General features: G+C 39.8%; 1 long non-coding RNA gene across 1 annotated transcript; it reads right to left on the reverse strand.

Moving 5' to 3' along the window:
- Positions 1–1,448: 1,448 nt before the first annotated feature.
- Positions 1,449–85,770, reverse strand: LOC106902423. Its single transcript, XR_001414495.1, has 3 exons — positions 85,641–85,770; positions 24,750–24,832; positions 1,449–1,627 (listed from the first exon to the last, which is right to left on the reverse strand). It is a non-coding gene; the product is annotated as an uncharacterized LOC106902423 (long non-coding RNA).
- Positions 85,771–132,163: the final 46,393 nt, after the last annotated feature.

Below are 132,163 nucleotides of genomic sequence, written 5' to 3' on the forward strand. Positions count from 1 at the left end.
ACTTGTTCTTCCAAATTCAGGACTGAGTCTTTAACCATTTTTTCACTTACTCCAAAAAACATGTTACTCAGTGGGGCCAATATCACCACAAAAAAAATTGAAATGGCTTCCAAGAAATCAGAAGATCTCAGTCTATAATTCAAAAATTCTTTTAACAGCCAAAGCTACCAAAATACTTACATTTTGCAGTTATATTCAAGATTGACAACATAGAGTGTGAATCCTGGCACTTCAGCCAAATGTTGATTACTCATTCTGTAACATAATTCACAGGTAATTCCGTAATGTGGTTGATGCTTTTGCTGGGAAATCACCTTCTTTTTAAAGCAACATTCAGTAGCCTTTTGACTAGTCAGCTTATGTTGCCTCTTTGTCAGGTTTTTTTTCAGTAAAGCATTCCAACTAAAGAGTAGAAGGAAGGACACAGCATTCATTTGCTTCAGTAGAAATCTACAAGGACCCATTGGTTCTTCTAAGAAATCAGACTTGGCCATCTCTCCTATTAAAGCTTCTGTTGTCCACTAAACAGATTATTCAACTTATTCAGAGTTCATTCAGTTCTTTCTATTTTATTCTCTCCTGAGAAGTTGGAAAACACACATCCATCCACCCACACTCACACATATACACATACTAGTGGAAATCATGATACCATATTATAGTACATAGTTGTAGTTTATACTAGTATATTTTATAAGTAAGCTTAACAGCAATCTACAGCACTGGCACCATTTTTCTTAGCATTATTATGTTGGGGATTTTCTTTTTTAGATTTTTCTCATGCTTAATAATAAAACACATTCCTATCTGTACTCTTGAGTAGAACTGTCAAAAGGGTGGAAATCCTTTTGGATGCCAAGATTTAAAAATTTGACATCTTTCCATTTTGAAACAAAACAGACATATTTTTCATTTTTTTGCAAAAGAATTTTCTAGAGGGAAAGTTATCCTGAACTCAGGAAAGCATTTCATTTCTATAAAATCAACACATTACATATGCATTGTTATTTCTTAAAATAATACTTCTTTCAAGAAATCAAAATTTTTGTAAAATATAAAAGCAGACAGTCATAGTTTACTCAGGCTTTTTCCAGGAAAAATATTCAGATCAATTCAGTCAAATACTTATGACCTGATGAAACTGTAATTTCCAATGGAAAATTGGTGCCAGCAAAACCTCTTACCTTTACATTGATTATCTGAATGAATACAGATGGAAAAGTAGATGAGGGCCTCCACACAGGTAGAACCAGTCTCACGTTCACAGGCCCTGCTCCTCATAGAGGACTCCAATCACACCAATTTCTGCTAGAAGGAAAACATAGCAGGACATAAGCAATCCAGGAAGTTCCTGGAGTGCATTATATTAAATTCCTTCTCTAAGTGACTGAAGAGCAAACAGGGAGATGTGCTCTCCTGGACCTCATACTCACCAATGAGTAGTTAATTTGGGGATGTGAAGATGAAAGCCACAGACACAGTGAGGTGCAGTGACCATGAGATGGTGGAGTTCAAGATCTTGATGGCAGGAAGGTGGGCAATAAGCAATCTTACAGCGTTTGACTTCAGGAGAGCAGACTTTGGCCTCTTCAAAGATCTGCTTAGAAGAGTCCTGGGGGATAAGGTCCTGTGGGGAACGGGAAGCAGAAAGATGATTAACATTCAAAGATCACTTCCTTGATGGGGAGTTCTATCCCAATGCATATAAGTCAGGCAAAAATGCCAGGAGGCCTGTGTGGATGAGCAAAGGGCTCCTGGCAGCACGTAGACAGAAAAAGGAAGCATACAGAGAATGGAAACAAGGACAGGTAAGCTGGGAGGAAACCAGAAACAATGTCCAAGCATCTAGAAACTAAGCTAGGAAAGTTAAAGCCCAGACTGAATTGAATTTGGCCAGAGATATCAAGGACAGCAAGAAGGCCTTCTACAAGCACATGGAATCAAAGAATCAGAGAATTGTCTAGGTTGGAAGGGACCTCTGAGATAACCAAGTCCAACCATCAACCTAACACTGACAAAAACCATCCCTAAACCATATCGCTAAGCAGTATTTTTAAATACCCCCAGGGGTGATGATTCCACCACTTCCCTGAACAGAACAGGATTCCTATGATTCTATGATAAACTACTACCACAACATAGACTTTGGGCAGAAAGTGAACATAGGCAGGAGGTCAACCTTTCTTCCCTGAGGAGGCAGAAGAGCGCATTCATGTGTGTAAGTTTTAGTTCAACAATAGAAGTCCAAAGTAATAGCTGGCAGGAACCAGCTCAGGGTTGATAATATTTATTGTACCTAATAAAACAAGTATGCCTCTCTGTCCCTGTGCTACTCATTTCCCCATCACAATTTCTTCCAGAGCTTGCCTGACTTCCTCTGAGATATCAAGTCTTCAGCCCTCTGTAAAAGAAGCTGAAGAGTGACTTATTTTTGCACATTGTAGGCTCTCCACTGGCATTGCAAATCTTCTGTGAATAGACCCTTAAGGAAGAACAGACAAATGGGGACCCTGTGGCTGCAAGTGGTTTCGGGGAATGTAAGTATAATGGATTACATCTGGAAATCAATTCACACTGAGTCAGAATTTTTGGGTTGATTTCTTAAGACATACATACATGCACCTGTGTATGTGTGTGTAAACATATGTGTGTGTGTATACATACGTGTGTATATATACATATATATATATATGCATACTTAGTATTATAACATAAGAGGACAAATATAAATTGCCTCTTAATCAAGAGGGTGCCTAGGGTTTTTTTGTCAGTTTTCTATAGCAGCAGGGAGCTTGCTGAATTTGACAGGCTACTTAATGTGAAATATGCTCCATCTGTTAATTGCAGGATTCAGTGTTGCTATTTCAAATGCTTACCACCAAAGCTTCATTTTGCTTTTCTTATAAAATCTGCATAAATACCATGTTTATAGTCTAAACAACTTAGATTCAATTAAATTGTGCACAATCAAAGGAACTTGATATTGGAGACAATGCTTTAGCAGCTCAAGTATAACTTTGCCTTTGAGGAAACAGCTTATAGCTAGTGATGGCAGGAGGTAGTTGCTAAAACCCATAGCTCTTCTGTTCCATGATTTTACATATTTTGTTACAGCAGCAAGGTCACTTTCAAGAAAACTGGATAAGGAAAAGACTCACATAACAAATTAATTTTTTTTTTCATTAGAAGAGATAGTATTCCCTGGAGAGGTTTCTTAAGAAATAGAGCATACCCAGGAGAAGTTTCCCTAAGAGATCAGCCAGCACTGAGGGTCATATACTCTCCCATATGCTGGCATAAAAAAAGCAAACCAAAAGAAGGCAGATACAAGTCAGTGCTGCTTTATGCAGTGTATGGGATGTGAACTGGTTAAGATTGCTCCACCACTGAGTGGCGGAGCACACCAAATAAACCAAGGCATATGTTTGTCAGAAGACACTAACAATCATGTTAATGGCTGTGAAGCCAGGGTTCCGTGCATATTCATAGTACCTACATCATAAAAAAAAAAAAAAAAAAAAAAAAAAAAAAAAAAAAAAAAGAAAAGAATAAATCGAGGTAAAAGATGAAACACAGCAGAGAAACCGGCTTGTTCAGCTTCACCCCATGGTGTCAGCAGTGCGGACAGTCATGGACTGTTGCACAACAAACTCTCTGCCCGCCCATACTCCCCTTGCACGACTCATGGAGCTCTACTCCACTGTCAGATGAAGAATCATTAAGCTACCAAACAGCAGTGAAGGACGGGGAACCCTTATCTGTCTCAACAATAGCCCATGCTTGTCTGAACAAATGTCTCCAAAAGGTATAAAAAATACATGGTGTCAATATTAATTCTGCCTGTGCAGAAGATAACAGTCAAATTACAGAAGTTCGGAGATGGTGTTGACCACATGTTGGAAAGACACCCTACACCCTCCTGTGGTTGTGTCTCCGGGTCAATAGCTCTTCTATCAATAGAGGACTCAGGACCTCAGCTCTGCTGTGCTTTACACCAGAGCAACATCTACTTTTCTGTTTGTTGCTTCTTTATACCATTTTACTGCAGCTCACGTAGTATTACCATGCTATGTAAATAATAGACTCATAGAACAGTTTGGGTTGGAAGAGGCCTTTAGAGGTCATATAGTCCAACCTTCCTGCAATGAGCAGGAACATCTTCAATCATAAGAATAATTTGTTTTGAAATAAGGTTGCAGAAATGTTTCATTTCACCTACAGCTAGACCCAGGGACAGCTTATTTTTCAAGATACTTTGTGGAACCAGAAATTATCTGCCAAACTCAATCAAACTCAGCTAGGGCAGTCAGTCAAAAATTAGAAATAAAGGACACCTTGAAACATCTCAGCTTTTATTGACAATGCCATTCTTGTGATAAGAATTGCCAATAATTTTTGCAGAAGAAAGTCCAAATCAGACCATATTGTAGCATGGGTCAAACAATAATTTTTTTAACCCAAACAATACTTTTTTTCTTTCATCAGAAAAAAGGGGGACTTTTTTTTTGTATGCTTTTTCTGTGTGTTGGGGTGGGGAGTTACATTTCCAATTTACCTGAAAATAACTTCAATTTCTCCTCCATTTTTTTGGTTCAGCAAGGAAACTTAAAGCATTTAAAGAACCTAAAATGATTCTTGTTTTTTTCTAAAAGCACAAATCAAGTTCTCTTAAAGCATTTTCCAGTGTTGCAGGTGTGAAAAATTGTTGTAGCAAGAGCAAACATATAAAAAAAATTGCTGGATTTCACCTTCTGGACACCTTTCAATGTTGTGATCCATTCTGACTGTCAGGAGCAAATGCACAATTTTCACTGAGGAATATATCCATTACTTAGGCTGAGGAGACATCTTGAGCATAAGAAGCTAACAGGGTACGGTGGAACCCTTTTTTTACTTTTTCTTGCTCAAATGCATGAATGCAAGATCAGAAAGGGGCTCCAGCTCTGACAAGTCTAACTTCTTGGACAACAAGTAGCTCAACTCTGCTCTGTTTTTGTAGACTTTCCCATCACACTGTTCACCCCAAGTTCCTGCCATTTGTGCCGTGAATGCTGTGACTCAGGCTGGCCTTATGTTATCTCAACACCCCAAAGCCCAGAACACCTTTCATGGCATGTTTGATATCAACATTTTGGCTGTTTGTTTGTTGGAAGCTTGTGTGGTTTACTTTTTACTCCTCCAGCTGGTCTGAGGGCTGTGTCTGTTTCTTCTGTAACTACATTTACGTTGACATGTTTATACCAGGTCCAAGAAGCTCTTGGGGAGGTTCAAATGGCCTTTCCTTCCTGAACGACTTCATCCCATAATCTCTGGGACCTCAGAGAAGCCTCTGCCCCCCACAAAGAGAAAAGTCCTTTTGGATGGGATCTGAAGGACTCTAGTTCTTAATATAATTGTCTTTTGAAGTTTGCAGAGGTCTCTTACAAAATTTTGTTCTTAGGCAATGGATGACTTCAAAACTGAGACAAAGACAATTGTGAGGTAGGAAGTAATAATACAGATTGTTGACTGTCAAGTAATTTTTGCTAAAAAACCACTGAAGATGGTCTGAAGATATGGAATGCAGTAGAGTTCAAATCACGAGCAAGTGTGAATCAATCTAAATTCCACAGAAAGAAAGAAAACTTTGTGTCAGTTAATCTAAAAGCCATGCAAGGAAATGCTTTGAGACAGAAATTAGAAAACATCCAGACTTTAAAAATCTCATCTTTCCCTTTTGTCTATCCATACTTTATCCATATTTTCTCTCCAGGAATAAATGGTCTATGCAATGAAATGTTTAACAGTAGAAACCATTTCTGTCTTATATTCCTTTTTAATTCCTTAGCATACTTTATATATTTTTTTAACCTGAGAGGTAATTCTTGAGGAATTTTTCAATGTACATGAACTATGTTTTTGAGTGGCTTTTTCTTTCTGCTGGGAATTATCAGGATAAAACTCTTTTGACTATTCTTTCCATATAATGTATTTCCTAACAATATCCTTTATTTTCCTCAGTTTAATACTACTGATTCCTAGAACTCTTTATTTTCTCTAGAAAAACTTATAAAAGAATAAATAAAGTAGGTAAAATCTTCCATAAAATCAGTCAAAATGAAAGTAAAAAGTCTTTCAGGTAGGCTTTATCTCTCTGGACTTCAAAAAGCTCTTTTCTTGTTCTGTCAGAACATTATTCAAGCTCTGCAAAATACATTGTATATTAAAAATAATAGGCCATTAGTATACACTGTACAAAAGATTTGGATATTTTAATTTAAAAACCAATTGATCAGATGATTTTGCTTTGTCAGACATGATCATCTCACTGATACTGTTCCACCTGTACAAGGGAGTTATTGTGATATTGCTGGCCAGGCACTTAATGCTTTGTTATCTTAATCACTAGATAAATCATGAAAGCTCACACCCTAAAGAGGAAAAATAAATTTGCCTGGAGGAATGTGGATGTCCTACAGAAAGTTTCTAGCCACCAATATTTTTCTTTGAATGGGAATGGTTTAGACTGCTTTAAAAGAAGGTTATTAAAATTGTATGTTTTCTATAAGAAAATATTTTGCAATACTTGAGTAGATTTAAAATAAAAATAATAGGAAAGAATTTAGAAAAACATTTACTTTATAAGATAGCTTAAGGCTCTGATGACACATTTTCTCATTCCTTTTTGCTGCTAAACAAAACTGCGTTACAGTCTTCCCTCTTTTACGATTGCAAAATCTTTTCTAAAATGTAAATTTCTTTCTAAATTAATTTTATTGTAAAAAAATTAATTTATATCTACAAGTTATAGCTGATCACTACTGAAGATAGGCTTCTGGAGGCACTTCCATCTGTTGTGAATATATAACTTGTGTTTTGACAAAGGAGAGATTCTCTCTTCTCCCCATACTGTAATTGCTCATGGAAGCCCAGAATTTTTACAAATACCTTTTACATTATAGTAACAAATACTTCTAGGAAACATTTCCTACAAAGCAGGACTCTCAGTAACAAGTGCTACATACGTTTTCCAAGATATGCTGTCAAAGAAAAGATTATGAAAGCATGAAGCCAGGTAGGATTTATGCAAGCTGTCTTCATGATTCGTTATAAACATGTTTGGGTGTTTTATGGTCAGGAGTGGTATCTCTCCCAAAATTTCTGCCTGGCTTTTGGGCAACAAAGAGCAGAACATATCCTGAAATTTCCTAGATATTTTGTTGAATAAAGTACGTAAAATAATGAGAATATATATTTAAATCCTTCCAGTAACACGTGAATGAAAATCATTGAATATATCTCTTAACATTCAGTAAAGTCTGATGCAAAATTATTATAGTTTGTTATTATAAGAAATAAATTGAAAAGTTGCATGAATGAAAAATTGTGAATCAGTGAATAGTTTTAACCACATACACTGTACGTGGGTGCAGAAAGAGACCATGCAGAAAAAGACTTAAGCAATATTTTCAGAAAGGTAGACTTTTTAACATGTCAAAATGTATTTTTCATGACAAAAGAAGTTAATCCATGCACATGATTAAACGTGTAAAATATTAGCAGTAACTTCCCATAATTGGAGGTATAAATTATAATAATAAAAGCAGGTCTCCGTAAACTGCTTCTCTCACTTTAATCTCAAAGGCTTTCTCAGGACTTTTCTTGAGTTAGAATCCTTATTTTGTGAAGATCCCGAACAAGTGTTTCCAACTGATTTCATAGGGGTCTCCCTAGAAACAAGCCCAGTCAAGTACAGAATACGTGTGACTTTAACATCATGTGTATCCTCCCCTCACAACACTTTTGTCTTACCCTGTGGAGTTCAAAGGACTGATGCTGAGCCATTTGCACCAGTGCAATGAAACCAGTTGTTGGAAATACAGGTTTCCCAAACCATACTTCCCTGAAGTAGAGCCCCGTTCTCTATCCTGAGCTCAGCAAGCACGCTTTGCTCATTCTTTCTCCCTTCTCCCCATTTTCAGAAACATTCAGTGCTGGGGTGTAAACTGCATGGCATAGGATAAGAAAATATACAGGGAAAATAGCTCAGTCTCTGCCTTTTTTCCTATGGCTGTAAACAGTGTATTTATCCTTCTATTTTCAAAAAGACTTTTCTCTTAGTTAAGGGAAATCTTAACTGTAGGGTTAATCTATCTATAGGGAAATTTCCTATTCTCTTCATTTCGGGCTTATCGTGAATGAGATTCCTTTCTTTATTTTTTTTTTTTTTTCCGGTTAGCTCCAGGAAGTTTCCTTGTCATTGTGCTGAGCTATCATCATTTGGGATTCACCTCTTGCTCCTTATCAGTGAAGTGGGACACCTGAGCCTTTTCTCTGTCTTTACCTTACAAGCTTTCCTCTGTAAGAACTACTTTTTACTTTGTATATGGCAGCCTGCTGGATTCAACCTAATGGAAATCACGTGGCTGACACTGGGGGTCAGCAGATGTTTCCCTTGGCAGCTGCTCTGATGTAAACAGTTCTCTCCACCCTTGTGCAGAGGTATTCCTGCTCACTCCCATGCCATCCCCTTCAGTTGTACTGTGAGACGAACCAAACCAAGGAACTGATTGAAAAACACTCAAGGATAAAAATACCTTCATTGGGTTTTCCTCAGAATGAGCTGACCAATAGATGTGTGATCAATTAGCAAATCATATTTGCCACATGAGATCATGAACAGATGATATAGAGACAAGAATAAGTATTGGGGCAGGGGAAGTGGACGGGAACAGCTTAAACCAGCTTTGCTGCTAAGAGGAGAGTCTATGGAACCAGGTCCTTGCTGCCACTGCAAAAATCCACAAATATAAAAATTTTCAGAGCTGACTTTTGAACACTATCCATTTTGTGACCCGTGGGAGCAAGGGCCTCTGTTTATAACACTACTTACAGAATGAGTGTTTAATACATCAGCAGCTTGGCAGGATTCATTTTGTGGTTATCTTTCTTTGAGGGAGCATCTGGCTCCATCAACTGCTACCCAGTATGATGAAACATCAGACTTATCCAAATCATGTGAGTTTCAGATATGTGTCATGAAAAGAGTCCAACTTTTAGGGCTGTTTGGTTGGGTTATTTTCTCTTTTTTCCCCTCTGTGCATATTAGTTTCGTTAGATTTATCTCACTTCAATTTTCTTTCTCTTCAGGATTGTAGGTTTTTAAAAGTTCCAGACGAAGTGCCATCAGATAATATTTAGAAAAAGGTCTTTTGACTTCTTTGCACTGGTTCTGTATTTTCCTTGTTGTATATGTGGAATTGAAGTAGACACTAGCAAAAACTCTGGCAGGCAAAATTGTATTGCCAAGGAAATAGATACGACATGACTGAATTCTGAGTCTTCTGAATCTCTCATTTCTATTACTGAGCTAATCTGAGGGTAAGATTTTTGGGTCTGGATATATATGAAAATATGTCTGAAAGATATATTTTACATGGTGGCCCCATTTTTTGCACTTACAAGGGTTCATATACAGAATATGAATTATAATACACCGATGAGTTCCAACCATCTAAACATCAACAAATGCAGTCAGTAAAAACACTGATCTAATATTTGCAAAGTACTTCTACTTTTAGAATAGCTGAAACTGGATTCCATGTCTGCACTACACTGAACTTTGTGATTCAGGCTTATTTATAGACAATAAATAGATAACGCAATAACCTTAGAGTATTGTTTGCTCTACATCTTCTACTTCAGAGGGGGAATACTTTTTTAGTTGCTACTTCACTCTGTCTGTCTGAAGTCCATTTTGCTTTTGCCTTTAGGTGCTTTGAACATAGCCAAAATTTCACAAATTTGTCATTTAAAAAATGGTTTCCTCTTCTTAAAGCTGTGTTTGCATAACCTACAAAGTTAAAAAACTAATGTAATCAAAGATGGGCCAGACCAGTTGATACTTGTCTCCCTGCAAGAAAGAGAGGACAGCTACCAGCTGAGTCCACATTCACATTCCAAAGTGCAGAAACCTGAACAAGCGTGGCCAAAGTCCAGCCTGGATGAATGGACAACTCCTGATGTAGCTCATACACAAAAAGGAAGACCATAGAAGGTGTTCATACCCAGGAGAAATATAGAAGCCAGGGATGTGAAGGGCAAAGAAGGACTTCTGTAGGTACACTGGCAGTAGAAGGAAGGTTAGGGAAAATCTGGTCATTGGGACACAAGACCTAGAGACAAAATACACTGAAAAACCTGTTTCCACTACTAAAACTTGCTCTCTGGCATCCCAGTTTTCCAAGCCTACTAGTAAATTCTGTGAGAGTGAAGCAGTACCCACAGGAGAGTAAGACACAGTTAAGGAGTTCTTATACCACTCGGACATGTAGAAGTCTGTAGGATGAGATAGGATGCATTCAAGGATACTGCAGCAGCTGGCTAATGTCACTACAAGGCCTCACTCTATCATCTCTAGAAAGTTATGGTGACCAGGGAAGTTTTCTGATGGCCAGAAAATGGAAAATATCACGCTTGTCTTCAAGAAGAGGAGGAGAATCCAGGAAATTACAGGCTTCTCAGTCTCAGACTCTTAGGAAGATTATGGGGCAAATCCTCCTCAAAGCCATTTTCAGGCATGTGAAGAACAAGAAGGTGACTGAGAACAGGCAGAAAATCACATCTGACCAACTTACTTGCCCTCTACAATTCAATTAATAGCTCCATGGACAAGGGCACAGCAGCGGATGTTGTATATATTGACTTTAGCATACCCTTTAATGCAGTCCATGGTATCTTTATAGACAAAATGGTGAGACACAGACCTGCATAAGTGGATAATAAGGATAGCTGTTGTTAAATCATACTATAGAATAAACTAGAAACTCATCTTTAGTGGACAGGAGACTATTTTTAAATTGGTAATATAAAAATAATGAAAAGATTCAATATATAATAACAATGAAAATACAAAGAAATCTTTGTTTCCAGAAGAATATACAGTTACTCCCAAAGAAGGTCGAGCATTCCTTTATGTTTAGATAAATCCTCTATAAATTAATAGAGGCAGCCAAGCTTCCAAATGTAAAAAAAATATTCAAAGAATAGAAGAAAGCTGAGTTTGAAAGAAAAATATTCCCAAGAGTAGAGAGGAGGAGCAGAAGAAATGTAAGCTGCCCATTTCTCAAGCAGAGAAGTCTTAGTTCCAAATTACTTAGGTAAACACAGGTTTTCATGTTATGTCCCAACATCCTGGACCCTTCTTTCAGCCTTTATTCCCATTTTATCAATTATTTCAACATCAGCAGAATATTTGCTGGGCCACATATAAGACCTTTGCACATCATTCTTGTCGTGGAAAGAGTGTGGTTTTCCCTGCAGCCGTTTCTCAAGGCAATAAGTTTCTGTAACTAATCATATAACGCCGTCGTAACCGGCAGTTATGACAGTGTTTTAATTCATTTATTTCAGCTTCTCTATAACTTCATGACTAAAACTTTATGTCATGGCTTGAGTTGTTTGTGTTCCTGCTGTCTGTAATTTCGTCCATGAATAGCAATCAATCACAAGTCACATAGCAATCACGAGTCACATAATACTCTCTCCTACACTGATGTTTAACAAAAAAACACCCCTGCAACACATTCAGAAAAAAAAATTCAGAAAAACAAAATCATGATCAAATGAAAAAAACATTCATTTTCTAAACAGCCTAAAAGTTTTCCATTCCCTAATTCTGATGATGTCACTTTGGCATAATCATTAAATGGTGAAGTAAACTTTCCCCAGGTAAAACTGAGACTGTAATTAGTAAAGGAATCCTTCGAGTGATGCTCGAGATATGCAAGTAGAACCATTACCCAAGCAATCATTTTTTACATCTGAGGGCAAATCTACACTATACTCTGCGTCCATAGTACCAATCCATTGTACACTTAAACCACCGCATCCAAACGCAAAGAACAGGTAAACCACACAATACATTCAGCAAGTTACACAGCATTGCACCAATTAACTTAAAACAAAGCTCTCTAAAGACACAATGTAACATTTCATGTAAGGACGACATGATGTGAACTGTCTGTTCTCTCTGAGCAAGTTGGAATTTAAACTATTCAGGCAATCTATCAGAGCTCTGGTTTAGCTCCGTTTATGCCCCACATTGAGCGCCAATAAATCTGTTGCAGTTTAGGCTGAATCAGCCAAAGACCAGCAACAGATGCACTCCCCCCACCTCTCACTCCAAGGAGAGGAGGAGGAAGGATAAAGAGATTTAGGAGTGTAGAAGGAACTAAACTACTTTAACCAAATATTAATAATAAAATAAAAAGAAAATAATGAAATAGATACAGTATATACAAAATCGTATCAAGCTCCCAGGATGATGTCACCATTAGACACTGCAGAAATCCCAGGCTGGACTCAGCGACAGATAGGAACTGGATTTCAGCTCTGGAGTCAGAAATGCATGGACCGGGACCAACGGCAGACAGACAAACATGGTCCTTCAAGGACATCGGCCATTGAAGAAGGAGACTGACCCTTTAGTCCCTCAGCTTTTGTACTGATGGGCACCTAGGATGGAATATCCCCGTTGGTCAGTTTTGGATCACCTGTCCCGTCTGTTCCTCCCTGCAGGTGGGAACTCTCTACACTTTTCCATTTCTGACCCTCCAGTGGGGCAAATAATAACGTTAGCTGACCTTGGTTGTTATAGCAGTAAGTATAAGCAAGAGCCTCTATGCATACCTTTCCTTGTCTTTAACTATAAACATAGGTCTTATCACTGCACAATATGCTGTTAATTTCAGAGAGTTAGAAGAGGCCCAGCTAAGAAGTAAAATTACTGAACAGAAAGTCGGTTCTGTTTTACCTCAAATTTTAATTCTTTTGGGGGTGAACACTTCTGGAGTTAACACTTGCTTTAATTGAGTCACTGTAAGTAACCAAAGAGACTACAGTCAAAGGGATGTATCAACATTAAATATTTTATATCATGCTGAATTGATTTCATTCTACCATTGACACTTTTCATTTGAAAAGTTCAATGCAAGTCAACAGCATATCTAACTCTGGCTTAAGGGAAAAGAAATTTATAGAAATATAAATTTCATTTTAAAAAAATCATATTTTCAATTAGATTTCTATTTGGATGAATCTCTGCATGTAACTTCAGTTCTTTCAGGGTTGACAGAAAGGAGAGGAGGTGAGCAGGTGAAAGCAGTCTATATTGAAGACCAGCACTTCTTTGATCCACTGTTCTACTTCAGATGTACTTTTTTCAGCCAGATTAGAAAGCTTCCTGAAAGGTGACAGAGTGCAGGATTGCATTTGTTTCACAGCATTAACAAATGCTGCTAAATTAGAGGGTTTCCATTTTTTATTTAAGACACACGATCATTTTCAAAATATACTAATGGACATTACTCTCTTCCAGCTACCACAGTCTGAAATGGAATAGATTTTCCAGAAGGATCAGCAGCCTGAATAGCTTGGAAACATCCAGGTTTAGTTTACAATCTGAGATATATGGCTACAGTCCTGGGTTACCTTTCAAAAGAGGATACCTGGAGGAAACACTGGAAATCTCTTCCAAATCCTTGAAATTATACTTGAGGGACCAATTCCCCTTTGGCAAAGACAGGGAGTAGATGACCTAAAGGTGTTTTCCATTTCTGCTTAAGTCTTTTAAAAATAGATATATGTTTAATAAATTCTTATAATGTCTACAAATGTCCCAAAGTACACCAGGAGATAATTTGAGTTTAACCAAAAGACCCATTTGGGCCTGACATTGCAAAACCTTACATCAGAAGTTGCTACCTATATAACCAGAGCCTTGAACTTGGTGAGTTGTACTCACAACTCAAGAATAAGGTTCCAAGGGAGAAATTATGGGATATTAGCTGGCATCTTCTCTTCCCTCCTATCCTCAAGATAGATATGAGGCAAGCAGAAGAGAATGAATCCTACTGGTATATGAGGGCCCCAGTACACATTCAAATCACAAAGGCTAAGAAAAGGATTTGCAAACTGAGGGCTAATCCCTCCATTCAGCCCCAGATTTCTTCCAGTTACTGATTCCGTCAGCGTGGAGGAGTGCTTCTGGCAGGACTGCTTTGTACTTCTTGTATACACCAAGAGATGACTGAAAAGGGGATATGTTTTGAGTTAAGGGGCTAAGTGTCTTGTTTTTCAATAGCTATGCAAGCAATAAAACAACTGAAGCCATTAATGAGTCTGAGATTTTAGAAAATATTTTCAACAATGAACTTTACTTTGACAGCTGCAAACCTAATTACTAGGAAGCACAGAAGTTGCCAAAGAAGTATGAATAGTCAAAACATGAGGTTTGAAAAATAATTTCTTTGATCAAAACCATTAATTTTGCTTTCGAAGTCAAAATGTGCTAATTTAGAGGCCTGTATGGCATAAACATAAAAGAAAAGAAACTTTTCCCTAAATGTCAGACAACATATAATGAACTGCTAATGTGAAAATGCAACCAAACTTTTAAATGTTTTAGTGACAGCTACCAGAGGAATATCTATCAAATCATCATTTAAATATTAAATTTAAATGATGTTATAACACAGAATCTGATATATTCACATGTGGTAGAATAAAAGGATGGCCTGTTAAAGCAAAAAGATGTATTAGGGTTTGATTTTTTTCTGTATTAATTCATCTCTTCTGAATGGCTTCTAAGTCAGCTACTACCTCTCCACATTCAGATGAAAGATTTTGGTAAAGGAAGATTTGAATGAAGCTTGATAGCAATAGACCAAGTGGAGATGGAACTCAACAAAAATATAGTTTTTCCCCTTTCACAGACAGACTGATACAGGAATTTTCCTCTTCACAGAAAGAAAATACTCCCACCAGAGGAAGGGGGCAGACAGTAAGAAAACTCTTTCATTTACAATATTCAGTGAACTCTCATCTTGTTCTGGAGTCTGTGCTACACAGTGGAATCCTGGAAGGCGATATTTCTTTGACCAGTCACCTGGCAGAATTGGGCAAGTCCCACTCTCCTGAGTCATGTATCCATTTTATTTCATTTGGTCTGTTTTCTGTAGACTCACTACAGTTGTCTTGTGACTAAATCCCAGCAGCTCCAGTACCCTAGTAAGCAATATGACCAGAAATATCAGTTGTGTCCTAGCTTCTCTCCAGCTGAACTTTTAAATTGTTTATTCATTTGGGAAGGATTTGTGTATCTGCAGATTATACATTAGCATCTTTGTTTATGTTAATTAGAGTGCCAGTATCATATCTCAGTGTTGGCTCTGTTCAAAGAAATTGATCATTGACCACATCTGATTTTAGAGATCAGATGTTTAGCCAACTGATTCAAGCCATCAGTATCTACTTTAGGGCGAACCGAATGCCCTCAGTCCCTTGTAATTCCCCACAACAAAAGATTTTATCAAGCATGGTATCAATATCAGGGATGATATTCACCTCTCATTACTTGACCAAGGGGATTCTCCAGACCTAGATTTAGGCAACTCACACCCTCCTTTACTCCCTAGTGAATAGCTTTGCCCAGTGAGGCAGCAGTTGTAAAGACTTGTTTGCAGCGAGTTTGTAGCCATGCTGCTGTGACACGGGCAGTAAAACTCAGCATTTCCACTGGGACAGAGAAAACTGGGATTTACAACCTTATCAGGACATCTGGCAATACTAAGCGAATACTTAGCAATACTAAGACACACATACAGGTTTGCATTTTTTGTAAGTGGGAGTTTCAGTCACACAGCTTTACTTCCAGGACTTCCAGAAGTTTCCCAGTTTCAACATAAAGTGTCCTCTGAAACAGCTTGTGCTTCCTGACCCAAAAGGCTTAGGTCTGTTGCTAACAATACAGTGAGAGACACCTGCAATAGACCTATTGCTGAAACACACTTCTGATTGTGCTACAGAAGGCCTAGAAACTACTAAGGGATTTGCCTGGAAAGTGTTTTCTCAACTCAGGGAACTTTATGAGCTTAGAAAAATGCTCCTAGAAAAACCTAGCATTTCTTTGTGTTTTTCACAGGCTGAAAAAAAAGCCAAGCAAACAGCAAAAAAAAGAAAGAAATTGTCAAGAGATTGAACTCACAGGTTAGCAGTTATGGCTGTTGCCTAATGTGTGATAGATCTTTGTCATGTTCCCAAGCCCCATGCAAATTTATTTCTGCAAAACAGCACAATTCTAGGAACTGAAACTGGGATAGAGAACAAGCAGCATTGACGGTGTTGTAGAAGACAGTGGTTAAGTTGCTGGTATAAGTCCAAAGGAAAGTCCGAAAGGATAAACTGTGGAAGAAGAGAATCATAGAATATATGGATGGAAGGGATCTCAAGGATCATCTGGTCCAACAAGTATTTAATTATTAAACAGCTTTATCTAAAGGCCACAACAGGCCCCATCCCTGGAAACATTCAAGGTCAGGTTGGACGGGGCTCTGAGCAACCTGATCTAGTTGAAGGTGTCCCTGCTCATCACAAGAGGGTTGGACTAGATGACCTTTAAAGGTCCCTTCCAACTCAAATTATTCTATGGTTCTAGAATCAATCTCACTCAATTGCCCAAAATCAAGATAGGCTTAGATGGACTCTGCCCTCTTTAGTGCTAGAATTGACCTTGACATACAGTTCCTCACCTCCAGGAGACCAAATTGTAGTTTGTTCTGACCCAAGTTAGGGATATAGGCATCATAAAGCACCTAGCCTAAAATCCCATTAAATATTTGGTAAGTTGGTTCAAATATTCAAAATATAAGTTTTCTAATTTTTCTCAGGTCTTATAGCCCAAAGCACATCATATGCATTTCATTTTAATCTAAATGTTGAAGTTGGAAACAGACTAAAGCCATGGATGTCTGGAAATAAGCATAAATATTTGCATCAGACTTTTCCACTTATAATGGCATTTTTCACCTTTCCATGCTGCACAGGCTTTCCTTGCCTGCAGTGTTCTTTCTGTCAATTTTGGGTTTTTTTTTTTTGAGTCAGATAGAGTACTCTAACGGAAAAAGTGAGGAATACCAAAGGTATATATCTTTCTGTAGTTGGTTGAATTATAAGTAAGATTGTATTTTCATATTTTTGACAGATATTAGCTCCTAGCTCATAGAGTCATCCAGAAGCCCTCACCCCTATGCTTAAAAATATTTTGCCTAAAAGTATTTCTAAGTACAGTGTAACTATTTCAATGATGCATCTGTTTTTAAGATGTGCCAGAAACACTATAAGCATTTTGCAGATATCCAAGAAATTGAAATATAATACATTTGTTAACATCACATACTGTATCACGCCATGTATCATTAATATAGCTCAGAAATTGAAGGTGAGAGTGAGGGCATGGACAGGACAGGAGCCTATTTCTTAGCCTTTTAAATCTTGATGCAGTCAAAAATCAAAAGTCTTTGGTTTAACTTTAAGACCTAAGGAAAAAGTTAGGTAAATTCTGGTTTAATCCAATTTCTCTTAAAATCTTTATATAATTCATCCCATAAAATAAAGCACTGTCAGAATCTACAGGAAACACTCGGTCTTAGACTTCCATTTGGGTGAACAATCACCATGTAAACCTGCAGAGTCCTCTGACTTCAGATTGGCTGGATAAGACAACAAGTATCTTCTTATTAAACCATAGGATCTTAATCTTTGAGACTATAAGCATATCTTGTGAGAGAGAAGAAAAAAATCCTTCTTTTTGGATAGTTAATAAATTTGTAGTTTAGTGAAATGAGAAAAAGATCTGCTGTGAGGTGACTCAAAGATACCAAGTTACAAGGAGACTTTGCTCTGGACATTGTGTTGTCTGTAGACATGGTGTATCAAGAGAGCAGTTGAAGATTTCTGTGTGCATGAGCAAATAAACTCATGAGAGAACTAATGAAAAGGCCAATTGGGCAGGAATATAAAGGTCTATATAAGTGCCAAATAAAAAGCAGATTGAATAAAGTTTTTTACCAAGGGGAGCCAATAATAATAATAACAAAAGCATAGAGTATAATTTAGTTGTGAAAGAAGAAAAAGAAACAAGGTTCTGTATGCTCAGCAAACATGAAACAAACCAAAAGGGTACGCTTAGAGTAATGTGAACCTCTGATTTCATCAAACATTTAAATATTCTCTAAGTTCAAATCATGGTGGTTATAACATGAGGTTCTTTCAAAGCTGCTTCTGCAGACAATATCCTCACACAAGACAAAACACTGACCAAAGCTGTGGAAACTGTGAAGCCACTGCACTGCCGAACAGTAACTAGAATTAGGGATGTAAGTAAATTCCATCTAAGGGTTAATCATGTAGGTATAGCAAGGAGAGGTAAATGCTGAAGACAGTTCAGTAGAAAAGGTCTTCCACACAGACTGCAAAGCTGTATATGTCCATAAGACAGTTTTTCTCCTCCACAGTGCGCTTCTTGGCTCAAGGAACCTAGAAATTGCCAGAAGCCTCACAAGAGCTCCATGGTGGAAAGATGTAAGATGTAGAGAAGTGGTAAAATCAGAATGAAACATTAAAAGAAGCTGAGCGAACCATCCAGCCAAGCAACAACTATCTGGGTGCAGTTAATCCAATATTCTTTCTGATCAGTATTTCTTGCTTTTCTCTACAGATCTGTTTCCTGTCATCACCACACTGCTTTTCCGAACTCCATCTCCACCAAAATGTTCATACAAGTTTCCAGCTCCCCTTCTGTGTGCCAAAAATCTCCTTCTTTTTTCCTTGATTCCCCAGGACCTTTCAAAACCCAGGAGAGAATCTGTCTCCCTAGCTTTAACATGACTTGTGGATTTAGTCAAATTTATCACATAAACACGGTCTTTAACATGTTTTTAAAACATATTAATTAATTCAGCACAACTATGGTATATTCTGAGTTTTTGGTCCTGGATTCATAGCACATGAAAGATCCAGGAGCAGTTCTAAAGCAATCAGTGTGGTAAGAAGTCTATGAACTGCTCATTTGACACGGGAAAAAAAGTACTCAGGTCAATATCCAAGTTCTACTGCTGTAGAAAGAAAAAAAAAATATTTAATTATTTCCCCTTTTTAGTGAAAATTAAAAAAAAAAAGCCCAAACCATGACAAGAGGACATGGAAGTGTGCTCTTGATGTCATGAGCATGTTTCTCTGCTTTTTCCAGGTTTATATTTTTCCCTATTGCTGAACAATCGCCTTGCATGAGTATCCCCATCAGGGGCAGATGTTTTGCTGAGCACATGCAAAACTCTCATCTAATGGGTTTGAGACATGAGAAATAAACAGTGTGGGTTCTTTATGGCTTATTAGTTAATCACAGAAAAAACATTCCTCATTTCCTCAGTATATATTTTGATTCAGCTCAGCCGAAGAGGGGGATGTCTGACAATATTTTGGGGGGATCTGTGGTACCGAATATTACTGCTGCTTAAAACAGTATTTGAAACAGACAAGTGTGAGTTAGCCCAGGTTAGGAACTTCATGTTGTTTTGTCAAGATTCTTCCACTCGTGTCCTGATAAGCTCTGTTCCAATGAGCTTTTCCACTGCCTGCCTATTCTCAACACAGTCTGCAAGCTGGTTTTCAGCTCTTGCAGTGTTTGCTGATTGCCTAATTATCAAGAAAGCTACCAAAATAGAATGGGAAATTTTAACCATGGAAATGTGTGAAAAATCAGTGTTGTAGGCTCAGGAGTGATAAGAAATATTATTCTAAAGACAAAGGAAGTAAACATACTCTGGAATCAAGCTCTGAAGAAAAGGATCTGGGGGTCCTGGGGGACAACAAAATGACAATGAGCAAACAGTGTGCTCTTGTGGCCAGGAGGGCCAACGGAATCCTGGGCTGCATAGGGAAGAGTGTGGCCAGCAGGTCAAGGGAGGTCATTCTGCCCCTCTACTCTGCACCGGTGAGGCCACAACTGGAATACTGCATCCAGTTCTGGGCTCCCCAGTTCAAGAGGGACAGGGAACTACTAGAAAGAGTCCAGCGTAGGGCTACAAAGATGATTCAAGGACTGGAGCATCTCCCTTATGAGGAGAGGCTGAAAGAGCTGGGACTCTTTAGTCTGGAGAAGAGAAGGCTGAGGGGAGACCTTATTAATGCCTACAAGTATCTCAAGGGCGGGCTGAGGGAGGAGGGAACCAGACTCTTTTCAGTAGTTGCCAGTGAGAGGACGAGGGGCAACGGGCACAAGTTGGAACATAAAGGGTTCCACTTGAATATGAGGAAGAACTTTTTCACGGTGAGGGTGACGGAGCCCTGGAACAGGCTGCCCAGGGAGGGTGTGGAGTCCCTTTCTTTGGAGATTTTCAAGGCCCGCCTGGATGCAGTCCTGAGTAACGTGCTCTAACAAGCTCTGGGTGGTCCTGCTTTAGCAGGGGAGTTGGACTAGATGATCTCTATGGTCCCTTCCAACTCTAAAATTCAGTGAAATTCAGTGAAATATTTCCTCTTTGTAGATCTCCCGAATCAGATGTAGAGAAAAAATTTCAAACATAGCAATACAGAATTGCTGCATCTACTGCATAACTCCAACTCTTGAAAATGGAAAGAATTCACTTCACATCACCAATTTATAGAGGAATTAGTTATTTATAGAGGACAGAAAGGCACAGCAATAATCCATGCTTGGATTTTGAGGCCAGAGAACTTCAAATTCAACACAGATTTGTAGTGAAAACGACAATAAATCACCAGAACAGATTACCAAAGAAAATGATAGATTACACATCTCTTGTGTTTCAAATAAAGATTAGATGTGTTTTTGAAAGATAAGCTTTAGCTAAACATTTTAGGACAGTAGAAGAGAAATTAATGCAGTTGTTTGACCTATTTCACACAGAAAATGAAAGTAGATGATCTAACTTTCCCTTTTTGTTTCAAATGCACCTTTCAATTAAATGTTTTTTTATTTATGTTCTTATTTTTGTTTCAGAGAATCTCAGATTGATGTATTCTAAAAGACAAAGAAGCTTTTAATTTAAGAATCTGATGGTTAATTGCAGTAGTGAATCCAAATATTCGGGTGTTAAGGGTTTTATTTGATATGACTATTCTCTGGGTAATTTAATCAAAGTCAGATGGTGGACAGCGCATTCTTTTTGGTAAGTGTTTCAAGACATTGTTGACTTCCCTCTGATAGCTGCTTTTCAAATAAAATTATAGTTTCTTGAAGGCCTAATTCATCGCTAAACCTATATTATTAACTTTATGTCCTATTTGGCTGGTAGAAAGATTATAATTCAAATATCGAAGCACAGAAGGGTAGTTTAAAATCATTCTCTTTTATTTGTGACAGATTCCTGGCTTGGCAGAGCCTGTCTCTTGCCACAAAAGTTGGTGAGTACAGAATTTGTGATAAAGCTCCAATATTTTTATAAGAGAAACTTGGGGAGAAATGAGACTGAGTGGCTATGAATATATCTGTTCTGGCTTTGCTGCCCCTTCTGACCGCTCTATCTTTCCACTTAAGAAAAGAGATATTTCTAGTATCTATGAGTTCCTCCCTATTCATAATAACTGGAGCACCTAAAACTGACAAAAAAGGAAAAGTAGAGAAGAAGCTATTTGGTGAAATTACTTCAAATGCCAAACCAGTCATCTGCATTGCTCTTGTGTCACCTGCGGGGAGTCAGAAGCAAGCTGGGGGTTGTGTGTTTGACAAGGATGTGTAAGAAACACTCTTTATAATATACGATACGTAAAATATTGTGACATGTTGAAAATCTTGTGATGAATAGAAAGGCCGCTGAAGCTCACAGAAGTGTATATACACAGAAGTGTATCCCCCAGAAGGGGATACCTGGGACCATGAACTTATAGAAGCTCATGGAAGACAGAGGTGTCACCACTGCTGTATTTGAATTATGTTATTTCAGGAAGCAAAGAGTGAATATTACTACAAATTTTTTTGCATAAAATCATACAATGACACAATAGTTAGTGTTGAAGGGGACCTTTAAAGGTCATAGAGTCCAACCGCCTCTGCAATAAGCAGGAACATCTTTCACCAAATCAGGTTGCTCAGAGCCCTGTCCGGCCTGACCTTGAATGTTTCCAGGGATGGGACATCTACCACCTCTCTGGGCAACTTCTTCCAGTGTTTCACCACACTATTGTAAAATACTTCTTCCCTATACCTATTCTGATTCCACCCTCTTTAAATTTAAAGCCATCTGCCCTGGGTCGAGAGACACAGGACTAACTTTTCTTCTAACGCTGGGGAAAATTGCACTTTTAGAAGACTTTAGTGTCTGAATTTGTGAAAATATTTACTTTATAGCCAGCCAGGCTCTGTGGGATTCAAGGTTAGTGTCTTCAAGCCTTGTTAGGTGCAGGGACAAGGAGGAGCAAGGCCTGGACATTTGACCCAGGCTGGCCAACAGGATTATTTCATACCAGGAACGTCACATTCAGCATAAATTAGAAAAGTTTGCTGCGTAGGTCTCTCTCCCTTGATGGCTGCAGTCCAGACAACTCCTTGCCTCGGTGCCGGACCCCTGAGGCCTTCCCTTCCTCCTGAAGACATTGCACTTGCAGTGTCCGACATTTGCTGTCCCTGCTGGGAGTGCACAGCTTCCTGCTGATATAATTGTCTGAGTATAATTCTTTTATATCTTATATCAGTATCGGGAATAATACTGTTTTTTTAGTATTACTGTTAATTATTTAGTCTTAGTCTATTAAATCTATTTATATTTCAACCCTTGTGTTTCTTTGTGTTCCCCAATTCCCCTTTCCGGGCGGGGAGGGATCATCAGGTGATAGAATAATTGTCTAAACAACAATAGATTGTTATGGGTTTTCTCAAACCGTACCACCATCTTTCAATGTTAATATCTAGAAATGTTTTATTATCTGTTCCAAACAATTTATTAATGGACTGCTACAAAGGTGGCCAGCTCTGAACAGCTCTGCTGAAAAGCTGCAGGCATGCCATACTAAACACCATTAATATCTGTTTCAGAGTGATCCAGAGTGCCTTTGTGCACAACAGCCCCAAGGCCTGGATCAGCTGCAACTGGAACCACTCAGTGGAAGTAGCTCAGTCAGTCACAGCATCTCACTGGACTCCTCACTGTGCAATACAAAGAAGGGCATAAATCAGGAAAAGATTTTGGCCTCTAACCCTCACACAAACTAGATCTGGACAGCAAAAATTAATTCCTTGTAGGCATACCTGACTAACTGTGAACTTTTTTTCCTATACCTGTTGGGAAGCAGAACATTTTTGTAGGTTCGCAGAATCATAGATTAGTTCAAGTGGGAAGGGATCTCAGGAGGACATCAGGTCCAAACTCTGCTCAGATAAAAGCTGCCTTCAATGATAGATCACTTTGTTCAGGGTCCTTTAGCCCACACTGATCTCAGGCATCTGCCCAGTCTTGCACTGTGCTATGAATGCATGCCTAAAGGTAGCTGTACAAGGTGTCTTTTGACTCTGCTTTTTCACTGCCAGCTCATGTCCAGTTTTTCATCCACCAGTTTGCCCAAGTCCTTCTCCACAGAGCTGTTTTTAATCCATTCATCCCCCAGCCTGTTTTGATACTGGGGATTGCTCTGTGTTCAGTTCTGGGCCCTGTGTTCAGTTCTGGGCCCCTTGCTACAAGAATGACATTGAAGCACTGGAGCATGTCCAGAGGAGAGCCACCAAGCTGATGAGGGGTCTAGAGAGCAAGTCCTATGAGAGGCTGAGGTAACTGGACATGTTTAGTTTGGAGAAGAGGAGGCTGAGGGGAGACCTCATTGCCCTCTAAAACTACCTGAAAGGAGGTTGTAGAGAGGTGGATGTTGGCCTCTTCTCCCAAGTGAATAATGACAGGACCAGAGGAAATGGTCTAAAGGTGCGGCAGGGGGGGAGTAGGGTAGACATTAGGAAGAATTACTTTACTGAGAGGGTGGTCAGGCACTGGAACAGCCTTCCCAGGGAGATGGTGGGGTTGCCATCCCTGGAGGTATTTAAGAAATGTGTAGACATGGCTCTTCAGGGCATGCTCTAGTCCCTGAGATTGTTGGGTTGTGTTTGTGGGGTTTTTTTTGGTTTTTGGTTGGACTTGATGATCTCAAAGGTCCCTTCCAACCATGAAGATTCTGTGATTCTTTGCTCCGACCCAAGTGCAGGACCTTGTACTCAGCCTTGTTGAACTTCTTGAGGTTCACATGGGACCACTCCTCAAGCCTGTCAAGGTCCCTCTGGATGGCATCCCTTCCCTCTATCAAATCAATTACTTCATTCAGCTTGGTGTCATACACAAACTTGCTGATCATGCCCTCAATTCCACTGTCTATGTTGTTAATGAAGATATTAAATAACATTGATCCCACTACGGACCCTTAATGGACACCACTCGTTACTGGCTTCCTTTTGGACATCGAGACATTGAGTACAACTCAACAGCCATGTCTTAGTTTTTCATTTTGTACTGTTCTAATGTCTCCATTCTGGGTCAGATGTTTTTGCTTCTTTTTAATTTAAAACTGTGTGTTCTGTAAAGATTTATGGACCCACTGAATTTAGTTATTGAACCCCACGGCAGAAAGTTCAGGACAACAGCACAGTGGATTTTCCTAAGAATAATATGATCCTGAATTACTGCATGTTAAAAATATTCCACATAGAATACTTTCTATGTGGAATAGAGTAGTTTTTCCTATGGAGAGTACATTACTTTAGATAGAAACATTTTTCTACAGTCTGGAATAAATTAAGATGGGTCTGTGAATTTCTAGCGTGCACTGATGCCAATTAAATAGTAAGAACTCCTTATATTTTTTCTTTAAAATGAAGTGGTATTCATTCCAAACTGTTTACTGTCATCTGTGATTCCAAAATGTGTCTTACTTACCATGAGATTGTTGTCAGTTCTCTTCCCAAAAAGTACTTTGTTTCAACTGGAGTAGTAGAATAGGATCAGCCAAATTTCTAAAACTGAAAAAATACATTGAGGATGAAAAGTCAGAGAATATGGTTATGATGCTGAACAATGGCAGCACTAGCAGCAAGTACCTTTCTGAGCAGTCAATGACCTAGAAAAAAAAATCACTCATTTTCTTGACAAGGTACCTAATGTGGTTTGTCACAGAGTGTCTGACCTAACGCTGATCAAAGTTCTTACAGACAATGTGACCAGCTCCTCTGCAATTCTCTCCTCAAAGAGTGCTCTTGAAAGGGCTTAAGAACTATGCTCACAGATCTGTGGGTGCGGGTAAAAGACTGCCCACATCCACTCTGCTCATGTTAGTCATGGCAACAGACTCAGGGTAAGGTAAATTTACAGGCACACACACACACATACACATACAAACACTAGCCATGAAAAAAATTTCAACAGATGAAGACCAAGATTCACATCCATTTGGGCAATTATTTCTGTGTAGGAATGAAATATTAGGTCTTGCTTGTACATCCAGGGGAAAAAAAAAAAAAAAAAAAGAAATACATGCAGTAAATCTGATGCTGTCAGAGCATATCGGATTCATTATGTGTGCACAAGCACAGCTCACGTCAGCCTTCCCAGACTGACTGTAATACTCTGTGCTGTGATCTCTACATGCACTGTAGAAATGCACAGCAGCCCCATCAGACATACTATGCAATATAAATAGTGGGACTGCCAGATGTAAAACAAAAAAAACAAACAAACAAAACATAAAAAGTCATAGTATAATCCAATTATTTTGGAATAAAATTTTCATGTAGAGAGAAGAAACTGGGAAAAACCAGGTATCTGGTAGCACTGCCTTATGTTCGCTTGGGAAGGTTTCTTGGGTTCAGTGTGCCAGAGGTACACACAATTTAATGCAATACATTTATTCACTCTAATGGTCCCAAGCAATATAAGGTTCTACTTTAGATAGCACCTATTCATTCAAGGCTTCTGAAGAGCAAATTGTTTCAATCAGGTTGAGAGAGTTGGGACTGTTCAGTCTGGAGAAAAGAAGGCTCCAGGGAGCCCTTTCAGCAGCCTTCCAGTACCTGAAGGGGGCCTGCAGGAGAAATGAGGAGGGACTCTTCATCAGGGTGTGCATTGATAGGATGAGGGGTAATGGCTTTAAACTGAAAGAGGGGAGATTTAGATTAGATATCAGGAAGAAATTTTTCACTATGAGGGTGGTGAGACACTGGAACAGGTTGCCCAGAGAAGTTGTGTATGCCTCATCCCTGGAAGCGTTCAAGGCCAGGCTGGATGGGGCTTTGAGCAACCTGATCTGATGGGATGTGCCCCTGCCTATAGCAGAGAGCTTGGAACTAGATGATTTGTAAGGTCCCTTCCAACCCCAACCATTCTGTGATTCTATGTTAATCTAATTTTTCTTTACTTCTCTTCACTTTGTCCACTCCATATTGCAACTGCATTCCAAATGATATAGTAATAGGAAATAATATTCTGGAACAGGACTGGACATTATGCATCTTCCAGGTAGAAAGTGGAGCTGCAGTGCATGTGTGTTCCAGGTTATTTGGACCAAGATGGGCCTTCAGGAAATAAAAGGTTCCTTTAAATTAGAGTGGTATTTTGTTTCCTGGAAGCATGCTTTTATGCATGTCTGCTTATGTCTGGGTGTTTTTTTGTTTATATTTTATATATACATACATATCACACACATGCACACATAAATATATTTTCTCTTAAAACAAACCTAAAGAGTCCCAGAAAGTCAAGATAGCAAGAGACAGAAAGTCTATGCCTGATGCCTTTTTTGGTAGTTGGGATTCTGCCTGTGCATTTGAACTTTAGAAGAGTTTCTGTGTGTATACTTCTGAAATCAGATCTTGGGCATCTTCCAGATGCTTGAAGTGGTCTTAATCAAGAATCCCTGAAGATTTATCCCTGAATAAATCAGTTATGAAAGCATTACTTCCAGAGGTGAATGGCTTTCAGTTCATCATGTGATCTAGTTCCGGGGCTTCTCATAAGTTTCTCAAAACTTGGATTTTGCTTCCAACTGTGAAATAACTGTAATAGGTACTCATTTGTTTGTTGTTACTTCTTCATTTATTGAAGGCATCTTTCTGGTACTTTCCCTGGAGTGCCAGAGTGCTGAAGTGATGGCAAGGTGCCATTTCAGGATAACAATTTCAGATGGAAATAAAAGCTATCAATGAGAAACAGAATGAAGAAACCATATTAGGGAAGGAAAAGGCTACTAGAGCCAAATAGATAGATAGATAGATAGATAGATAGATAGATATAAGGGAGCATATCTGAGAAACCGTATGAGTACAAAATGTTTGGCAGAGGTCTCTTCAGATTATATACTTTTATTACATCATATACTTTTATTACATTATGTCTGAGAAGTTCACTTTTTTCCATTACATAAGAAAGTTAGTTTCCGCTTCCTGCTGCAGGTGGCAAGGGAAGCTGCTGCAAGGACTGTAGTGTTGGGGACAGCAGCTGCAGAGCTTTCATAAGGACAACCTCCTTCTGAAAAATAGTCACCAGCAATGCAACCATTATTTAGTAAAAGAAAAAAGTGCCAAGTGAAGACAAACATCAGTTTAGAATTTCTTTTATGAAGTAGTCTTCTTTGTCTGTAGCACCCAACAAGCATGAAATCAGACTCGGCTCTGATATGAACTGGCCAGCCTTGCAGTGGAATCAGAGAGACTAACTAACAATGTAGAAGTCAAACACTTAAGGTCAGTCCAAAAAACACAGATTGATTTTAAATGTTCCAGAACACAAAAGTTTAGAATTTCATGCTTATCCACCAAAACAGTATGACATTAGCTATGAGTTATAACTGCAGAATCTAAGCAGATCTGCATAAAATTAATAGCTTTGCATGCACAATAATTACTTCAAAATCTCACATAGCCAAAATAAGCAGTAAAAGAGATTGTGAATATGGATGTGCTATCATTAGTCTTTTAAATACTTGCTGTTGTAGAACTGACTTATGTAATTAACAAATGATCCGATAAAAAACTCCATGTTACTGTGCTCTTTCCCACAAAGAATTGCTCTTACAAACGACTGTTAAATACTCTTGCTGTCATAGGAGATTTGAGTGTAAAGACTGATTTTGGCTAGTTCTTTGTTCACATTGTCTGATTGTAATATGGATTAGTGGCACAGATGACTGGACTGATAGATTTGACTCAGTGTTCTGTAACTGTATCTGTAACACTCTCTAGTACAAGAGCTGATATTAAGTATTATTACATTATTTGTGATCAATGTTTCTTTGGCAACAGGAAAGGGACTAAATACATTTTGACATTTAATGGGATGAGACTAACAGAACCACCTGGAAATTCAGTAGGTTGGTGAGACATGAAGACAGCTTGAAAACAGGCTGGGAAAGCTCTTGAAAAGCTATAAAGTTCTCAAGAAGTACATAAAGCTAACCAAAAATTTAGTTTGACCAAAGTCACAAAGAAGATTTGTTTTCTATTTTATTAACCTGAACTACATTTCTTCCATTCAGTTTTGATTTTTGGCTTCAAATAAATCCAAAAACCTTCAGAGACAGTAAATATTAAGATGCTGGTGCCTCTCCTGATGTGGAGCCCAGTACTGTTGTTGATATATATTGACTGCTGAGGATTTCTTTGACTTTTCCATATAATTGAGTGAGTAAATAGCTGCTGTACTAATTTTTCAGTCTAAAAAAATATTTTAGCCACTCTGCATAAACAGCATGTTTCATACCAACATCTTTACCAACAGTTATGAAGATTTGGCTTCACTACAATTATTGATTTGTGTCAAATTAGCAAAAGCAATTTGAGCCAAAAAAAGGGGGAAAAAACCCCAAAACATACAGAATTACACAGCTTTATTCTGGGTGATGCACAAACCTCCCAGCTGGAACTCAACCTCCCAGCTGGAACTCAACCTGGCCATTAATATAAAGGACAACTAAAAAAGTTTCTATAAATATGTTGACAAAAAGAGAGTCAGGGAGAATGTCCATCCCTTACTGGATGCAGGGGGAAACATTGCGACCAAAGACGAGTAGAAGGCTGAGATACTTAATGCCTTCTTTTCCTCTGTCTTTAATTGTCAGACCAGCCACCCCCAGGGTATTCAGCCTCCTGGGCTGGAATATAAGGATGGTGAACAGAACAAATCCCCTGTAATCCAGGAGGAAGTAGTTAATGATTTGCTTATGCACCTGGGCACGCGTAAATCTATGGGGCCAGATGGAATTCACCCAAGAGTATTCAGGGAGCTGGTGGGAGGGCTCACCAAGCCTCTCTCCATTATCTATCAACAATCCTGGAGGGTTTGACTGGAGGGTGGCCAATGTGACGCCCATCTACAAGAAGGGCCAAAAGGAGGATCCGGGAAACTATAGGCCTGTCAGCCTGACCTCGGTACCAGGAAAGATCATGGAGAGGGTCATCTTGGGAGAGCTCTCACGGCAAATGCAGGGCAGGCAAGGGATCAGGGCCACCCAGCATGGGTTTATGAAAGGGAGGTCCTTTTTTTTGTTTTGCTTAAAGAAGGTGGGTCTAATACTGTTTTCAGCTGCTGGGACTGTGGGGTCTTACTCTGTGTTATGAATCTTGCTCCCAGAGCTGGGCATGTGTCAGTGCTGAAACAATTTTCACTAGAACAGGTTTTCATTGGAAAATGTTGGTTCCATCTAAAACAAAATTTTCTGCTGCTCTGTCAGTTTCACACACAACTGTAATTTAAAAATTAAAACCTGTTATAATGGGGACACAGCTGAATGTTTTAACATTGCTATAACAGAACACCTGAAACTTTCATTTAAAAAATTATTTTTACATCATGGTTGTCTTTTATATATGCTAAAATAAAGTTATATTAACAGATATATTCCACACAAAATCTTTCTGATAACTGGAAGCAGTTTATTACAATTTCATTTTGCAGGCAAACTCAGATTGTTTGAGAATTATCTTAGAATTCAAACCTACATTTTGAAATATTGACATTTCCCATGGAGTTCCCATTCTATCTATCCCACTCTGCTAGATGTCACTGAATTAGTCTTGAATACTACATTTTCAGATATTAAAAAATAAAAAGATAACCAAAACCAAACCAGACCTTTCCTTAGAAAGTAGGGGTTTTTTTTGCTGTAGTGCTGGAGTATGAAATACAGGTATTTTTCTCCTGTATGGAAAGGAGATGGTGAAGCTTGGAAAGTTAATGCTGTGCCCAGGCTATGACGGACACAAAGGGGGATGCTGACCTGAATAGGGATGGGCCAGGTGAGAGACAGACTGCACCAAGTGATTCAGATTCTTGTGCCACATCAGCTCACAGGGTCGGTGAGAAACAAAATCCTCCCACGTCTCTGGCTTTCCCACACCAGACCACACCTATTCCCACTGATTTTTTCTTTATTTAGGCTGGTTGCTATATATTATTTTCCCATTCAGAGATGAAAGTCAGGGTGCACTAAAGTAGCAGCTGGGTCAATGGATACAGCACATGACAATTTATTGGGCTCAACTACTATAAAGATGGATACAGTATTAATTAATAACGTAGAGAGTTGCCCAAAACAGCAGGTACATTAGAGATTGTGTGGCCTTTGGGATTGTCAGTCTGTTACACTGCATTCTTCTTTTCCCTTTCCAGAGGCTGTAACACAGTCTTACAGTACTGCAAGAGATATTTCAAGTGAAAAGCAGTGTTTCTGCGCTTCTCATTTTTGGTTATTTAATTGTATTCTGCAGTTTCTTCTGGCATTTCTGCAGGAAAGTTTGATTCAGAAACGTCTGATTCAGGGAGGTGAATAGCTGAATCTGTCCTTCCAGACACACCGTATGGCAGAAATGTCTAGAGGAATATTTTTAGAGTTATTCCTGAAGTAACATATACGAAAACCAAAAACGTAGAAGCCAGCTGAAAACACATTCGATAGGAAATAAGAGACACTCGGTTAATCAAAGCGAATCAGAAGGACCATATAAATTTTGCTATTACAAATCCTTCATTCATGGCAAAGCCATTCTTCACACATATATACATATGTGTCTATATGTGACAACTCCCAGTGTTGTGTATATTTTTGAACGGTCCAATAAGGAAAAAATCCTACATGTACACTGAAAGCCTCAAGTAAAATGTATACCATCTCCCAACCATTTTAATGTCTTTGGATTTGTTGAAAAATGTTAACATTTTTGCTAATGTACATAAACCCTAATTAAATTTCTATGTTTGGATTTTCCTCTAATTTCATAGCCAAGTCATGGCTGTCCAAGTGAACAGTGAGGTCTTAAAAGCAGAGATTTCAGTGAAATAGTCCCTGTCTGTGTACTCTGTTCCACTGTTTCTGCTGTTCCACCGTACTACTCTATTTCTTTTGTCAAGTGTGTGCTCGTGTAGTTCAACCTTTTGAAACCTGATTTTACATACACCTCCTGGTCATTGGAATAAGTGCTGAGAATAGATTCAAAGCCTCAGTTTCAGAGTTCAGGAGCAGTAGACCCAGACCTAAGGCTTTGGTGATTTGGGAGAGAGACACACATAGGCAGGGGACAGCAACAGCTAAGGGATATCACAGTTCTTCAGTCTTTACATTTGGCTCCTAACTGTTCAGCACTGATGTACTCCTGTTGTCTTTGTGGTTTTGCTTGGTGTGCTTAATCAAGTGATAAATACGAGATAGTTGCATAGTGTAATAAGTTTTTGTAAAAAATGAATCTGTTTAAGCAGAGTAAATTAAAGCTTTGGTTCCTATTCCCATTACAAGAGTCCATTTAATTTATCTTAATTTAATTCATCCTGGCTATAAAGACTGTTGTACAGACAAATAAAGACACTCCACATACCATTTCTGTTTGTTATTACCAGAAAACTATCTCAAAAGACATCTGTTAACATTTTTAATTAAATTGTAATCTGCAAGGAAATTTTCAACAACAAATGAATTAGCTTGTTTATATTATATGTTCTTCAGAAATCTTGACCATTTGGATTTGATACGCTTAAAAGAAAATATTTTGTGAAAAGATTAGATTCGCAGAGTGAAGCTACATCACCCAGGGACATGACCTACTTTTCATTTTTAAAACCCAAATGGCTTTATGGAGTTAGGAATTTGTTGTCTGTGCAAGCAGGGAGTTTGCAAGGGCCGCTGCAGGCAGGGAAGCCGTCCAGCTCCCACTCTGTGTATTGCCATGGGGCTGCCAGCAAACCCAGCGCACACAAACCCCAAGAGCCCAGGCAGGAGAAGGTGTAGATGGCAGTTGCAGCTGCCTCTTCTCCATGGCATGCCAGGGAGTCTACATTTCTCTCTCAATTTAGACAGGCAATGGGTAGATGTCTAACTGTAGGCCCCACTTTCACAGCAATCTCCCGTGAAAACATCCTTTTCCGCCCAATTTTAATTCATCTTTCTTGATCACAGATGGCTCTCATACTCAGCACCACAATGGGGGTTATCCTCTGCCTTGCCAATTATACTTCTTTTCCCACATAGGAACAGCCACATGGCAAACTGCCAGGAATCAACAGTTTCTCCCTCACAAGTGCAAAGCTTACCTTGTCCTCCTTTTTCACTTTGTACCCACACGTTCTGACATCCAGGATAAACTTTTCTTTTGATCCGTTTGGATTTCCTCTCCCAGTATACTTTAGTTCTGGTATTGGCATCTTTCTCTGTGATCTACTTATTGCACTACAATTCAGATTTTGCCAAAACTCATAAAAAGGAGAGAATAGCAATAAGTCCATACTGGGAAAAAATGCAAAATCCTCTTGCTTTTCTATGAGATCTGAGCCTTATGCATTTCTTCTGAGTACAGCAACTATTTCCAGTGCAGCACTGTAGTTTGATAGACAAGTTTTTGACGCTGAAGGATCACCACAAATAATGTAACACAGGAGCATAACACCACGTCATGCCCAATTAATCTTGTGAAAAATGCACTATTCACTCAAGTATTTCAACAACGTGCCCAATGCAGCCATGAACCATGAGAGGATTTCCACGGGGTGCTATGAGTTGCTGTGTGAATCCTTCACTTGAGTTAGGTGTTATGAAACAAATATAGTTTATCCTGTGCTGTGTGAATCCTTCACTTGAGTTAGGTGTTATGAAACAAATATAGTTTATGAAAGACTAACTATGAGCATAAATACATCATTAAAATTGATACATAGAGAGGAGGGTTTTTTTTTGTTTCCATGCGAACACCCTCCTTACTTCCATACTCTAACCAGTAATGTGAACTTAAAATACTTACGTGTTTCTAGAGAATTTGTAAAAGAACTTACTGGAAGGCACAGAGAAATTGATGGTCTCCAGTATTTCCATTATCTGTACTGTTTATCAGTGGGGAATAGCAAGCTCAGAAACATTAAATATTAAGAATTAGTTTCTGGTTAAAATAACTTAAGGTTTTATTACAAATATAAGCATCCTTCCAATTGTTTTCAATCTAACAGCAGCCCCTTAAGAAACTGATCAGATTTTGACTGCATCCGTTGATTTTAATGATGAGAATTTTTCCTCGCTGAAACCGTTGCATGCTTCCTTCTGATTATTAAAGCACTTCCAAATTGCTTCCCACCGGATCATCTGAAACGAAGCTTTTCCTAAGGCAATTTTTAAAATGTCAGCAGTTTCAAGTAGTTTGGCTGGTCTCTAGTTCTTTCCCTAACTGTCATTACTTCATCTCCCAGTCTCTTCAAAATGTGGAAACTAAGCTGGAGCTGGTTTGCCCAGTACAAGAGCATGTATAATTACCAGCTGTGATTCCAGAGACCAAGATCAGGGGACTGGATGTGGCTGCTGTCGTTGTGTTTTGTAGAAGAAAAAAGAAGAAAACAAGAATGGCTGAAAGTACAAAATTTTAGAAATCTGCAGCACCTTCAGGGTTAACCTCAAGTTACACTGGGCTTAATTCACTCATAGATAATGCCTGTAGAGTGTCAGCCCTTTGGTTCAGAGAAGCTGTAAGAAAGATTTTTGGAAGCCTTAAAAAGTCTGTTACACTGAGGGGAATGATATCCTACAGTGAGCAAGGCAGAACCACCATGGACCTGCTGTTGGTAACATCTGCCACCACAGAACCACCATGGACCTGACACCAGGACTGTTTGGTATCGTTAGGAGTAAACATATTTCTGTGCCAATGGGGATAAAGCTGGCCTATTACATACCTGTGACACTGAAGGGGTAATTGCTTTAAATTATGGGTTTTGGTAATCTCTGTACACATACAATTAGTGTGAAATAGATTGTATTTCTATATGGGTACAATTAGAGACTCAGACCTTCCCAGGGAAGTTATGGTCTCAGGAGGAGAACAACAGTTTTCAGGCAACTTTCTCTGCACACTAGCAGTTAAGGAGTTGACAAGAGAATCTGATTCCTCCAAAACTTTGCTAAAGTAAGCATTTATATAAATTGCAAAACATTGTGGGAAAGAGCTTGTGTGGTAAAAAGAACCCAAAAAACTTACTCATACAAAACACAAAGCCATATAGCTGTATGACATACTAGTTAACATATCAGTTTTATATAAAATATTTATATAAATATAGCACAGTAATGGAAACGCAACATGAACTAGTTGCAATCCACAATTAAACCATCCTGACTAGCTTTCATTATTTAAATAATCAATTTAAGTTCATTTCTGTACAATTAATTTAGGGAAAAAATCCTTACTGTTGTTGGGTTTTCACTTACCAGGGTTTAGAGGCCACCCTGCACCTAACACTACACAAAAGCTACAATAAAAAACCATATAAAATATGCAATCTCTGCCCCAAAGAGGTTACACACAAACATCTGTACCACAGCCCCTTACATCAGTTCAAAGAAGAAGACCTGAACACATAGTCATTCTCTGTTTGGACCACAGCCTGGAGAGTCCCAACCATCCCTGAACCCTTGCTATTCCTTCTGGAAGAATTTGTCCATGAGTTGTGAATAAGAAGTCTTTCATACGCTGTCGTCTTCCGTATTGTCTTCTACTGTCTTTTGTCAGTGGTAGAATTGAGCCATCCCGATTTAGTTTCCTCCATTTTTTAGCTTCTTGGGAACCATTTAGTATTAGTGAAAAATATAATTTATTTTTTTTCCTTCCATCAGTTTACATTACCCTATTTTTATAATCATCTTCCACTGAGTTACAAAGATTTGCTTTTGCTAATTCCTGTAGAAAAGGAGCTGTGGGTAGATTTGGGCACTTAACTAAGGTATTTAATAGTATAGATACTTAAGGGTGTCTGCATATTAAATGAGAAGAGTGGATTAATTAGCCCTTGGATGAATACGACGCAGGTCATTTAATTTTAGATAACCACAGTATAAATGTTTATTATCTGAGCTAGTCATTCTAGACCCTTTTCATTGTCAATAGGAGGGAAGAAGCATCTGCATTAAGACAAACTACACTCTCAAGGTGTAATCAGATATCTAAATCATATATCTAAAGTGCAGTAAAGTGCTCCTATATCTCTCTCTTCATATCTGTCCCAGACTACAGAAAGAATTTAGCACTATGGTCTGTACCTGATATGAAGTAGCACCTCTGCACAGAACCCCTGCTTGAACAAAGCAGAATAAATAACTAGTTGCTTTGCCAAAAATAAAAAAAAGCATCCACTTCTCAAAGAAGCTCTATGCCAAAGTACCTCAATTTATGTGCTTTTTTAAAGGAATTTATTACAAATGTGCTGTTTTCCAAAAGTCAGATTCTGCCACTGCCTTTCACAGAAAGTTAGGATCTTAAAAATACCCATCTCTCATTGGTCAGTTCCTAGAGAAAAATATTTTCTATTGTGATAAAACACCTGAATATTATCATAATTTATAACCACAGATTAATTGTGTTGGAATGCGATTTTAGCTAAGTGGAAGGCATGGGGCAAGTGCATAATAACAAGGGCAAAAAATATAAAAAATGCCAAGAAGCTTGGAGTTTGTAAATAGAACTACAGCATAAAATATAACTGTGTAATTCATTTTAACTGATACAAATTTACTCTTGTCTTCTGGTACTTGACCTTTTGAGCATAAGGTGCTGCATAGCTGTTATGCTTGCCCGTTACATTGCCAGAATAAAGCTGTCCTACAGAATACATTGGCCTATACTAAATGTTTCTCTGTTTTTGAATTGAATCATTCCACTGAACTTTTGGCTTATCTTTGCATGAGTTCTCTGAAGTAATTTGAAGAATTAAATGCTGTTCCTACTACAAGCAAAACCAAGATTCTGCCTAATTTCAATTATGCCAATCTTAGAATCATAGAATGATTTGGGTTGGAAGGAACTTTTAAAGGTCATCTAATCCAACCCCCCTGCAATGAGCAGGAACATCTTCAACTAGATCAGCCTGCTTAGAGCCCTATCCAACCTGATCTTGAATGTTTCCAGGGATCTACCACCTCTCTGGGTAACCTGTTCCAGTGTTTCACCACCCTCATTGTAAAAAATTTCATCCTTATATCTAGTCTAAATCTACCGTATTTTAGTTTTAAACCAATAGCACTAGTCTTATTGCTATAGGTCCTATCATAAAGTCTGTCCTCATCTTTCTTTATAAACCCCCTTTAAGTACTAAAAGGTCACAATAAGGTGTCCCTAGAGCCTTCTCTTCCATATGCTAAACAACCTCAGCCCTCTCAGCCTTTCTTCATAGGAGAGGTGTTCCAGTCTCCTGATCATTTTCATGGCCCTGTTCTGCACCCTTTCTAACAGGTCCATGTCTTTCTTGTGCTGAGGTCTCCAGAGCTGGACACAGCACTCCAGGTGGGGTTTCACCAGAGCAGAGTAGAGGGGCAGAATCACCTCCCTCGACCTGTTGGCCATGCTTCTTTTGATGCAGCCCAGGATATGGTTGGCTTTTTGGGCCACAAGTGCACATTGTCAGCTTATGTCCAGCTTTTCATCCACCAGCAAGCCCAAGTCCTTCTCAGCAGGGCTGCTCTCAATCCCTTCATTCCCCAGCCTGTATTTATATTGGGGTTGCCCTGACCCAGGTGCAGGACCCTGCACTTGGTCTTATTGAACCTCATGATGTTTATACAGGCCCAGTTCTTGAGCTTGTCCACATCCCTCTGGATGGCATCCCATCCCTCATGCATGTCAACCGCATCACTCAGCTTGGTGTCATCTGCAAATTCACTGAGGGTGCACTCAGTCCCACTGTCTATGTCACTGATGAAGATATTAAACACTACTGGTCCCAAGATTTCATTGAATTTATTGTGCATCTTCCAACTTTTTAAGTATTTTTCTGCCTTTATGATACTATATTCACACATAAGCAACTTAGGCAGTAGTTAGTTTGTAAGTTGTCTTATTGGGTCTTATTGTTGGAACAGTATTTACAAGTAATGATCAAGGCATGATTCCATCAAAACTTTGACTCAAGTCACCAAGTCTGTTGTGAGGTTTACTACATGATGAGGTACACGTATTCAAGTTCTGTCTAAACACTAAGCAGAAAATGAGATTTATTTATTGGAAAATATTTAGACTTGACAAAAGCTACAAAATGTTTTTGAAATGCAGCCACAATGCCTCACAGGAGTAGTTAATAGGACAATTCATGTTCCCACCCTCATGTCTAGACAATGTTTTTCTTAAACTACATCTCCCATCGTTCACCACAACCTATCACAGTTCATCAGTTCAGTCATAGGCAATGGTGTGTGACTGGTAATAAAGTACTACGCATAGAAATGCAAAGAGGTACCTAGGACAGCCAACAGCAAGAGTGATGAAACAGCACATTAGCAATACAAGAGGATCAGAAAACTACTTTTTTCTTTCAGTCGAATTTTGAAAGTTTGGAGTGGTTTGTATGAAAATAAAAAAATATTTTCTTAATAAAATCTTCACTTTCCAATGAGAAAAATTTATCAGCAGCTCTACCTGTATTTCTCAGATTAACTGTAAGAAGCAGCATTAAATGAAGATTTCTCAATGACAGCAAGTAGGCAAATAACCAGGGCACAGAGAGAAAGTTGTTTTGAATGAGGATACAGAACAAACCCATCCCCCTTTGTTTTTCACAATCATTGAAGACTCAGACTTATTAAGACATCAGTGAAAAGACCTACAACAATACATGGTTTGTTTGCTGTGAAAGGTCAAAAGGCTGAGTCAGGCATGAAAGCATTTAAACATCTGTTTTCAAGGAGTACAGATGAATTCAAATGTTAATACTTACTGACTAACACACTCCTTCAGTAAAACATATTGTAATTCACATATTTCCTCTGTGATTTTCAGATGGCAGCAATTCAGCTGTGTTTTCTTTCCTGAGAAAAACAATTTATCAAAGCACAGCCAAGAAATTCAAAAATTAGAATATTCATGCATCAGTACTAAAGCTGTTAATTGCTTGAAAAATGAACTTAATTGCACACTTAAATGTTTGAGGATTATAAAAGTATTTTCAGCTGCTGGTCTGTTGGTATTTCTTAAACATGAATGTTAAAAGACATTTTCCTTTCCTTTTTTTCCAGATGTAAAGGCATTCAACTCTGTACATAACTCATCTTTCAGCACTATGCATAATTCTCTAAGCCTACACATTATAGCTGACTGCAGTTCTGATTTTAAATCTCACTTGTGCTGTCTCCCAGTAACATCATTCTAGATAGTCTTCCTTTTTCTGTGTAAGTTTACATAGAAAAGGCTTTTGTATGACAATAACCATGGGGAATTTTTCAGAGTTTTTAAGTCTTAACAAAATGTTAATGATAAAGTCTTTAAGACACAGAAAAAGGAATTCTATCTGAGAAGCAACTAAACATATTACTGCCCCTGTAACCAGGTGAAAAGTTTCAAAATGTAGCTGCCAGGAGGTATTTGGAAAACACATATTGTGCAGACATCGTTCAGGTAAGGTCCTGCAAGAGTCAGTCTTTCAGTGCCACACGACTTTCCTACTAATGAAATAAAACCATAAGCCCTTACCCCTAGAGACTGCAAATAACACAAAAATTAGAGCTATAATCCATAATTATCAAGAGTTATGTTGCCCACTTCAAATGGAATAGAGAAAAATATGTTTTTCACACATCACCAGACTTGAAGTCAGAAATCTATGACAGGCTCTCTACCCTTGGAAGAAACACGTCTGAGAAAGTCTTGGGGGTCATGATAGGTAACCAGCCCTAGAAACCTTAGCTCCAGCAATGATCTCGTAGCTGGAGAAGCAAAAACTGTCCTTGCCTGCACAGCTGGCATGGTGCTGCACATCTGCCATTGTCCTGCTGGATGCTGGGTTCAAGCCAAAGGCTGCTGAGCTGGAGGAGGGTCAGAGAAGAGCTCTGCAAATGATTGCAGTGGTGGGTCATGGGCTTTTTTACCAATCCTGGCCTCTCCTTTGCATCACCTCCAGGGGCCATCTAATCCTGCAGGGAATGTTTAGTATGTTTTGGGCAGACTGTCTGTTTTTTTGCTTATCAGGTTTATTTCCTACCTCTTGAGCAAACTAGGGAAAAGCTGCAGAATTGGAGGCAGTGGGCTGGGCAAATCTGAAATTGCCATTCACAAAAGCCTGCATTTCTACAACTGGTGTGCACTCTCTGAAACTGGTAGGAGATCAGTTTAAAATGGACACCAATAAATACTTCTTTACCCAGAAGGCAGTGATCTTCTGCAATCTGATGCTGCAGAGAGTACTGGCAGAGAGGATCAAAATCTGATCAGAAGATTGACAGCAGGTCCAAAAAGAGAACAGGGAGGAATGTGCCTTCTTCTACCCTCACCCAGGGTGCATTTATTATGATCTGAGTGGCTCATGATGGGCTTGTTAGGAGTTCTGGAACTGGTCCAAGAGGGAAAGCAGGACCACAAAGTTGAAAACTGGAACTGGGACAACAAGAAATGTGAATGATCTGAATATTAACCTTAAGTGGAGGTATTTCAATAGCAGACTTTGAAAAATCTCTTCTTATTACTACTTTTTACTTTTTTTCTGGAACTCTGTCCTGCCCAGTCTCTACTGAGAAAATTTCTCTTTCACCTCATTTTGTTTACTGTACCCAGTCAAGTGATGATCACGCTAAAAATCAATTTTATGATATACTGCTCTTGAAAGAAATGTGTTTGTCTCAGAATCAGTCACTGACTTTATTTCTGAGAAAATGGCTTTGTTAGTGAAGCATAAAACAATCCCCTACTTGATTTACCTCCTAGAAGTAACCTCTTTTATTTGTAGCCAAAAAAATTGTTTGTCCAAATTTTTCTTAGATAAACCAAATCAAGCACAAACCACTTGTGTATTGTCTTATAGCCCCTAATCATGGATTTCTTCTTTTATCTACTGCAATGGTTTTTCATCAGCATGACAACCTATCCAACAATTGCCCAGATTGCCAATTCTGGACAGCAGAAACAAAACCTTGCAAACAGGAGTGCCTTATTTTTCCTACATCTCCTTGGCAAAAATATTTTAGCTAGAAAAGCTAAATTGTCCTTATGTCCCTTTCCCTGAAATGATAATACTTCTTCCAAAATTACCTTCCTTTAATGTTTAACCTGCATAAACTGAATACAAATTTGTTGTCTATATTTTCATGCTTGTACATTACTTTATACTACTTAAATAACACTTATAATAAACAAAGCAATTTTTAGTGAAGAGTTAAAACTGGTATATTAGAAAACCAAATACATTCAAACCCAACAGCTTTAGAGATGAAATTTGATATATTTACAGTTTAATTTATATGGTGGTCTGTGGCAGTTAAAATTTTGTCCCATTATTGAAATTGCTTTTATGTCTTTCCCTATTCAGAATAAGTAGAAATGGCTTTGAAACAAAACAATGACCCTGAATAAGTATTGCTTTACAAAGCAGTCTGAAGCATGATTCTGGTTATTTCTTTTGCAAATGGGCCCTAATGAGCTGAGCCAAAAATGTTCCATGTTCACATTTGAAGTTAGATGAGGGAACTGGGATTGTTTAGTCTGGAGAGAAGGAGACTCAAAAGACACCTTATAGTTCTCTACAACTACCTGAAAGGAGGTTGTAGAGAGGCGGGGGTAGGTCTCTTCTCTCAAGTCACAGGCGTGATTCTTCTCCCAAGTCACAATTACGTAGGAGCTGCATTAGTGTTTCCCCTCAGTTCAGTGTATCCCCTTGCGCTTAGTGAGCATCTCTGCATCGCCTCTGCTTTCCTTCTTCATCTCCACTCCATCCCAAGCATAGCTTCATCCCACTCCTCCATGCTGTGCTGAGGTTTTTCCCTCTTCTTTTCCATCTCTGTCCCTCCTTCAGCTCCTACTGGAGTTTGATCATTATGTCCATTGCCTCTTTTTCCCATTGCTTAGTCCAGCATCACCAGAAAAGCTTTAGTGCCAAATTTGATTTCTAATATTGATAGGGGATGTTTCATAGTGACATGCTTTGGGTTAAGTATGTATGGTGTTAGATAACTTTCCACTGAAACAAAGCAGAATGATGACCTAATTCACCATAACACTAATTTAAGCAAAATAAACTAAGGCGTATTCTGTGCTTCTTTCCTAGAAAGAGGCAAAATAGCTTTTAAATCCGTTTCACCAAAGAAATTCAGAAGTAGGTGGATAAGAGGCAGTGTGAAAAACAGAAGAGAGACATATCCCCTTCCTAAAAGTCTAAAACTCTGCAGCCAACATGTGTGACACAGAACTTAAATTTCATCTTTGTTGTGTTCTCGTGCCATGACTCCAAGTCAACACAATAGCATCTTGTTCCTGGCAGTAATGAGCCAATGAAGAGACTCTCCAGCAGTTAAATCAATGTTTTTGGAAGTGTCCTTTTTTTCAAATCTCTTGGCAATTTCAGAAAAAAAACACTTTTCAGTTAAAAAGATTTATTAGCTGCCAAATGTTACATGAAATAATATTTGAGGAATTTTATAAGCTACATTTTAAGTTTCAGAGCCAAATTCTGTCAGTAGTTCTTTTGAAACATCACACTTTTAGCCTCATTGGGTAAAAGTGATGAAAACTTCAAATTAATTTCAGTTTCCATAATAATTTCATTTAAAATATACCTGAGGTGAAAAATAAATTACTTCCAAGAACTGCATAATTTCTAAGAAGCTCTAGGAGACCCAGACCAAAACCTGCCTTTTTGATACAGTAACATAACCGCTTCACTGAAGTAAACACTGAAGCAAGATTTCTTCACTCCGACTTTGCGAAACCTCAGTAAAGGTCCTGGTGAAGTAGGGTTCATGATTAATCAGATATGTAATTAACACGTTGTTTAAGGAACTTTTTCTATCAGCATGGAGATGGCTGTCTTTAAATTGCCTCTAACAGCTTTTCCTAGTGTTTCTTCTCTGGTTCTCTTCAGCACTGTGATTCTGTGATGTGTTTTGGTATAAGATATCAGATATCTTTTATTTGAATCCAGAACCTTTTTCACAAGAAAGAAAACCCACAACAAAGCTACAATTGGTTCATGAAAAAACAGTCTAGACAAGTTGAACAGAGATGCACAACTGCCAAAGCATTTCAATTTCGCCATTGCAGCATCAACATTCATCTTAAAACAGCGATACTATTCTGACCCCAAAATATTACCTTCAATAATTTCATCTAATTTATTGTGCATTAACTATTCTTTGACAATTTTCTCTTCCACAAATATATGTTTGACAACATAGTCCACTTCCCTTCATTTTCCTCTCAATCTTACTCTATCTGCAAGTACAGTTTACTGTTAAATTCCACTTTCTGGATTTCAAGTGAGTGGGTAAAATAATTTTAGGGCTATCAGTGCAGTAGAGAGCTTCAAAGACTCACAGCTGCAGTGGTTGTATTGTATGTTACACTAAGACACTTAAATACTTTGAGTAGAAAGAATCCAACAATGTGTCATCTCCTTCCAAGGGCCAAAATGCTGTGCCATTCTGGCAGCAGAAGTCAGCAAATCTGGGGGTTAGCACAGATAAAGAGAACCTGCCTGTCCCCCCTCTGGCAACAGAACGTTTACTCAGTTCTCACTGCCTAAGTAGGTACGGGCTCTTGTTTTTAACACCACACTAAAGGTTTGCCTGAAATATCTGACTAGTGATGCCACTGCTGGTCCCAGCAGGACCTACTGACCCATCTACAATGGTATGAGCCACCACTTCCAGAGATGGCTACCCTTGCAGCCCTGAGTTGTGCAATGTAAACACACCGTAAAGAACTCAGGTGAAACCAGCTTCCAACATTTGTTGATTTTGTTTTTCTTCCACATCCCTTCAGTTACCACCTTTTCTAGCAGCACTCCAAGGCATCCCTCACAGACAGGCGTACCTTCACAAATGAAACCATTAATCAGTACATTACACAGGTACTTTGCTGGTACATAAAGCAATTTCTCAGCTGGTTTTACAGCTGACTAAAACAACAGCCATCTCATAGCAGCAAGTCCTCCTCACGCCCGTTTACCGTGCCCATCTAACCTACAGTTCTGACTCTGTTAAGGAAAAAGCTCCACCCCAAACAGAGAAAAAAGGAAACAAACTATAATAGAAAGGAACAAAATGAGATAAAATAAAAGAATGCATGGGAGAAGGGCATGGTTTTAAAAAAATCTTAAATTATTATTAGCTTCTGAGGACATGTAGAAGTTAATTTCAAGTAACAACTCATAAAGAGAAAGTCTAAATGGCTGATGAGGTAAGGCAGAGCTTACCTTACACCAGAAAATTCACTTTTAGCCAACCAGAGCAAAAGCAGGCAGTATTACCTGTTATTCTCTTTAAAGTTATACTGTGAGGATAAACATGGGGATGGGAAGGGATATTAATCCTAGAACACAATATTGACCTAGAAACAAATGGAGATGGAAAGGCCATTGATAAATTCAGCTTGCAAACTAGAAAGTTTCTACTCATCATGGCTGTGAGGTTTCGAAACAGCCATTCTTAATGAGTAGCCTTGGAAAAAAAGCTCACTGGTTTTACGTTGGAGCTTGATAATTTAATGAAAGGCTGCATGATGTGAAAGATTAAAGATAACATGATGTGGTGGAGTACTGCAGTAACTGGAGTATGCCCTTCATGACTCAGAAGGTCTTTGCCAGCACTGTAATCTGGTGTAAATCTCAGATGATGCATTCTTAGTTGTTCTCATCATGGTTTTCTTTATGGATAACTTTGGACAAAGGACAACTTTCTGTCACACTGTAGTGCCATTTAAACAATCTCAAGAGTTTTTCTTTCCATACCAAGTTTATAATCACTGGGGAACTGAGTAATGCCTTGTGTTCCTGAGCAAATCTGCTCACTGGGGCATATTCTGTCTCTTTTGTTCTGTTGGAAAACTTTACTCTTCCAGCATGTTTCCACAAATACGTTCTCAGTTCCATGGGTGAAAAAAAAAAATTGTACCAAAACCTTGGCTTCCAGTTCTTCCTTAGTGGCTTTTATGACTAATTAGGTTTTCATCCAAGTACCGAAAAGTACTCAAATTCCACCTCCTATTCCATACATTTAGATAACCGCAGAATAATGTACTTCTGAGTTTACCCTCAGCAAAACACCTTCCTTTACCTATGGTGTGAACTCAGATTAAACACTCTCCTGTTATAATGTTCCTTTATGACCATGCATCACAAATCTCGAGGGTTCAAAGCTTAGGGCTCTTAGTCCAAATAGTCTAGCTCTGGAAATCTATACAAGAAATCTTTATGGATCCCTGCCCAAAATCCACCCAGTGGGCTTAATTGGGTAATTGCATTGCCCAGATACACCTTATATTTCCACTGCTAGCTTCTTTCAAATTTTGGTGGTAAAAGCCAGTCAAAGGTTTTTGCAATGAGGTGGCCTCTGATGTATAATTGGTACAAATCAGACATCTCAAGCCCTAGAAAGTATTGAAAAAGGGGTTTCCAAAAGACTGTGGATACACAGAGGTCAAACACCAGGTTCCTCAAACTTTCACAAGTCTGTAGTTCTCAGATTCAGTATTTCATCCCACACTTTGGGACAACCCATAGAGTCAATTCATTAGAGCATCTGCTGTCACTTCAGCTACTTGATTTCTCACACTTTATATATTAAATCCAGACAAGGCCTCCTTGGACTTTTAAATTTCATAGGACACTTTCTGGTCTTTGTCAGTCAGGTTTCTGCTCTCTCCGTCAGTTTGGCTTTTGTGTCAGTGAGAATCAACCAGAGTTGGGCTTCCCAATTTGGTCGTGTCTTTCATGGATGTTGTTCCAAGAAAAACTTCACCATCATATCAGTTCTCAGATTCACTCTCTGTTTTCTGAAAAGCTTAGATGTGAAGCAATTCTTTCTCACCCAATATAGATTTTTATGCTCATGTATGTAAATGTAAGCAAAATTTGATTTCATGTAAATAAATTCAGCTGAACCTTACTATCTACAGTTTTCCAATAATACATTTTAGCTGATTTCACTGTCTTTCCTTTTCTATTTCCTTTTCTCCAGCTTGTGTATGACACAGCCAGATATTGGAAAGAAGCTGCATTTTTTTCACCTGGGGCATTAATAACTGTTTCACTGGAAAAACAATGAGACCAGAGGGAGAATCTTCCTATCACTTAAACCAATGAAATCTGCCATTAACAGTAACAGTGTATCTGTTGAAGACAATGTGATTCCCACATGAAACTGCTATGAAAGTGTGAGAAACAGTATTTGTCATCTAGCAAATTAAACTCAGATACCTCAAAGCTTCTTCAGTGACTTTAAAGGCAACTTCTCTGGGCATATAAACCTTAAAGAAATTATGTATATCTGTTTGGGTTTGGTCTCTATAACTTTTCATTTGTAAGGTTGAGTAAGTCCATGCTTTTATAGCACCCTTTGAATTTTCAGTCTTTTCTATTTGATTACATTATACACGAAACCATCTGGATTTAAGCCATATAATTTTAGGCATTATTTAGGATGTATACAAGTTTTATTGCAAGTTTTATATATTCTAAACAGACTTGAAATGCCCATGGAGAGGAATTAATCAACCAGAAATAGCATGTTCAAATATTTTAAGCCCAGTAGGTATTTAAAACCTTGCTAAATTGATTTTCTTTTATCTTGGATTATGTTGATTCAATAGAAAATGCATATCATGCTGACATTTTCCTGATCAAATTGCAAGCTTTCAGAAAAACCTTGGTTACTAGAATTCATGGCTTAGCTATAAAGTACATAAGTATTTCTTTATCCTTGTACAAACATACAAGATGTACCAAGTGTGAAATTCTGAGCTGAGATCCAAAGAGGTCAGGGAGAGAATACGATTAGAAAGAAGTTAATATCTGGAAGAAGTCAGTGTTAGCCAAAGGGTCCAAGCTGAATATACATCAATTAGTATTTATTAATATGTTAGGAAGTAGGAAAATAAATTTGGTGGGCCCGTTAAAGCAGAAGAGATTAGTTCTGCTGGAATTTAGGACTGTTGAACAGAAGCTGCTTATAAACTGGGGACCTTTACCCTACGTGGAGAGTCTTTCAGAGTGTGCTTGTACTAAACACAGAATGAAACACTTTTGAAAACCCAGCTCAGATAAAACCTCTCTGAGGCAGCTCCCTTGCAAATCTAATTGTACAAGCCTGATGGAGCAGTATAAGTATAAGCCTAACTGCTCCAATTGATGGAGAGACAGGTGTTGTTGAAGGATTCCAGTGAAATCTCATGTCAGCTTAGCTGTCAAGCACAGGAGATCCTTCCTCTGGCCACTCCAAAGATCACAACTTTGCTCCACTGACAACATACAGATTTGCTTTAAGAGCTTTACTTCAGATGTCACTCACAAGTTAGGACTGGCTCCGATGTGTGTCAAGACCCAAAAGGACAGAAAATAATGGGTGAGGGGAAGAATTTTTACCTTATAGTGAAACAATGAGCAATATATTGCTGATTTATAATTTTATCTAAAAATAGTGTGAGGTGTAGTTGTCATCAGAGGCATAAGGTCTGGAAAGGGAAGAGAGTTTCTCCAAGAGACAATGTTCCTGTCAGAATGCAGTGTGCCTAATGAAAATGTATGGAACCCCCAGTCTAGAGATGAGAAAGTACCTCATAAATTCTTTTTGCAAATTCAGTGCAAATTGGCATGGGAATCAGGATAATCTGAAGAGCTGTCAACACAAGGTAATCAAAAACATATAGAAAGTTTCCATTCAACAATCTTATTTTTAATTTTCATTTCTGGCCCATGTAATTACAGAGCCAAAATAACTTCATGTTTTATTTATTTCTCTTTAATGAAGTCCATTCCTTGCTGTTTCTGGCCAACGGTTTTATGCTACACATGAGAAGATACCTCAATGAATTGGCTGAACAAACGCAACTAAGAAACTATCAATATGTTTTCTCCAGTGCCAGAAAGAAACAAGTTATTTCCCTCTTTCACCTTCCTTCCATGTCTTATCCTTAGTTTTAAAAAATAGATTTATTTCATTTTTAAAACCTATGAGTTGAGCCACCTGACATGTCTTCCTTTCTCTCTCACTTATCTACAGAGATAAAAGCCTATTGGAGAAGTCTGGTGCTGTGCCGCTCACGCCAGGCTGTAAACAGTAGGAGAGGCCATTCAATCCAAGAGGCTTTTCATCTGGGCCAGCAGTGTGTCTCACATCTTTACGTGGAGGCTCACCAGAAAGCTTTTCTCATTTTCTGCAAACAACACATTGAAAACATTGTGGAAAGGGGAGAGTAATCACTGTATGACTTGTAGCATTAATATTTCCAAAACCAATCTGGAGTTCCACAAACAAGTGAAAAAATTAGTGTTGAAATTGTGGTGGTTTGCTGCCAGAGTAAAAAAAAAAAATAATAAAATTAATTTATGTAAATTTTATTCTGACTACTTGAATTAACAAAACAATGCTTATCCGCAGGGGATTATGTAAAGCAATAGATGAGGGTGCTTTTAAATAATTTGTGGCAATGCAGGAAAACTGTGTGCATTCTTGTTCTCTATATGGAATATGCCAAAAGGAGAGTGTGCCAAAAAAAACCTATGCCAAGATTCCTTAATACCACTAATGATTTTGGCTCCTATGGTTTCAGATGCCCAATGACAGCTGGGTTTGCAGGTAATAGGGTATGAATTTGAAAGGCACTTAATGATTTACAAAGACTACTGAAAGATTCCTTGCTGAAAAAAGCAGAACCTAGATATGGCCTGCAATGTCCACGCTAGTCTCTGAAGAGAAAAACTACCTCCAAGGAAGATAATAAGCATTTTGTCTTCAGTTACAGCAGGACCAAGATTTCCCTCCTTTAAATGAACCTTTTGTTAAAAATGAGAAAAGAAGGTGGTGGCTGGAATTGTCATGTGACAAGGACACGCAAGTTTTCAGTTACTCTTCAGCAGGATGTTGCACTCTGATGACTCCTTTGTCCTTTACAACACATTGTCCTCTCCAATCCATCCAGTGCTTCTCCCTTCCTAGCAAAGCTGTGACATTAAGGGTCATTTCAATTTCAGTTGAAATTCAGCACAAATATAATGTGAGACAGTAGGAATAACTACGCACCAATCCTTTAAACATACAAAGAAGCATTCAAGTTGATATATCTCCACAGGCTTCTGATGTTAATTTTGGTTTGCTTGTTTTATAAATGTGAAGCTTTATATACAAAGTACATATACTGCAGGCAACCTTCCAGGACTTACTTGAAAAATACATGAAATTATTTAGCTGATCTGTTTTAACAAATTATCTTGGTAACAAGGCTTCAATGTTTCTGTTACGTGGACATTTTAGACCAGGCCTATCACGTACCACAGCCTCCAACATGCCATCAGAAAAGCGTGGAAGGCAGCCTATAAGCCTTGCACTGCAGAAACCTAATTAATCTTCCAGGCAGTGTTATAATGCACTGAAGCCAAGCTGAAGAAGGGGTTGAGAGTGATGCTGAGAGCAAAGCAAAACACAGTAGCACAGAGCAAAATGGCTGCTCAGTTCTGTCTGCTTCACCAGCAGAAGGGAGGTTTTCTGGGATGGCTTGAGGGCAGACAGGTCTTCTGGGTACCCAGGGAGAAGGATCAGAAATTAGCTCCTCTTTGCAACAGGACTATATTCTGCAATCTAGGAGAGAAAAGGAGCTGAGCTGAGCCTGGCAGGATTTTTGGAACGGGAGCAAGCAGAGCACAGGCTCCTAGACATGAGACTGTGCCATTCTCTGAGGCTTTCTGCCCAGGGAAAAACAGTGTTTATTTTGACCAAACAATTTGTGCGCTAAAGACAACTGGCTGGAAATGGTTGCTGACATGTTTCATAAACCAAAAACTACCCTATACAGCAGCAAAGGAAGGTGTTAGTTAAGGATGATAGTCCAGGAAAGATCCTTTAAAACCCCTCAATGGCAAGCAAGCAGGACATCTGGTCAAAGAGGTACACAGTGCATATAGACACCATATAGGATCCCAAAATTGCCACCAACATTATGCAACAAGTTTAATGTTGATGGTAAAGGCATAAGAAGGTAGGGGAGAGGAAAAGATGAACAGACTTCTGTATGGCACCCAGTATAACCATGAAACCTAGCAAGATCACAAAAGACAACCTGAGGGGGGGTGACTCTGAAGTGGGGTCACCCTTCTTCAGAAATAAACTGGGACTTTTGAGACAAGTCTTTGTTCTCACTGCCTGTAAAAAATTTAGAAGAGAGAGGAAATCAGGTAGTGGAAGGCAAGCAGGTTACAGGTTTTGGTTTGAATGTCTTTATTAGAAAATAATTTTCTAATAAAATTATTTCTAATAATTTTAGGATATTTTTAGGCCTTGTGCAGAGTCTGTCTACAATCTGAACTTACCAGATGCATTAGAAAGTTACAATGAATCCCCAGAGGACCCACATGGTGAAGTGGGAGCAGACTGACTTAAGGCATCTGATAAATTCATATTGTAGACAGGCTTTGCACAAGGAATTACAGCTTTTTGTCCTAGAACTGGTAACAGAAAGAAACACGCAGAGCTAAGCCTAGCAGTTTCTCAATAAATTAAGTTTCCTTCACCTAAGCTGCTGAAGCAATACGGAATACAACATGGCTTTAACATGTTATGATAACATAGTGTGACATCTAACTTAAGCTTATATGCTGCTGAGAGAAAGAAGAAAAACACTTCTCTGGTGTCAGCAGACAGATTACCTGGTTTTCAGAAAAAACATGGCACAGAGGCAGAGGCTCTAGTTCTGTCTCAGCACAAAACATTTTGGGATGACAGGACTTATTAGGTCCTGCCTTATTAGACTCCATGCTGTGTGAAAATAGCTATAATCCCCCCAAGGTCACCACATCCTGGCTTCTTGCCATCATTCATTGACTACAAAGTGCCTGATGGCTTCATCTGCTCCTCTGCGGGAGCCTGCTGTCTCTTACAGAAAATTGCCATGATCTAGTCAAAAGAAAGAAAACACGTAATTGGAGCACAGGAAGACAAAGATTACATGGGAAAGAAGGGATTTACTTTGGCTGGATAGGAGAATTTCCTAACCTTTGGTTACATTTAAGGAACAAATGTTCTTCCATGAGTGAGGGCAGAAGAAAGAGCCAGGGGAAGAACCTGGAGGGCTGAGGACTAGAAGTACAGGCTGAGAGTACACCCAGGCCAGTGAGAGGACTGAGGAGTAAGGAAACACCAGGGAAATTCCTGAACTGAGCCATGCTTTGAAAATAGTCTCAAGATGCCCTAAAAGGCTGCATTAGGAAGACAGGAAGGGAAGGTTGGAACATTGGCAGCAGCTGGGATGCAGCCCTTGCCCCACAGGCTTTGCTGACGATGTTATACCACCAAGATGAAAACTCCTTTGCGAGTCAAGGGCACTTCTCCAAGATGCTGAGTGATCTTTTCCCCCAGGCTGCCGTTGCTGGCAGCTCCATGCAGGATGTTCTCTGAGAGACACTCCTCAACTCCCATCCCCAGCCTGGAGCAGCCTGGGGAGGGACCACTGCCAGAAGGTCATCCTAGGCTGGTGAGAAGGTTCAAGCTTGGTGCTGCTGCTGAGCTCTCCCATGCACTGGTGGGAGCTTCTCAGAGGATCTGCAGTGTCCTCCTCCATGCCAGCCTTGCCTACAAGACTGGAAGCTCTTGCCAGTCTGTATTTGTGAGTGAAACACAAAAGGAAACATATCAAAGGGTTTCCATCACTGCAACACTTGAGTTGCAATGCAGAAATCTCCACTCTGAAATACATACATCTTCTACTCCACAGTTGTGCTGGCACTGACCTGGGGTGAGCCGAGACCCACACCTGCAGAGGGCACAGCAAGAAGAGAGTAGGAGGGCTCTCCAGATAAACTCCCACGGCTTCTTGAGTCCATCCTGGCTCACTTCTGTGTATTTTCCTCTACACTGCTGGGTTTTTATGTCTTGTACATAGATTATGAACTCTTCAGGGTAGAAAGTACATCTTCATCCTCTGTTTATCTCTTGTTTACCCACTAATGTCCCGCAATGATCTGCTGTCCACACCAGGGCCTGCACTGGGCTGCCGGTTTCCCCTCTAAACACACTGCATTCAGCTTCCTGTTCCATGTTAATCCTGAAATTAGGGATTTTAAACTATCAGCATAGGGCAGAAGGCCTACTACTCCACGGCAATAAAGGCAGGCAGCAATCTTGCTCTGGTCTTTCTATCTTCCTTTGCAGGACTGTTATGGCCAAGCTGAGCAAGGACATCCCTCCTTGGTCGCAGTTGTAGCAGTTTCTTTATTCCAAGGAGGAAAGTCTAGGAGACACCGACACAGGTCCAGTGATGCCATTTTTCCCTCTGCTGTTGAGAGTCCAGCAGCTCAGTCAGGTACTCCATCCTAACTGGCAAAGGTCTGTGGCCAAACCCAGGTACTTGGCTCCATGACAGATGGAATACAGGAGTAGTGGTACTCAGCATGACCCATGCCCCTGGTCTGGCATCACTTCCACAGGGCTGCTCCATCACTGCACCTTTTCCCCTTGGACCACTTCTAACACACACAGAGATCCAGCTACCTAGCACTCAAACTTGGGGCTCAAATGCTCACTTGTAACACATTCAGGCAGGAACTGCAAAACAAAGGAGGTTATTGACTTGGGTCCAAATAATTATTTTGCTCAAGGATGCCTATAGCATCCTTATAATTGGGGTACTAAAGAATTATAAAATAATAATTAATAATTATAATTAAAAATAATTATGAAAATTATTATTATTAAGAAGTCACCATGAATCACAAGAAATATTTGCATGCACATTTGATTAGCTATTTTTGATATATCACAAAACATTTCATTGTCATTTCAGATCCCTAAGTTGTGAAATTCTGTTGGAGAAGAAAAAGGGAGAGTGAAAAATCTGTGGTTTGTTGGCTCTAAGTTCAGAGCAATCCAGTTCTTAAGTTTCAAGTGCCTATTTCTATTTGCATATTGCTTGGGGGATGAATATGCAGATATGGAAGGAAAACCAGGTCACAATTATTAAAAACAGGGGTGTGACATTCTTCATCTCTTTACCCTAGAGCAAAACTAGCATTTCCTCATCACTCAAGGCAACAGATGCTCTTAAGGAAAAAAAGATAAGTTATAAAATTGATGAAGATGTTGAATACCCATAATGTGCCCAGAAGCAATCAAATTACTCAAGTTGTCCATATGTTCTGAAGGTAGACCTACAAAATACACAGGAAGAAGTCAGGGAAGTATTCAAGATTAGATGAATGTTGCTTTTCCTTTTAATGAAAAAATTGACGGAAGTCTTCTGTTTTTTCCTTAAACAGACATTTGTAATTTGGTTTAAAAAAAAAATCAGTGAAATTTATAACAATTCCAAAACTGCAGAACCAGACAGCTCCAGCTCCCATGTCCTTTGAAGTTCAGCAATTGGACACAGTAATTTATTTTGTACATTTATTTTGTATAAAGTAATGTGGATCTGTTAGTGTCTGGCATGGCAGTGAACACCTGTATCTGTATGTAATTCAGAGCAAGACAGAAAGCTACTGCCTAGGACATGCTTATGGATCTTGAGGCACTAGCTGCTCAGTGCTGCCTCATCTGCCAGAGGTCACCAGCCCCAGAAGCCACCCATCCACAAGAGCTCCATAGTGAAACTCTCCATGAAGGAGAATTAATATCCAAAAGAATCCTCTTTTGGGTCAATGCTGTGCAGGGCAGCCAATTCTGCCAGGTCAGGAATTCAGTGAAAGTTCTTTTTCCTAAAAAGGATACAAAACTTTTATATATCCTCTGTGAAAGTATCAATAATTATTTAGATACATCTGGGTGAATTGGGGGCATTGACATGGAAGGAAGTCTGATTCCCTTCCTCAGAACTGTGTTTTGCTCCAGATAAATAAACAGTTGTGCAATATGTAAAGACAACATGGCGGACTGGAATGACCTGATGCTCGCTAATGCAAACCAGACACTACAAGCTGCTGAATTGCTCCTCGCAACTGCTTCTTTTTAGCTCTCCACTACAGAAGTGGCAAATATTTAACATTATGGTTTGTTTTTCTCCTGGCTCTCAACCATGGCACTCATGCTATTACTCTTACATTTGCAGAAAATCATCATTTGCACCATCTCTTCCCCCACATCTAATTTTTTCCAAAAAAAACATTTTTAAGTTTGTATTTTCCATGTTCTCAGAAATCAATGGCTTGGATTGCAGAAATTTTATTCTCTTTTTTATTATTAAGCTAAAGAGAAGAAAGCAAAAGGGATAGGGAGTTTGGTGCCTCCAGAGTATCTTTTTCTTGCATACCGAGGGTAAATAAGGCCACACTCTCAGAAGGGCTGGGGAGGCTCTCTAGGATAGATGACATTGTCATTGTTTCCAACAAGAAGGTAATTTTGAAGTTCAAATTCACTTTCAGCCCTTACAATTGATCACAGACTACTACTGTCATCATTGTAACAAACAAAGCTGTCAATGAACTACTTTGGCACGAATTTATAGGCATGAAGGCCACATCCTGTGACTTTGAGGCCACAGTTTCAAGACCCCAAAATGAAGACAAATAGATCCAGCAGGTTCACTTCACCTTCCACCCCCAAGCTGAGTTTTGTCCGCTGTGCCACCCCAGAGCCTGTGCACTTTTGAACCCATGGGAACATCAATCCTGATGCTGCCCTGACCGCATCTCACTCCTTGTTTTCTCTGAGGAACCACAACAAAACCTGCAATGACAACAGCTCTCTCCAGTTATCATGAGCAAAAAGCAGGACATTGTGTTACCTCATTCCAGCATGTAGTCTCAGTTCCTACTGACAGCTTCGCTTTGAAACTAAAAACCTAACATTTTGTTAACAATATTTTAAAGGGTGCCAAAAGTACAAGACACAGAGTGCCAGAAGGCCCCCTGTGTTTCAAATGACTACTATGGGGCCCATGTAACTCCAAGGATATCCTCACCAACCCTGACAATCCATGGAAACATTGTGCATGCCTGGAAGGGGTTCAAGCAGCAAGCTGAACATTATATGAAAGCCAGACAGACAAATAAACCACAGATCCAAGCAGATCTTTCACCCACACTCAGCAGTGTCAGGCAGAAAAACTCACACAGAGCACACTTCAATCCATGAGAATAGAGGTGCAGAAACAGAGGGAAGCTGAGGACCTGATGGAAAACTTAAAAGATCTTAATTTCTAGACAGTTTATTATTATTTCTTTTCATTGAATAGCTGCTCAGGATGAAAATAAAGAAGAAGGGATAAATAAGGTAGGGGTTTTTCAGAGACTCATATCTAAAAAGCCAGTGCTGTGAATATGGGATATGAAAAAACTCTTTAGATGACGGATTATTCTGGCTTTTAACAAAAATGTCCCTGTAAGATTACCAAAGAAGGTACTCAATACTAAAAATGGTCATTACATGAACATGTAGTGAAAAAAACAGTCAGAATAAAACATATAGCCCATCTAATCTGTTTGAAGGTGTGCACATAGTGAAAAATTTGTTCAGAACAAACAGTGTGTTAAGACAGCTATAAATGGTCAATTGTAGACTCTTGTCATAAGACCATTTGGTGAATTCCTCTTTAACAGTTGCACAAACTCTTGATTACAAGAAACAGAGCCCACAATAAAGGATGTCTTTAAAAGGTGTTATTGCAAGAAAAAAATTCGAAAGCCAACTTTATCAGGAAAGAAATAAAGTGGCTGCCATTACTGCATCACAAGAATCATGGAATGGTTCACTTTGGAAGGGACCTTAAAGATCATTGATTTCCAACCTCCCTGCTATAGGCAGGGATACATCCCACTTGATGTGGGACAAGATTGCTCAAAGTCCCATGCAACCTGGTCGTGAGCACTTCCAGGGATGGGACATCCACAACTTCTCTGGGCAGCCTGTTCCAGAGCTTCATCACCCTCATAGCGAAAAAATTCTTCCTGAAAACTAATCTAAATCTCCCCTCTTTCAGTTTAAAACCATTACCCCTTACCCTATCACTACACTCCCTGATAAAGAGTGCCTCCCCAGCTCTTCTGTAGGCCCCCTTCACGTACTAGAAGGCAGTTATAAGGCCTCCCCAGAGCCTTCTCTAGTCGAGGCGGAACAACTCCAATTCTCTCAGCCTGTCTTCATAGGAGAGGTGCTCCAGCCCTCTGATCATTTTTGTGGCCCTCCTCTGGACCGACTTCAACAGGTTTGTGTCTTTCTTAAGCTGGCGGCCCCAGAGCTCGATGCAGTACTCCAGGTGGAATCTCATCAGAGCAGAGGGGCAGAATTGCCCTCTTTTGACCTGCTGGCCACACTTCTTTTGATGCAGTTCAGGATATGTTTGGCTTTTTGGGCTGCAAGTGCACGTTGCCTGCTCATGTTGAGCCTTTCATTAACCAACCCCACCCCCCCAAATTCTCCTCCTCAGGGCCACCCTCAATCTATTCTCCGCCCAGCTTGTATTTGTACTAGGGATTGCCCTGACCCAGGTGCAGGACACACACTTGGCCTTGTTGAACTTCATGAGGTTCACATAGGCCTACCTCTCAAGCTGTCAAGGGCCCTCTGGATGGCATCCCCTCCCTCCAACGTGTCAACTGCATCACTCAGTTTGGTGTCGTCAGCAAACTTGCTGAGGGTGTATTCAGTCCCACTGAGAAGTCACTAGGTATTTGGGGAATTGGCATTGGTGAATCAAAACTTACTTGAGCTAAAAATAATCCAATTGTTTGTGCTTGGGAACCCTAGAAGAAAGTGAAATGCTAGGAAGAAATACTGAGCACCAGATCAGGACACCTGGGATCTCGGGAGGCAGAAGTTGAAAATGATTCCTGCTCTGGTGAGTAAGACTAATGTTTGTGACTAGTTTGTGGTCACTGGTTTGTGACCATTAACAATTCTCCTAATGATGCTTCTCACTCTAGGACAATCGCTAAACCAACAAAAATATAGATGAAGACAGAGACAGACACAGGCTGTGTTAGAGCAGTTTAGGGGGTTGCTCTATTACATTTGTTATACTTTCTGCGTTTAATTTACAGAATCACAGAATAAGATGGGGTTGGAAGGAACCTCTGGAGATCATCTAGTTCAACCCGCCTGCCAAAGCAAGTCCATCTAGAGCAGGTTGCAAAGGAACATGTCCAGGCGGGTTTTGAATGTCTCCAGAGGAGACTCCACCACCTCCCTGGGAAGCCTGTTCCAGTGCTCTGCCACCCTCAAAGTAAAAAAGTTCCTCCTCATGTTTAGGAAGAACTTCTAATATTCAAGTTTGTGCCCATTTTCTCTTGTCCTACCCCTGGGCACCACTGAAAAAAGACTGGCCCTATCCTCTTGACACCCACCCTTTAAGTATTTATAAGTATTGATCAGATCTTCCTTCAGCCTTCTCTTCTCCAGACTAAAAAGACCCAAGTGTCTCAGCCTCTCCTTGTAAGGGAGATGTTCCAGGCACCTAATCATCTTTGTAGTCTTCTGCTGTACCCTCTCCAGCAGTTGCTTTTCCTTCTTGAACTGGGGAGCCCAGTACTCCAGACGGAGCCTCACCAGGGCAGAGTAGAGGGGGAGGATCACCTCTCTGGACCTGCTGTTCACACTTCTCTTGATGCACCCCAGGATGCCATTGACCTTCTTGGCCACAAGAGCACATTGTCGGCTCATGGTCATACTATTGTCCACCAGGACTCATAGGTCTTTCTCCTCAGAGGTGCTCTCTAGCAAGTCAGCCCCCAACCTGTACTGGTGCATGGGGTTATTTCTCCCCAGGTGCAGTGCCCTACACCTGCCTTTACTGAATTTCATCCAGTTCCTCTCTGCCCAGCTCTCCAGCCTGTCCAGGTCTCCCAGTATGGCAGCATAGCCCTCCATCCTGTCAACAATTTAAGCATAGAATCACAGAATCACCTACGTTGGAAGGAACCTTTGAGGTCATCTAGACCAACCATAAAAAAAAACCCAAAAAACAACCAAACAAACAAAAAAACCCAACACTAAATGATATTCCCAAGCACCATGTCAACTTGTCTTTTGAATATCTCCAGGGATGGTGCCTCAACCACTTCCCTGGGCAGCCCATTCCAATGCTTGATAACCCTTTCAGTGAAGAAATTTTTCCTACTTTCCAACCTGAACTTCCCCTGATGCAACTTGAGGCTATTTCCTCTTGTCCTATCGCCTGTGACTTGGGAGAAGAGACTGACCCCTACCTCTCCACAAGCTCCTTTCAGGTAGTTGTAGAGATTGATAAGGTCTCCCCTCAGCCTCCTCTTCTCTAGACTGAACAACCCCAGTTCCCTCAGCTTCTTCTCATAAGACTTATTCTCCAGACCCCTCACCACCTTCATTGCCCTCACCAGCTTCGTTGCATGTGCCAGTTCCTTCTAAAGCAAGGTCATGCTTCTCTGCATGTAGCTTTCTTGATGTTTCCAGTGACACACTGGTGTTAAACAAAGACATGTGGAGCAGTAACTAGGTGCAAACTACAGCCAGTGAATGTTAAGAAGTTCTTGTTACCTTATTTCAACATAAAATTTCATTTCTTCGGAATTAGGATCAATTTTAGCCAGCAGGATTATTTGCCTTCATTTCCTAAGAATGTCTGAAAAACTGGACTTGCACCACCACTTTCCTCAAGCTGTGAGAGCCCACCTCCACCAGAGCATGTGTGTGTGCATGCATGTCACTGTGAAACATCCCCTACGAATATTAGAAATCAAATTTGGCACTAAAGCTTTTCTGGTGATGCTGGACTAAGCAATGGGAAAAGAGGCAACGGACATAATGGTCAAACTCTGGTAGGAGCTGAAGGAGAGACAGATATGGAAAAAGAAGAGGGAAAAACCTCAGTACAGCATGGAGAAGTGGGATGAAGCTATGCTTGGGATGGAGTGGAGATGAAGAAGGAAAGCAGAGGCGATGCAGAGATGCTCACTAAGCGCAAGGGGATACACTGAACTGAGGGGAAACACTAATGCAGCTCCTACGTAATACATCATTAAGAAGAGGCATTCATAAATATCTAGCAAGGGAATTACAATATACAGCTATCTTCATACCATGTATGAAGCCAAATGATCTCACACTTAGTGATTTAATTATGCCAAATATTTATTTTTTCTTAAAACCATGAAGAAAGTGAGCTCTGGCCACTCCCAAAACAAAAAGGATAGGCTATCACACAGAAAAACAGAAAATGTAGTAGTAATACATACTTTAGCACCCCCATAATTGTTGCATTATATCTTGTTTGGTAGGCAAATCATCTGCTGGAAAAAATGGAGAATGAGATAAATACTTCTTCTACTATAACAACCACAACAATATGACCATGCAAACTTAGCCGACAGAATTCTTAAGGAGCTGAATTTTGTACATGTAAAGTTCACGAGAGCGTGATGAAAAGATAAAGATGAAAAACATTTTGCAGGGACAGATCCAGGCACACACTATCGGTGCTTTGGGGTAACAGCCATCTTTCATTACTACCAGTGAGGGCTTATGCCAGGCAGGATTAATGCTGTTCCTCCTCCCTCAGCCCCACCTGTGCTGCCAGCTCACGTGAAGGACTGAATGCTCACCTCCCTCCCTCCCTCTAGGACCCACTCACCCACCGCATGCTGGGTCAGCCCTGTTTGTACAGTTCCTAGCACAATGACTCATGCCTGCGAGAGGGCTCCAAATCATTCATCACAGAGGAATCAGGACTCATACTGGCACCTTCTTAGAGCATAACTGCCAGTAGTGGTTGTGTTCTCAGATTATAATACTCTGACCTTAACTGTTCATAGCATTATATCTTCCCCCTGTGCTCTGCAAGACTCAGCATAAGCTTCTAAAGCTTTCCTTTCCAGTTTCAGTAAGGACCATGATTATTAGAAAATTCTTCAGTGTCCCTGTTTACCCATCATTCTTGCAGTGTTTTTGCAGTGGTGTAGCTGCTACAGGCTTTGAGTGAGTTGAACTAATTTACTAGTACGCTCTGATTTCATGAATTTTTTCTGGTTTTATGCAGAAGGTTCACAAATTTCTTCTTTAAAGTGTCTCTTTCAAGTGCTAACTCTCCATAGCCCCTGTATTATTCAGAGGTAAAGACAGGATGGATGCTGTGGGAGTGGTGTTATCTAACCACTTTAGGTGACTTCAAGTACTTATCTCAAGCAGAAGCCAGAGGATCAAAATTGGGATTTTATGTCCCCAGGAGAATCCAAAAGAGAGGGAAGTCATCTTGGCACGGAGCAAGAAATAAGGAGCATCTATGCAAGATACCTACACCAAGCATAATATCTTCTCCTCCCATCCGTTTCATCAACCATCTTTTAGTCCTGGTTTTTCTTTGATGTCATGCGTTTCCTTTTGCTTGTGTATATATCACCTGTATTCATTGCTATCAGTCACATATAGTCACTTCTTTTTGATAACCTATTTTTCTATGCCTGTCACCAAGAGTGCAACAAGAAGTATTTCTCTCTCAAAGAAACACTGGCATTTCTCTAGCTTGTTCAGTGTTCAAAAGTCAGCACAGCATAAATCCACTTTCTCAAAGAAATTCTCTAAAGATTGGCTGCTACTAATGCTCATATATCTTGACCTCACAACCTAAATCAATGAGTTCCTATAAAAGCCTTGACTGATTGAATTGGGAAAAAAATAGCCATATTCAGGTAAATGAGAGGATACATGAATACAGAATCACAGAACGAGATGGGGTTGGAAGGGATCTCCGGAGATCATCTAGTCCAACCCCCCTGCCAAAGCAGGTCCACCTAGAACAGGTTGCACAGGAACATGTCCAGGCGGGTTTTGAATGTCTCCAGAGACAGAGACTCCACCACCTCTCTGGGCAGCCTGTTCCAGTGCTCTGCCACCCTCAAAGTAAAAAAGTTCCTCATCATGTTTAGACAGAACTTGTTATGTTCAAGTTTGTGTTTTGTGCCCTTTTCCCCTTGTCCTGTCACTGGGTACCACTGAAAAAAGACTGGCCCTATCCTCTTGACACCCACCCTTTAAGTATTTACAGGCGTTCATCAGATCCCCTCTCAGCCTTCTCTTCTCTAGACTAAGAAGACCCAAGTCCCTCAGCCTTTCCTCATAAGAGACATGTTCTAGGCTCCTAATCATCTCTGTAGACCTTTACTGTACCCTCTCCAAGAGTTGCCTGTCCTTCTTGAACTGGGGAGCCCAGAACTGGACACAGTACTCCAGAGGTGGCCTCACCAGGGTGGAGTAGATGGGGTGGATGACCTTCCTCGACCTGTTGGCCACACTTTTCTTGATGCACCCCAAATATGAATCCATAACCATGTTTTGGCAGAGAGAAGTAACTTATAAGGACTGGATCCTTTTACAATCACATGCTTTTGCTTTGCAAAGCATTTTTCAGGGGTTGTGTCTCATAAATATTCTTTTAACAACTTTATGTTTTCTATGCTTCAACAAACTCAACTTACTGCTGATGATTGAGTGGGGTCTGGATGCTTTTGATGTGGTGTAACTAATGGGTGTTTCCCCTTGGGAAGTTTCCAAGAGAACATTTTTTTAGTGTAGTTTGCTGATTTATCACGATCTGATGGAAACAGTCCCACTTCAACAAGACCTGTCAGGTATGCCTTGCTGGCTTTCCCTGGCATAGGCAATGCACGGTCCCAGGGCAAGCAGCAGCCAGCTCTATCATTATACATCAATAATTGTCCCCAGGGGATTTTCAAAATAGGAAACCCCATTTTGGGATTTCTGGAATTCAAGTAAAAACCATTTCTGAAGTTTGAAAACCTCCAGGAAAAGAAGGTACACTTTACAGGGCCAAGGCAATTTTCAGATTGTCAATCAGAAAATTAAAATGTAAGTTATAATTTTGGATATCAGATTCAAATGTAGCAGAAACATTTCTAAATCTGTTTGTTCACCCCTGCCAGCACTAAAGCAGTAAAGACAAATAGATATAACCGTAAAGATAGCCCAAATACCACCAGTATTTTCAAAACTTTATTTTCCCAATTCTGCCTCATGCTGTTTCTTCTCAAACATCCTTTCTCACCCACTAGTTACCTCATTTACTCTGTGGTCTGAACTTTTGTTTCATTCCAGATTTTTATTCAGTGTAACTAGTTTTGAAGATGCAGTTTTCAAAGCCATTTAAAGGGAACACAGCATCATTACTGTGGTTCCCAATTGCCTCGCTGTCTCTGCTGGTTCTTACTCACATACCACTGGTGAGAATTAGAAACTGCTCAGATGTGGAAGCCAGCAGGAGGCAGGGAGATACCTGCACTGCTAAATGAGAAGCGTCTGGGGACCCAACTCAGCCACTTGACACCAGCTGTTCTCACCACTGTGAGCTTGCTGCCTGGCTCTGTCTTGGCATGCTCCAGCTAGCTCTTTCCCAGGCAAAGTCTGAGCATGGCTCTGAGGATAGTTCATTCCAGGGACCCTTCCAAAAGGCAATCTGGACAACATTACATCAGATTTTGTTCCTGTCCTTCAATGTCCTCAAATTTTGTGCTCTGAAACAGATACTCCATACTCTCCCCAGCTCCACCTTCCAAAGACTTTCAGCTCATAATCTCCGATTCAGGTTATGAAAACACAATTTGGTGCGCTGCAGCACAGACCCTGTACTGTTTTAAATATCATGAACTGAAGTACATCAAACACTCATTAGATCTTAGGCTCACCATACAGAGCCCAGGGAAACGCAGGACAAACAATTACATATGTGATGTGGGTGCAATGTAATACCCAAGCTTACATAGAAAATGTATAGCAGACCAGAGAACCAAACCCAGGTCTCCCAAGGTACAGATTATAGAGTCTAAGTCCCAAATCATCCTCCCTTACTAAGGTGTAGAACTCAGTCTTCCAACCTCCCTTTTGCTGGCCCCATAGATATCAGCTGACACTAACTCTTATGCTGACTTTCCTGGAGTATGGTCATGATGCAGTCAGAGACAAACTTCCTCCCGTATCTTTTTTAATCTCTTTCTGATGTTCCTTTTCTTAGCGATGGGGCACTTGTCTACAGCCCATTCTATTGTTTTGCATGTGTCTGCAATCACCCTCACAAAGGAACCAAGCTATAGAACTGTTATGTCTGCAGCTCCAGCAGCCTGGTCGCCCCTCCTAATAGTTCATGTGCAAACCTCATCTCCAGCAGTGTTAGAGCAAGCCAGACATGTGGTGTCTCATTATATCTCATTCCCAGCATCCAGCAGTAGTTGGCACACACTGCTGCAGTTTAAGCCTCAGATGTCATTGTGCAGTGGTTCCAGAGACATCGCTCTGTTCTTATCCAGCGCCTCTGCTCCTTGTCAGACCTTTCCTCACTGATTTCCATTCTTCACTTGGCAGACAACCTGCTGCATTTCTTCCATTTGATTTTCCAGTGAATTCTCTGTTCTGCTCTCTGCCTGGCTTCTTAAGTAGATGTTTCCAAAGTATTTTTAAAAATAAAGAAAAAAAAAATCTCTGGATACCTCTCTGAGGTACCTCTTCTCAGACTGATTGATGAAAGGGTTGTTCTTCCACCTCACCACTCATTGCAGATGTCTATTCTTTGATACATACTCCCACTGGGCTGTCTGCTTGCAGACTTTATTCACCTTGAGCTTATTGAATTTTTCTATATTTAGCTAAGTTTCACCTGGAAGCCGCGGTTTATAAATCTCTTGCCTTTCTTAATGAAGATGATAGGCTTTTGCCTTTTTTGTGTTGATGAGTAAACATTTTACCTCTAGCAACAGTTGTTTGGCCATATTTCTTTCTTACATCAATTGACTATGGACCCCCTATAGTACCTCAGCTGGCAGATAGGTATCAACATCTGTTGTGTTACTCTCACCCATCAGAGATAAAGTTTTAAATAATAACTGAGAGGGGACCTCATCAATGCTTAGAAATATCTAAAGGGCAGGTGGCAAAAGGATGGGGTCAGGCTCTTCTCTGTGGTGCCTGGTGACAGGATAAGGGGCAACGGACACAAGCTGGAACACAGGAAATTCCATCTGAACATGCGGAAAAAATTCTTTACTTTGAGGGTGACAAAGCACTGAACTGGCTGCCCAGAGAGGGTGTGGAGTCTCCTTCTCTGGAGATATTTAAAAAAGTCTGGATACGTTCCTGTCCAGCCTGCTCTAAGTGAACCTGCTTTGGCAGTGGGGTTGGACTAGATGATCTCTGAAGGTCTCTTCCATCCCCTACAATTCTGTGATTCTGTGACCTGGTGATCCAAAATATTAGCACCTGATAATATTTTAAAAGTAAAGAAATCAGATTTGTATCTTTATAACACATTATTTTTTTCAATATCATGAGGAAAAAAATTAAATGTGTGGTAATCATCATGCTTTGCAAGCTCCACACTCTTAAATTTATTTATTAGTCAATGTGCTTTGGTTACAAACTAACCTAATATTATTTTTTTTTTAATTAAAACCATCAGTTTCCCTTCTCCCTCATCCATTCTGGGCTGAAGTGCAGTAGCAGCTCCACATGGTTTCAGAACTGGATATGAAAAAGTATCATCAGCCCTTTAAAGGCATGATGCTGGCAGGAGCACTCCATAGCTCGCACATGGAGATGGGGCAGAAAGAATTCAAACAGGATTTGAGGTTCTGGGTATGTACATGTGCTGAGGTACTGTGCTTCCAGGCAGGATTTGAACTGAGGCTCTCTCTTCATATCAGTTGTTTTTCATATAAACTAAAAGCACTAGTCTTCTTATAGTAGGAAGGGGTTAATTTTTGGAAGAGTTGAAAGATGCCATGCCACTCTCTGCAGTGTGTCCCTTGAGGATCTTCCATCCAAGGCCTGAGCAGGTTCAGCCTTCCAGGAAGAGGATATCACAGGAGACGACAGGGATACCATTTCTCATGTTGCTCCTGCTAACCCAAAACCCTTGGTACAAGAGTAATGCAGATGTTCTCATGATAGCTGATGTTACTTGAACAAAAGGAAAAGGTCTGAGAGTTCTTTGGGATACATAAACTTGGAGTTTTTTTAGAAGGTGGAGTTATGTGGATCACTGAAATGCATCCAAAACCAAAGCAAGACTTAACAGTTTCCCAGTAAGTTATTAAACGCCTGACATATATGGGATGTATTTTGTATAGAAAAATAAGGAAGAAGAAATTGCTGGTATGCTGCCTCTTTGAGACAGGGGAGAAGTTGTTTTGCTCTATTTGTCCTCTCCACTTGAAGCTGGACAGAAACCAGAAACCCTTGAAAAGGGGCTAATAACTGCTTGAGGTCTATTTAAATAATCAGTTGGGACTGAGTTTTAGGGAAGCAGGATTAACCAATCTAAAGCATTTAAAAACTATTTCTCCATTCTGAACTTCAGTTTTCCATTTAATTCCCTGATCCTCATTAGTTAGCTTGGCTTCCATGCACCACTACTCACTGTCAAACAAATTAATGTGGTGATGATGAGACGGAAATATGAATCCCTGCAACCGAATGTGCCAACTGAACCTTTGACTTCAGCAGGATGTAGCTGCAGAGCAGAGTGCTGCTGGACTGCTCAGAAACACTCCAATTTTTTTCTTATTCATGCTAGCCAATTATCAGTGCATTTACTCCAGCCATAATGAGTATGGCCCTAGAGAACAATTTAACATTGTGTATAAATGTCACAAAAATGTATCTAACGTGCAGTTGTTAAAAACAAATCGATGGGTTTGTACTGTATCTGAAAAACAACGGTGTTTTTCATAAAAGCAAGAGTATTTGCCTTGCATTGGGCTGGTCTTCCCTTGGCTCCTGAACGGACCATTTTCCAAAAAAATTTCACTTCCTTCATCAGATTTTTTTTAGCTGAGGGGATTCCTAAAATGCTTATTCCAAAACAATAGGATTAAAAGAAATAAGTCATAAAAGCCTGGAAGAAGTCACTGTTGCAGTAAAGCAGAGGAAAACCCAATAAGCACATACCTCCTCATTAAGTCAACAAGTTGATACCCACTTAAATAGCGGTTGAATATCAGATGTATTGCAAAATTTTCTTTGTTTCCTTGGTTTTCTCTTTATTTCATTTAGGAAGGTAGCAAGTACCTTTCCAGTGTTACTCACAATTTCTTTAGTGTCCCACTGAAATTGTTGCTGAATCACAGAATCACAGAATCTTCTAGGTTGGAAGGGACCTTAAAGATCATCTTGTCCAACCGTCAACCTAACTTTGACAAAAATAGACACCCGCACAACAAACAAAAAGCAACACCATCACTAGACCATACCTCCCAGCATTACATCAGCCCATCTTTTGAACACCTCCAGGGATGGTGCCTCAACCACCTCCCTGGGCAGCCTATTCCAATGTCTGATAACCCTTTCGGTGAAAAAATTTTTCCTAATATCCACCCTGAACCTCCCCAAATGCATCACTGTAAAATCTACGTTAATATTCATGGAATTGTCGAGGTTGGAAGGGACCTTTATGATCATCTAGTCCAACCACCAACCTAACTCTGGTAAATAACCTTCACTCAACCATGTCACTGAGCACCATGTCTACCGGTCTTTTAAATACCTCCAGGGATGGTGCCTCAACCCCTTCCCTGGGCAGCCCATTCCAATGCTTAATAACCCTTTCAGTGTAAAAAATTTTCCTAATAATGAGCCATTCAAAGCTATACCAAAGCGATAAATACCATCCTGGAAAAAAAGATAAAAATCTGATTTCTAGCCACTATATCCCAATGAAAAATGACTAACTAAAATGGATCCTTATATCAAAGAGAACAAGAGCAATTAGCAAAATCTGTAAGTACTAAGGACTATGATCAACCAATTATTTAAAATACCTGTGTTGATAAATGTTACAAAACTGAAGTGATTTGAGCAAGCAGGTCATTAAAGATTTCAGTAGTTAGTGATATCTGGGATTTTTCTTCTGATATGAAGGGAGGACGGGACCGGGGGGGAGGTGTAGGGGAGCAAGAGCATCCAAGCTACATTTGCAAGTATCTAAGCATTTGTATTGTGAATAGGGAGAATGTTAATAACTAGGACGCTGGAAGAAGATTGAGAATAATGATCAGTGACTACCAGGATGTCCCTCCCCACTGGTATGAACAAGAAACATGAATATAAAGTAACAAAGTGCTAGATGAAAGAAGTTAAATGAGCACAGGTGTTGCCACATTTTGAAATAAAAGTGGAAAGAAAGAAAGAAATCACTTGAAAAACAGTGATTCTCTAGACATGGGCATAAAGACAGAGTGAAATGATGAGGATTTACTGGGGATGGAGTAGGCAGCTCTTCCATCCTGATGAGAAATGCCACATTCAGCAGGAGCAACCGTGTTGCAGCCCAGCTCTACTCAAAGGAGTTTCTGCATTCAGCCTTGGTAACAAGTTTTCTTATCATGATTTAAAAGTACCTCTAAGAGCAGCTTTATAGAAAGAGTTTCAGGTGAAGTTCAAGACATATGAGAGGTCCAAATCATTATTTCTGTTTTTTTCTATCTATGAGCACTCACCCAAAAGGAGAAAGGGCGTTTGAGCAGCTGCTCCTGGAGGGATTTTCTCAACATCGTGGCTCATTCTGAGCCAGCTGTGGTGGTGTATGCTCTGCCACATGTTATCTGCCAAAACCAGGAAGGTTTTATGTTAACCTTTGATGTTTCCGACTTAGAGCTGCAGAGCACCCCTTTCAAACGTGCTGACTCACTGGAGGTATTGAGCATTTTGTTCACAGATACTGCTGCCTTGAGCAGCTTTCACCTCTTATTCACACCCTTCCATCACAGTCCACTGCCTCTTTTTTGTGCCAATAAAGTTGCTTTTGCACCAATTTTACAGTTTTACAGTCCCTGAGCACTTCCACACCAGCACAGCTGAACTGTAGAGTGGAGGCAGCAATGACCAACCTGGGAAAGACTCAGGAAAGCACTTTCTAATGCTCTTCAGAACTAGAGAAAGCACATCATCATGTGAGTCTTCCACCTTATAGATACAACAGGTGGAGTTTGATCTCAGGAGTTTAATATGAGTGAATTCCATTAAGTTAACCAAAGTGAAATCTGACATGTCCAGAGTGAGCTGTCAAAATAAAGGCTCCAGGATTGCCACAGACTTTCTGTGTGCCTCAATGCAGTGGTGGTTCTGGAGTCTAATGAAAACTGGTGAATGGTCCAAATGGTTAATGACTTCATTGCTAATAATTTTAGGATAAACATTCATCTGCTCAGACTGAGGGTGCCATTTCTCTTACTGACCTTTACTTGTTAAATGTACAGCAAAGTCCTTAATAATACAAAGTCAGAGGCAGAATTTGCAAATGTTTTGAAAGCAGTGATGAAAAATATCTCCAAAATACAATAATGCAAGGTGGGTTTCACTTTTACTAGTCTGCTGTTCCCAGTTTGTTCTTTTCTGTTAATCCTATTGCACATCCTTTGGCAGCAGGTGGTAAGTGGTGCAAATGAATCACTCCTTCATGGCCATCATTAGCCAGGAAACATCTCCTTTACACATCAAAATGGTGGAGATTCCTTGATGGATAATAGGTATCCTGGTTTAGATTGGAATAGAGTTAACTTTCTTACTAGCAGCTGGTATGGTGCTACGTTTTGGATTTGGGTTGAGAATAATGTTGGTAAAACACTGATGGTTTCTGTTGTTGCTAAGCAGTCAGGGCCTTTTCTGCTCCTCACACCACCCCACCAGCAAGGAGGCTGGGGCTGCACAAAAAGTTGGCAGGAGACATAGCCAGGACAACTGACCAAAGGGATATTCCATACCATGTGACATCATGCTTAGCATGTAAAGCTGGGGGAAGAAAAAGAAGGGTCGGGGGATATGAAGTTATGGTGTTTGAGTTCTGGTGTTTGTCTTCCCAAGTAACTCTTAGGCAGCACAGAGCCCTGCTTTCCTGAAGATGGCTGAATACCTGCCTGCTGATGAGAAGCAGTGAATTAATTCCTAGTTTTGCTTTGCTTCATGTGCGGATTTTGCTTTTCTTATTAAACTGGCTTTATCTCAGACCTATACATTTTCTCACTTTTATTCTGATTCTCTCCCCCGCATCTGACTGGGGACAGGGAGTGAGTGAGAGGCTGCATGGTCCTGCTTGTTGGCTGGGGTTAAGCCACAGCAGCTGAACTACTCGTACCTGTTGATCTTAGTAACTGCGGGAAGCATCAAGTCACTATTTAAAGATCAAGCTCTAGTTGGCTTTCCTAAACTCATCCAGAGCCAGAAGAAAGCCTTCCAAAGGCTCTGTTTTCTTGGGTAACCTATCTTACAGATAGAGAAGTATGCATAGTGTATTCTGTTTTGTATCATCTGTAACGATAACAGCAATACTTTCAGCTGATGTACAGTGTTGGGGTTTTTTTCTTGGTATACAATGATGTACACTGGAAAACCACTGCCTGTTCACAAGAACAGGAAAAGTTGTCAGGGGAAAAAACCATAATCCCACGCCCTCTTTCATTTCAGTCTGGGACAGCAGCACAATGCCTGTAGTCCAGGGATATCTGAGGTTGCTCAAAGTACTACAGATCTTGAAAAAGGTTCCTTTCCTGGTTTCTCAGGTGGATCTGGCAACCCATTTGGAGCTCCATGCTTCCTTAGTTATTCAGCCAGCCACACTTCAGGCAGTGAATTAAAAGCTGCTCGGTGGTTGTAACCAGAACAGAGATCTGCTCCAGAGCTGTGATCTTCAAAGCAAAGAATAGCAAAAAAAAACATACCATTTCATTTTTTCTTACACACTACTGTAAAAACAGTATAGTTTCAGTACAGTCACAATTTCATACGCCGATCCCTTGGTACAGTGTAGACTCCATAGCTCCTCATGTCCAAGGAAGGCACACCCATTTGTCTCAGCCAGAAATCCAGCCCAAGCAGCTTTCTGTCACTGAAAGTGCAAACCTGGATCAATCGCTGAAACCCAGGGAGTTTTTCCAAGTTCACATCAGCACAACAGAGATCAGAATCTGACCCAAATATTAATTGATTTTTGGAGTCTCTGTGTCTGGCCATCAAGAAACGCCTGCTGGATGCTAACTCGGCAGTCTGCAGACATAACACAAGGGGACTACTGAGAAAACAGCCGTGGATAGTATTTTCTAACATGGAACTGTTGAGCAACAAGTGCCAAGTATTGTGCGTGTTAGACACAGAGAAACAGAACGTTGCAAAATTAAATCACTTATACCAGAGGCTAGACCCCAAAATAGGAATGGTTTGTAAGAATTTCTTTGCTGTTATATCTTAATGTAGATGTCCTTTTCCCTTCAATGGATCAGCCTATGGTACTGCCCAGGTGGGTGGCAGTGGAGAGTCACCTCTGTTCCCTTGCTGCTCAGCTACTCCACTAGACAGACCTGTGGTGCCTGTACTCTCTTTGAGTGTCTCCCATCTCTGTAGGCATCTTCACATTGCACAAGAGAGCATGGTGATGCTGAAACTAGCACTGAAAGAGCAGTGATGTCCATGCAACACTATTAGGACATAATGAAGATAATATCCCAGACCCCAGAGCAGTACAGTAGCACTGACACAACTTTGTACATGAGCTATTGAGGGCTTTCACCAACACTTGTCATCTTAGCTGCAACACTGGGCTGATCCAGTTGATCTAGATGAGGACTGAGCCCCAGCATTGTGAGCTTCAAGATCTCTGCACCAGCCTCTACTGCATGGTATAGAGTATTGAAATCAAGTATGTAGCATAAGGACTGAGATTACGTCTCACTATGAAGAACCCTGTTAGAGATGAATGTTGGCAAGTGAAATATTGTTGGTAAATCCAGGAAAAGTTAATAATTTCCATAAGAAGTCTGCAGAGCAATCCAGCCCAAGTATTTAGGCTATTCCCTCTGACACACAGTGGCTAAGGACTAAATTCATCCGCAATGCAGTTTTGTCTAGTTATCCATAAGGTTCACATTTGCCAAGCCCTTCCAAAGTAGTTGATTGTTTTTATGCATAAAGTGGGTAAACAACTCCAGAAATACAATACGCAACATCCTTCTGAAACGCATTCAGAGTTACACCGAGAGCTGAGCTGGGAAACATTGTAGGGAAAGGATTTTTACTGTTCCTTCCTTGTAAAATAACAGAAATGAAAACTTGGGCTTGGATCTCAGCTGAGAAAAGCCTGAGGCAGGGCTGGGCTCAGGGTAGAAGCCAAGCTGCAGACCAGCCAGGCATGGGCTCGGATCCCAAAGTCACAGGGACCTGATGAACAGACATCTGATGAACAGCAATGTGATAAGGAAGTTTAGACATTTCCAGGGTACTGTGCAGTAGCATGGAACTTACATTATTTTGTCTAAGCTTTCTTTAAGTCCTTACATCCACCCTGCAGACTCGGACGAAGACCCTTGTGCTTCTTCTCTGACAGTATTCACTCTTAGTCCAGTGAAGAATAAAACAAAAGAACTGGAGCCTTGGACAATATTGAAAAAAAAAAACAAAATTATGTTTTATTTTCAGGCTCCATCTTTGCTCACAGTGACAATTTGCACAGCTCTAGCCCAGTTATTTCTGTGTTATTACATCTGCAAACACAGTTGGCAACAGCTCTTGCCAGTCACATACACAGATATGGGATCTCCTCGACCCTGCACTTCACAGATCTCCGATGTGCTTGCTTTCTGGAACTGTGCCATCAGCATCACTGCAGTACTGTGAGAGGGACCCAGAGGTATCTGGGATGCAAACTGAGGATAAGGCCAGCAGGGGCAACAGAAGGAAATCACCCACACAGACAAGACACTCACCCAACCTGCCCAGCTTGAGCAATACAAAAAACTAATACCTGCGGGAACAGAAAGCTCTCACATAAACAGGGATAATCACACCATCAGGACAAAGAATTAGTGCTTCTTATTCAATTTATTATGTAGGCTATACATCCCAAATTTTAAGATCTTTCTCCCACAAGAAGAAAGTGTTAAAGGATGCTGACACTTGTTACGTGCTGGTCTTTAGACAGATACAGCACAAGGCCACATTTCAGATATCCAAGATCTTTTAAAAATGTAGTATTTCCAGTAATGTGCAGTTTATGCTTTGTTGGGAAAGACCTGGCCTACTCCATATCACAACCGTGAATCCACCTTTCTTCAGGCATCAGTCTGTGAGCCAACAGATACTACTCATGCTTTCTTATGATTTATGGCCAGGCCCTTCTACAGGCACAAAAAAAATTGAACACAGTTCAAGATAACAGGATGAGCAAAACCATGAAGAAGAACCAATACCAAGAAACATACTCAACAGGGATTTTTTTTCATTTTTTCTTATTATTTATCTTGAGAAAGATGTGGGTGATATTAAGGGAGAAGTTTACATTCCACTCACAACTTCCACCATATAGAAATTAGGATGTGGATTAATATTAACCCCGTCAAGGAATAGTAATCTTTCCCAAAGGAGAAAGTGACTTGTTTGTCTTGCACTGGTCCTGACCATCACTTGACAACAGAGAGCTATCAAAATGCAGAACAAGCAAGAACCTATGTCATCCTCAGAAATATTGCCAGGAGAGAACACCTGCCAATTAAATAATTTCAAATCATCTTGCCTGTTACAGGAGGCAGCTCTGCAGCCTGAAAAGTTGGACACATTCTTAAAGGGTGGACACTGCAGTCAGGTTATCCTCTGTTTCCTCCATGCACAGAACCTCAACAAATCTCTGTATGGATTTATGCTAAAAGGTGGTTCTTCAAAGCAACAAACAAGCACACAGGAGCTTTACTCAGACATTTGGTTTAGCTAACACATTTTTCTTACTGCCTCTGTGTTCACAGTTTCAAAACTAGGATTGCAACATAATCTGTCACTCTTCTCTAGCAAAAATTATCCACAAAGCATTTCCTACAGAAATCCATTTGCTGGAATCCGTTCCTTGATCCTGACCAGCTTTGAAACTGAGCTATTCAATACTTGATCACTGTGACAGCTCACCTGCCCCTGCAAGGACTTTCTCTTGGCAATTTCCAGGGCGGAATTGAAACACCAAAGGGAGGGTGATTACACGTAAGCAAGGCATTTACACTTTCTTGAGGGTCAGAGCACAGCCAAGGCTCTGCCCACACCTGGGTGTCTAAGGCCATTTGAAAAGACTCAGAGTATCCCACTGGTTTCCATCTACAGAAGGACACAGGTTGCATCTGCCAGTCCCTTGCAGATGTTCTCCATACCTTGGAGCATCCTAAAAAGCACCTGAGTGGGATGCTGAACTGAATCTCTAGTCAAAGAAGTACACAGCAATTCACCCAGCACAGGACATATACTCATGTAGTTTTGGGACTGCAGATAGATTATTTCTGTGCCAACTTCAGTAAAAAGCTTCACTGTAATTCTCATTTTTCTCTAAAAATATTGACCTATAAATGCAGCTTTCCTTGCTGAATCATCCATTTTGCCATTCTTTGTAGCATCTCTCCTAACGACTTTCTAGACACTATTTATTCTTGAAGGCTGCAGCTTCTTCCAAAGAGCTTTTTTCTTCTTGCTTGAGGTAGTTATTTTGCTATATTCAGCACAAATAAAATAATATGAGGACTTCTTCAGATGCAAATTCCTGACATCTTGATCTAGTTGACCCCACTAAGTGGCTCCTTAGTTAACCAAGCTTTGCTCTTTCAAAACCATGTACTTTATTTACAGACCTGCTTTTGCTTATCCATCCATTTCATATAGATAAAACTCATTATTGATTAACCAGATCAATGTTGTTTTCTTCAACCAGCTCATTTGTAGCCTTAAAAAACAGGTAAGAATTGCAACAGCTCATTTTGATTAACCTGTCCATTGTGTTCCCATTCATACCCTGGAAGTGAAAGTCTTGCACAGGGATCCAGTTCTGGGTAGTCGTTACTCTCTAAAATATGACAGTGATCTCAATCAACAGAAACTCAAAAAATCTCCCCACAGTCCAGAGGGGAAAATTAAAATCTCTTTAATTAGCATTTTTCAAAGCATTTTCTCCCCAAAATGAATATGGTGAAGCCACAGTGACACTTTGTATTTCTGGTCCCTAACAATGCTAAATCCTTTCCTCAAATATAGGAAGTTGTGCTTCTCTTCTGGCACTGACATCACAACAATGAAATACTTCCTGTGGTGTGTTATATCAAGCCTCAAGATACTATTTCCTGTGTCCTCTGAAGTATCTGTTCCAAGTAAGGGTCAAAGAATAGGTGGCATTACTAAACAGAAGAATGGGGCAGGGGAAAACAAACCCATAATGTTGTGGTTTCCTCCAAATTTACCAAAACCAGACTGACAGGTGGTCCTCCCCCATCTCGCCTCCCCACAAAAAGAGAGGACAGGAAGAGAAAAGGAGATTTAGAAGTTTAGAATGAACTAAACTACTTTAATGAAGAATTAATATTAAAAAAAAAAAAAACGTATCAAGCTCCCAGGATGACAATCACGTCACCAGCAGGCACTGGGGAAGTCCCAGACTGGACTCAGCAATGGATGGGAATTGGGTTCCAGCTCTGGAGTCAGGAACACACAGATTGGGGTCAAAGGCAGATGAACAGAGTCCTCTTCGAACATCAGCCATCGAAAAAAGTTGAGAGCTTTTATACTGAGCATGGGGCAGATGGGATGGAATACCCCAGTTGGTCAGGTTTGGGTCACCTGTCCTGTCTGCTCCTCCACACAGCTGTGACCCCTCTATGTTTTTCCATTTCCGATCCTCTAATGGGGCAAATAATGAAATTGGCTGACCTTGGTTGTTATAGCAATAAGTATAAGCAAGGGCCTCTCTGCACACCATTCCTTGGGATTTAACACAAACACTGGTCTTACCATTCTGAGAATGAGCAGTTTTCTCCACAATATGCCATTAATTTCAGAGAGTTAGAAGAGACCCAGATAAAATGTAAAATTGCAGAACAGAAAATTGGTTCTGTTTTACATCAAACCAGAACACACAAAAACAAACAAACAAACAAAAAGTCCTTCTATGTTAGAGAATGGAATGAAATTTTTCCTCAGAATAAATGATCAAACCAATAACCAAGACGACTTCCTATAATCAATCACAGAATAAGGAATGAAAAGCTAGAACATTGGAAGATACTTTAATGAAGAAATTTGGAATAAACAATGAATTTAATCTTTTCCCCTTGTGCTTTTTTTTCCGTTTTCTATCTTATTTTTTCCTTTAAAATTACTGCATTTTTTCTCAAAAATCTAGTGGATCCTGTTCATTTTAAGTGTTTTTTCATAGTCACCTCATTGAAGCTGTTTTATAGCATTTTTTATTCTGAAATGGTACAAATCAGTTGTGGGTGAAAAGTAGGTAACATTTTACATAATACAATTAATAGCTGTCCATATTTTCTCAAAATGGTCAGAAAGGCTCTATCTACTCATGCAGCTGTGATTCAATATAGCCATAAACTGAAGGTTCAGTTCCTCACCAGTGTTTCTGAATGTTGTTTCCTGCTGGCACCCAGCGGCCTGCCTTATCCCTGTGACCACCCAGCAGCTAACGGTACCTCACCTGCTCTTCCTTCTTCATCCCAGAACAGAGTCCAGGATCAGAAAGAAATCTGCTCTAACAGTTCTTTCCTGGCTGACTCCTGGCACTGTGAACTTTTCATGCAACTCCTTGTGGTTGCACAACTTGACCCTGAAAAATCTCCTGGGGTTAGTCCAGAGGATAACCCTGTCCCACGTACCTCTAGCTCCCTGCCACTTTCCCACAGCGTGCTGAAACATCACCTGCTTCTTCATTTAACACCTGAAAACAAGAAGACATAAACAGCAAAATGTGGAGGAGGGATGAGAAAAAGTAGGTTCACATGCCTCAAGATAGGTAAGAGAGATCTCATAATCCATCCTCTTTACTGTTGCAGATATACCTAAATATTAAAATACATTTTCTCATAACTGCTGCCTTTAGTTCATCTTGTCTGTCAAAGGCAGTGACTTCATTTGTGGTTTTGTACACACTAACACTAAACAGCCAGCAGTAAGCAGATGTCCTCTGCTGAGCGCTCTCTGTCATAAGACTTTCTGGACTAACAGACACAATATGCTATTTCCACAGGGCTAATTATAATAGGTCAAAGGAAAACATCCTCTGAGCAACTGTGCAATTTCTAAGGAAATCTTTCTTTCTTTGTGAAAGCAGAGATTACTCATAGTATGACAAATCTGAAAGAACTATTAAAGTTTTCACTCCCAGTTGTCACCAATACTTTAAACCTGACATCCAGCTTCCAAAAATATTAATAATTTACCTAACATGTCATTGGAAATACTTTGCCAAAAATGAGAAACTTATTCCCATCCTTTAGGGAATGGTAGTTGTCTAGGATTCTGCTCAATTTTTCATTAGCAATCTTTTGCCCTAATTTCAAAGGAATTGTACTATTGCTAGAAGGACATTGATCTAATAAAGCACTTATTCACAAGCACACCTTCAATGGGATAATCATGTGCTTAAGACAAAAATATCTCTAAGTAAAAGCACTTTTGTTCAGGTCTCTTTCCTAATTTTCTTTAAATATGACATAACACAGCAGCATAGAGCAGCAATATTCCAATTGCTGATACTTTAAATAAAAGAAAGAAACACCTATTCCATGTGATCAGATTTGTAAAGAAAAAACTCAGAAGCTGCCCACAGAGGAATAAGCTTGACAAAGTGGAAATAGGAGAAATAAAATGAACAGAATAAAACTGAGTGGGACTTTCAAAGGAGTTACACAACTTTTTTGCCTCATCTAAGGTGAAATCTCTTACTATTGTGAAAAGTCACCAAGTCTTTCTGTCCATGGGGGTACAAACGGTGGAGGAACACAGCTGATCTCTGACTGCAAAAACAATAAAACTAATGAGGTGACAGAAAGCAGACAGGATACAAAAAGAGTTGGTCTGTGGCAGCTTGATTCCCCATGAAAGTCTGTGGGGTTTTGAATCACAGCTGTGGAAACAAGCTGCTGAATTTCCTCCCCTAAGCCTCCTGGTAATTTTGTAATTTAAGTATAAATACTCTGGAAGTGAGGATTAACAGCACACTGCTGAGTGCCTTTTGTGAGCAGAGGATGCTAGTGGGAGAGAAACTGTGACTTAAAGCTATGTTGTCATGCAACTAAGGCAGCGAGGAAATGAGCCAAGCAAACAATCCCCAGACTGTTTTTTCCTGAGCAGGAGATGATCCACCTTGTCTGGACTTTATAGCAAAAGTGAGTCCATTGATTAAACATTTTTAATACTGCTGATTAATTCAGATTAAGGACTCTGTGTTGTCATGCTCTGTCTGAATAAGAACAAAATGTTTGCTATTAAAGAGAGGATGAAAATGTGCCTATTATTTAATAAGAGTCAATCTGGAAAAAAATGAAACACTTCAGTGTGTTCTTGGTGCATTAGCAAATGTCTGCTGGACAGGCTTCCTTGGACCCCAGACTAGGAACAGAGTATTAATTCTCAGTAAGAAAAAAAAAGGTCACACATTGTAAAATCACTATGGTGACAGAAAGTAGTGAAAATCAAAGGGTGAAAATCAAAGGTTACTCCTACCGCTTATTAGGAATAAGTGCTATGTTCTGTGCTATGCTCTGTGCTATTCCTTTCAGTAATGGAGAATGGAGAGGTACTTTGTTGTTGTGAAATAAGTCTTTTTAACTTTATCCTTGACCCTGTAATTGAACATGCCTGGAAAGTCCCCTTGGCCTGCCTGAAGCCTATTGCAGAATTGGATTCATCTTTATTCCTCAGACACAATCCATGTCTTTAAGGTGCCTTTGTCATTTTTTTATTCCTAAGGGACACTGTTCTGTACTAGGAGGTGCTGATCTGCCATGATACCAATTAGAAAGGTACTCAGACTCTGTAAAGCATCGTCTAAAATGCTTTTATTAGATCTAACTATAAAGAAAGAGAGGATAGTATAGATAATCTATGTCCTTTTAGATTCTGGGAATCTTGAGTTCTGCAGGATCAAACAGGCTTCGATCTGCATGTAGCACACTGTGTAGACCATACCTGAGGAGGATTTGCCCCATTTGGGTCATTCAAGCTATTATAGGGTTTTCTTAGAGTAACACAACAGTATTCATCATTTCTACTGCCAAACAGAGAGGATGTCTGCAGGAGAGCTTGTTGCTGCATTTTTGGATAATAACGCATACTGGTACAACGGGAGCTGCTCTGCAGGATTGTAACTTACCATCACCCCACTGAGTTTATCCAGTGCCAAGGGAGATGCACAGCACAAGCCTAAAGGCAACACTGTACATGCAGCACAGCACAGACACTCAGATTAACTGGTAGATGAATCGCTGTTCAATGTGCAATGGTCTTCCCATCAGTATCACTACAGACACCTGATGCACACCTACCTTGCAGGAACCAAATAGAGCAAAGGCCTAAAGAACCTTGGGGTACATAGAGATAGGTGGATGTCCCTGCGGGGCTTTCTGGAAGACATCATGCCTACACATATTAGGCACCCACATCAGGTGAATGAGATCTCCTTCTGGAGGTTTTCAAGACTATCTGCCTCTCTACGTTAACAGATACTCAACTTAGGCACTTATTTTAGGACAGCTGCTTTGTTTAGTGCTAAAATGTAAGCACAATGTAACCCAAGTTAGGCAGAATATATCCTACTAACTGTCTTCTCTTACCATTCCCAAATTCATATTGTCTTGGATTGCCTTGACTCTTCCCATGGCCACATCTTAAAACCCTCTTATCTTCAATCCTTAAGTAAGAAATTTTTTTCCTAAGCCATTTCCCTTCATCCATGTATAGAAAACTCTCACATGACTTCAGCCATACTCCTGGCTCTGGCGCTCTGTTCCACTGGGTGGGATGGAGAAGGAGGAGCAGGGAGAAGTAGTGCTGAAGTTCAGATGTAACTACCCCTTGATCTATGAATCTGGAGGAGAAAGAGGAGCCTAAGGGCTCAAACAGATCAGCTGAACAGGTTTAAGTTGTGGCAGCTCAAGAAAATGCTGCCTCATCCTGCCCATGTCACCACCATGCCAGAAACTGTAGCAGCTGCAGAAGGAAATAATCACTGGCTGCTCAGCCCGGCATTAAAAAATCTGGGGTTTAGCCTAAACCATAAGCCTTTCACTGGCTCTGACACACTTTGAAGTGCTTCTGAAGGTTATATAGAGAAAGTCATCCTTGGGAAAAAGTGGGGTAATTTTTCATTTTTGGGTGTCATTAGTTGCTTGCTGGTTTTATAGCCACCCATCCCAGCAGCTTGCAAGTGCCTCTGGTGGAAGACTCACGAAGATGGCTACAAAACCTGCAAGGCTTGCTCTGGAGTCTCTCTCTCGTTTCCCTTTTGATGGCAAATGGATGACCTAAAGAAAGAATTTTTCTTTTCTTTCGATGTTTTTGGTAACAGTTCATTTCCATCAACTGAGGGAAAGCTCCAAGGACTTTTTAGTCACACTTTATAACCAACAGCATATAATCACAATTTTATTTCTGGGTACATCTGCCATATAATTGTTTTAGAGCACTGATGTCCTGAACCCACTAAGAGGCGTGTAAGAGATGACACAGGACTTACTTATTCCAGATTTCTAAGAAACGCTTATTTCTCTCTGGTTTATCATAATCTGTTGTCTGAACGCTGGCAAGCAACCAGGAGAGTTCTGACACATGGCAGCCTTTTATGCTGTCATATTTGAACATAAATAAAGGACTGAAAAGGAGAACAAGACAGAAACTCCTAAAGGATGGTGCATTTGGTTCTTCTGAAAAAATTCTCTGGCAGCAACACAAGAAAAGCCTGTGCCTGGATCACCACCTGCACGCTCTGAGTCATTAGTCATAGCTGAAGAAGTCAAAGGAAGGTCAGGAGGGAGCAAGAGTCAAGTTCATCAGAGCCAGTTGCAGAAAGACCTCCCATACCCTACTGCAAGCAAATACCTGAAACAGTCAAATGGCCTAAATTGGACAATGGAAACACTCCACAGACAGTACAACAACCAGAGACTTGTGTTCACTCGTTCCCTGGCGTGGCTTGGCAAACTGCAGCTGTTAGGAGCTGCTGCTAAAGCCAGCTGACTTGCACTGATGTGGCACTTGCATGTTCTTGTGTCGTGGGGTCACAGAGACAGCCGAAGGCAGACCCAAGCATAAGCAACCTCTGCCAGACTCCATGGGATTTGGAAGTAGCCTATGGCTCTGGAGGTAAAACTAAAAAAATTAATTCTCTCATAGAAATGAATTCTGCACAAATGTCTCACTGCCCAGTCTGGACACTTGTCAGCTATGCAAAGAATAATTGGGAAAGGAAACCCTCCACCTGCAAACTAAACAGCAAATTAGAGATGCCAAGCTAAGGGAGACACCCAGTCTTCCCTAGTGCTTATGAGAAGTGTTTTATGCCCGACTACCAGGTACATGACAAGTAGTCCAGCATATTAAAAGTAAAGAGATTTGAGATGATAGAACAATACACAGAGCTCAAAATCAGAGTCCAGAACAAACAACAGGTTTACATGCTGTGGCAAATAGCACAAACCAGGAATGGCGCAGCCACAGCAGAAACAAAAGGAAGAATCACAACACCGCTTGCAAGAATTTACCGATGCCATCACAATGAGACAAAGAAGATGAAGTAGAAGCACAAGAAAAGGGTGGAAAATCTTTCCTAGTGCCAAAAAAAAAATTACAGCTGAGAAGGAACAACCAATATAACCACAATTTTAACCTGGACGTATATACATCAGCCAGTGAGGCAAGAGAAACAGGAAAATGGGCACAGAAAGGCAGGACAAAAGCAGAAGGTATGGAAGTAAAACTACAGACCTAAAGCATCCGTTTGGCCTTACTAAAGGAATATGAGAATATGGAATAAGGGAGCAAATAGAAAATTAGAATAAATACAACATGTAATATTATCACTACACTGCTAAAAATATTTTGTTTTTGTTGTTGTCTAGAGGGAACACTGGGGATGAAGCCAACATATTTAAGCAAGAGCTTGACACCTCTTCAAGATACAGAAACTCCCAGCAGAATACAACATAGAACAGAATAACCCAGTAGCTTCAGGTAAAAACAAGAGAAAAGGACAGCACTAAAAGAAGAGTTAAATAAGCTGATTACTCCAGAAGTCACTGCTAAGCAAAAGAGCCCACAGTGTTTCTATTCTTCCATGATCACTGTAGGAAATAAATATATGAAACCTATCATATAGCATAGGTCATATTTGCACCTTTGACCTTCTGGGATTCAAGGGAACACTAAAGTTAGAGATACTGTCTGAATAAAGCTGAGGAGGACTATCTTAACAGACTTTTGGATGTGATCAGAAAATGACCCAGAAAAATAATAAATTTTCATTCTGAACATTACTAGGGCAATATAAAGCTAGCAGTCTGATGACACACTAGTTGGGACAACAAGTGTCTGGGTCCTCAGAAGAAAATTAACTCTTTCCTCCAGGAAATTCTTTCTCTCCTTCAGCTGGATTCCATTTCCCAGACTATTACAGAGCACTCATTCAAGCCTCTCTTCTCCCATAAGCAGCAAAGAATGAGGCATGCATGGTCTATTAACTGACATACATCGACATTAAACATTTGGAAGTGCTACTAAGCTCCCAAGCTCTCTAGACATGCCTAACCCCACAGCAGGAGAGAAACAGATGCTTCTCTTCCTGTTCCCCCTCCAACTCTCCTTGTGCTGATAAGAAACTTGGATATATTTGTGCAGTAAGAGCTGCAAGGTCTTCCAACAGATGAGTGTGGGTGTGAACTATGCTAAGTAAGCCCCTGCTTAAAGTCTCCAGCAATGATGTGTGCTGTTTATGCTCTAACTGGAAGGGTGATAGAGAAAAAGTTGAATCTAGCTCTAGGCTTGATTTCAGCAAAGGAAAGCTGCAGAGAGCAGACTTTAATTATGAGTTTGGCATGTTTTTATGGACAGCAGGAATATTCTTTAAGATAATGGATGTGAATATAGCTGACAGGAAAAAAAAACTTGAGATGAACACTGGAAAGACTTTTAGCTGCTAAATATTTATAATCTGTGCGTTCAGCATGCCTTCATTTAATAAAAACTGCAATATAAAGAGGAAAAGGCAATTAAAAGCACAAATGGCCAAAAATGGCCAAATCCATCTATGGTTATATTTTAATCTAAGATCCAGGAAAGTTCAGAGCAACTAGTTAAAAATGACTACTCATGATAAAAAAAGCAGAACGTCTGAGCATTGCATGTATCTCATACTGCATGGAAGGTCCTCAGCAACCAGGAGACATGATGTACCAAGTTAATGCAAAGTACTGTTCATTGAAAACTATGAACACATTGCAAAAGTTGGAACCAGCTGTCACAATCAAGGAGCGGGATAAGCTCTTGTAGTGCTCTAAAACTCCGTAAACATCTGTGAGCTCACACTGTGTTCACAGCAGAACACTTTCAGTGACAACAGAATTTGTTAATAGGAGTAAATGTAGCCATAATCACAGGTGGAGCCAACAACAGGGGAGGATTATTTTTTAACTAGTCTGCAACAGAGCAAGAAAAGAAATTTTCCCTTGGAAATCACTTCTTTAAATAGGACTAGGACCAAATACCGACACCTTCCTTTTTCACCTGCCTACATCAGAGTTCATTCAGAGTAAAACAGAACTGAGCATCAAGCCTCAAGAGACCCTGAAACTATTATTTCCTTTAGGATATAATGTATCCCAGAGATATTTTCAAAACATTGCTCCTTGAACTGTTTAGAAAAGGTTGCTAAAGCCAGTTCTTGGAAATTGATAAACCAGAGAACCCTAGAGCCTGCATCTGCTGTCTGTACAAATCAGGAATTACTGAATCACTGAAACTGAGATCATCAGACTAGCAGAGGAGAAAGAAGGCCTGTGTTGTCCATTCTCCCTCTCTTCTTTCCCTGAATCAAACCTGTATTGATGACAAGGGCATGCACGTAAAAACAAACTTACTTGTTCATAATGACTTTTCAAAGAAACAATGACTTTCCAATGAAATATTTTTCCACTTGTTTTTGTTTTTTGGTTGTTTTTTTTCCTCTATGTGCATGCTTATTTTGCTCTTTTTCTTTGTTTGTTTGTTTGGCTTAGTCATAATTCTGTATTTGCTTAATACTATGTAAGTTTGATAAACAGCATGCTAAGACACAGACAGATGTTTTCAGAGGCCTGTTTTGAAGTAATTCCAGTGGATAAATGTGGCAGAATTGTGTTCCTTCCTGTGGTGGAAGAAAAGACCTGGCAGTGGTTTTGACAAGAGCTAAAGTCTAACAAGAGCAAGGGACATTTCTGAATATATCAGGGAAAGACAATAGTTACGAGGGCCCTCTATTATTGACTGGTTTTGAATTACCAAGAAAAAATGTGAGACTAGGGAAAACACAGGAGGTCTTTTCCTGGCATTTCTATTGCTGATCAGTCAAGCTATGCCAGGAGGACTCACACAGTCAGTACCAACTCACCATCTCTTCCTGAAAATACCTTCATTTACACAGGCATAATCACAATTGTGTGACCGGACACACATAGCTTCCCTTCCCGCTGTTATTCAGGCCAATTCACACATTAATTTCATGTTTGTCTTATCAAGTTATTGTAGTGGCTATTGCAGCTTTTCTCTCAACTATTTCTTTTCCTCTGAGATTTCCAGGACTTATTATAACTCTTGTGTTTCTGCTTTGCTGTATTAACTAAGTCTCCATGGCCTCATGCCTGTATCCACTGCCTTCAGCTCTACAGAATTTAGCCAAGGATGTCTATAGAAGGTAGCCAGAAGAATAAATCATAAACCGCATTTCATTTCATACAGTGGAGTTAAATTATTTAAGTAATCCTTGTACTTCTACCAGGACTATTAGCACTATTATTTTAAACAAACAGAGACACAAGGATTTAGTAATAACGCCATTTAGTTTCTCTTAAAAGTTTTTATATTGACATAAAACATATTCTTGGGCAACTCATTCATTCACGCCTTAAATTCAATTGCCAGTAAATTCTGTCATTTTCACAATGTCTTTGACGGTTGTGTCCCTTTGACCCATTCAAGCCATTTTCATGACTCAAGTTTTTATATTGCGGTCTTAAGTTTGTCATGGCACACTAAAATATGGAGGTTTTGTGTAATGCACAGAGAGGGTGTCCTTTGGCCCTGTGAGTCAACATCTGCTGCAGGCCTACACACACAAAAACATTCCTCTGCTTGCAACTCCTCCATCTATTCACTTAGTATGGCAGCTCACTGAATAGCTGAGATGCAGTAGTGGCATTCAGCTTTGAAGAGCATACCATGAAGGGAAAATATTTGGGAGGATATTGTGATGAGAATAGATGCTCATTGGAAGAGATGGAAGTGTACTAAAGGAAAATTGCAGAGGTAGGGCTCCTGAGGCATGGAAAGAGAAGGCTGTTGGAGGATGGAAGAGAAATGGCCCGCTACATACAGGGACCTGTCTGTATTTTCATAGTATTGGAGCAAGTATTATTGTTCCTATATAGTGTAATATTGATAGAAGAAATAATAGACTATATATGGCATGAAAATAAAATTTAAGTATTAGAATTATTTGAAATCATATGGTTTCCATTGTGGTTTCATATGAAATCATAATGGTTTCGATTAGTGAAGCATGAGATGGAAATGCACCATATTTCCAATCTGCCCTTCTAACCCTGTCAGCAGAAAACCCCGCCAGGGCTTTAGCTTAAACTCAGTGAATTAATTTCACACTTGTTCAACTTCTACAGAAGACTTCTGAGTTTTGACAGTATTGGTTTGCCTTTTTTTTTTCTTGTTTCACAGTGTTCCAGCATAATCATATACTTAAGGCAACTGTTCTTGTACAGACAGAATACAGTTCAAAATGCCTCAGAGAAACTGTAAGGAGAAAAAAACTGTTGATTAACTTTAGTTTCCATGGAAATCCTTCACAATGTTTTTGGGTTTGTACGTGGTGAACATCATGCGTGAAATGCATATGTGCCATGGCTGAAGGTAGCTTTCTCACTTTCTTCAGGCACATACATTCACTTACACTTATAACAAGAATAACTTGAAAAATTTTGCCAGATTCCCTCAAATGCGTTCCTGCTTTCCCCTGACAACATATGGGGGACCACATCTCCAGCTGGTCTAAATCAAAAGAGGTTTACTGAAGAATATTGATTCTAGAACAAATTAACTCCACAAGTTCAAAGTAGCACATAACATTTTAGAGGCACTTTCTCAATTTTCCATGGCATTTAATCTGCTAGAAACTGTATCTCTACAGTATACCCTATTACTCCAATCTACTGTGTTAGATTTGTGACCTCTTTTGTGTCCTTACCTCAGGGAAATTTTCACATTCTGATAGCACTGTGCTACTGATTAAATTAGTCTTAATATAACATTTTAACAAGCCCTTGAAAAAACAATTTATGGATTTTCTCCCATCTTGAAAAGCCCATTAAACTACACAAATCACTTCCAGAATCTGCTACGGTCAATGAAGAAACTTTTTGTTCAGTTCAGGAAACTATGTGTGTACCAGCCTCTTTGCCAGCAAACTACTGAAGCACCTATGAAGATGGCTCCTACCAGGCAGAATAAGGGTGGTTCCAAGGGACTTGCGAGGAATTTGAAGAATGCAATCTTCCTCAGAGAATGAGAGAAACGTATGAGAAACCAGAGAAAAGCCACTCCTCTGATGAGAAATAGAAAACATCCCCACATTAAACGGAGTAGGTACTTTTGTGACAGTTCTTTTGAGCTTTCTTCATTGTGTTAACAAACATAAACAGTGTGGAGCCCAAGAGGACAGAGGCAGGACCAATAGCATGGAGTCCCTGAGCACATGAACAATGCCCAATAGTTACAGTAAAGGAGTGTCAACTTCCCAACTATTTTCAAAAACTCTGACAGGCTCAAAGCCTTAAGAGTTTTGTCTATATTAAAAATAAAACCACCTTCTCTTAGCTTAAATTATTCAGGTCAGCCAATACAAAAGGAAAGAGAATGGAAGCAAAATCAAAGATCTTCCCAAGTCAACAGATTATGCATTAGTTAAAGGGACCTGTTACAGCTCCCTGTGTTTTCTTTCTTCTCTCTGTAGTTGTAACAGAAATCCAACATGCACATTTTTGTAAACCACATGCCATTTCTTGTGTAAAGTTAGTGCTCCCAAATTGTATGGCTGTAGAATGATAACCAGGACCTCTGAGTGAAAATTGGCTCTTCCTAAGAGGTAAGTTTTGACAGAAGTCTTATGCAAAGAACTCTTCTGTACAAGAAGGAAAGGCAAAAATAGTAAAACTGAAAAGCAATACATTTTACAGAGGTGTCTTTTAGATGACATATCGTTAAGCTGTGTGGGTCATTGCTATGAAATACATTCAAGAATTGGCCAGCAATAAAAGTAGAATTAGGCATTCATATAAATAGTGAGAACATCCAAGGGTCTTTTTGAAGAGGTAAATTTTAAAGACATATATTATTCTTACCTTAGCTCACAAACTAATGAAACAGCCGGAAGGAGGAAGAACCTTCTGAAATGCAGGTTTTGCCCTTAGCTATCTGTCTGACCTTGCATATATCTTTCTCAGATGCTGGCTCCACTAGGACTGGATACTGAACTGAAGGAGCAATTCTTCCTAGCCCACAGATAAATAAGGAGTTCCTGCTATTATCTCTGGTGTTCTTAGGTATTTTCCTGTGGCCTCTTGCACATATATTACATACTGTTACTTATTGCTGCACCACACCATTCCCAGCGGCTCCTGAAGATGTCATAATTCCAAGGGCTTTTCCATCTGTCAGTTGACCCTGAAGACTCCAGTGAGGGGTCCACAACACAGAGCTACACCAGTTGTTATCAACTCAGTCTGCAAGAGCTCAGCCCATTTCTCCCCTGAGATCTCAGAGGGAAGTGCTCAGCAGAGCAGTGTCTGCTGCTCTGCTCAGCGTGGACAGAACTGAGCTGAGCAGCCACTCACAGGAGCTTCCCAAGATCCGATGGACACCATAGCACACCACAGAGCTGCAATCTGCCAGAATACATAATCATACGCAAAGGGCCATGTCCATGTTAAGGAAATGGGTCCAAACCAAAGCCCATTTGCAAGCCAGCAGTTGTGGAAAACTGAGCTCACGTGCAAATGACCCATCTCTTTACCCCAGACTGAATCCAAGTCTCAGCTGTAAGCACCTCTAAGAGTTGTTCAAACTGGGATCTGAACTAAATGTTGTGGCCTAGGTTTATGTTTAATATTTAGTCACATTGTGCTTACTTTATCACAGCTTGAAGGTCAGTACTACCTTAGGGAGCTTCTTTTTTTTAATTGCTCAGCATCACGCTGTTGGATGGAAAACAATGTTTCTATATCATTGAGATCTTTGGTTTTCAAAATATATTTTTTTTCTCTTCCTTTTTTTTGAAAAAAAAAAATAGAATGACCAAGCAAAAGACAGTGCTCTCATTAAGCAAACAATCAAAATGCTGTTTTTTTTCCTAGAGGAATCAGAGACTGGAAGCCTGAAAGATGCAGTCACTAGTAACTTAAGCTACTACTACTCCAGAGATTATAGTTTTCCAGCAAGAGAAGCACTGGGCCTCTCTGTACATGCATAAGCCGTATCCTCCAGAGGAGCTTAAACTGCAAATGCCAACAAGACTTTCCCAGAAACAAACTGTGCTTCATAGCAGTGTTCCAGACTGCAGGAGGGACACCAGCAGGCCAAAGGAAAATAAGCATAATGACCAAGTGATGTATAGCATTCATCAAAGGCAGCGTTACTGCAAAATGAGGAAAATGTCCCCTCCTTCAACACCCCAATCACTTGGTGCAACGTAGATGCCAAAACCTCCCACCTTTGCACGCAAATCTATGACTATGAGACATAAAGCAGAGGAAAGAGACTAACAACTGGGCTATGACCAACGTCAATAGTTATATCAATCTAAATGTCTCACTAGTTTTTCTGAAGAATAGGGAACAAAGTAAACTCATTCTCAATCCATACAAAGCACTTTTGAAGCTTTCCACCCTGCTGTGGTATTTAGCATACAAATCTCTCTCTTTCCCTGGCACAAGCAAGTAGCAGTGCACTAGTATTGACAGGAGTAATGAGATTGGGAAATACTTTGATTTCTGTCTCACTCCATGCTTTTTCCCTGTTGATCCTCTCCTGATAGTAGGAGGATCCTTATCTATTAATGTTGTGAGTTTCTGCACTATTCTTTTTTTTTTTTTTTTTATCATTTTCGGTGCCAATTCAGTAACTCTGCAAAGCAGCATTATGAAAAAGCTTCTAGAAACATGCCCCCTAACCAAGGAACTGTGTTACTCCTTCAGCTGTTCCCTCTTGCCTTCTTAAATAGAAATGTACCTGCTGTCTACATCAAGTTAATTATTTTGGACTCAATGCACTTGAAGTAGGTCTTCTGGCCTACTGAGATGTGGGTAAACAAGAAAGAAATTCACTGCCATGGTCAAAATGGGTAATAGATAAACTGAGCCCATGACTTGCAAAGCTGCAGAACCCACAGACCCACATCCAAAAAATTGGATGAACCATAAGAAAAAGGAAAAATATTGGTATATGAATTCATGCCCTTCATGTTAAAAACATAATAAACCACTTTCTTTTCTAATCACTTCCTTTGGCAGTGAAAAAGCCACTCTTGGCTGTGTGCGCCGTTGTTCAGACTACTGGATGAAACTGAAAATATGGTTGGGGAATATCAGAGCTCACCCTTGGAAATGCCACTTTGTGCTTCCAGGTCTGTTCTGCACTTGATGCTTAAAACATAAAAAGAAAGGGATTTCCATATCAGAACAGACTGCTGATCCATATATCCAGTAAAAACTTGAGGGATAACCTATCCAGAGAAGGAATGTCTCGCTCACTCCAGACAGAAAGTTCTTGAACTATATTCTGAAGTTCAGGTAGTTATCCAAAATTAATTCAATGTTCCCACTATATAAATATGCTTAATCTCTTCATGCCTGCCAAATTTTGTTCCAACAGCTCATACTACAATCACCCAAAGTAAGAACTTCACCACAAATTTGGACATTTCAGATCCTGATGAGTTGTCCAGACTCATCTCCTGATAAAAAAAAATACAAATAATTAGTTCCAAAGCATGAGTTTACATGTTAACTTACAACAACAGCATCAAAAAGCTTAGTAAAGAGGTAATAGATAAAGCATTAACTCTTAATCAAATAAATGTTTCTTAGTGAAACTGAGTGTCAATGGAGTGCAGAAAGAAAAAGTCCCGATTTGCACTTTGCTTCCGACAGAAAATAGGTTACTACATTTATGAATGTGTTTCAGAGATCTGGTGTCACTGATGGAAAATTACATAATAAGAACTAGAGAAATACTCAGCTTGGATTTAAAAACCTGCACTTCTGGCAAGATTAGTATATTAGTATATATTAATGTATATATTAAATAATATATATAGGTATAAAAGAGAATAGAGTTAATTGCTTCTCACTCATTAATCCAATTACTGGTCAAATGTGTTATGAGAGAAAGTTGGCTATTCATTTAGGATAGGATAGGATAGGATAGGATAGGATAGGATAGGATAGGATAGGATAGGATAGGATATTTCAGTTGGAAGGGACCTTCAACAATCTTCTAGTCCAACTGCTCGACCACTTCAGAGCATTGCTCAAGCATGTTATTAAGGGTATTGTCCAAATGCCTCTTAAACACTGACAGGCTTGGGCCATCAACCACCTATTTAGGAAGCCTATTGCAGTGTTTGACCACCCCATCTGTAAAGAAATGCTTCCTGATGTCAAGTCTTATCCTAATGTCTAGTCAATACGATACAGCATGCATAATCAGACATTTCTGATCACTCTGCAAAACACAAGCTTTCACACTGCATTAAACTTGGTGCTATGTATCAATGCTGTGATAAGCAGAAGAGCCCATCAAATCATGCAAATAGCAAGAGTGATCGGATAGCTCAGATGTTTATATAGAAGAATAACCACTCCCCCTAAGGTCCCCTAGGAAACTCTCCCTCTGAAACTCTGATTTGCATGATAGGAAAGGAATAGGACCCACTTCAATCTTCCATTTCTTTGCAAAAGGAAATAATGTTCCAGGCTTTCCTAGAGACATTTTCTATCCATAAAACATGCTTTTAAAGGACAGAAGATGTCAAAGAAAGTCTCTGAGGTGCAGAAACGATGTCAAAGTGCTACCAAATATCTGTGGGGTGAGATTCCTCAAGAGACATAGTGTCAGCCAGTACAGTACTCTGGCTAGTTGATTCCAGCTGATCTACTTTGGGTTTACTAGCAAATACGTGGTTTGTTTTTTCAGAGATATGAGTTTTGCCTTCCCCTAAAAAAAAATAAATATATGGTTCTCCAAGATGTCCATTCCTTCCAGTTTGCATTTTCATAGGAGAGGTGATCTGATGCCACAAAAATAAAATACCTAATTAGCACTTTTGCTGGCAGGCGAAGCAAAGAGGACAGCAGCTGGTCCAACACTACATCTCTCCCAGCTCCAGGCAGAGCAGCAGCATGGAGAACGGAGCAGCTCTTGGGTGAAGAGGCACCCATTCCCCCTGGAGCTGCCAGTCCTGAACCTGGCACCACCATCTATGATTAGACTTCTCCACACATTTTGCATTTTTAACCTCTCCTTAGCAGTCTGGAGCTCCAGAACCCTGTAATTTAAGCCCTTAGCACACATGCAGTACAGATTTCCTAAGAAACAACTAAAAAACCCCAAAGAGCTGTGGAACAGAGGTGAAAAATTACACCACCCACTTACAAATAAGTAGGTAATAGCTACACTTTCCTGGAAGGAAAGCCTAAAATGAAGGTATTACATTAATCCAAAGACTGAGCGTTCAGACTTCTCAGAGGAGACATCTTTGACTGCCACAGTGGGCAGGCTTTACTGGGGAAACTCTCCCAGTCCTGACAGACAGACAGAAATAGAGTAAAAACAACAAAAAAAAATCTTTTAACTAGTAGTTAAAAAAGATTCTTTCCAAAAGCTCCCTTCAGGGCTGTATACAGGAAAAAGAGTACTGGTGTGCTATTTAGCACCACCTTGTGCTGACTTCTCCGTTGCAAAGGAATGAAGTCAGGAGAGAGAAACACATTCAGTCTTAGCAAATAAATGTACAAGATACTGGGTAAAACAATTTGGTCTTTGGTCTGGGTTTGTTAGATTGGTTTTTTTCACACCAGCAATTTCAGAACAGAATCATTAGGAGCAGAAATTTCCAGAATATGCCATTCTTTACTGTTATAGGATTTAAAAATTAAAACAACAAAAAAACCTCAAAGTGCGTTGAAGTGTGTATTGATCAGGAATAAGAGGAATTTTTAAAAAATATATAATAAATTCTTACATATTTAAAAAGCAAATAGATTATTATATTTACTACACTGCAGCTGTGTCTAGCCTAAACTTTTATGAGAAGCATCTAGTGAAATTAGAAATACTAGCTGTTTAGAGAATCATTTGAGTTTACTTAAATTAACTGCATTTGTAAAAATGTGAGAGGGAAAAAATCTGGTTTTGAAGTCTGCACACTGCAGGGTTAATTTGTGAGGGCTGCAGCTGATCTCCCTGTGGCCATGGGGTTATAGAGTCTCCCCACCTCTACCTCAGCCCTCTGGGATGTTAACAATGATGCTCACTGCCCTGCTCACAGATAGACATGTGTGCCTTGTCACCCTCAGAGCACCTCTTTGCAGCAGGAAAGTGCTATTATCTCTCCTGGGGTCAAAGGGAGTCCTTTGCTTTACCCCTTTCCCAAAGTTGTGTAGCACAGGGGGTTTTGGGCCCAGAAGGGGTTAGATTTCATCTCCGCAACCCCTCCTGCATGTGCTGCTGATACTCAACCCAGTTACTGACATTGTGCTTAGATATTCCCAGTTCAGGGTAAAAAGCCTGGTCTGAAGCCTGACAAAACTGTAGCAACATTTTCCAGTTACTTTCTGTGGTTCTTGGATTAGATGCTATGAGAACAGGTGAGATTTCATGAAGAAAAGCTTTACAGCCTGTCAAAAGCTCTTCTCACTCCCGCAAAAAAACCCAGAAAGAGACCATTCCAGTGATTTCCAAGACTCAACCAACACCTCAGACCTTGGGTTTTCTCATGTTTTTAATGTGCAACCTTTCCAAAGCCTATGAGTAGTTGTGAACCGCAGCAAAAAGAAACCTTTTCCCTCATTTTTTCTGCAGAAAGTCTGCACACCGCACATGTCCCTCTGCAGAGAGCCCTTGCTCTGCATCAGCCCCACCACAGGCCCCTCCTGCTCACCAGTCCCAGCTGGGAAGGATGAAGGAGTGCTTTCCTGGATAAACTCTGGTCCAGTACATTAAAAAGTGTGTAAAAAACACGTATGTTAAAAAAATGCTGATTCAGGTCTGACAGCTGAGACGGCTTGCAGCTTCTCTGCTTACTGCTTGGAGGAGGTGGCCAGGGATTTTACACCATGGAGAGAAACACCTCAGAGAGAAAATTCACTCCTGGGACTGGCAAAGGTTTGTAGGAGGGAAAGTATAACTAAATATTTCCCTGAGAGAAGCTACATTTTCCCTGTACGTGTGTAAAATGAGCGCTGCAATGAAAACTGCTGAATACAGCGCGTGACTTCTGATAACTGCCTGTCTCCTGGGAAAGCAAATAATTTTGTGTCCTATTAAAAACAATTAGCACAAACTGCAGACCTTCACATGAAAGAATACAGCACCTCTTCAAAGAACAGTGGGCAAAAGAAAAAGAAATAAAATCACCTTCACCATGATCAAGCCAAAAGCAACTCAATTTCACTCAATTTACATGGGTGTTCCTGTATCCTGCATGGATGCAAAACACCATCTGCTTCAGAAAGCAGTGGCAATAAGAAGAGATGGAGCAAATGGCACTTTACCTGTTGCACTGCTGTGGTTCCTTGACTGTGATAAAATATACATGTGAAACCGTAACAGTACTCCTGCAGTATTTTTCAGGATGCTTTTTAAAGGGAAAAATGAATATTCATCTTCGTTGCATTCAACAGCCAGAACAGATTGAAAAGCTGAAGAGGTTCACTGTCAATTAATTCACAAATTGAACTATAATAACAAATTATTGATAAAGACAGTAACACAGGTCTATCACTCATTATCACACTTCGGCTGTCTTCAGTTAAACAGCTACAGGGTTTGTATCTGATAAGTGTCAAAGGGAATCAGTGAGACAGTAAGTGATCTCTCTGAGAATGTATCTAAAGAAGTTTAGACACCACAGCAAAGCAAATAGTTTTGTGATCAAAAATTATTAAAGGAAATATGTCCTTTGGTATTTCTACCAATTAAATCCTGTCTTGTAAAACCTGCAATGATCTGAAAACAGCCTGTGAAAAATGATAATGAAATAAAATAAAAACGTACAGGTTCAATATGCCATTGCAATTGCAAGGAGATAACTGAAGCTGAAACACAAAGAGTTTCTTAGTCCAGATGAAATGAAAGAATTGCTTAAACCTACCACTTATGGCCTACATAAACCCCATTGAAGACAGCTTTTTGAAAAAAGTTTTGTTTGAAGGCCTTGATTAATGTTGAGTGTAATTCACAATGCACATCTTCGTTGCACATTCAGTTCACTAAATTCAGCAGTCTCCCCCAGGAAATGATTCAGACCTCCTAAAATTAGCACCCAATCATCCTGGAAGATCAGGGGAGAGAAGCAACAGCTCCTGAAAACCTCTGGAGGGAGATCCTGCTGCCCTGTTCTGTATTCATAGGAACTGATACCTAGATCCCTTTTGGATCCAGCCTACCTATCTTTCACATGAAGGACTAGGGACTTGGTGGCCACATCTCCCACCTTCTGCAGAGTAACTAACCAGGGAGAGCACTTGCAATGAACTGGCTTCCTTCAATCAGAAAAAGTTCAAACCCACACCTTCCACAAGACAGCCCCAGACTTCAGGATTGCAGGTCACTCAGGAGAGGCAATCTGCTCCAGCCACATCGTGTTGCTCTGTGGTCAGGCATGCAAGTCATCAGGCCAGAAGGAGAGCAGATAAGGGGGAGTGGGATTAGAGGCTAGCAAGAAGGACATACAACTGTGAGGTAACAAGTATGGAAAACTCTTCTGAGGGTCAGCAACAAAACTTTTAGATTTGGTTCCCCCCTTTCCTTTGTCTTTTAAATCACAGGTTTCCCACTGTACGTTGATGAACAGATCTCTCATGGTAATATTTTTCTCTTGAAAGCCATCAAGTATCTTTGTTGATACAGAGCTTTTAAAATTCTTAGTATCAACAAGAGATTTTTTTACTTGAATGTTTAATTAAATGTCTGTTGAATGCTTAATTAATGTACTTTCAGAGGAGTGCTTCCCAGCAGATTTACCTACCAGTACTTTTCCCACAGCACAGACCTATTTATCAATGCTACTCACTAAAGTGTCACCATAGACTTCTCTGAATACAATACTTTAATGAAACAGCTAATATTTTCTAAAATTTAAGGACATACATGACAATCTTCTCTGGTTACCTCGGTAAACCGAGGCATACTGGAACTTTTCCCCTGGTTTTCTGAAGAAGGGTTACATCTTAGCAAAGTTACGTCTTAGCAAAGTTACGTCTATCAAATTATTCTGAACAGCCGTGTGATTTATGTCAGTATAACTGAATGAAGAGCCTGATTCCCTGTCTGCAGAGTCCCAGGATCTGGAAAATACTTGTTTTGTTGCTCCTGTATTTCCTGAATGCACGATGCTCTTAGAAATCAGTGCCAGTCTACTACAAGTACATCTGATTTGGAAAAGATAATGTTTCATTAAAACACAGGCTCTTTGTACCAGCAATTATCTTTCTTGTGTATTTGCATGATGACTAATGTAATAGGAGCTAGATCCTAACATAGGACCTTAGGCAATCAGGGAAATGTAGTGATAAAAAAATATTATGGAGGAACAGACATTATCAAATCACTTCCTGTGTTCTTTCTCTTTAGCTCAAATTCCTCCCAAGATTCCCAAAAGGAAAACTGAAGTTTCTCTGGTATGAACTGTGTTCCATCATAAGGGTTCAGCTCCTTTCTGAATAATGAGCTTTATTGCAGTGATTTAGTTCTGTGTGATAAGCTGAATTGATACAGTTGCCTTTACATCCTTCATAAAGAAATTGTGTTGCATGGTCTGAAGTTTGAATATAACCTGGAATTGGTGGGTTGGGCAGTACGAGAGGGATAGTTTATTTTTGGTTTGAAAAATATGTTTGTGAATAGAAAAGTTCTTACACATGCATGAATCTGTTCTTCTGGTAGGTGTATAAACCACCATTTTTTTTTCTATAAAATTGTCAGAACTACATTTTTCTTACCCCATTCAGCAATTAAATGTTATATGATGAATAATAATTTCATGTTCACAAATCCAGTTCAAAGCTACCTACCTCAAGCAGTGGTAAGACTGCCAGATCACCAACAGAGCTGTGAAAACTACCATACTTAAGAATTTTCCATTTTTAATTTATCCTGAAGCAGCTGGATGAGGGCTACTGATTCAGCATCCCTCCTGCTCCACCTGGGCAGATTTCAGGCTTCCCCTAGCCAAAAACACAGTGCTTTTTGTTAGATCATGTCTAGACATAGTCTAGACCGTACCCAGCCCCCACAGCAGGTACACAGGCCAGTTCTCAGGCCCAGATGTCCATATCCCAGTTTCTCATCTGGGTGGGTATGTCCCCGCCTACACCCATCATCCTCCCACGTGCCCTGTTTTTCTTGCAGGGGAAACCCACGTGCCTGCCCTGGACAGGCACCACACAGCCTCCACCAGCCACTGAAGATGCACAACTGGGAGGCCAGGGCTCTGGGAAAAGCAGATGTGGTCAAGGTCAAGGTTACCAAATCAGATTCATGAGATGCAGAGAAAAGCAAGCCAAGGTGATTCAGTTGTCTGAATGCGGGTACATAGTGTAATTTTCAGTTATTTACAGTATTGAAGACACAGGGCTGGCAGGTACAAGAAGCAGCTATGGATGACCCATGCGCCTCAGGAAACACAGCTGCAGCCCAGGCAGCATAAATTAAGGCCCCTGACATTGCTAGAAACTCCAGCTAAGTCCCTGAGAGTCATGTCATAAATGGAGGAAGGTGAAATGCCACCTTTTTTTTTTTTGAAGGTGAGCTAAAATGTTGCAAAATGGGCAGCGAGTTCAGAAAGCCCATCTGAAGTAGTTTATCTCCTCTAGCACAAATTGGCTTCAAGCTTATTCTTGATTCCTCCAACAAACATACCTCAAACTCATCAGTAAAATTTGTCTCCCATACTTTACCATAACTAACATATAGATAAGGTGTAACATGTATGGTCTTTTTTCATTCAGTAAGTCCATAAATATCTCTTGATCTCTCAGTGGCTCTGTAGACCAACAAAGTTAAGGCACAACAGTTTTTTAAATCCACTTCTATATACACAAAGGGCAAGGTAGCCAGCATCGCATGTACTCTCTTCCAGTCAAAATGACTAAGCAGCAATGTCCAGCTTAAATGTGGTAAAATATATGTAAAGCACAGCATCTATCATGAGTAAAATTCAAATTCTGCTACTCTAACATGTAACAGGGACATGTAACATGACAGCCTTATTATTTTTCAGAGTTGCGTGCATGTATTCACAGATCAATCCCAGATGCTTTCTGCTGCTCCACTGAAATAAAGAGACCAAAAATTCTCTTAGCTGTCAATTATCTGCACTAGATCAGATCAATCAGATGGTACTAATCAGAGCACAGTGGGGTCTGGCACAAAGTGTACAGTGAGGTTACAAGCATTTAACATTAGGCTTCTCCTGCTTGACCCAGGCATCTAACTTATGGCATCAAAAAATCATAAAACACATACTGTTTATTTTATTAATGACTTCTTTTTTTTTTTTTTTTTTTTTTTTGACAGAGAAGTAAACAGCAGAATTCTCCAGGTAAACCAATGTTTCAAAATTACATCTCATTGACATAAAACCTTGAATTTTTTCTTGACTGCTTAAAGATGAGAAAATTACAGCCAACGAGTAACCACTATCAATGGAATGTGATCTAAGTATCAATATAAAGCATAAGGCTAAATCCAAGTCCAAATATCTCAAGAATGCTTGGCATTAGACACAATTCAAAATTGGCCCATCAGCCTTGGCAGATTCATAGCTAACCGTCTGGAGCCCCAAACCACCTACATTATTTCATTAGTCCTATCCAGAGGTGAAGAGATGTGATGTGAATGCTCACGTCTCACATCCCCACATCAGGACAAACATAGAAATTCAGTTTCTATTTTTTTCCCCAGACAGGGTCTAACATTATGGTTGTGAGCATAGTCTGAAGCTAGACACAAGTAAAAATTTTCTATCCACTTGTCCTGGTTTGAGGTAAAACAGACTAATTTTCTGTTGAGTAATTTTACTTTTTTAGCTAGGCCTCTTCTAACTAACTAAACTCTGAAATTAACAGCCTATTGTTCAGAAACTGTTCACTCTCACAGTGATAAGACCTGATTATATCAAGGAATGGTGTGCAGAGAGGCCCCTGCTTATACTTATTGTTATAACAACCAAGGTCAGGCAAATTTGTTATTTGCCCCATTGGAGGGTCGGAAGCCGAAAAGCGTAGAGGGGTCACAGCTGTAGGGAGGAGCGGACAGGACAGGTGACCCAAAACTGACCAACAGGGGATTCTATCCCATCTGCATCGTGCTCAGTATAAAAGCTGAGGAATCAAAAGGGTAAACTCTCTTCCTTCAAATGGCCGATGTCCAAGGAGGACCCTGTCTGTTCGTCTCCCTTTGATCCTGCTCCGAGCATTCCTGACTCCAGATCTGGAATCCGGCTCCTGTCCATCACCGAGTCCAGCCTGGGACTTTCCCCTGCACTGGCTGGTGACGTGATCTTCATCCTGGGAACTTGATACGGTTTTGTATATACTGTATACTTTTTGTTTATATTTCTTTTTTTTTTCCTTTTCTTCCTCTTGTTATTATTTCATTATTTATTTATATTTTCATTAAAGTAGTATAGTTTTTTTCTAAACTCATAATTTTTTTCCCCCCTCTTCCTCTCCTCTCTTTTCCTTGGGGGGGGCAGGGAGGGGCCATCTGTCGTTCTGGTTGGTCAATTCGGTCAAAACCACAACACCACTTCACAGACCTATTCCCTCTTCCTGGTGTAGGAGAAGCAGCAGAGACACTATGATGGCACACAGCTGTTAGGAGACTGCAAGTTGCCAACACAGCAGCATGAGAGCTGGAGAAGGTTCAAATAGGGACAAAAGACATCTTACACCTGTGGTAGACTCACATCTGTTTCCAGCACTTTTAAGGAATTTAAAGTTTAGTTCACTGTTTTGAGGTGAGATCTCCATCATAGAAATGGAACAAAAGTTCCTGTAGAGATCACAGCATTTGAGAGACAGCAATGAAGAAGAGAAGTTGTGGATGCCCCACCCATGGAAGTGTTCAAGACCAGGCTGGATGGGGCTTTGGGCAACCTGGTCTGACAGGAAGGGTCCCTGCCCATGGCAGGGGGGTTGGAACTTGATGATTTTTAAGGTCCCTTCCAACTCTAACCATTCTATGATTCTAAGAGAAGGTACGGAGATACTGCCATAGTGTTCCAGCATAAACCCTTTCGATTGCAAACTATCCACAAGGGAGTAGGAGATAAGGCGTAAAATAAGCTCTAGCTGACAATTTACTGTTCTAAAAATGTGACTATCCATTGTGAAAGCTATTGTAAAATTGCATCACATGGTTCATGATTATTGGGGCAAGCACATTGACTGCATACTGAATATATGTAAGTATTCCTTTCCTATCACAAATGCAAACAACTGTGCAACTGTTAGTCAGGCTACATTAACTGGTGACTGGAAAAAGGGAAATATTTCACCCATTTTTAAAAAGGCTAGAAAGGAGGACCCTGGGAGCTACTGACCTGTCAGCCTCACCTCTGTGCCTGGGAAGATCATGGAACAGGTCCTCCTAGAAGCTATGTTACGGCACATGGAGGACAGGGAGACATTTTTGAGACAGCCAGCATGGCTTTGCCAAGGGCAAGTCCTACCTGACCAACCTAGTGCCCTTCTACGATGGAGTGACTACATCAGCGGAGAAGTGGACTTCTGTAAGGCCTTTGACAAGGTCACTCACAACATCCTTCTCTCTAAATTGGAGAGATATGAATTTGATGGGTAGACTATTTGGTGCATGAGGAATTGGTTGGATGGTTGCATCCAGAGGGTAGTGGACAATGACTCAATGCCCAGGTGGAGATCAGTGATCAGTGGTGTCCCTCAGGGGACCATACGGGAACCAGTACTGTTTAATATCTTCATCAATGGCATAGTATCCTCAAAGGAAGCTAATACGATGCAGATTGCTGCTTTTCTTTTCTTGTTCCAGCAATAGACTATATACTTATATCCTCAGAGCAGAGTCATTCGACGCCATGTCATTTTACTTGACTATCTGGCCAGATAATATTAAGACCATTCTTAATGGAACTGGAAGGTCTGGAACAGGACTGGAAGGTAAAATGGGTTCTGTATTTATTTCACAATACAAAATTTTGAGATATATAATCATGAGCAACATTATAAGAATGTTAAGACAGCTCATGAGTTACCATAAATAAAAGTTAAATGACATGAAGAACTCCTGCATCTGCATTTTAGATCTACAGTGGGCTTATAAATCTCTGCTTATTCTTTCTTAGAAAGGAAGGAAAGAAAAAAAAGTTATCACTCTGTTTCACTGATTGAACATGGTATAATATGACTTGTTTTGGCATAAACTGTGACATCTGTCATGTTTTATATTTATTGTCCTACGTGATTACTACAGTACAATCTGAGCTACTTTCATTTGGACAGAAAGAGGAACATAAGACTACACACTGTTGTATATTTTTCTCATCAGTTCTCCAGGAGCAAAAAGAGCAAACAGCCAGAAACAGGAGAGCTTTGTCCTGTTACAATTCAGGTTTTATTTGGTTTGATGTTTGAGTTTTCTGAGGGGCTTGTTTATTTTCACATTGCATTAGGCTATTCTTTAAAATACATAGTCACATGTATTTATCTTAGAAAAAGTCAATACGAAAGAAAAAATATGCTGAGATTTGTAATGATCCGTAGTTCCCCAATGACTCCTTTCCAAATCCTCAGACCTTGCCAGGAAAACTTCATGAGTATTGCATTGCACAGGGATGAAAATCATCAACCTAGAGATTTAGGACAGCTTTTAGATATCCCTGGCCTGAGTCACTGGGTATTTTGATGAGCTCTTGAAACTGATGAAAAGTGCCATAGGAAGCCAGTTTGTCTGAAGGATGAGTTTAGAGACATGGCAGTGTTAGGTCATTGGTTAGAGTCAATGATCTTAAAGGTCCCTTCTAACCTAGATGATTCTATTATTCTAAGTTTGATGTTGGCAACTGTGTAACTGAGAAGACATGCAGTAGTAAACTACATTATTTCAAACATCCGAAGACCTAAAAGACTCATGCCCAGCTGCGTTAAATTAATGTAGTGAATACAAAATATTGTGAAGGTATAATTAACTACCATAACATTATCATATTATGAAACAAATATGTCTGATGCAGAGAGATTTTTTCCCTAGCACATCTTTCCAGCTGCAGGCCGTTGATGGTTTAGGGTGTCTCTGAACCAGAAGTAACATCTAGATTATGAAGTTTACTTGTCATCCGTGGATTTATTGTCCATAAAGGAGTTGAACTATTTTTTGACTACTTCTGACTTAGGTTTCTGCTGCCACAAAAGTTTCATAATTTAGCTGTTCATTATGCAAAAGGTACTTCCTTCTGTTTATCTTACATTCAGTTTTTCAGCAACTATCTCTTTAAAAATAAAAAATCTCATTAATTAAATTAATTGTGACAAGTTGTTAATAATTCTTTATTCACCTCCTCTTTAACTTTCAGTCTATGGATCACTGTCAAATTCCCCTAATTACATCTTTTTCAGTACAAAGAGTTACAGTCTTCTGTCTTTGATGGATGCAATTTCATGTCTTTCATCTTCATTCTTCTCTGTACTGTTACCTGTTATAGTTGATAGGAGGACCTACATTAATATGACGGAAAAAAACATGGCTACTTCTAAACTGCAAAATAAACTAACCAACTGGGGCTATATATTTTCAGACACATAAAACCAGTCACTGTGATTCTTTCAGTGGTCTTGGCTTCTCATTCATCACTGACTTGTTTTTCCTCAGCTTCAACCTGCCAAGTCCACCAACAGGTTCTGCAGCCTCTTCCCTCCTACAGCTTTGGCTGTGAGTGTTCAAGACCTGCTCTTGTGTGCTATGACTATAGCCTTGGGTGCAGCTACTGGGAAAGAGCTGTGTGAAAAAGAGCCAGGATAAGCCTTGTTGGGGGCCTCCTCCCAGCTCAGGAGCTGCTTGTGGGCTCAGTCCTGGCCCATGGTCCTTGCCTGAGCTATATTGTAGGGATGCCTGTCCCCAGCCTTGTGCTATGCTCACCTGCTGACTTGCCTTCATGGATTGGCTTCACACCCAGTCCATCACCACAAACTTATCTAGCAATCAGGGCCATTGGCTGCCCTGGTTTCCCCCCGGACCTGCTCTGTTCCTCTTCTTTGGGTACCGTGGGATGGAGCTCTTGTCCAAAGGTCTCTGCCCTTTGCTCTGGGCTCACTTTCCCTTGCGGAGCAGCCCCACAACCACTGCTCCCTGACAGGCATGAAGATGTTGAAAGATAAAAGATAACACCTGCATGTGTTAAAGATAACCACAAGTGCATGATCAAATGTCGGAGCAGCAGACCTCTTTCACTACTCAGAAGATGCATCTCTCAAGAAATTATTTTACTACACTACCCTGGATATTATTTCTCCTTCAGGGAAGATACCTCATTGCCAATACTATTGAAAGCTTCTAAGAAACTTGACAAATTAGCGTAGATACCTGTCCACTGGACATTGTTAGGTAAATTTATCATAATTTTAATAACAAAAAGATGGAATCGATTCCATGAGCCAAATTGAGAATGGGGTAAAATATAAACAAATATTACATGGACATGTAAATGCCATTCATCCAGCTACTCTATAAACCTAGTGAAGAACAAAGGATGCTACAAGGGTTGTCAGAACTAAGATAGGTTTCTGTAGCATTTTTTAGATGGTTATCAGTCTTGCCACTTTTTAATCTTTTGGCAAAGGAACCTTACTAATAAAAGAGCTTTTGAAGGAGTTTTCATACAAAGTTAAAGGAAAACCTCTTGCTGGAGCCGCTAAATCATCATAGATTCAAGACCATTCCTCCTGATATGGAACCTTATCTATCTTATTCCACAATAGTATAAAAATCCAGTGTAAGGCCAGGAGAATTGTCTTTCTTTTCTGGCAACCCATCTATAACCTATGTGGAATATAGCAGATGCAAAATAAGACCTAAATATTCTAAGTCTCTCAAGAATCAGTATAAATATATACAGCTTATCATATATTTTAAGCAAGGAAGAAAGGATTGCTTTCAAATTGATATTCATCATCTCAATGCCTAAAGCTCCATGCTCCACATTGCATCATTAAAAGGTAAGGAGGGGGCTTGCATATGTCTTTTTAGACAGCAAGTTTCCATTATTATTCTTAGCAGCACAGAAGCAGAAAAATACCATTGTTGTGATAAAAAAAAAAAAGAATCCAGAGGGAAAAATCACATGAAAATATTCCCATTCACATTAGCTTGGATGTCTAGACAGAAAATGTGATAAGTTATCGGCAGCACATTAACTTAACACATGGCCTTTAAAAATTCATATGCAAGCAATGAACTTGTTTTATATTTGTTCCTGGCACCCCTCACTAGCATTCTAAGCCAATAGCTGTAGATAGGCATCAGGTTTGCAAATATATTTAGCATTTTCACTTTACTTTTATTGCTTGTCTGGTTTTTACCTTGCTTCTCCCATTAGGAATTCTTTATGCTCGTGGAAATTGAGAACTTTCTCCATGAATCCTTGCCTTAATTCTGAACTAGAGATAATTTAAGAAGCTACAGACTATACTTTTCAGGTTAGACTTAGTGAAGAATGTACAGCTCCTGGAATCTGAAATAATAGGAATCTTGCCTAAATTTGGGGTGGGAGATTTTCTGTTGGAAAACTAGCCATTAACACAATTTATGTATTGTAACTTCCCTGGGTCCAGAAGAGATAAACTACAAAAAAATTACGCAGAATTTTATAGGAATAAATGAGAGAGTATGCTGAGCTGGGAATAGCCGCCATAGTGATATGGGGTGAATATGTCAATACAGGCTCTTTCCATCACATGAACACACACAATGCATATAGTTTCGTGAAAATATAGGGAAGTAAGTCCTTTATAAAAAGCTAAAATTTACATAGAAGTACACAGAATATAGTAGGGATAATGGAGAAAAAATACTTGCTGCAAATATCCCTTTAATTTATATGAAACTTATATTTTCTTCTCTCGAGAGAATAAACATAAATCCTTCAAACAGAAGCACATACTGATAGACTGTCAGCAGATCACAGCGTATATACAACCTCTGCTCACATGGTGAAAGTAAACTGGAAAAAGGAGTGCATAAATTAAAGGTCCTGCTCATATTAATGTCTATCCCTGAAGTGTGGGATGGGATATCAAAGCTTCTGCTTCTGACTTTGACCACAAGACAAGATACTTAACCCTATAGAAAGGGACTTCCATACATGCCTCATTTTCAAGGAAGCTGAAATGTGGTTATCCACTTAAAGCTTTACTCAAATTTCACCACCCAAACAAGTTCAATGTTTCCACTTATTTCATTTACTCCCACAATAAAATCATAGAATCACAGAATCATAGAACCGTTAGGGTTGGAAGGAACCTTAAAGATCATCGAGTTCCAACCCCCCTGCCATGTGCAGGGACACCTCCCACTAGAGCAGGTTGCTCAAAGCCCCATCCAGCCTGGCCTTGAACACCCGGGATCGGGAATCCACAGCTTCTCTGGGCAACCTGTTCCAGTGTCTCACCACCTTCACAGTAAAGAATTTCTTTCTAGTATCTAATCTAAATCTCCCCTCTTTCAGTTTAAAACCATTACTCTTCATCCTGTCACTCCACTCCCTGATAAAGAGTCCCTCCTCATCTCTCCTGCAGGCTCCATGGCTCCCTTCAGATACTGGAAGGCTGCTAGAAGGTCTCCCTAGAGCCTTCAAACTAGGCGATTCTGTGATTCCTGTGTTGAGGACTCCAGAGCTGGACACCATACGTCAGGTGGGGTCTCACCAGCAAAAAGTAGAGGGGCACCTTCCTCAACCTGCTGGCCACACTTCTTTTGATGACGCTCAGGATGCGGTTGGCTTTCTGAGCTGCCAGTGCACACTGCTGGCTCATGTTGAGCTTCTCATCCATGAGCATTCCCAAGTCCTTCTCCTCAGGGCTGTTTTCCAGCCATTCTCCGCCCAAACTGTATTTGTGCTTGGGATTGCCATGTCCCAAGTGCAGCAATATGTTGTTAAAAACATACTTACTTGAGTTAGTAAAAATCAAAGCTTTATTTTAAGTGAGGAACATGAAGTTTTACCATTAAAGATTCTCTCTGTATATTTTCTAAGGCATTATAGTAGACTATCTTCATGGTGTTTTAAATGTCTAAGCAAAGTAGTAGTCCAGATGCCTTAGTAAAATGTTAACTGTTTTTGGATTCACTGCCGTAGTCTGGCTAGGCCCCAAACTAGTTTACGTAATACCAAAAGAGACAGGCAATAACTTCATAATTAGGAATTGGACTTCTTAGTCAGAGCTTCATGTTTTACTGGAAAATGTGGTTTTCAGTTCACGAGAACTGGATTCTGGATTGATTCTGACATCTAACTAACAATGACCAATTCTCATGTAAATAGTTCACTCCCACCTTCCTTCCTCATCTCACCACCTTCACTATTGACTGAATTAGTCATACAGTCAGACTGTCCTCTTACCACAAGCAAGTAAAGTTTTTTATCTGTAAAAAAGAACAATTGAAATTATGGGGGCTGATTATGTTTCCTTCCCCTCTCCCCCTACAGTTTACCTAAGCATATAAATATTTTAAGAATGCAGACTTACACTGGGATTATTTTCAAAGTCATAGAATGTAAAAGAAATCATGCAAGAAAATAAACACATATGAATGACTCACATTAATTTGGAAGGGTCTAGGAAGTCATCAAACCTCACTATTCCCCGCTGATAAATATTTTGTAGTATATTTCACAGTCGTCTGTCATAGTAACATTAAAATATTATCTCTATGAGTCAAAATAATTTCTAGATACGACTTATTTAACCTGGGATTAGTCAGAATTTGAGAAAAATTACTTGCTACAAATGTTGCTATAATTTATATGAAACCAATATTTTCTTCTCTGTTGAGAGAATAAAGATCCATCCTTCAAATAGACACACATACTGGTAGGCTGTCAGAAAAAGCAGGTCACAGCACATACACAGTCTTTGATCTCATGATGAAAGCAAACTGGAAAAGGAAGTGTATAAATTAAATCTCCTGTTCATATCAATCCCTATACCTGGTAGATAGCTCCTACTGCACAATACATATATATGCAGCTGTATTCTTGGCCTCTTTAACATCATTTTTCCCACAAAATAGGGTTAGCATCTCCCAATGGATCTTCTGGGTATGACCAAAACAGGGTGACATTGTCTACAATGGGCCATATCTAAACCCACATCATTCCACTCTGTCCACAACTGGAATTTGAGCATTTTGGAATACATCCTGATGTTATGGGATAAATCCAGCTCAAATTTTGATGGTGAAAGTACTCAAGTGTGAGTCAGCTTTGCAGAACAGGGACACTCCCAAATCCTGCACTTCTGCTTGTTCTGAAAATAGGCTAATGAAATCTCTTAACAACTACCCAGTTATATATTGTCATTTCATAATCGCCTGCAGATGTTCATTAGCTTGTTATGATTTGTATTATGATAGTGATTGAAAGTCTCAGGCAACAGGAAAGGTCTCTCATGGTAGATGACACACTAAAATGTATTATGAGTCAAAACCCCTGGTCTGAAGAGCTAAATTAGGATTAAAATGTTCTGATTCCTGAATGGAGACCTCATAAAACAGAATTGTTGATGAAAATTCCACCCCAGAATTCCACCTTGTCTCCAATGGAGGAGAAAAAAGATATGTGCTAAACCTGTTACAAATCACCCTCTGAACTGGACTATTAGAGACCATGGTATATAAGGCAGACAAAAATTGATAACACTTTATTTAAATCACAACACTGCAATTTTGTCACTTCACAAGTTGATAAATAGCAAGTTTATCTGTCCTCACAAGAGAAAACATGAACAGAGAGGGAAGGCAACCTCATTAACCATCTTGCTTTCTGCTTCTTTCCTCATGAATTGAGGCTCAAAGCAGAATAGACTAATAGCAACAGGAGGGAAGGTTGTTTACCTGCAGACTCACAAGGATTAGAGATAATATTTTGAATCCAGAATTTCAGACTGACATCTCAGATTTGTAGCAGAGGATCCTCCTAGAGCACATGGTGTCCTTATAAATCATTTGATGGAAATCTAAGTTCTGTTCTGATTAGAATTATAAATAATATGAGGAAGTGATGTGCATTGTTGCAAACTACTGAATACGCTTTTATTGGCTTTTGCTGGGCAGAGCTAATTTCCTTCACAGCAGCTAGTATAGGGCTGTGTTTTGAATTTGTGATGGAAACAGTGTTGATAACACAGCAATATTTTAGTTATTGCTGAGCAGTGCTTACACAGTGTCAAGGCCTTTTCTGCTTCTCACCCCACCGCACCAATGAGCAGGCTGGGGTTGCACAAGAAGATGGGAGGCAACATGGCTGGGACAGCTGACCCCAGTTGACCAAAGGGATATTCCACACCATATGACATCATTCCCAGCAATAAAAGCTAGGGGAAGAAGGAGGAAGTCGTGGCATTTGTCTTCCCAAGTAACTGATACATGTAATGGAGCCCCTGCCAATGGGAAGCAGTCAATGAATTCACGATTTTGCTTTACTTGCATGCACAGCTTTTGCTTTACCTATTAAATTGTATCTCAACCCACAAGTTTTCTCACTTTTACTGTTCCAATTCTCTTTCCCATCCCACCGGGGGAGAGTGAGCGAGCAGCTGTGTGGGGCTTAGCTACCTACCAGTGAAGCCCACAAATTACTGTAACTATACTCTTCAGCTCAATGTTATATGGCCTTTTCCTCAGAAAACTATACCAAAAAAACCCCAGAAAAACTAAACAGCAGTAGGAGGAGGTAGAGAAAGCCCTGTGCATCAGGAAGGAATATCACTGGGTTTACAACTCTTTAAAATATTTTTTTCTAAATGCTGAAAAAAGTTTAATAATTTTTTTGTTCAACAAGGTGAAGTGCAAAGTCCTACACCTGGGGAGGAACAACCCCAGGCACCACTCTCTTTCCCATCCCACCGGGGGAGAGTGAGCGAGCAGCTGTGTGGGGCTTAGCTACCTACCAGTGAAGCCCACAAATTACTGTAACTATACTCTTCAGCTCAATGTTATATGGCCTTTTCCTCAGAAAACTATACCAAAAAAACCCCAGAAAAACTAAACAGCAGTAGGAGGAGGTAGAGAAAGCCCTGTGCATCAGGAAGGAATATCACTGGGTTTACAACTCTTTAAAATATTTTTTTCTAAATGCTGAAAAAAGTTTAATAATTTTTTTGTTCAACAAGGTGAAGTGCAAAGTCCTACACCTGGGGAGGAACAACCCCAGGCACCACTATATGCTGGGGGCCACCCAGGTGAAAAACAGCTTGGCAGAAAATGACTTGGGTGTCCTGGTGGATACCAATTTGAACATGAGCCAGCAATGTATCCTCGCTGCAAAGAAGGTCAATGTTATCCTGGGCTGCATTAGACAAAGTATTTCCAGCAGGTCAAGAGAGATGATCCTTCCCCTCTGCTCAGCATTTGTGAGGCCACATCTGGAGTTCTGTGTCCAGTTGTGAGTTCACCAATACAAGAGAGATATGGACATACTGGAAAGAGTTCAGTGAAGGGCCATGAAGATGACAGAGGGACTGGAGCATCTCTCCTATGAAGAGAAGATGAAAGAGCTGGGACTATTCAGGCTTCAGAAAAGAAAGCTCACGGGCATATTATCCATGTGTATGAACACCTGAAGGGAGGGTTTAAAGAGGATGGAGACAGACTCCTTTCAGTGGTGCCCCGTGATAGGACTCGAGACAATGGGCATAAACTGAAACACAGGAGGTGTCATCTGAACATCAGGAAACACTTTTTTTAATGTGGGTGACCAGGCACTGGCACAGCTTGCCCAGGGATGTTGTGAAGCCCCCATCCTCAGAGATATTGAAAACTCAACTGGACACAGTCCTGAGCAACTGTCTCTAGGTGGCTCTGCTTGAGCAGGGTGGTTGGACAAGATAACCTCCAGACATCCCTCCCAAACTCAACCACTCTGTACTTCTGTGAAAATAAGCAATTATGTAAATATTTACAAGTGCATGCTCACCCATAACTTATTTAGTCTTCTCTTACTTCTTATTTTATGAAGTAGTTGTAAAGAATGAAATGCAGAAGAAACTTATCGCACCACAGTATCACGTAGCCTGCCATATAGATACTTTAAAATTTTCATTTTTGTTGACCATAAGTCTTCAGTACACTAAGACTAGGATTCATCTTGCTTAATTCTATTTCCCTAGGTAACTAACTAAATTATTTGACTGGGCTCCTGCTACAGGCAGTTCAGTTCATTCTACTATTTTTAACTGTAGTTAAATGGGTGCTTTTATGCAACAGAAACCTGAAATGCCACCAAAAGTGTTGTTTCCACATTCCCCATTCTCCTGCATCTGGATACCAGTAGCATGCTTGGACCCTGACCCCGCTCATTTCAGCAGCTGCTGAAAGAGACACAAAAGCAGCAATGGGGTGAATGGGGCATGAGGAGGACACTTCCCTCAGCAGCTGCCTAGAGGCATGATAGCTTAAAGTGGGCCTCTGACCAAGACCTCAGTCTACTACTCTTCACTGGCTGTACAGGAAGTTAAAAAAAATAGTTCAGATGGGGCCATCTGCTAGACAGAAATGAATCTCTTCTGCTGTAATTAAATGCATTTCATATTAAGTCCAAGCAACTCAGCTGTGCCACAGACAGTGGCAAAACCCTACAATCTTCAGTGGTTAAAAATCAGGCCTTGTATATCTGCATGAAGTTCCCAGTGATGAAAATATACACACAAAAGAAAGCTAGAATTTTATATTTGTTACTTTGATCAGACAGCTTTAGATCAATTGCTGGTATTTCAAATTTACTGAGAGTATGAATCAAAACTCCTGTTACTGGGATCCGCCTGGTGCTGTATCCAAACAAAAATGTGTGCCTAAAAGTTCCACCTAGGCACACAAGAATATGTTCATGTAGAACATGATAATAACAAAAAAATGTCTAATTATCAGGAATTATACTAAAACTGAAACACACTGTCTTTGTGATAATAATGCAATTCACAATAATTCTCCCAGAAGGAATGAGATCAGATTCCAGTTATTTTTAATATGGTCATTTTTCAGCTGTTCCTTAGTCTAGTTGCTTCATCATTTACAATTATATTTATATTAAGGATTTGCATATTTAACTCATTGGACATCTGTCTGTTCCTTTCAGTCTAGCTTGCCTAACACAATCATATAAGTGTTCCCGTATGTCAATGACTTCATTTTAGTAAACACAGAAAAGGGATGAGGGTGCCAATGAATATTGCAAAGCTTCTTCCATAACTGAATCACTGTGGCAAAAAAACTCCAATACTATAAAAGAATTACTAGGAATCAGTCATGAGAAACAGCTGCATAGTTCTCCAGACTGTATTAAAGCAACTTAGCTAATGTTGGAACCTCTGGGACTATGACTCAAGGAGAAACAGACTATGAATATTCAAGCTACTTTGCTTTCAGTGTTACACAGCAATACCCTGCCATCCTACTGCTCCAAGCAATGACCTGCTGACTGTTGTACGTCCAGAATTCCTAGAGAAGTGCCAGCTGCACATGTGCAAATCTGCTATACATACTCAGTCTAATGCAGGAGACGCAGGAAAACATTAAGCTTCTCCAGGTTTCTATAACCTTCTATCCAAAGTTCATTCCTGTTCAAATAGCAGACAAAAAGTGAGCTTAAAACAATCCTACCAGAAGCGCTAACACTTATCTGCCAGAAATACAAACACTGACATTCACGTAAATGAAGAAAGCTGCAGAAGCTATGCCATACCTCTTTGAATACTGAACTCATTGGCCATGTTCTCAACCTATATTAGACCCTATGGACTTTGGTGTCACCAGCTTACTCTAGCTTTCCTTACTGGATGTTGATTTTGTAACAAATATGACCATCAGAAACAGAGGCTAGACATGGGATCCATCTCACCTGACTTCAGATCTCTATACAGAAACATTATCATTATGGTTAAAAATACATACTTCTATGCTATATGCTGGGGGCCACCCAGGTGAAAAACAGCTTGGCAGAAAATGACTTGGGTGTCCTGGTGGATACCAATTTGAACATGAGCCAGCAATGTATCCTCGCTGCAAAGAAGGTCAATGTTATCCTGGGCTGCATTAGACAAAGTATTTCCAGCAGGTCAAGAGAGATGATCCTTCCCCTCTGCTCAGCATTTGTGAGGCCACATCTGGAGTTCTGTGTCCAGTTGTGAGTTCACCAATACAAGAGAGATATGGACATACTGGAAAGAGTTCAGTGAAGGGCCATGAAGATGACAGAGGGACTGGAGCATCTCTCCTATGAAGAGAAGATGAAAGAGCTGGGACTATTCAGGCTTCAGAAAAGAAAGCTCACGGGCATATTATCCATGTGTATGAACACCTGAAGGGAGGGTTTAAAGAGGATGGAGACAGACTCCTTTCAGTGGTGCCCCGTGATAGGACTCGAGACAATGGGCATAAACTGAAACACAGGAGGTGTCATCTGAACATCAGGAAACACTTTTTTTAATGTGGGTGACCAGGCACTGGCACAGCTTGCCCAGGGATGTTGTGAAGCCCCCATCCTCAGAGATATTGAAAACTCAACTGGACACAGTCCTGAGCAACTGTCTCTAGGTGGCTCTGCTTGAGCAGGGTGGTTGGACAAGATAACCTCCAGACATCCCTCCCAAACTCAACCACTCTGTACTTCTGTGAAAATAAGCAATTATGTAAATATTTACAAGTGCATGCTCACCCATAACTTATTTAGTCTTCTCTTACTTCTTATTTTATGAAGTAGTTGTAAAGAATGAAATGCAGAAGAAACTTATCGCACCACAGTATCACGTAGCCTGCCATATAGATACTTTAAAATTTTCATTTTTGTTGACCATAAGTCTTCAGTACACTAAGACTAGGATTCATCTTGCTTAATTCTATTTCCCTAGGTAACTAACTAAATTATTTGACTGGGCTCCTGCTACAGGCAGTTCAGTTCATTCTACTATTTTTAACTGTAGTTAAATGGGTGCTTTTATGCAACAGAAACCTGAAATGCCACCAAAAGTGTTGTTTCCACATTCCCCATTCTCCTGCATCTGGATACCAGTAGCATGCTTGGACCCTGACCCCGCTCATTTCAGCAGCTGCTGAAAGAGACACAAAAGCAGCAATGGGGTGAATGGGGCATGAGGAGGACACTTCCCTCAGCAGCTGCCTAGAGGCATGATAGCTTAAAGTGGGCCTCTGACCAAGACCTCAGTCTACTACTCTTCACTGGCTGTACAGGAAGTTAAAAAAAATAGTTCAGATGGGGCCATCTGCTAGACAGAAATGAATCTCTTCTGCTGTAATTAAATGCATTTCATATTAAGTCCAAGCAACTCAGCTGTGCCACAGACAGTGGCAAAACCCTACAATCTTCAGTGGTTAAAAATCAGGCCTTGTATATCTGCATGAAGTTCCCAGTGATGAAAATATACACACAAAAGAAAGCTAGAATTTTATATTTGTTACTTTGATCAGACAGCTTTAGATCAATTGCTGGTATTTCAAATTTACTGAGAGTATGAATCAAAACTCCTGTTACTGGGATCCGCCTGGTGCTGTATCCAAACAAAAATGTGTGCCTAAAAGTTCCACCTAGGCACACAAGAATATGTTCATGTAGAACATGATAATAACAAAAAAATGTCTAATTATCAGGAATTATACTAAAACTGAAACACACTGTCTTTGTGATAATAATGCAATTCACAATAATTCTCCCAGAAGGAATGAGATCAGATTCCAGTTATTTTTAATATGGTCATTTTTCAGCTGTTCCTTAGTCTAGTTGCTTCATCATTTACAATTATATTTATATTAAGGATTTGCATATTTAACTCATTGGACATCTGTCTGTTCCTTTCAGTCTAGCTTGCCTAACACAATCATATAAGTGTTCCCGTATGTCAATGACTTCATTTTAGTAAACACAGAAAAGGGATGAGGGTGCCAATGAATATTGCAAAGCTTCTTCCATAACTGAATCACTGTGGCAAAAAAACTCCAATACTATAAAAGAATTACTAGGAATCAGTCATGAGAAACAGCTGCATAGTTCTCCAGACTGTATTAAAGCAACTTAGCTAATGTTGGAACCTCTGGGACTATGACTCAAGGAGAAACAGACTATGAATATTCAAGCTACTTTGCTTTCAGTGTTACACAGCAATACCCTGCCATCCTACTGCTCCAAGCAATGACCTGCTGACTGTTGTACGTCCAGAATTCCTAGAGAAGTGCCAGCTGCACATGTGCAAATCTGCTATACATACTCAGTCTAATGCAGGAGACGCAGGAAAACATTAAGCTTCTCCAGGTTTCTATAACCTTCTATCCAAAGTTCATTCCTGTTCAAATAGCAGACAAAAAGTGAGCTTAAAACAATCCTACCAGAAGCGCTAACACTTATCTGCCAGAAATACAAACACTGACATTCACGTAAATGAAGAAAGCTGCAGAAGCTATGCCATACCTCTTTGAATACTGAACTCATTGGCCATGTTCTCAACCTGTATTAGACCCTATGGACTTTGGTGTCACCAGCTTACTCTAGCTTTCCTTACTGGATGTTGATTTTGTAACAAATATGACCATCAGAAACAGAGGCTAGACATGGGATCCATCTCACCTGACTTCAGATCTCTATGCAGAAACATTATCATTATGGTTAAAAATACATACTTCTATGGCATGGTTCATTGCCCTGTCTTTGATGAACACTCTAATATGAGAGGAATCACTTGAACCCTTTTAGGATTGATATTTTCATACCATTGAACAGAGATCTATCTCATTGTCTTTCAGTTACTCAAAAATTTACTAATCTGAACTGAACAGCAAGGCCCCCTTGACAATCACCGGGGAAAGACAGAAAACTCCAGAGGGTGATGCCAGCCTGATATGGACATGTAAGATAGGAACAATGGCAGGCCATGGAATAAAGTCACATAATTTCTTAGCATTCCTCCTAAGAGCATAGAAGCCTAGTGTGGGAACATCTTTCCATAATTATATATCAAGTCAGACCAAAAAGCGAATTATTCCACTACTTATATCAAAGGTGAGCAGGTCTGTCTCGTAAAGTTTTCCTCTAAATGTAAAGAGGAGATAAATATGATAAATACCATGAGCAAGACTGACAAACTGGTAACAACAGATAAGGAGAAGGCTGAAGTACTCAACAACTTTTTTACCTCAGTCTTCACTGGCAATGTCTCTTCCCACACCTGTCAAGTGATTTGTTTAGCTCAAAAAAGACTTTCTTGTGATCATCCCATGCCTGTTTTTGCCATTTTTTCAAATCATGTTCCTTCATCATACATAATACACAGAAATACAGAAAAGTATGGCCTGCAGCCAAAATAATTTCCACTAAACATGAAAAGACTAAAACATGAAAAGTCAGGGAGAAAGCCATGCAGTGACTCAGCAAGAAACATGTGAAGCACAGATGAATGTGAGTCAGAGACACAGAGGGTTTACTGACAGTATTGACTGCTTACAACTTTCTGGGAGAGATATGTCGAACAGTGGGCTCTGAAACGTCCTACTCTCACATTGGAAATCTACAATAAAGATCGAAGTTTCAATTATAAGGCAGTCTGAATGGATTTGAAAAGAAAAGTATAGGAAGGAAAGAGCAGGAAAATGTAGATGGATCCTATAAAAATATTCCCACAATCATCAGTCCAGGAACACGATAGGCCAGAGTTTGCACCAAGACCACCATTTCTAGCAGTTACACAGACCATCTTCAATCCATTTGACTGCTTTACAAATCTGAACTGAAGAGTAAGGCGCCCTCAGCGATCACCAGGGAAAGACAGGAAACTCCAGAGAGTGACCCAATTCTGATATGGACATCTAAAATAGGAATAATGGCATTTTTGCCATGCAAGGAAAAATGCCCATTTTTGCTTTTTTTGCATGATGAGAAATTCTGCAAAGTCATTCTTTTATTCAACTTCTCTACCAAAAGGTATTCAAAAAGCATGAAAATTAATGACTGGAAATGCCTCTCCTTCTTTTCACTACTGAATGCAAATGAGTTAGTAAAGTTCAGAAGTTTTCCCCTGCATATGGACATATTTTCTCTTTCTTCCTTTTCTTTTTTGAAATTTTATCATTTTTCCAATGAAGAGGTTCTAAAACTCTACAGATGAGTAGAAGGGGGGAAAAAAGCCCAAAAAAAAGGGCAAAAAAATAAAGAAAATAGCACAAATCTTAAATGTTATTCTATTTCATTCTAAGACCAAAAGGAACAAAAGAAAAAGTACTAATGAAAAAAGAACTGTAAATTATTTAGTTGACCTCTTGCTGGATATCTTTGCAAGATAATTCCAGTTGGAAACCCTAGTTAGATTGCAGTCCAAGCCATGTGGTTTTATCATTTATCTGTCCAAAGTATATCTACTATATCTGCTATGCAAGCCACGTGCTATTTGTACTGTGCTATTTTGAGGGGGGCAGGAAAGGAAAATCAATTCAGAAAGGAAAAGCAATTCAGACATATAACAGGGGAACGACGCAGGAAAGGAAAATCTATCAGAAGCAATTCAGACATATAACAGGGGAACGACATAATCTGTTTTTTGCTGAAACCTCTCCCATTCTTTCATGCAATTTTAGGCTTTCCATTTAAATGTTTGGCTAACTTTCTCCACATTTACAGAGGTTGTTCTTTTTCTTACAGTGAAACTGATTGGAAAGTGTGGAGTTTTTTCTAAAATAATGACTGGAAATAGGAAACAATTATTCCTTACTGGGTACATTTTCAACTGCTTTTTCTCTGGATAATGAGAACAAGTCTGAAGCAATGACATCAAGAGGCAAGGCTTACCCACCAATACAATTAATTATGTATTTTATGTGTCATCAATCAGTTGCAGTAATCATATTTATTTTACTTTGTATTTCAGTGCAGTTATTTCAGTGCTGCTCAACTGTAAAAATAAAATACCTTAAGCTAATTAAAAAAAGCTCCTCTCTATGCAACATTTTTGTTGTACAGGACTAGCTATATCAGGACTAGACTGACAACCTATGTGAGGAATAACATGTGACATTGAACCAAAGGAGCCAAAGGAAAAATTATCACTAGGACCTCCAAACAGGGAAAGAAGCATTAATGATACCTGAACAACTTTTTCCCATACAGTCACATGGGCAAATTTTCCTGACTGAAAGTGTGAGGAAATCTGGAAATAAAGAATGCAATATTCACCAAACAATACAATAATATATCACTTTTCAAAAGACTTCTGTGGAAAAACATCTGTGCAAAAATGTGCATTGGCTACCCAAGAGAAACCTGGCACCTGTGTGACGCTGGTTTGCTGACACCTGGACAGCCAGCTGACACCTTCCTCAGCCAGACCTGACATTTTGTAGGAGCAATGCTTTGAGATAAAACCCACAGTCAGTGTGGCAGTGAAGGTAACCTCAGCTACAACACAATTTCTGCTGACCAGATCATGTAACCCTTCATTTTCTATCAAATCCTGCCTCATTCTCTCTGCCCACAGACCACCAACGTGCCAATAACCAACTGTTTAATATTTTGTTTACTCTGTGTTCACTTTCACGCATTATTCATTGTGGGCTATTCAGCACTGCTGTGAAGACAAAACTGTGTGTTTCTGGGTAATTTTTCATGGTTACTTATGGCAAATGAGATTGTATTTGACTCCTGAGTCTATGGAGCATTACATGACATTTCAAAGGACAGTTCTCATTGACTTCCAGCAGCTGCAAGTCATAGAATCATAGAATTGTCTAGGTTGGAAGGGACCTTCAAGATAATCTAGTCCAACCATCAACTGAAGTCTGACAAAAAAAAACCAATCACTAAACCACGTCCCCCAGCATCATGTCAACCTGTCTTTTGAAAACCTCCAGGGTTGGTGCCTCAACCACTTCCCTGGGCAGCCCATTCCAATGCTTAATAACTCTTTCAGTGTAAAAATTTCCTAATATCCAATCTGAACCTCCCCTGGCGCAACTTGAGGCCATAAGTTGCCCTCAAGTTGGCCTCATTTCTTGTGACTTAGCCACATGAGCAGTGTTTCTTCAGTCTTCCTGTTTGCCCTGTCAGGAATCTTCCTACAATATCTAGGACTGTGAGTGATATAGCATTGAGACATTATTTGAGTGTTATCTGATATGGGTCAATCAGTACTGAACTAAATCTTCAGCAAAATGTTAAAATCAAGCATGAATCCAAATGTGTCTCTTCTTTATAAAGAAACACAAACCTAGGCCCCACATACTCTGACCACTCATTCTAAGTCTCTTAAGTCCAGGAAGGCAACCCTAACATCTGGATAAACTCAAATGGAGGCATTTCTATTTGTTCCCTTCAATGCACTCTCACTCATTTATTGTAATGAAATGTTGTATACTTTTTCATATGTCATGTAAGAAATGCTGCATTTGAAAGAAGAGTTGTCTGAAAAGATCTAAAACTTAGTTATTATAGAAGGCATTAGTTTCAGACAGAAATAGCAAACGGCAATGCCAGAGACTTCTCCAGCTTACAACTGGACCGACTTCAAAAACTGATTTTTTTTGTCTAGCAATTCAGAATATTCTTTGCTGAGGAGAAGAGTGAGGTTTTATAATTAAGCCAGTTCATAGCATTTGCAGAACTGGATAGTTGACGTCTACATCAGAATAATGCCGGAGCTGCTTAAAAGATGAGATTATGGAGTAAAGAGAAAGGACATCCAGTATTTATAACCCACATTATTAGATAAATTGCACTGGTGGTAAAACCCTTACTTAAAGCAAATAACAACGACACCAGTGACATTAAGTCAGAAGGATCCCAAAATTGCAATTAAGAACCACTTCACAAATAACTGAAATACAGCACAGAGTTACACTTTAAAAAATATGTTCATAAGGCATTTTGTAAAGAAGAATATACAGTTATACAGTCTCTGAGTTAAATTTCTAATTAAAAACTTTATCAGTAGGTTTAACTGTCTTAGTAGTATAATGAACTTAAAACAGGATTATTTACATGACATAAAGTGTAAAACATTAGTGCACAACCCGTTCCCAACACTTGTCACAAAAATCTGAGGTAGATTAACAGAAAGGTGATTAGCAGGACAGCAAAGGGCAAAGGCTGGAATCAGTTTCAGATTTTGATGATGACACTTTGATGTTCCCTTACCAGGTCTAGGGTGGGATTCAGTGGCCTTAAGAGATATTTCCAGTGCCATGGACAATCCAAAACTTCTGCACATGGATAGCAGCTATGTCACAGGACTCGCAAGAAAAATGTGGAGCAGCAGTTGAAGTCCAGGAACGTACCCCTATCACAAAAAAGGACACTAAACTCATATATTTAGGAAACTAAGTTTTCCTCCACCCTATATAACCAATGAAGCTTATAGAGTGATCCAGTTTATTTTAAAATAGACACCTACATGTGATCAGCTGAATAATCTTCTAAGACTCTTGAGCTGAATTCAGGCAACTAAATCCCACCTTGTTCCCTGTATTGATCTCGCTTGTGTTTGGACTTGATTCTCATCTTGGGTTCTTGATACAAATACTTGAAAGATACAAGCAAGTATGTATAAGAACTTAAAACAGAAATAACGTATCTTGTCTGGAGCTCCATAGAGATTACAAATGTACAGAAACATAGAAATGGGTGGGATGTTTTCAGGTGTAAAGTCCACTTTTCCACAGCTGTAGAACAACAAGTCCTAAGTAAGAAATGTCCATTCCTTGTCCTTACACACACCAGAAGCCATGACACGCTCCACATTTCCCTGACCAAATGTGGTACTATTCATACAAAAGACCAGAAGCACCAAAATATAGCCCTTGACATATCAGGAGCTTAGACAATAATTAAAAGCGTCATCAAGTTGAGAATATAAAAACATGTATGATCTGCAAAGTCAAAAAGTATGTCATTGCCCAGGCAGCATTTTGTCCTGGACATAGTACCTAACATTTCTAGCAAAAGAAAACAAAGACAAAACAAAAGAGACCTCAGATTGTGGAGGGACCTAAGTTAGTGAAGGGTGCACTATGCTTCTTTTTAGGCCACAGGCCAGTCTCTTCACTTAGCCTACCTGGCTACACATGTTTCCAGGACTGGAATGGACATCATAGGAAAAAGTCCTTAGAATCACGCATAGTACATGTTAGTATTGATAAGACATTTATTTGAATACATAAACAGAAATTACAAACCAACTTTTCATTACCATATGGAACAAATTGGCTCTGTTCATGTAAGAAAAGGCCAAATACTCTTGATTTCGGTATCAGTTCAAAGTTTTGGATTTATTCATCATTTACAGCATACTGTATAACAATAATAATACATGAAAGAAATAAAATAAAAAGCCAAAATGAAAAGGAAGTAAATTCCCATAGGAAAGATTTCTGGATTCTCTACACAAAAAGAAGATGCCGTGACACTATTCTATCTGGAAAGCAACAAAAAACCAATGGCTTTGAGTCAACGTTCTTCTTAACAGACACACTGGAGGCCCATAACGCTGAAAAGCAGAAGCTGCCAATAGCTGGAAAGAAACATATATTCTCAAACAAAATTATGACCTGATATATAAGACAAAGTTACATCATAAGGATACTTGGCCTTCTCACCAGGTGATTTTTTCCATGCTATGTCAGTTTAGAAATATTTGATCTGACTTCTTTTCAGAACTACTTCTTCATAAAAGTTATATTATTTATACTGAATAGCACATTAAATTGATTTAAACCTGAGGCATATTGAAAATTTTATGATTTTGAGGCATGCAAAGAGACATATCATGTAATGGCATTCTTTCTGGGCTTGAGAAAAAAAAAAGGGCCTTGCTTCGGCTATTTCATTGATCAGCTATTAATTTTACTACAGTTAAAATTAGTATTAAATAACTTAATCCAGATTTCCCTGAAGTGCTTGAGTCTCACTGTAGATGAGTCCCAACTGCCATGTTAGGTGAGTTAATTGAAAGTGTCGACCAGCAACATCACCATTTGGTATATGTTCAATCTGGAGGGACATAAACTGTGCAGCTGGCCAAGTTTCTGATACCAGAGTTCACCTGATGCCTAGAATGTTGCACCTGGAAATTCTGAGAAGAAATATATTCCTGACAGCTATGACAAACTCAGCATCTATTTCACACATAAACCAGATTAGGTGTTCCTAGGCCTGTTACCTTAAGAGCTCAATTTCCGAGGCATGTTCAGAGCATACACAGTGGATCAATCTTTGTAAAGGAGAATGAAGTGTCCCTCTTTCCATTGTTAGTATTTGCACAATGGTTACTGAGATTACCAAAGTTGGGGATGGATGATGGGCATTAAAGTTCACTCTTTGCTTGAGTGATTAAAGATACCATTCCTGCTTTCTCAGGGAATCCCCTCCCTGCTGCTTTAGGATGTTCAGAAAAACATGTATTTGTAGCATAAGACAGTGTGAGGGAAGAGTGAAGGAAATTGGAACTATTTTGATAGTTTCATTTAAATTGGGTCATTCTTCATGGATAAGAAAACATTCTTCAAACCAGATAGGAGAAAAGAACATGGAAGAAAGCAAGAAAAAACTCCAGAGAAAAAAATGTCTCTGTCCACAGATAAAACGTCTTTTCACAGATTGTGTTTTGAGAGAAAGGACTGTTGTCTCCTCAGTTTTGTTACAAGGGCTCTGCCTTCAAAGGAATTTCTGGGCATTAATTCTGCTGTGGAGATAGGTGGGAAAAGTTATGATTAACAACATTGCTGTTTTCAACAGTTTCAACAACTCAGCATGTATGATTTCCCAAACAGCATGTTGGCATTCATGAAACATCCACAGGTACTTAGCTCTGCCTAATTTGGGCATTACAGTATGTTTCCACTAGTAAAATGAACATGCCAAAGCACTTGTTCTGGCCCTCTGGCAGGTTGGCATAGCGTAGTGCACATCCAGGCTAGTAAACTCACCACCTTCCAAAACACAGAAGCCTTGTGCCGGGTGCCAGTTAGGTGGCAGAATTTACCTCTCAGAGCTTCGAAGTTACCTGCACCCCTCTCTAGTATGTCATATAGGCCACACACACCCTCATCTGCCTCACACAGTGGATAACTTCAAACCCAGACGTGATCTCTGAATTATTATTGGGCAGTTATTGGGCACAGTGTGTCTTAACATGCTGCCTTTGGATGCTTATATTCCCAAAGCTCCTACTCCTTTGAGTTTTTGTTACCGCTATCCATATCAGACAGCCTTCCATGCTTTCTCAGACTTGTCTTCTCGGTTAGGGCCAAAAAAACCATTAGTCAGCAAAGGCTCCACAACGCACACATCCCATGTCTGGTTCTGGGACTCAGCAATGCACAAAACTGCTATTGAGTCTGGTTTATTGACCAGACTTCCCTGCTGTCATAGTTTAACCCCAGCCAGCAACTAAACACCATGCAGCCGCTCGCTCACTCCCGCTATGCCCCAGCAAGATAGGAGGGAAGAGAATTGGAAGTGTAAAAGTGAGAAAACTCATGGGTTGAAATAAACCAGTTTAATAAAAATAATAATAACATTATAATAATAAATAATAATCAAAGGTAATTTAAAGGAAAATGGCAAAAAGAGAGAGAAATAAAACCCAAGAAAGAAAAGTGATGCAAATGAAAAACAGTTGTTCATCACCAACGAACAGATGCCCAGCCAGTCCCCAAACAGCGGACCTCTGGCCAACTTTCCCCCTAGTTCATATGCTGAGCACGATGGCATATGGTGTGGAATATCCCTTTGGTCAGTTGGGGTCAGCTGTCCTGGCTGTGTCACCTCCCTGCTTTTTGTTCAGCCCCAGCCTACTCGCTGGTGGGGCAGTATGAGGAGGAGAAAAAGCCTTGACTCTGTGTAAGCACTGCTCAGCAATAACTAAAATATCCCTGAATTATCAACACTGTTCCCAGCACAAATCCAAAACATAGCTACTACGAAGAAAATTAATTCTATCCCAGTCAAAACCAACAAAGAAAATTAATTCTATCCCAGTCAAAACCAGCACACCTGCCAAGGCCAATAGCAACAAGGAGGGTCCAAGTCTGCTACCCACTACCTCTTAGGAGAAGGGAGGTCTAAGACCAGAAAGACCCATTGGCAAGACTACTTTGTGCTATGAGTGGGTTGACAGGCAATGGATTAAGAACTTCCCCAAACAGAGGGTCACCTTTGAAACCATCCACTGAGAACTGACTGTGGATACCCAGCCTGAGACCATCACAATCCAGCAGCCCATCCCAATGGAGAAAAAGATTGTCATTCTTCCCTCTGTAGAGCCTCAGTACCCCAACTCTTGCCAAGTACTGGGTAACCAAATCAGTTTCAGAAAGCTTCTGGCATGCAAGAAGGTGTATGAGATTGCTAAGGCTATCAGCTGCATCATCTACGTGACTACTGTGCAGCAGCAACGCTTGATATTTACTTTGGCATTTATTTTGGCATAAGTATTAGGACAAAGATGCACTGAACAAGTAACTCTTCTTAAATTGGGTGCCCTGAAAGACAGTATCATGAGAAAAGTAGAATGTGTGAGTCAAAAGGCTTAAAGCAACTGGGGCTTCAGAATGGCAATTTGATCATACTGAGACACTGGACCTGCCAAACCGGCCTGGCAAACACCAAAAGAGATGATCCTGGACTGCCAGTGTGCTATAGCAAAAATTGAATAAAGTCTAAAAAAATCAATTGGCCACTGACTCTTATAAATCACGGTACTGATTTATTCATCTTCCTTGTCTACTGGAAGGTCAAACTATTCCAGAAACAATGCAGTATCATGCAGCTGGTCACTCCTTTGTGGGAACTTGTAGTGAACAAGCTCCACGTACAGCATATCGAACTATATACTTAATCTGGTAGAATTCATTTTATCACGTTCCTCACAAACACATTACAGAAAAGGGTCTCTGCCTTGCTAAATATATATATCACCCTTCGTGCTGACAAAGATAGATATGTTTGTTCTGCACCATTTTATAGTTCTGTGAAGAATTTAGAAGTGTCCACCTTGCTTTTCCCAACTTCAGTTCTCTAACACAAGGTGAAAACGAAAGGCAGACAAACCCCAGCACTGCATGGTATTGCCGAATGTACAAACCCATTCATTACATTATATTCTCTCACAAATATCATTATCTGAGCTGCTCAGAAACATAACGACAACTTCCAGTGTTTGAATTTAATCAAGTGCTGTAAATGTGAGATTTCTAAAAGAATTAAGCCAAATATCATGGAAATAATCTTATTTATTCCGGATAAATACACAACTGTCCACGTGAAATTCTAAATTATTGAATTTTTCAAAAATTTGGGGAAGGAGGGAGGTTTCACCCTATGAAAAATATTAAAAACAAATACTAGGTGACGTGTCAAACCTCTCACACTCAGTTTAACACTCAGTCTTCTGACTCTGCCATGATCCCTTCCGTTTTTTGGGTTTTTTGCAGCTTCACTACTCCAGAGCCCCACGTCAGATATCACGTCACCCTGATCTGGGATTTCCTGACTACTGGTTGGGCATAACGGCTACTGGGCTGGCAGAACAGCAGCAAAGCCAGGAGCACGATCCTACTGCGTGGCCCAGGAAATCCAGAAGCATGATCCCACTACATGGCCCCCTGCAGCAGCCCCTCTGCACTATCAGCCTTTCCTTGTGGCACCCCCAGCACACATACCATAGAGTGCACCTACTCCAAATGCAGGTGTGCATCGCTCCTGTGATGCTACACACACTGCAAGGAGCTGGTGCTGCTGTCACTCACCCCCTCTTGCAAGCACACATCCAACATACAGACAGACAGCAACCTGACAAATTAATCCTCTGCGTCTGAAGTCTGGTCACTTGAGAGAGCTGGTTTAGATATTTTAGACGCTGATTTCATAGCAGGCAATGCCAAAGGAATGAGTGACAATACTAGTCTCAGAATGAATACTAATTTCTCATCTGTTCAGGTTTCCTTTTCTTGTCACAAGGTGGAGCTAGCTATTTTAGGCTTACAGTCAATAAAGCAGGAGAAAGAAAGACTCCTTTCTTACACGAGAAGCAGTACCAAGCTCCCCTGTCTGCCTTCCCTTGGCTTTGATATATACTGGTGCTCCCTCACAGTTATGTGGTCAGAGTAACTAACCATTTGTATAAATTTGCTATGAGACTTATGGGTCCCTTTTACTTTAGCATGTATGAATTTTACATAAAGGACACTATTAAAGAGCAGAATAAAATAATGTTTAAAAAGTACTGATCATGTGTTATGTTTTATACACTCATAACAAGATGAAATGGGTTCTTATAACCAGCATGTAAAGAGCAAAAGTCCCTGGACTGGGTGTTAAGCTATGAAATGTTATATCAAAGACCTTGCCCATCTTTTGGATTACAAACTATTACTATTGTAACCCATTCCTACAAAATGCAGCTGAGAAGATCACATGACTGGAATTAACCCTTGTTCTACAGAACTAAGAAATGTCCCTTATACCTGTCTCTGACCTTCTTTAAGTAGACACTTAAATAGTCAGTGTATAAAATGCAATCACAAAGCTGGCAATAAAGCTTAAACAGCAATTAAATACAATTTTAGATATATATAGATTTAAAAATGTATTAGTTATATTTTTTTTGTCATCGCTTTATCAGGCTATATAGTTTTATAACTATGGATGTGCCAAATGAGCCTACTCCAGCAGTATTAAATACAATGGATTATTTAATATTGACTAAACAATATATTTATAACACCTTTTAAATCTCTGAAATTTAGAAGCCTCTGACAAAATTTTCACTTCTGGCAACATCTTAAGTGATTTCTTCCTATCTGATTTTTAACGATCTACCTTAGCAGTACAGCCCTGACCTCTAGTGGGTTGAGTGAAACAGTCATTGCAGGCAGGATAAAATGTTAATTTGGATTCATACATAATTTCATTTAAAGCTGGAAAATGTAGACGTTCCAGCAAAGCCAAAGACTAGCTATTTCATTAAACAAATGAAAATTAATTACAGGCCAACACTAGTACTGTGTTCCTCTCATGCCAACATCTGGTTGATGAGGTGTTTCTGAGAGTTTGCGGATGAATGTTCATTCTGTTTGGGAGCTCCATATTAAGTAAACCCCATTATTAGTCTCTTAGTTATCTGCATAGTTTGATTAATTTATGTTTTTTTGGTTAACTTATCTTTTTCCCAAGAGATATCTATCATTGGATTCAGAAAAACAAATAAGCCAGGTTAGGTATAAGTACATTGCCATTTTTTTATAATCTAAGAATTCCTGAGTACTGTGAAGACTTATGAACCCTTATTACATTCAGTGAAAACATAACACTTCCATGATACATTCCAGACTTCAAAGGACCTTAGTTTTCCTGTTATTTTTGTCCCACAGTGAAAATTAAATCCAGAGCTCTGAAAAGATTGCTGCAATGATTTCCCAGTGAAATATGGGAGGCTTCCATGTGCAGACTTAAGGAAATACACAAGACAACAACATTAAATTTAGCTGTCTTCATCCAGAAGGCCAAAGAAATCCACAAAGTGGTGGGAATGAAGGCTGTCTCTTTCAAATTCCTGACACAGGGTAAATGATGTACGGACAGTCTTACCAGGATAGCCATAGCTACTCTACTATACTCCTCCCTGTGTATCCTGAAGTCTCCAGTGCAAAAGTGTTAATGAAAGCACTCATGCAGTTGATTCTCTTAGTCACATTATGTACCTACATTAATGTAAACAATACTGTTCTGATTTACCATGAATTAAGCAAAAGAGAATAAGACCAAACTAGATAGACATAACATAACATAATACAACATAAAACTGGTACTGGACAAATTTTCTCCCCCGAAACACTCAAAATGTTAGAGATGGGTTAAAGGTAATCCTTTCTTTAGCTGCCAGCATGCTACAGTCCATTACATAAGCTTGGCATCACAGACACATACTTGAATTTTTGGGACATTACAAAAGGAAATACTTATCTTCAAGCAGCTAAAGCTTATCCTAGATACGTACTTTAGAGTGAGTGAATTGATTTCTAGGCTTTACTGAGTATAACAAATACCCATGCTCCTAGATCCCTTATTTTATTTGTATTAATTACATACTGAATTCTACCCCAAGTCACTTCAAAACATTTACTCCACAGTATCTCACGTTTTCTTGTCTACGGCCTGAAAATAAATAAAGGGTTTTTTCTGTAACTTTCCATGTGTGCTTTCATGAAGGAATATCAAATGTTCAGACAACAAATTCAACATAAAATTTAATAAGACTGTTGTTCATCTCTATTTGCCACCTGTAAAATTATATTTAAATAGTCAAATTAAAAATACCTGCCTACAAAAGAATGGATGGCTGTACTTCACAAGGTGTATATGACTTTAAAAATAAATAGAAGCTGTGGGTCTTCGGCATGTCTGCAAATCACTTAAGTCCTAAATACGGATGTACATACCCAGGGGAGGAAATGTTGGCCACAGGGATTTATAACTGCCCACACAGAAAGTCAATGACATAACTGAGTTAGAATTCAGCAATTCATGGCTCTTTGCCCTAAGTTTAATTCACATGTCCACAGTCTGTCTGACTTGAACAAAGAGCTTCCTACTCATAGCATGCTGTCATTTCTTTTTTCATCTGTACTCAAATGAGAGGGACCATACTTGAATCACTATCTCAGCCTGAACATATAAATCTGACTCAGATTCATATGCCTGCATGCCATTTTATTTTGAAACAGCACAAGAAAATGAAAAACAGCTCTGCAATTTTTATTGGGACAAGTGTATCGCTATGGCTACAAAACTCTCTGTTCCCATGAATGCATAGAACACACTAATCATGCAAGTCTATTTATAGACAAATAGACAGTATGAATGAAGGTTCGTCATTGCTAAAGAACAATCCAATTTAGATTAACAACGAGATTGTCTTCTCACTTACACAGGAATGTTTAAAGCTTAAAAAAAAACCACAATCCCATCCATTTCTGGTTTGTATTTTTACTGTTCTACACAGTCAGCAAAGTGAAACATGTATATTACAATTTGGTTCCTGTCTAAGACATTTTGAAAAATATTTTTTAATCTAGTAATAGGTATCACAGATTCAGATTTAGTGTTTGACTGACTGAGCTCGCTGTTTCTTGTAACCTATGGGGTTTATAAACCAGAACATCAAGGGGCATAGCAGGCTTCATAGCAGCTGCTGTTAATCCTTTACAAAAGCCATTTCCTCCTTGTATACTTCAGGACCTGAAAAGTCCAACATCCTGTCCAAAGCCAGACCAGCTATATGGTCAGACCAGGCTGCCTGGGGATTTTTCTAGTCAGGACAACAGGTAGGTAAGAAAGCAAACTGTCAGTATTACAGAAGAAAAGCAATTCTGCTGAGCCAAGGCAGAAAAGCCATATAACACTACAACTGAAAGGGATGAGGAAAGGGTGAACCTAAAGGGGAAATCAGTTTAAATATGAGAACTCAAATGCAGTGATCAACAAAACTGTATTATCTCTCCAAATTCAGCTAAAGTCAAATGGAGATCCGTGCTAGGGACGGATGTCCACTGCAGAACTCTTAATGTAATAAGGGAAACTGGCTTGTAGAAGCAGGGGGTATATGCAGCCCAGTGTGTTCACCAGCTACACCAGATAAGGTTCTCGACACAAACAGAAGAAAATCATGTTTCTTAGTGAGGTTAAAAAGGGGGAGGCTGCTATCAGGAAAAGGAGCTTCGAAAACCCAGTTATGGACAGAGAACAACTCTTAAGTTGGATGACTACAGCCTGGGAGCAATTGACAAGACTGTAGAAGTTGCATTTGCCGGGGCCAGTCTACAGACGACTTCACAGAACTCAAGGCTTTATTTAGAGACTGCTTTAACATGGACTTTGAAGAGTAAATAAGAATCAAAAGGAAGGAAGAAATATCCTGTTTCTACAGGGAACCGGTAAGGCTCCACAGGAACCTGTGATGGACCTGTGCTGTTCAACACATTCAGAAATCATTTGGGTAAGTGGGTGAACAATAAGGTGGCAAAATTCTACACCACCAAACTGTTCAGAGTAGTAAAGATCAATTCACATCCAAAAGTGACTAAGCAGTAAAATGGAAGGTGAAATTCAACATAAACAAAGGGAAATTTAAACACTAATTTACAGAGTCTGAATCTGAAGGAGAATCGTATCTTGACTTTTCACAAGTTGAAGGTGCCAAACATGAAAAGTCTAGAAAGCCTGCTCTTTAAATTCACCCATTGCTCTGCATTTATCTCACTAATGCGAACTTACACCTCAGTAGTGCTAAGAGTAATATAGAAAATGGTGGGATCTTGCAGACATTATAGCAAAGCACTGTTAATGCTAAAAAGGCTTGTGGAAATGTAGAAGGCCTATTTTCCCTGAGTGCAAATATGGTAAAGCAAAGTTAGAGGCAAACCTAGGCCCACAGCATCCATGCATTTAAAGTGACCAAGTCTGAAATACTGTATTGGGACTGTTCTTAGCTAAAAGGTTCCTGAGAAAAGGATTACAAAAACTCATGTAAGAAAAAATCAAGAGCTCAATTAATGCACAGAAGGGATGGAGGGAAATGGCTTTAATTATTTATTGTCAGCATTCCCTGTTCTAAAGGAGAAAGCATAGTCATTGTTTGGTAGCAAGAACTTTCAATGAAATTAAGTCAGTAAACTGCAAGATGACTCATAGCATAATTTCTTGGGCAAAGTCTATCTTCAAATGCTCTGCATGTGTAGGAGGAATGGTTACCAAGGAGTTTTAAAAGATAGCTTTTTAAACTACACATGCTGCACAAAGAAGAAAATGAGAACATGAACAAATTGAAAGACAGATGGAACCAATCATAAGTCAGTACAGATGGACTGCCAACTCTGAGGACTGATTTTCCAGTTTTCTCACTGGACAAGTCAGTAGGTTCCCAGATCAATTCTGTACATCCAGCCTCATTTGAAAATCTGGGTTCAAACTCCTTGGGATATTCCATACTGTAGAGATCACAGAGAGAACACAAAGACAACTGGATTAAGCTAACTGAAATCAAGTACATATGACTTTCTATAGGAAATCTGAGTCTAGGATTTCCAAAAGAATGAGTAATTGGGAGGCCAGGCTTCATCATGAAGCCCAGTGGTGTCATTCAAGTGGGAAAAGACTATACAGGTGTTCATTTTTCAAACGATACTCAGAACTTCTCAGAATGTAGGAGAGTGATGAGGATGTTCACCTAGCACAATGAATGGCTAAATGATCAGGAAAGCATGTCCAGTGCTTCAGAGTTAACCACTGAACGCAGAAAAAGAATAAAAAAATGTCTAAATTTAAACCCTACGATTCTGAGCAAGTGTAATAAAAGCCAGAAATGTATTGCAGGATTTGTATCTCCACCAATCTTCACTGTCCCAAAACCATCACCACAAATCCTGTAATCTTCCTAGGAAGGCAAGGACATGGATAGAATCTTCCAAAGGATTCTTGCTACATTAATAGAATTCTGAAGAAATTAACAGTTTTCATTTACACAGATGTTTTATAACTCTAGCTCTAGTGATTTCAGATGTATTATTGTCATAGATCTTATTTTTAGTTGGTTAGTTCCAGTGACAAACTATCTGCAGTGAAAAGATTAATTTTCAGTAAATTATGTATGACTAATATATGCCAAGTCAAGCAGAAGAAGGTAGAATGACCATAATAGACAGAAAAGACAACAGCAAGTGTTCAAAACACCATAATTACAATACTCTTTACCATTATAATCATTGTGCAAAAGTTGGCCATATGTTCATCATTTATTCCATCTGTGTACAATAAGGAATACATATTAATTTGTTTCTGGTATGGGGATAAAGAGGGCATAAAACCACAATATGCTTAGAGAACATGCAAACCATCTGTGGTCCTAAGACAACTAGTTCCTCTTTTGAGAAGAAAGCACATTACCAAATCCAAAACTCAAATGCCTTTGTAAACAAAGGTTCGCACTGAAGTAAGAGCAATACGCTGTTTCTCATCCACTACAGTGTTATCTTAGACAAGGTGAAACCCATACACAAATAGGTAGATTGTGGCCAGATTCTCCAGCCCAGATACAACCTAACTTGGAGGCAGCTCTGGAGGAAGGTTGTAGGGCCTCCAGAAGGCTGAGCATAGCACAGGTTAGTGTCTAGGATTGAAAAAGACATTTCTGCCTTGGATACAAGATATTTTGGGGGATCTTCAGGCAGATCACAACTATGCATTACACCACTCTTGAGAGGCTACATCTCCTCATTCCAGCCTGAAATGGGAAAAAAAGGCATTCAAAACTTGAGTCCTGGTGATACAAGGTAATAATATAGCCTCAGTGTCAATCTTTTGTTTTCTATAGCCAGATAGTAAATAGTCAAGCATAAAGAATCTTTTTCACATAGTGATAATATTTTTGTGAGAATGGACAGGAAAATGGACAGGACAGGAAGCTGTATTAACTAAGCCTTTGGATAGGAGGTCTTACAAAATGTGCAGCTCTCCTGCAGCTATTCAGGTCATCGTTTCTCCACTCTGAATCCCTATGAGACTTTATAGCATTCGGCACATTGGCCCAGAGATGCTCTGAAAGGCAGCACCACACGAGCCAAGTGAAGGCCTGAGCAGTGACGGAATGTGAAATCAACTAAGAGTTGGCATTGCTGTCACTAAGCTAGACCATGTCGACAAAAATATGTTAGTGTGGGGGTCCCTCAAATGGGTTGATGATGTTGCTGGGCAGAAAGAGGCTGCCTGATCATCCCAAATAAAATATCAGAATTCAAAACCACAGGAACTTTCTGCACATTGCCACTATAGTGATGAGCCAACACTTCACAAAGTTGCTCTAGGCACCAGATTAAGCTGAGATGAAATGAGACTTAATTTATGCTTGTATTTTGCCATGTTCAACTCTGACTAACCATATTAAAATACAGAATGTTACAGAGTTAAGCAGAAATAAATAAAAAAAAATGTAACTAATACTTTTGAAACAAAGCCTAGTTAACAATGTAGCACTCTCACAGTCCCAGGGTCCTTCAGCGCACAGAAAAAAAATTAAATAATATGTTGTTACAGATTAACAAAGATTAGGATTACTTGATAAAATCTCTTTGTGATAAAGGATTGAAACATCATCATACTAGGAAAAAAGTTTAAAGTATGATTTGTATTCCTCGGCAGGGATAGGAGAGTCAAAGGATGTGGCTAAAATAAACTGCCGGGTTCCCGTGAGATACCTCCAGTGCTGTTGGGTTGCCTCTGTGAGCTGCCTGGCAGGAGGGTTCCTAGTTGGGATGTGTTCCCAGTACCTATACTCTTAAGTATTTCCAAGCCTTCCTAGGCGCATCTACACTATACATTGCATATACTCTCCCTGGGCACAGCACTTACCCAACCCGTTGCCTGTTATTCCCAGGCCTTTATAGCACTTCTGGCTGAGTCACAATTTATTTGTCCGTAGCAATGAGCAATCGTGCTATCCTGTGATTCAGCAGCTGGTCCTGTATGAAAGAACACACCTAACACTACCCTCCAATGCCTTTGTTAACCTTGTGGTGCTGACATGTCCTAACAAGGGGTGACTTGAAAACTGAAGGAAATTTAGTTGTGGGGAGCTCCAGGGAGCCCTGGAAGAAAAGAGCTGTGGTGTCCTTCCTGTATGACCACTCGGGTACTCTGTCTTGTTGGTGCTGACACTGTTTTGGTTTCAGCACTGGATTCTTAGCCCTTCTGTTTCTCACATTCAGAGTCTAGCCAAAATGTTTGAAGTTGTAACTTCTGACAATGCCTAGAGTCTCTCAGAGGTTCTCAGTGCCTACAATAAAAACCTCCAATGGGATCAGTGTTCTTCAGATGTGGGAATAAAGAAGATAGGCACCTAATTTCAGCGTGTGAAAAGTTACTTTAATGGTTTGTTAGGAGCTCACATTGTTCCTGAACACCGGAGAAGAGATGACCAGGATCTCATCCTGGTCCAGGAGCAGGTGGCAGTTCTTCTGGGACTTGTCCAGGCACCTAATAGATGCATGGTACAGCAGTTCTGCAGCTGCATTTGATCCAACTTTGAAGCTAGCCCACCTTTGAGCAGGCAGCTGGACTATCTTTCAACCTAAATTTTTCTCTTTGGAAAAGGGGTCACAAGCTGCCTCCCGTCCCTTTGTTGTTCACTCTGTAATTAAAAGAAATTTACAACATATACATAAACATACATGTATATATACCAAATTTGCTGTGTGGCTCTGCTTAATCTTTTTTATCTGATTTTATAGAAAATTGAACATTCCAGAAAAAAACAAACAAACAAATCCCCTAAAACAGGCAGTCAATTTTTCACTTTACAAACAGGAAGCTTTTAATGCAATTTAAAAATTAGCTTTTATCATTTCAAACTGATGCTTGTTTGGGTAATGATCTGGTGAATCACATTGCAGTTCTAGCAAGTTACCCAGAAGCAGCTGGTAAAACACAATAATCTATTACAGAGCAAAGAGGCTTAGGTGTTCTCAGTATCATTCTTTGGAGTAATTCCTGTGTACCTCAAACGGGAATTATGAAAATAGGCAGCATTATGATTGAGTAAAATTTACATTCAGGCCCTGAACTTACACTAAGCAAAGCTTCCACAGCCGTGTGTACCTTTCCCAAGTAATCTCTCCCTCTACTCTGCACTGGTGAGGCCACAACTGGAATACTGCGTCCAGTTCTGGGCTCCCCAGTTCAAGAGGGACAGGGAACTACTGGAGAGAGTCCAATGTAGGGGCAACCAAGATGATTAAGGGATTGGAGCTGGGGCTCTTTAGCCTGGAGAAGAGAGACCTTATCTATGTTTACAAGTTCCTAAAGGGTGTGTTGAAGGAGGATGGAGCCAGACTCTTTTCAGTGGTCTCCAGCAATAGGATGAGGGGCAACGGGCACAAGCTGAAACATGGGAAGTTCCACTCAAATATGAGGAAAAACTTCTTTCCGGTGAGGGTGACGGAGCCCTGGAACAGGCTGCCCCGGGGAGGTTGTGGAGTCCCCTTCTCTGGAGATTTTCAAGACCCGCCTGGATGCAGTCCTGAGTGATGTGCTCTGGGCAACCCTGCTTTGGCAGGGGAGTTGGACTAGATGATCTCTAGAGGTCCCTTCCAACTCTGTCAAATCCATGAATCCATGAATCCATGAATTGCTGTGACACCACCCATCTTTTCCTCTCAGCTCTCAGGGACACCAGTTTCCACAGCGCACTGCGGCCCCGGAGCCACTCATCAGAAACCCTCAACTGTCCGTCAGGGCACCACTGAGACACAAGGAAACCTAGTCAGATATTCACAGCGGCGTTAAACCTTTGGCCTGCAGAGG

This window comes from Calidris pugnax, unplaced genomic scaffold, assembly GCF_001431845.1.
Source record: "Calidris pugnax isolate Ruff unplaced genomic scaffold, ASM143184v1 scaffold20, whole genome shotgun sequence".
Lineage (NCBI taxonomy): Eukaryota > Metazoa > Chordata > Aves > Charadriiformes > Scolopacidae > Calidris > Calidris pugnax.